The following is a 143087-nucleotide window of genomic DNA, read 5'->3' as shown; positions in this document are numbered from 1 at the left end:
AACACTGTGTACCCACCCACCACAGTCTTTATGCTCCAGCATCATCTCCCCAAAAGGCATCTTGGCCCCCCAGGCAGTGGGCCCGGGCTTTTCCTCAATGTCCTTGATGTAGGTTGAGAAAATCCTGGGAAACACAAATATCTCTTTGTTAGTTCTTAAATAGTGAATCAGTGTGTTTTGTCTACTTTTTCATTACCCATAAAGCCTGTATGGCCCATAACCAAAATGAATAAGACATCTTTGGTTCAAGTGTACTGACATTATTTTATAACATAAAACCTTGTGGTTGCCTTTCATGCTTGACATATCTGACTTTTTACTTTTATTATTTAAACATTTTTACACAAAACAATATTAGGTTAAAGCAAATATAGTATAAAATTAAACTTAGCACAAAAACCAGATTGATGCTTGATGGCAGTTATTTATTTCTCCTTAAATGGTGCTACATCTTTAAGGAGAATGTGTGACTTATGCAGCAGAGTTGAGTATTTGGGCTGTGCCATTGAAAACTTATTCTGCTACTGACTTTTGTTTTGAGCTTCTGGTGACAATAAGGTGATTAATCGACACCAGACTAGCAACACTGGCTACAACAGTCAGTTTGCTTCTCATCCAAGTATGCCATGTTTGACTGATCAGGCAAATTCAAGCTGGTGTTCTGCAAAACCGAGCTGCAACATTATTTCGCGTGATCCCTAGTACCATCTATAAACTGATGGTCAAGCTCCATGTAATGCAGGATGTCGAAGATAGGCTGTGAAGTGGGCATGCCAAGAAGATGACACGACAAGAAGACCATTTCCTCACCCTGTCAGCCAGGCGAGCCAGGAGGTCTGCTATGGCTGCCCTTCACTGTCAGGACCAGTTGCAGTGGTGCTGGCGACACATGCACTGGACTTGAACATGTGGAGGAACATTAGCGATGAGTCCAGATTCTGCCTACAGCAGTTGGATTGTATGGTAGTGTGAAGACGCAAAGAACACTGAGCTGATTTCTTCACCAGCCAGAGATTTTGGTTGAGGCAGTGCGATGGTGGTGGCGAGGCTTCTCCTCACTGGAGGCAGTTTCAATGCTGAGAGGTATCGAGATGAGGTTGTGCCACCAGGCAATCCCATATCTCCACAGTCCGGGACCAAACTCTATTCTCCAAGATGACAGTGCTCGTCCCCACAGAGCGCAGTTTACCAGAAACCTCCAGAACTCGGGAGGAGAGTGGGTCGATTGGCCTACCTGCAGTCCTGACCACAACCACATTGAACATTTGCGGGATCAGTTTGGATGCGATGTTTGCGCAAGAGAGACAAATGCTGGTTGAAGAATGGGACGCCGATCCACAGCAGTGTGTGACCAAGCCAGTGACCAGCATTAGGAGGAGGTAACAGGCTGTTGTGGCTATGTATGGTAATTCAGACTTCAATGATCCAGTTCAATGAATGACACCAAACAACAGTCAAACTGGCACTGCCAGAGATGATTTGGCACACTTTCTTATGAAAGTAATGTGTCTTCTTTATCCTGATCATGGCTTTAAACTGAAATTCCCAACACCTGCTAACTCTAGACTTAGTCAAACTTTGTGTAAATGGACTGATTCTTATATAGCGCTTTTCTACTGTCCTGGAGTACTCAAAGCGCTCTATACAACACGCCGCATTCACCCATACTCACCCATTCACACAAGTACTCTATGCCTCTCACACTCATGCACATTCATACTCCAATGGTTGCATGGGGGTTAGTATCTTGCCCAAGGATATTTGGCATGCAGACTGGGGGAGCCAGTAATTGACCCACCAACCTTCCGATTGGCAGATGACGTGCACTACCTCCTGAGCTACAGCCACCCCTTAAGATTTACACAAAGGAAATCCTAACCCTCACTGATGAGGGCAACAGAAGACTGTAAGTGTGATTAAGTCAAAATAAATTCCACTGTATTAGTATGTGTTAATCAAGGAGCAAGATCCAGTGAAACAGTGTGGCTTGAAGATTTGTCTAAAACAAATTTATACTGAAATAAGAAGTGCAAATATGTGAGAAAGATGCAGTCATTGTGTGTCTTCATCATGCAAAGATCGACCACAGGTTTCGTTGTAGTTTCACCTGCAGTGAAGGTCTGCAGACCCTGCTGCCAGGAGAATGTTGTTGGGATGCCAGTCCAGACTCAGCACTGTAGAGCAAATTGACTTCTTGATGTGCTTACTCAGCCACCTAAAGTGGAGGAGGAATGTTAGAACCATTCCTATCATACTAACAAAAATCAACATCATCACGTCTTATGTACCAAACACAAGTCTTTTAAATGAGATCTTATATTGCTCACCAGTCATTTTCCTGCTCGAAGTAGCAGATAGAGATAAGACGGGCTCCACTGCCCAGGGCAAACTTGTTCTCCAGTGGGGACCACTTCACACATGTGGCTGCACGGTTGATGCGTACCAAGACTAAGGTAGGTTTCCAGACACCATCCTTCAGGGTCCACACATAGGCATTGCGGTCGGAGGCACATGTCACTATGCGATTAGACTGCGGGGCCCAGTCTATGCCTATGGATGACAGATATGGACACTATATATCTGAGAAACAGCTGCAAGAAGGTATAACACAGAAATATGTGCATGGAATCTTATAGTTGATAGGTATCCTCACCCATCACACACAAAACAGATTTATTGAATTGATTTATAGATAATGGTAGAAATAATTTCCTGAAGCATTCTTTATGGCAGAGGAGTTCAGTAAGTCTGAGGAAGACGGCTCTCTACTATGTCAGTAGTGTGGAATGGATCAGGTGAGATGGGCTGTACATGATAGGAAGCAGTTTGTCCATCACTGACTAAAATGATTCTGGCCAGTGATGGTTCCAGCATTGTGAATTGATCAGAAAAGTAAATGGCATTTGCGACAGACTGCTAAAAGATCTCCAAGATGTTGCTGCAGGATCTGAGCTTCCTGAGAAAATAAAATGAGGTGTACCTCAGGTACCTGTAGCTGTCCACCTCCTCACCTATGATTCTAATGGGCCTAGTCACATTCTTTTCCCCTCTCTTTACCATCTCTTTTATGTTGCTGACATTCAGAAGGAGGTGATTTCTGACTTATTGCTTCACAGACCTCCTCACCAGCTCCCTGGACTCCATCTCCTTACTCCTCCCTTAATACTCCACCTTCATTTTTTGCAACTCCCCTTTGTTCCCTGACCTAATGACCCTCTTCTTATCATTCAGTACGCCTTCAGGTCATTGCTTGATATGATGGTATACTTGCAGATATTTATATAGTCGGTGACGCCGTCTGTAATGGTATTCATGTGTTGGAATTTATGGTCTAGCAGAGGTACCAGATACTTGAACTTAGCTACTCACTGACAGTCAGTTATACTTGGCCAAAATACAGACATTTAAACCTCCCAAAAGGTGCTACATCTGTTGCAAACACATGAAACTAACATACCATGACTGGATAAGAGCTTTAAAATGTGCATTAGAATTTATCCAATTACTTTCATAAGGATTTTTTGATTTATTTAAAAACACAAATTATACCTTTGCAGTCAACTCCATTTAAAGCTCTAATATAAAATAGAAATCATACATCTCATGAAGCACATACTTTTGGTGTAATTCATCTGCAGTCAATTAGATTTTGTTTCATTGGTCTATAAACCCTTCTTATGGACTTATTAGAGGTCTTATAGGTCTTATAGGTATTCTTTAGTCCACTGGCCTTGGTTCATGGCCCAAACAATCCCCCTTTCTGACATCTTAGCAATTCACCGTGTCAGACCTACATGTTGCAGTCTTCTCTGTATAACTGAAGCAAAGACTTGCACCCTTTAACTACTATTGAGCTGCAATCTCCAGCTATCACACCTGCTGTTGACTCTCACAAACCTGTATTCTGATTCTGTTGTTGCTTTGGGTCTGCCAGACCACTTCCTGTGTGAGTTTCCCCAGTTTCTGAGTGCGTATTGGTGGAGACTGTACTCACTGACACTTTGATTTTCAGTAAACACACTTAGAATTCTAACAAAATGTTTCAGCTTTAATTTGGTAAATAAATGTTGTCTTCAACGTTATGTCCTACACAAAGAAGTTCACTGCTGTTAAAGGGTCTATGTACTGAGAGAAGTATGTCATCTGGGGAAGAAGGATTTCTTTTCTAGTGTTGCGTGCTTTTATTGTATTAATTGGATCTTCTTTCAGAGAGACTCCACCCCCTGCTTTCCCTAATTAGACACACCTGGAGGGCACAGGGGACAGAAATCAATCAGGCCTCCCTTGTTGGCAGCAGCCAATAGGAGGGCCTGGCAGGTCAGAGAAGAGAGGTGTGGCCGGACGCAGAGGAGAAGGAGAGAGCCATGGAGGAGCGTGGCGGGAGGTGCAGCCACAGGAGGTGACTGTGCGAAAGGACGCAGCCGTAGGCAGCACGAGCCGTGGAACAGTAACTGGCGGCAGGGTGGGGCCGCAGTCGCAGGAGAAGGAGAGAGGGCCTTCGGTTCATCAATGGCAGACTTTGTCCAAGTGGCAGCAAGACGCCAGCTAAAACGCTTTAGGCACAGAGCAGCGGCAGGCGGGGTTTAGAGCTCTGCACTTGTGGGGTAAGTCCCATTGTAAAAATGTATAGAGACATCCCTGGTACATTAGGATGGGTGCTCCTGCTTCACTGTGTTTAGCGGAAGCAGAGCGGAGTGGCGGAGGACACTACTGGAGGACGCTGACGGCCTGGCCCCATTGGTGGAGTTCAGTGGACTGAGACTGATTGGGACCTGTAACAGCGGATATGTAAAGCTAATTCATATACACGTAATATAATGCTTGTTCTTTTATTTTGGTAACTTCCCGTGTAACCAGAAGTGAATGATGTAACGGTAACCAACTTGATGTACAAAAAATGGCCTGCATTTTTTGTATAGCGCTTTTCTAGTCCATAGGACCCCAAAGCGCTTTACACTACATTCAGTCATTCACCCATTCACACACACATTCACACACTGGCGATGGCAGCTACATTGTAGCCACAGCTGCCCTGGGGCGCACTGACAGAGGCGAGGCTGCCGGACACAGGCGCCACCGGGCCCTCTGACCACCACCAGTAGGCAAACATGGGGTTAGTATCTTGCCCAAGGATATTTGACATGCAGCCAGGAGGCAGCCTGGGATCGAACCACCGACCTTCTGATTAGTGGCTGACCTGCTCTGCCACCTGAGCTACAGCCACCCCAAAAAAGACGGAAGAAAACGGAAAACTAATGCTAACGGAGAAAAGGGAGAGAAAAACATGGTTAAATTGTACAAAAACGAATGGTTCTAGCTACAGTCGACAGGGGAACAAGGTTTGTAATGTACATGATTTAATTTGAGCAATCTGAAATGCATAATATGTATTATATAGTTTAATAGAAAACGGTTAGACCAGCGTAATGGCGGTTAAAATGGTGTTACATAAATAACATGGTAATTGTTTTATTTGTTTGTCTAGCTCTTACGTTGGTTCGTTGTCTGATACACGGCAAGGAATAATAAAGGTCATTCAACAACCATCAGTTCTGGCCTTCTCAGTTCGACTGGATGCTACAGGACTCTTAGGGGGGCTTCAGCTCCCAGACTGCAGATCTTTATTGTCTTTAGTTTTATGTTCTTTTAATGATTCTTTCCAACTCCGCCATTGCCTGGTGTCAAGTCCAGGATGAGAAAGGAGGAGGGTTGGGCGTGGGTCTAGCAACCCCATCCTCTTAAAAAAAAAAAGTCATGCTACAGAAACTGCAACAACAAATACATCCCTACAACTGCCTGGACAGGTAGACTCCTCTTCAGTGGGGCCCATGACGCGTGCCAGTGAAAGCCATTGGGAAGCCAGCTCGCTGGCAAGTCTGCAAGGGCAGTTGAACCCACTATCATCCAATGTTATGCATCCACTAATGCAGCGCGTTAGTGGGTGCATCGTCATGGGTGACTTGAACGCCAAGGTGGGAGGCGACAACACAGACAGAGAACTCATCATGGGTAGACACAGCATAGGCATCTGCAACAAGAATGGAGAGCTGTTCACTGACTTCTGTTCCTTTTATGACCTATCCATGGGTGGCACCATCTACCCACACAGGAAGATCCAAAAGACCACTCCGACTTCACCAAATGGGAAGACTGACAACCAGATCGACCACTTCACCATCGACCAGAAGTGGAGACGAAGTATGCTGGACGTCAGAGCAAGGCGCGGTGCTGATGCAGCCTCAGACCATCAGTTGCTAGTGGCAACACTGAAGACCAAATTGAGATCCTTATGCAACTCTTCAGGAAGACCACCCCACAAATTATATATATAATATAAATAAAATTGAATTGAATTGAATTGAACTGAAATTCAATATACAGTTTTTGAAAGAGGGCAAGCAAGAAAAAGAGTTCAACTGTGAAGTCAGGAACAGGTTTGAAGCCCTTGGGGATCTGGTCGAAGAGACAATAGAGAACTCCTGGACAGAAATACAGAAGACCTGGAAGGCCGTTTGCACCAAAGTCCAGGGGAAGAAGGAGAAGGGGCAGAAAGAGTGGATGACAAAAGAGACATGGGAGAAGGTAGGGAAGAGGAAGGAGGTGAGGCAGAAAATTAACAGATGTCAGGATCAACATGAGAAAACAGACCTCAGAGCACAATATTGGGAGGTGAACCGAGAAGTGAAGAAGAGTGCCAGACGGGACAAAGGACAATTTGTGCACAGTATGACAGAAGAGGCAGAAACAGCAGTCAAGCAGAACAACATGAAGAGAGTGTCCTTGTCAGGAAAGATAGGTGGAACATTTTGAAGAGATCCTGAATCCACCACCACCGCAAACAGTTCCCGACACAGGGCCTGATGGCATCCCTCCAGAAGCTCTCAAGCCAGACGCGGCAGCAGCAGGGGAGATGCTACATCCTCTCCTAGTGAAGATATGTGAACAGGAGCAAGTGCCTGCGAACTGGAAGCATGGGTACCTGATGAAGCTCCATAAGAAAGGCGACCTATCCCAGTGCAGCAACTGGTGAGGAATTATGCTGCTGTCATTCCCCAGCAAGGTGTTGACCAGAATGATCTTGCAGAGACTGACGAAGGCACTGGACAAGAGACTGAGATCAGAGCAGGCAGGATTTAGACAAGACAGATCATGTACAGACCACATCATCAAGCAGTCTATTGAATGGCAGTCTCCCTTGTACACAATCTTTGTTGACTTTGAAAAAGCCTTCGACAGCGTTGACAGGGAGACCATGTGGAAACTGACGCAGCACTACGGAATCCCGCAGAAGCTCATCAACATCATCCAACAGCTATACGAAGACTCATCCTGCCAGATCATCCTGACTCTTGGTGGCGCTGTCACTTGGTGTTCACTCGCTCTGTGGTAGAGTATCACTTCCTGTTCCTGCTCAAACACATTGTTGTTTCTGAGTAGCTTATCTGCTTAGCAATTTAATTAAAAACTTTAAATACATTCTTTTTTCATAGTATAATCTTCACATGCTTCATCCGAAGCACAATTTCTGTGTACTCACTACCTAATTTATAGCCAAAGTATTCACTCACTGTCTCTGTACTGTTTCTGTAGCTTAGCTTAGCTCGTAGCCGACTCGTTAGCACCATGGCTACTTCACCTGTCCCTCCTGCACTTTCTTGCTCATTGTGTCAGATGTTTAGTTACTCCTCGGCCTCCTTTAGCAGTAATGATATCTGTAACAAATGTAGCATATTTGCAGCTCTGGAGGCCAGGATTACTGAATTGGAGACTCGGCTTCGCACCCTTCATTCACCCGTAGCTAGCCAGGCCCCTGTAGCTGGTGCAGCCGAAGATAGCGTAGGCCCCGTTAGCTGTTCCCTGGCAGACCCCAAGCAGCAGGGGAAAGAGGGCGGCTGGGTGACAGTGAGGAGGAAGCATAGTCCTAAACAGAAGCCCCAGGTACACCACCAACCCGTTCATGTGTCTAACCGTTTTTCCCCACTCGGCGACACACCCGCCGGGGGTCAAACTCTGGTAATTGGTGATTCTGTTCTCAGACATGTGAAGCTAGAGACACCGGCAACCATAGTCAATTGTCTTCCAGGGGCCAGAGCAGGCGACATTGAAGGAAATTTAAAACTGCTGGCTAAGGGTAAACGTAAATTCAGTAAAATCATAATTCACGTCGGCAGTAATGACACCCGGTTACGCCAATCGGAGGTCACTAAAATCAATATTGAATCGATGTGTAACTTTGCCAAAACAATGTCGGACTCTGTAGTTTTCTCTGGTCCCCTCCCCAATCAGACCAGGAGTAACATGTTTAGCCACATGTTCTCCTTAAATTGCTGGCTGTCTGAGTGGTGTCCCAGAAACGATGTGGGCTTCATAGATAATTGGCAAACCTTCTGGAGGAAACCTGGTCTTGTTAGCAGAGACGGCATCCATCCCACTTTGGATGGAGCAGCTCTCATTTCTAGAAATATGGACAAATTTATTAAACCCCCCAAAATATGACTATCCAGAGTTGGGACCAGGAAGCAGAGTTGCAGTCTTACACGCCTCTCTGCAGCTTCTCTCCTCCTGCTACCGCCCCCCAAAAACCCATCTCCACAGAGACCGTGTCAGCTTCCAAAAAGACAAAAAACAAACTAAAAACCAGCAACAAACAACTTAAACATAAACAATCACAAAGAAAGAACAATACAGTATCGAGGATGCCAGTGTTCACATTTTGGACAGAGACGACAGATGGTTTGAAAGAGGAGTGAAAGAAGCATCTATGTCCACTGTGAGCGACCATCTTTGAACAGAGGCGGGGTTTACGACACCAACTGTCTGCCATCTATAATCCAGTTTTGAGTTCCCTTCCCAGACGCCTTAACGCCCACTCACATCCTGGGCCATCTGACCTCAGGAATTCGCATGATAGGGTGGGGCCAGGTTTCACAATGAACTCACCCGAAACCCTGGCTGATTGGGACCCACACCCAGTTTCACACCTTGGCTCAGGCGATTAGAGGATCATCAGGGGGTCCTTTTGTCTCTCTGTGGGGGGTCACTCCCACTAGGTTTATATCTGGGACTCTCCACCATTTGACCTTAGAACTGAAGAAGCTTCTCGGATGAGAGGTGAAATGTCTTCAAGTAACTTAAAGAAGTCCAGATGCTTTTCTTTGCAAGCTCCTTTGACAACAATACAGTATCCACATCAGAACCAAAGAGTAAAACAGTGAAATGTGGATTATTAAATATTAGGTCTCTCTCCTCCAAGTCTCTGTTAGTACATGAATTGATCAACAAATCGATTTACTCTGCCTTACAGAAACCTGGTTGCAGCAGGATGATTATGTTAGTTTAAATGAATCAACACCCCCGAGTCATTCTAACTACCAGAAACCTCGAAGCACAGGCCGAGGGGGAGGTGTGGCAGCAATTTTTCACACCAGCCTATTAATCAACCAAAGACCCAGACAGACTTTTAATTCATTTGAAAGCCTGATGCTTAGCCTCGTCCACCCCAGCTGTAAAACTCAGAAACCAGTCTTACTTGTTATCACCTATCGTCCACCTGGGCCTTACACAGAGTTTCTGTCTGATTTCTAAGACTCAGAAATGTAAAAGAACCCACCCACCACTTTAATCACACTCTAGATCTTGTTTTAACATATGGCATAGAAACTGAACATTTAACAGTGTTTCCTGAAAACCCTCTCCTGTCTGATCATTTCCTGATAACATTTACATTTACAATAATTGATTACACAGCGGTGGAGGGTAGACTTTATCAAAGTAGATGTCTTTCTGAAAGCGCTGTAACTAAGTTTAAGAATATAATCCACCGACTGTTATCATCTTCAATGCCCTGTACCAACACAGAGCAAAGCAGCTATCTGAACGCTACCCCAACAGAGGTCGATTATCTTGTTAATAATTTCACCTCCTCACTACGTACGACTCTGGATAATGTAGCTCCTTGAAAACTAAGGTCTCAAATCAGAAGTACCTGACTCCGTGGTATAATTCTCAAACACGTACCCTAAAGCAGATGACTCGTAAGCTGGAGAGGAAATGGCGTGTCACAAATTTACAGGATCATCATTTAGCCTAGAGAAATAGTTTGCTGCTTTATAAGAAAGCCCTCCGCAAAGCCAGAACATCTTACTATTCATCACTGATTGAAGAAAATAAGAACAACCCCAGGTTTCTCTTCAGCTCTGTAGCCAGGCTGACAAACGGTCAGAGCTCTGTTGAGCCAACAATCCCTTTAACGTTAACTAGTAATGACTTCATGAACTTCTTCACAAATAAAATTTTATCATTAGAGAAACAATTACCAATAATCATCCCACAGATGTACAGTGGGGCAAAAAAGTATTTAGTCAGCCACCGATTGTGCAAGTTCCCCCACCTAAAATGATGACAGAGGTCAGTAATTTGCACCAGAGGTACACTTCAACTGTGAGAGACAGAATGTGAAAAAAAAATCCATGAATCCACATGGTAGGATTTGTAAAGAATTTATTCGTAAATCAGGGTGGAAAATAAGTATTTGGTCAATAACAAAAATACAACTCAATACTTTGTAACATAACCTCTGTTGGCAATAACAGAGGTCAAACGTTTACTATAGGTCTTTACCAGGTTTGCACACACAGTAGCTGGTATTTTGGCCCATTCCTCCATGCAGATCTTCTCGAGAGCAGTGATGTTTTGGGGCTGTCGCCGAGCAACACGGACTTTCAACTCCCGCCACAGATTTTCTATGGGGTTGAGGTCTGGAGACTGGCTAGGCCACTCCAGGACTTTCAAATGCTTCTTACGGAGCCACTCCTTTGTTGCCCGGGCGGTGTGTTTTGGATCATTGTCATGTTGGAAGACCCAGCCTCGTTTCATCTTCAAAGTTCTCACTGATGGAAGGAGGTTTTGGCTCAAAATCTCACGGTACATGGCCCCATTCATTCTGTCCTTAACACGGATCAGTCGTCCTGTCCCCTTGGCAGAAAAACAGCCCCATAGCATGATGTTTCCACCCCCATGCTTCACAGTAGGTATGGTGTTCTTGGGATGCAACTCAGTATTCTTCTTCCTCCAAACACGACGAGTTGAGTTTATACCAAAAAGTTCTACTTTGGTTTCATCTGACCACATGACATTCTCCCAATCCTCTGCTGTATCATCCATGTGCTCTCTGGCAAACTTCAGACGGGCCTGGACATGCACTGGCTTCAGCAGCGGAACACGTCTCGCACTGCGGGATTTGATTCCCTGCCGTTGTAGTGTGTTACTGATGGTGACCTTTGTTACTTTGGTCCCAGCTCTCTGCAGGTCATTCACCAGGTCCCCCCGTGTGGTTCTGGGATCTTTGCTCACCGTTCTCATGATCATTTTGACCCCACGGGATGAGATCTTGCGTGGAGCCCCAGATCGAGGGAGATTATCAGTGGTCTTGTATGTCTTCCATTTTCTGATGATTGCTCCCACAGTTGATTTTTTCACACCAAGCTGCTTGCCTATTGTAGATTCACTCTTCCCAGTCTGGTGCAGGTCTACAATACTTTTCCTGGTGTCCTTCGAAAGCTCTTTGGTCTTGGCCATGGCGGAGTTTGGAGTCTGACTGTTTGAGGCTGTGGACAGGTGTCTTTTATACATATGATGAGTTCAAACAGGTGCCATTCATACAGGTAACGAGTGGGGGACAGAAAAGCTTCTTACAGAAGACGTTACAGGTCTGTGAGAGCCAGAGATTTTCCTTGTTTGAGGTGACCAAATACTTATTTTCCACCCTAATTTACGAATAAATTCTTTACAAATCCTAACATGTGGATTCATGGATTTTTTTTTCACATTCTGTCTCTCACAGTTGAAGTGTACCTCTGGTGCAAATTACTGACCTCTGTCATCATTTTAAGTGGGGGAACTTGCACAATCGGTGGCTGACTAAATACTTTTTTGCCCCACTGTAATATTATCTACAGCTACTTTCAGTACCATTGATGTTAAGTTAGACTCTTTTTCTCTAATTGATCTTTCTGAGTTAACTTCAATAATTACTTCCTCCAAACCATCAACGTGTCTTTTAGACCCCATTCCTACAAAACTGCTCAAAGAAGTCCTGCCATTAATTAATTCTTCGATCTTAAATATGATCAACCTATCTCTAATGATCGGCTATGTACCACAGGCCTTCAAGCTGGCTGTAGTTAAACCTTTACTCAAAAAGCATCTCTAGACCCAGCAGTCTTAGCTAATCATAGGCCAATCTCCAACCTTCCTTTCATATCAAACATCCTTGAAAGAGTAGTTGTCAAACAGCTAACAGATCATCTGCAGAGGAATGGTTTATTTGAAGAGTTTCAGTCAGGTTTCAGAGCTCATCACAGCACAGAAACAGCTTTAGTGAAGGTTACAAATGATCTTCTTATGGCCTCTGACAGTGGACTCATCTCTGTGCTTGTCCTGCTAGACCTCAGTGCAGCGTTCGATACTGTCGACCATAATATCCTATTAGAGCGATTAGAACATGCTGTAGGTATTACAGGTACTGTGCTGCAGTGGTTTGTATCATATCTATCTAATAGACTCCAGTTTGTGCATGTAAATGGAGAGTCCTCTTCACACACTGAGGTTAATTATGGAGTTCCACAGGGTTCAGTGCTAGGACCAATTCTGTTTACATTATACATGCTTCCCTTAGGCAGCATCATTAGAAGACATAGCATACATTTACACTGCTATGCAGATGACACCCAGCTCTATCTGTCCATGAAGCCAGATGACACACACCAATGAGTTAAACTGCAGGAATGTCTTAAAGACATAAAGACCTGGATGGCCGCTAACTTTCTGCTTCTTCATTCAGATCAAAATGAGGTTATTGGACTCGGCCCTGAAAATCTTAGAAATATGGTATCTAAGCAGATCCTTACTCTGGATGGCATTACCTTGGCCTCCAGTAACGCTGTGAGGAACCTTGGAGTCATTTTTGACCAGGACATGTCCTTCAACGCACATATTAAACAAATATGTAAGACTGCTTTCTTCCATTTGTGCAACATCTCTAAAATTAGAAATATCCTGTCTCAGAGTGACGTTGAAAAACTAGTTCATGCATTTATTACTTCCAGGCTGGACGACTGTAATTCATTATTATCAGGATGTCCTAAAAACTTCCCGAAAAGCCTTCAGCTGATCCAAAATGCTGCAGCAAGAGTCCTGACAGGGACTAGAAAGAGAGAGCAGATTTCTCCTGTTTTGGCTTCCTGTTAAATCCAGAATTCAAAATCCTGCTCCTCACATACAAGGTCTTAAATAATCAGGCCCCATCTTATCTTAATGTATAAAAAATAAATAAATAAATAAAAAAAATAAAATGACCTTGTAGTACCATATCACCCTATTAGAGCACTTCGCTCTCGCTCTGCAGGCCTACTTGTTGTTCCTAGAGTATTTAAAAGTAGAATGGGAGGCAGAGCCTTCAGTTTTCAGGCCCCTCTTCTGTGGAACCAGCTTCCAGTTTGGATTCAGGAGACAGACACTATCTCTACTTTCAAGATTAGGCTTCAAACTTTCCTTTTTGCTAAAGCATATAGTTAGGGCTGGACCAGGTGACCCTGAATCCTCCCTTAGTTATGCTGCAATAGACGTAGGCTGCCGGGGATTCCCATGATGCATTGAGTTTTTCCTTTCCAGTCACCTTTCTCACTCACTATGTGTTAACAGACCTCTCTGCATTGAATCATATCTGTTATTAACCTCTGTCTCTCTTCCACAGCATGTCTTTATCCTGTCTTCCTTCTCTCACCCCAACCAATCACAGCAGATGGCCCCGCCCCTCCCTGAGCCTGGTTCTGCTGGAGGTTTCTTCCTGTTAAAAGGGAGTTTTTCCTTCCCACTGTCGCCAAAGTGCTTGCTCATAGGGGGTCATATGATTGTTGGGTTTTTCTCTGTATCTATGAAGCGCCTTGAGGTGACTTTTGTTGTGATTTGGCGCTATATAAATAAAATTGAATTGAATAAAATTTAATTTAATTGATTTGAACAATGGAAAACTGACCAACTCCTTCGCAGTGAAAACTGCAATGAGGCAAGGCTCATTGCTGTCAGCAATCTTCCTGATCATCATGGACTGGATCATGAGAAGAACCACAGAGCAACACCGGTATCCAGTGGACCTTCACCAAACAGCTGGAGGACCTGGATTTTGCAGAAGGCATCAGCCTTCTGTCCCACAAGCAGCAACATGCACAGTCCAAGCTCACCCGGCTCGCTGAGGAGGCAGAAAAGACCGGCCTGAAGATCAACGTCAGAAAAACAGAGGTGATGCAGCTGAACAACCGACAAGAACATCCACTGCAGCTACTTGGTGGAAACCGACCTCTTCGTCTACCTAGGAAGCATAGTCAACAGAGATGGCGGCGCAGATGAAGACATTAGGAGCCGGATCAACAAAGCAAGGCTTGCATTCAACTCCCTGCAACCAATCTGGAACTCCAAACCCCTATCCCAGCGCAGCAAGATCCGCATCTTCAACACCAATATGAAAGCAGTCCTCCTGTATGGGTCCGAGACGTGGCAGGTGACCAACACCATTACCAGCAAGATGCAGATTTTCATCAACAAGTGCTTGCGACACAGCCTTAACATCAAATGGCCTGAGAAGATCTCGAATACAGACCTGTGGAAGAGAACCAGCCAGAACCCGGTTGGTCAAAGCATCAAGAGGAGAAAATCAGGCTGGATAGGCCACACACTCCGAAAACCATCCAACAATGTCACAAGGCAAGCACTCAACTGGAACCCACAAGGAAAAAGGAAAGTGGGGAGACCCAAACAGACATGGAGAAGATCTGTCGAGAGCGAAGTGACGGCCGCCGGAATGACGTGGACCCAGCTGAAGAGAACAGCCCAGAACAGAGTCCGTTGGCGTGGTGATGTTGCGGACCTATGCTCCACCAGGAGTCTACAGGAGAATTGATTGATCGAATGATTCCGGATACATTTTTATGCTGTAAATAAAGTATATATTTTACCAGATTTTACATTTCTTTCTGTTCCCGTGATCATCCCCTGCTGCTGTTGCCGTTTTAGAAGGGGTTCCCTTCTAACTCAATTCAATTCAATTCAATTTTATTTATATAGCGCCAAATCACAACATAAGTCGCCTCAAGGCTTACTAACTAACTTACACAAGTGACAAGTACATGACCTAATTATAATAATACACTTCACAGCACCCAAACATTTGTGCGTGTACAACATTTTTAGAGGAAGATTATTAAACCTGTAACCCCATAATTAACCCTTTGGGTTTGTTCAAAATCACCACACTTTCAGCTTGTTCGTGGCCAAAAGTGACCACCAATTGATTAGGTCTGTAATTTTTATTATTTTTATGGGGTTTTTGCCATTTTTTCTGCATAAAGGTTTTAACTAACTTCAGGTCTTTTCATAAATGTAAAATAGTTATTACTGTTTTAAAATTTTAACCCTTTAAACATCAGTTTGTTTGTCCACTCTGCTAGGTGAAAGACACTGCGCTAGAGCTGTTGGTGGCTGTAGCTCAGGTGGTAGAGCAGATCTACTGATTGGAAGGTTGGTGGTTCGATTCCTGGCTTCCCCTAGACTGCATGACAAATATCCTTGGGCAAGATACTAACCCTAAATTGCTTTTCGATGCCTCCATCGGAGTATGAATCTGTGTGAATGTTAGTTAGAAAGCACTTAGAAAATGTGCTTAAAGAAAGAAGCACATTCCTCTGTTGCTTTGGCATGTGGGATATTGCCATGGTAGTTTTGGTGAAGCCAAAGACAGACAACAAAATCTTCCTCTGTTGCATCTGGAGGAGCTGGGGGGGAAGCTCTGGGTTGTTTCCCCTGTGCATGTTTTCATCTGAGGAGTTCCTCTGCCAAGGTGCCCGAAGGAAAGACGTTGTCCTCGGAGCTCCTCCGTCAGTTGGAGTCTGAACCCCTTTCCCTTTTTAACTTCCTGAGAACTTCCAGTGTTGTCATCCAACATGCTATGTATTGCTTTATTCTGGTTTAGGCTCACATCTTCACTTCATCTATAATCCTCCAATCCTCACACCTTGGCTTCACGTGCAGCTTTGTAAGGGTGCACAGCAGCTAAAAGATCTCCTTTGTTATAAAAAAGTCAAAAGTAGATCTCAGGCTGCTAATGCAGGAAACTGCATACAGGCTGAGCCCTGGTTTGATACCAGTGGGTACTGGATTGTAGAGCAGTCTCTCTTCAGTGGTGGGACCCACATGGTTTTCCTTTCATGAGGGATCCACTCAGTCACCGGCTCCTCGGTTTCAGAAAATGCTCCTATGTTCTTTTCCATCAGCTGCTCGGCCTCCACCTCCATGCCCCCCAACCCCAATCTTCCCCCAAAGAAGAGGATTCAGGCACTGGCTAGTACTCTTCATCAGTGGTGATGCAGTCAGCCTCTTTGGAGATTGGCCCCTCATCTTCTGGAGAGGAAGTTTCTTCATCTTGGGCAGATGACTTTTCTTCAAGGGCAGAGGACTGCTGCTGTACTTGCTCTCTGACCAGATCATACAGACAGTGCTTGAAGCAGTGATGACCTTCTTGCCATATAGCCAGAATAAATGATCTGGAAGCTGTTAGGCTTACTTACAGCAGTAGCTCTGTCTGCACCTGCAGAAACTCCAGGACACGTTTACAGTGTTTGTTGTTGTTTGTGCTGCAGCTGCAGCTGCAGGTTTGAACTCTGCAAAATGTCCTGTGATTGGGTTTGTTTTTGTTTCTAGAGTTAATATTTTGGGTATGGTATCTTTTGATGAAAAATACAAGAGTAAAAGTGCTTTTAACATGTGCTTCAAAGCTGAGTTTGACTGGGAAACTCAAAGCTCAACAGCCTGCATCCACAGAAACTCACTGCAGCCTATGTAATGTTTGATGCATCATTATTTATTCCAGTCTATCTTGCAAATACATGTTTGTGCTGCAATGTCATGCACAAACACAAACTATTAGATCCTTAAGATCAAACCTGTGTCAAAATTGTGTCATTATTTTGGTCCATTGGAGTGAGGTAAGCCATCAAAGGCCGCTACTAGAAACTCAGAATATTACATGAAATTGCTTGTTTGGCCAAAAATGGGTAAATGATGTAATTTGGTAAAAAACATTAAAAACTACAATTTTCATGTGTTGACTTCAGAATGAAAGCAATTCTACCTAAATCGCACGATATAGTACTGTCAATAACAAGGAATCAAAAAAGGTGGTTATAATGGATTTCAATTGGCCAAAAATGGCCACGATAGAGTCAAGAGGAACAATTTGGTGTATAGTGAATATTATTGATCTTATTAAGGAGCTGATGTTGAAAATTAAAAAAATATAGACCTTTGGGAAGTTTCATTCCATTTGCATTAACAGAGCGAAAATGGTTGAAAAAAGAAAAGTGAACAAATAGCCAGGATAGAGCCCAGAGGGTTAAAGCTAAAACAATGAACATCTTTTTAATTGGGAAAAAAAATAACAACATTATGGAATAAAAATAACAAAAATAAAACTCATTAACTAAAAACACAAAAACGGGATAGAAATATTATACATATCAAATATTTATGAAAGGCTATCAAGGATGATCATTTTATAAGAAGATATTTTAAAAATGATCTAATTTCAATGGGCAGACTTTTCCACTTTTGTTTGCTAACCTTGAAATAAAGAGCAAAGCAAATGCTTAGGCACACGAGGGGTTAGGCATTAATAATTAACTGATGTACTTCTGAGCCAGCCTCTTTAATACTTTGAAAATGGGAACGTTTTGAAAGTCATAATGGATTTTAACAGATTAAATCTTTCCATTACAGATATGGTACCTGTGATTCGTCCGCTGTGCTCAGTCAGCTCATGGATCTTGACCCAGTCTTTGCCATTCTTTTCATAGATGTTCACCGCATTGTTGTTAGGACTCACAGCAATCTCTGGAAGCAAATATGTCATCACTTTGTTTCAGTAGTCAAACAATAATGAAGAAATATGAACCACAGAAAGGCATTTATGTAAGAAACATCTAAGAGAGATATAAAGAGATATATATAAATTCCTCTCTCTTGCTTCACATACATACATTGTCATATATATATATATATATATATGTATATATATATATATATATATATATATATATATATATATATAAAACACCCAGCACGCCCCTGCGGGCGGTTTATCCTTCAAGCTCGGGTCCTCTACCAGAGGCCTGGGAGCTTGAGGGTCCCGCACAGTATCTTAGCTGTTCCTAGGACTGCGCTCTTCTGGACAGAGATCTCCGATGTTGTTCCTGGGATCTGCTGGAGCCACTCGCTTGGGAGTCACTGCACTGAGTGCTCCGATTACCCTGGGACCACTGTTACCTTCACCCTCCACATGTTCTCCAGGCCTTGGGACCTCTCCAGCTTCTCGTGTTCCTTCTTCCTGTGCTCTTCCATGTGCTGGATTGTCTCTGGGGCATCTTTACACAGCCTGCACCTGGGGTCTTGCCTGGTGTGATAGACCCCAGCCTCTATGGATCTTGTGCTCAGAGCTTGTTCTTGTGCTGCCATGATTAGTGCCTCTGTGCTGTCTTTCAGTCCAGCTTTGTCCAGCCACTGGTAGGATTTCTGGATATCAGCCACCTCCTCTATCTGCCGGTGGTACATACCGTGCAGGGGCCTGTCCTTCCATGATGGTTCCTCGTCTCCCTCCTCTTTCTTGGGTTTCTGCTGCCTGAGGTATTCATTGAGCACTCGGTCAGTTGGGGCCATCTTCCCAATGTATTCTTGGATGTTCGTTGTCTCATCCTGGACTGTGGTGCTGACACTCACCAGTCCCCGGCCCCCTTCCTTCTGTTTAGCGTACAGCCTCAGGGTGCTGGACTTGGGGTGAAACCCTCCATACATGGTCAGGAGCTTCCTGGTCTTGATGTCAGTAGTTTCTGTCTCCCCCTTTGGCCAGCCTATTACCCCAGCAGGCTACCTGATCACGGGCAGGGCGTAGGTGTTGATAGCCTGGATCTTGTACTTGCCGTTCAGCTGACTCTTCAGGACTTGCCTGACCCTCTGCAGGTACTTGATCGTTGTATAACATGCCTCATTCACCTGTTCACACCCATTCATACAAGCAATTTCTTCTACACCCAAGTGCTTTCTATATAACATTAAAAAAAAGGTAGTGAAGTGCAATGTTATTCAAAGGCCCAGATCACCTCCAGGTGTATACATACATGTATGCATTAAAGCTCTCTGAGTCAATTTCCTGCACTGATAATAAGATTGCCAACGTTTCTCTGAACCACATTAATGCAATCCATATATGTGCATTTATGTGTGAGCTACTCTATATATGGAAATGGAGCATGACTATTTTTTCTGGTATTTCACCTACGGGTCCTATCTTTGTTCCAGGTATGGCAGGACAGCGGCTCCAGTCCAAAACTGTACAGCGACATGTCTGAACAGAGGCAAGACAGACTGCTGGAATGCTGCTGCTGTCACAGTTGTTGTAAAGATGGGCTGCTGCATGTTCCAGGATGAAAGGGAGAGAAAAAACAGGGTACACTTTGTTTGAGAAACAGTTTTCTTAAATAAAGCAGAAATGGTTCGTTGTTTATACTTTTCTCTGTTTGAGGGTTTTATTAGAAATCAGGTTTCAAGAAGGGACTCTGGAATAGCTTTAGTGTAATTAATAGTTAGTTGAATGAATAACGACTGGGAGATAACAACTTTATCAGATCTAATGCAGACAAATCTGGAGGTGAACGACAGACTTGTCAGCGTTTGTTTCTGAATACACAACAACAGACTACACTGAAAAAGTTTTAAGCCCAATAACATATCACCTAAATTCCAGCTTCTACTTTTGTTCTGTTTAAACAATCTGAAACTTAACAAGTTGCTCAGATTTGATACAAAATAATTAGGGCTGAAATTATTACTTACCCTGTGTCTGTGTGGTCAGGTAGTAGAAGAGCGTTCAGAGTTGTACTCATGAGACTGTCTGCACGACAGGAGCTGTGCACTGTGTCCTGGTGAAGAATATGACTGTGTTATTGTTGAAGGGAGTGAAAGAACAGTAGGTGTGTCTACTGATAGCTGTTGAGCAAGCTTGCCTGCTCAGAAGTTTGCTGGGAGCAAATGTCTCCAATTCGCTCTCAGCACAGGCTGGTGATCAGCAGTTTGACTAAATGCTTCATACAAAAACATCTACTTCATTCATTCTTTGGGACTTACTTTGATTTTTGGGGGATGAAACTGAATGAAAACTTTCAATGTTATTTTTATATCCTGCCATTATTATAAATCTGACCACGAGTAAAGCTATTTTAAATCCATATGTCCAAATATGAATAATGGGGATCATTTACGTACACATTCATCGATTTCAGCTTTAAAAGCTCCCCTCAGCTCTTAGATCATAACCTTGTGTTTTGGCTGCAGGTCCAGGTCCATATGGGACAGCTTGTGGGTCTGGATCCAGACCGCAGTCCGCCTGTTAGTGACCTCTGGTGTATCAAATAACTGTAACTTTTTATCCCCTGTTTTGTTTGGACTTTTGATTAAGGTAAATATGTTTAACAAATAAATGAGCTAAAGTGTAAACCTCTTTGTTAGGTCCTTTGTGGTCTTTACATGTAATGCTTTATTGAGCACTTCTAAATTTGTTTATATAGTACAGAATGAATGGATGAATTACAAATATGTGCATTGACCCTCTGGGGTCCAGGGTTTCATTGACTGTTTTTCACTACTTTATATTTCAACCGATTTATCCGACTCCTGAATTAGATTCATCTTCAAAGTGAAAGAAAGCAAAGTGCCCCAGAGTCATACTTCAATGAACATACCTAAGTGGGCATGCAACCCGGAGACTGGAGCAGCCGGGGATTGGATCTCCAACCTCCTGATTAGTAGATGACTTACTCTAGTAAGTCGTGTTCTTCTTTTCAGCTCGGGATGGTAATTGGGCGATGTGTCATTTACCTATACCCTAACCCTATATTATCTAACCATATGTTACTCTGATGTATATCATTTGGTGCAACCATCAATTCAAATCTGATGTTGTTTGGGACTCCAAGATCAGGCAGACCATCCTCAGAAACCCACTATGACCGAATGTCCCTGACACAGATAGTGGAGTGCTTGTCCACTGTACACGGCTAAAAGCATGTTAATAGCATTTATCAGGAACTCAAAGGGACTGTGGATTACAACAATGGAGGCCAACTCCAAGCCAATCACACAAGTCACCATCAAGTATGTACCAAGGTGATGCACTGTGTCCATTGCTGCTCTGTATAGGCCCCTAAGCCAGCTCATAACTAAGACTGGGACCACATCTTCATTTTAGGTTTGACAGCATTTCTAGTAAATAATGTCAGGTGGCTTGAGCATGAATTGAGACTGCGGTGTGGGGAAGGCTTCAGATGGGACTGGTGGCAGCTCTCGGGCAGATAAACAAAGAAGGCACCCCTTAGAAGAAGTAATAACTGTTAAAGATTGTTGTAAATATATAACCGGTAGGCAGGTGTGCAATGATGCGATCACTTTGAATTGTCTTTGTGCTGGTTTTCATCTTTGTTTTGTGCAGTTGACTTCATGTTCATACTTAAATACTAAGAGAAAATGTTAGGTTTTGTATTGTTGATTGTCATTTATGCTTAGAAATATTGAACCATATATGCTTAGAGGTGTATAATCAATTGTGTAGTGATAGGACTGTGATCTTTAGCAGGCTGCAAAGGCTTGGTGTGTATTCCACACTAGAATGCACACCCACAGTCTAGGAACATCAGAGAGGTCCTATCTTCTCTTTGTTGATATATGGTATAGCAAACACACGTATATCTCTTTAAGTATAAGAGCCTTTTGTTTAGATAGATCTGCTAGACGCCTGGCACCAGCTTTGGGGAGTCTTCACAGGGTCACATCTTGACCTCACACAAATCACACACACACACACACACACACACACACACACACACACACACACACACACACACACACACACACACACACACACACACAAGGTACTCTTTGTTTGTATGTAGATGTCATATGTTAATGAACCGATGCATATTCATGTGACCTCAATAAAAGGGCAGTGTTACGGGGGAACGGACGAGAGCAACTGGGGTCAAGCGAAAGAACGGCGTTTGTCCGGTCTCTCCCGTGCACGAGAAACATGAAGAACTGTGCCTACTTGTGTCTTGCTTTGCTGTGTAATTATATTGTCTTCAACGTTCCAGCGGATAGGTTCAAGCTACAAACCTATCATTAATTGGTCCTTCGATGTCGGATCCCTGGAGTCAACATTCACCGAGAACGGGCACGCTGAAAGACTGACGTCAGCCAGGAAGTTCCTGTGGATTAACTGTCTATCTTTTCTCCTCGATGAATGACGATCGGCGGGATTCGAGGCTATATTACACGCTAAGCAACGCCGAGTAAGTTGAGAGAGCGACTCTATAATCGCAGAACTGGGTTAGTGTCCCGAAAAAGAGGTTTTGAAATTTGAAAATGGGTGAGCGTCCCACAACTGGGTCAGGGTCCCGAGAGGTCCGGTGTGAGTCCGGAGTAGGCCTATTTTGTGTTGTTGTCGTTGTTGTCATCGTCGTTGTTGTTGTGTGAGTGTGTGCGGAGCAGAACGCGTGGTCTGTGACACCGACTGTTGTTGTTATCATGGGTTTCTAAGCAACCAAGAGTGAGTCGGAGGGAGACAGACGTTTGTGCTGGACTTTGCTCCTGGCAGCACAAAGTATTTAAATAAAAATGTGAGAGAGCGGCGGCTCAAAAGCTGCGCGCGTTCACGCGAGCACGGTCGCGCGGGTTTCACGCGGACCTGAGCCGTGCGGTCAATCGCAGGCTTATAAATGGAAGAGATTCAAATGTTAGAAGTTTTCAGAAAACACACCAGCCTTGAAGACCGTGTGGAGAAGGCCAGCCCACATCAGCAGCACTTGAGATGTGCTGTGGTGAATGGCTTTCCCCCACCCCTTGCTGACACAAAATGTTTATTCTTTAACTTGCCCTGATCGACAGCAGCCTGTGTGCCAGACCATAGATTTAATTGAGGTGGATAGTTGTTAAAAGTAATCTACATTAAGCTTGTGGTTGCTCAAATTCAGTACAATGACATATGAGGAGAAGTGATATAGGCAAATATTTAAACTAATGAAGTGCATAGAGGCACTTGACCTGTGTGAAAGACTGTCGTCTTGTTATGAGCCATTGTTGAGATATGGAGCACACCTGTGAAAACAACTAATATGCTGAACCCTGTATGACACATCTAAAAGTACATGATGGAGAAGCTGAATTGAATATGAAAGTGTAAGACTTTGCCACTGTGGGCAGAGCATGCGACTACTGTGTGATGTTGCGTTGCAGTCTCTTCTGGGCTGATGAGCAAGCTACACATTATCAGATCGAGAGCTGTCTGAGAGCTACTCAAAGAAAGGGAAACAGAGCTATGATAACTGTGATAACTGGAATGTGCAGCGTTTCCATGAGCAGTTTTCCTGCATCTTGACTCATGTGTGTAGAGTGTTCATAGCATCAGCATCATGTTTTTGTTATTTGTTTTGTTGGGTCGAAAATAATTAAATAAACTTGTGGTCATGCCTATGGTGTCACGGCTGCCGAGGCGAGCCGTGTGGAGTTGGAAGAAGGAGGACCCAAGATGCAGCAAACTGATGACAGAGTGATGTTTATTTACAAGGTGGTGGTGGCAAAAACAGGCAACTCAGCATGAACAATTACAAACGGAAACCTAAACTGGGAGAAACTAAAAAGCAAACCTGAGACCATACAAAAGGGGTGCGGGGCAGAGAGACGCAGAGACAGGACACCATGGAACGCAGATGAATGCAGAGACACACGGAGGAACGCAGACGAGCCGACAACGAACACAGACCGACACCCACTATATATACACACACACACACGGTAATCGGGTGATCGCACACAGGAGGGAAGAACAGCTGATCTGAATACACGTAATGACTGGAGGACACAAGCTGAACACAATGACACAGACACAGACCTTCAGAATGGAACAGGAAATCCAGAACACGAGCCTTCAAAGTAAAACAGGAAACACAGACTGATTTACAACACTACACGGGGACATGAACAGAGCACCAAGGACAGACACAGGTAGGGCTGACAATACACCAAACTTCAGGTTAACCCTAACTAATACAAATCAGAATAAACACAAAACGCTGGGTCAACGACCCAGGACCATGACATATGGATTACTATGGCACATATCACCAGCCACATGATTTATTTATGCAGATGAAAAAGTGAGTGTGAATGTGTTTGACGTCACAGTGTTTTTGTGCGCTGTGTAAAAGTAATTGCCTCAGATTGTGAGAGCGGTAATTCTGCAGGTCACCAGCTATTGTAAAGAAAAGGAAAAAAAGAGTGAAAAAGAGACAAAATTTACATTGTAGATGGAAAATAATTATAGGAAAAAGGTTTTGTGTTGATCAGCCAAGAACAACTACAATCTTATTTTCTGCTTTTAAGAAAGGATTGTTCACAAACACACACAGAGAGAGAGAGAGAGAGAGAGAGAGATGTGTGTTGATTAAGCAGTGATGATAATAATGAACATGTCTTAGTTTGTCACTTTCAGGTGAAAAGCAGACCTGAATCAATTCTCCACGGGCAGCAGTCGGAAGAAAATTATAGGTTGAAATCATTAGAAAAAATAGAAACACCCAGCCAGAATTTTTTTGGCTGAATTGTTTTGCAGCTTCCCGTCCTCATCCTGAACAAGCAAGCTCCAAGGAAACTAATCTCTCCCTGAAGACACCGAGTGCAGTTTCAGAAGCACGAGCATGAACATCAACAGTGGACAGGAGTCCAAGAGACAATACCAGAGTCCTGAGCAGAGAGGTCCAGCAGCGCTGTGGGCAAACGGCATCAGAAAGAGAAGAACCACCATCTAGATTGGATGGATGGAGATGCGTTTCCAGCCAGCTGCAACCTCACTGTGTGTGAAGGACTTTTGAGAAGACTGTCTGAGTTTGATATTTGCCATGTTTGGAGCGAGATGGCAATAAAAGAGACAGTGGGACAAAGCTGAAGGAGAACTGCCGGCTATTGGACTGTTGAAGTGGGAGAGGACAACAGAGTGAGATGACAACAGACAACAGAGTGAGAGTAAGTGGAAACACAGAGGAATGCTGTTATTTAAATGTGGGAAATCAAAATTTGGGTTAGCAAACCTGGGGAAAAGAAAACTGACTGCTTAAGTTGGAAAATTGTGAAGGAGTCTGAAACACTGCGAAAATAGAAACATATACAAAATCACACACACAAGCAGAACATGCATTAACCCTACTAACACAAACAAAAGAGAGCTCATGAAGATTAGACAACATCTTAAGCGTGTGAGTCTGTTTATCATCTTATCCAAGTCACTTAGTGTGATGCAAAGACCAGTGGACTCATAGCACATTAGTTAAGAAATGATCAAACAATAGTAGAGAAGTGTGTAGGAAAGGCAGCTTTTAAGAACATGCTCTGCTGGATATGCAGCTCCACAGACATGCATTAAATCTGCCTAATAACACAAACACCCATGCAATGAAAATCAGCTTGTTATCTTTCATCAGTGTTAAAATAGTGTCAATTTAGCAGACACTTGTTATCAAATACTGAATTTATCCAATGCAAAAAATTGACTCTCTAGGTTGCAGGACAACAATTTAACTTTTGTGGGGAAAAAGATTCTGGTTTGACCAACCAGTGATCAGACAATAAATTTAGTTGTTGATATAGTAAATTGGGAGATGCTTCCTGCTTGATTGATGCAGCAAGTAATTTACTGTATGAGGGAAATTCTATTTTTGTGATAACATTTTGAACATGCATTTCTGTCGTCCTGTCATCCTAGTGGGTTAATAGCTGATATGCAAATTAGTTGATCGTTGATCGTTCTTAGATTAAGGAAAGGTGACTGAATTCTAGCACGAGTGAATGGGATGTGTTGGAGTTTGTTGTGTGTTGAGTGGAGACTCTAAAACACTGAGTTTCCTGTTTTGATGTGCGAGTGAATCCTGTACCTAGATACACAACTCTGAATACGTCAGAACAAACTTCTTTTGTGAAGTGCATGACAGCATGTCACATGTTTTATGATGAAGGGAAATTGATTTGTCAAAAGCATTTGACACTGTTGATCATTGTATTTTAAAACTTAGACTCTTCCAGTCAGGACTCTCTGAGAGAGCAGTGGCATGGTTCTCAAACTACCTCAGTAACAGGACTCAGTGCATTAAATCTGACGGTCTATGTTCTGACTTTGTTACAGTGCACAGCGGAGTGCCACAGGGTTCTGTATTAGGTCCCCTTCTATTTATCATTTACGTAAACAATCTTAGTCTACATGTGCCAGATGCAAACTTGCACTTCTATGCTGATGATACAGTTATTTACAGCTGTGGTTCAACTCTTGTCCAAGCCATCGACTCCTTGCAGAAAGCCTTTTCTGCTGTCCAGCACTCATTACATCAGCTTAAACTTGTTCTCAACGCAGACAAAACAAAGCTCATGTTGTTTTCTAAATCAAGGAGACGAGCCCAAACAATCCCATCAGTAACCACTCTTGAAGGTAATAAAATAGAGTTGGTTCACACCTATAAATATCTGGGAATCTTAATTGATGACTCGCTTACCTTCAAACCACATGTAGAGAATCTTGTGAAAAACCTGAAGTTAAAACTGAGATTTTATTTTCAAAATAAGTTGTGTTTCTCTTTTAATACAAAGAAGCGGCTTGTTGCTGCAACATTCTTGCCTGTGCTGGATTATGGTGATATTCTATATATGAATGCTTCTGCTCAATGTCTTCGAATGGTTGATTCTGTGTATCATGCTTCTCTGAGGTTCATCACTAACTGTAAATTTCAGACTCACCACTGTGAGTTATACTCTCAGGTAGGATGGCCTGCTTTGGTAAGTCGGAGGAACTCTCATTTATACAGTTTTATATATAAGGCGATACTTGGGTTGCTGCCTTCTTATATATGTTCCCTGCTTGTAATGAAACATGCTGGTCGGTATTCTCTTCGTCCGCATGGTTACTTGTTGCTTTCTGTTCCATTTGCCCGAACTGAACTTGGTAAAAGAGCTTTTGTCCATTTAGCACCCTCGGCCTGGAACAAACTGCAGAAGGAATGGAAAATGACTGAATTCATTTCATTAAGTGATTTTAAATCTAAACTACGAATCCTTGAGGCCAAGTCCATAACATGCAACTGTTTCAATTAGATTGATTGTCATTTTAACTGACTTTTTATTTTATTTGAATTTTATTGAATTTTATTTTTATTTTATTTGTATTCTTTCACTTATTGTTGCATGTGTGTTGTTGCTGCCTGTGTTTGAGTAATTTCTGTAACTGTGAGACATCTGCTGCTGCCTATCTTGGCCAGGTCTCCCTTGAAAATGAGGTTTTTAATCTCAATGGGATCTTCCTGGTTAAATAAAGGTTAATAAATAAATAAATAAAAAAGGAAAACTGAATAAAATAGATCTGTGGCCTAAATGAGTGAAGAGCACAGGCCTGGTGATTAAACTCATAGCTAATATGACATTAGGGTTATGTTGTGCAGCTGATGGTTGGTTTGGAGTGAATCTAACTGATGATTCTTCTTTAGTTGTGAAGTTGAGCCTGCCAATTAGTATGATGGTATGATGAACCATGCTACTGGTATGATTTTGTGTCATGACTTAACAAGGCCTTTTTATTTTGATACTTTCACAGTGTACTGAAAGTTTTGTTTGATAATCTCTGTCGTTTGAGCAGATCTGCACGATTAGAACAGAAAGTGCTGTACGACACGTCGTCGAGGAAATTGTTACAAGTGAGTTTCTCCACATTAAAATGGGCTCAGGAGAAAGCCGCTTATTTGGGACAATTATTAGATGAGCGTCCCTTCCTAAAAAGGATTCAGCGAGGAAATCCGATCTAAAAGTTCTTCTTTTTCTTTTTGAAATGACGTCATTTTGCTGAGAGTGGAAACTAAATGCGACGACAGGTTCCACTATCAGCAAAGAAAAAATGAATGCATGAATGAATGAAAGAGGAAAAAAAGCTGACAAAAGTTGACAAGACTTTACTGATGTAACACGACTGTGCGAAGTTAACCCCCACTTGACAAAGGTGCAGATGAATCTATGTGTGTTTCCTTTTACAGGAGCAGAAAGATGACAGCCACATTCGAGGTTGCGTGATGATTTAACCTGTTAAATGCCACTTTCTGTGTCTGTGCATCTACCAGGGGTGTTATTCACTACCTTGTGTTGCTTACAGAGGTAACTGTGACAAAGTATGCATACGCCTGCGCAGCGCTAACATTTGCATTTCTTTTACATTCTTACAGCATGCCAGTTCTTCATGTGAATTGATGATGCGATTTATACCAGGACAACTGGTTGATGTTTTTTCCTACTACAGGATTTCTGGGTTTGTGTGTGAAGAAACTGTGTTTACAGGTTATGAGTGGTGATGCTGTTACACTGTGTTTTTGGGAAAATGTGAAGGTTACTTTGATGATGTGAATAACATGTGAGAAATTTCCTGTGTTGGAAACTAGTGTCACTTCTTCCCACAGCTATAGATGGCTAACTTTATGGTCTTTTTATGGCACCTCTGGAACCTGTCGACCTGCGTCTGACCACCAATGGTCACTGTGTGTTGCTAATGTTTGTTTTTCTATGACTGCGTGTAGAGGATTCGGCAGAAGCGGACAAGTGACATGAGAAAAACAAATAGGAGATGCAGTGTTTATGGAAAAGTTGAATATGGGCTCATTAGCTGGCCACTTTTGAGCCCATAGTAATATATGAGCGGAGTGACTTTGCTTAAGAGCAGTCACCGATTACATTAATGTTGACTGAGTACATGGGATTATCCATGTCTGAGGCAAATTAGGGTAATAGTTGTAGTTTACTGATTTGAGAAAATCTGCACATGACACTTGTCTTGCTGATGTTGAATGCTTATTGCTCTTATGATATAATTGTTTACAAGTGTGAAGTTTGATTTCACTTCCAGATTTTGCTTTCCAGGCCATGATGGTGTGTGTGCAGGCTCCTGGGAGAGCCAGGTGTTAAGCAAATTTAATATGCAAAACACACTAACATCTTTTATTGCAGGGTTACGGAGCTACTCCAGCGGAGATGCCCTGATGTTGCCTGGGATATGGTCTAGCTAACCTTTTTCTTTATGACAGGGATCCAGGTTTGATGAGTTGACTCGTGGGAGTGTCCATGAGTCAAGAGGAGGGGTCCAGGGATTAACATTAAACAATGTTTACTATTACTGTTACAGTGATTTGTGTGATTAACCGTTTATTTACAAGTATTAAACCTCATGCTATGGTAATGCCCCATAGCATGATGTTTCCACCCCCATGCTTCACAGTAGGTATGGTGTTCTTGGGATGCAACTCAGTATTCTTCTTCCTCCAAACACGACGAGTTGAGTTTATACCAAAAAGTTCTACTTTGGTTTCATCTGACCACATGACATTCTCCCAATCCTCTGCTGTATCACCAAGCTGCTTGCCTATTGTAGATTCACTCTTCCCAGTCTGGTGCAGGTCTACAATACTTTTCCTGGTGTCCTTCGAAAGCTCTTTGGTCTTGGCCATGGCGGAGTTTGGAGTCTGACTGTTTGAGGCTGTGGACAGGTGTCTTTTATACAGATGATGAGTTCAAACAGGTGCCATTCATACAGGTAACGAGTGGGGGACAGAAAAGCTTCTTACAGAAGACGTTACAGGTCTGTGAGAGCCAGAGATTTTCCTTGTTTGAGGTGACCAAATACTTATTTTCCACCCTGATTTACGAATAAATTCTTTACAAATCCTACCATGTGAATTCATGGATTTTTTTTTCACATTCTGTCTCTCACAGTTGAAGTGTACCTCTGGTGCAAATTACTGACCTCTGTCATAATTTTAAGTGGGGGAACTTGCACAATCGGTGGCTGACTAAATACTTTTTTGCCCCACTGTACATCCTTTGCTAACACCTCACCGTCCATGGTCCCACATCGCCTTGGACTTTGTCACTGGGCTCCCTGATTCCTCGGGGAACACGGTAATTCTCACTATTATAGACATATTCTCTAAGATAGCCCATTTTGTGGCACTGAAAAAGCTTCCCACAGTGTCAGAGACCTTTAAACTTTTGGTGGAACATGTTTTTAGACTTCACGGAATTCCCACGGATATAGTGTCAGACAGAGGTCCTCAGTTTACTTCACAAGTTTGGAGGGCTTTTTGTACTGCCCTAGGGGCTAAACCATCATTGAGTTCAGGCTACCACCCTCAATCTGATGGACAGACTGAGTGTTTAAACCAAGAGTTAGAATCCACACTTCGCTGCGTTACCTCCCACATTCCATCCACCTGGGCCTCCTACTTACCTTGGTTTGAGTACGCACATAATACCTTGACTTCCTCTGCCACTGGTTTGTCTCCATTTGAAGCCTCAGTGGGATATCAGCCTCCATTGTTCCCTGAGCAGGAGGCAGAGCTGGCGGTGCCTTCGGTGCGACACCATCTCCAACGTTGCCGGCGGACTTGGAGTAGGACTCAGGAGGCGTTGACGAGGACGCCTGTTCGCCAGCAGTACTACGCCAATCAGCGACGGACTCCGGCCCCGGTGTACACCGCTGGTCAGGAGGCTTGGCTTACTGCCAAGGACATTCCCCTTCAGGCGGTTTCTCATAAGCTATCTCCTCATTACATCGGGCCATTCAAGATCACAGAGGTACTCAGTTCTACTGCTCTCAAACTTTCATTGCTGCCTGCCTTACGTGTCCATCCGGTGTCCCATGTGTCTCAGGTGAAGCCGGTTTGGCTCAGCTCTCTGGCAGGATTTGTTCTCTGAGGACCTTTTGGATTATTAGGCTGGATCGCTTCTACCACTTCCACGCTCACCTGCCTGCCTCCCTGTCCAGCTACTCCACTGCCCCCCTCTGGCTTAGCCCCGCTCATGCTAAAGTAAGACTGTGGCATTATCCTGTGAGTTTGTAGACATTTACTTGAACAATCCGCTAATCAGTACTCTCTCCCTGCTCTTCATAGTGACACTTCCTTACCTCTTTCCCTCTTCCCCGGAGTTCCTGCACTGGAACATACCCAGTGTCGGGTTCTCCTCCCCGACTGCGACAGCCCCAAGGCTCCCTCTCGGACCCCTTCCAGTACTCAGTAAAACTGGTTGTTTCACTTGTTTCAGACTGTTAAGTTTTAGTGTGTTTTGCTCGCATCGCGCAGGATCTTGTCCTCGTAGTGTGGTTCACCCTATTCGTGTTCATTACCCTCATCATAGTAACGTTTTCTTTTGTTTATTGTGCTCAGGGAGAGTTGTTATTTCAAATTAAGTGTTTGTGTTTTAAGGCTATGCCGGAGAGTTAACAGAAAACTTCTGAAGATGGAGGTCTCTGTGCGGTGGCTGAAGTCTGTGGTGTAGACAGTGAAGAGGAAGGGGGAGAGGACAGTCCCTTGTGGTGCCCCTGTGTTGCTGATTACCTTTTCAGACACACACTGTGGAAGATGCACGTATTGTGGTCTTCCTGTCAGGTAATCAACAATCCAGGACACCAGAGACGCATCCACTTGCATCACTGTTAGCTTATCACCCAGGAAGGTCGGCCTGATGGTGTTTAATACAGTGGAAAAGTAAGAGAACATGACCCTCACAGTGCTCGCCGGCTGGTCCAGATGGGTGTAGATACGATTGAGCAGGTGGCATCCTCAGCTCCGAGGCAGAGCTGGTAAGCAAACTGAAGGAGAACCTGATGTGGTCTGACTATGGGTTGGAGCTATTCCAGGATGAGTCTTTTCAGAGTCTTCATGACGTGGGATATCAGTCCCACAGGCCTGTAATCTAGGGGGCCGTGGGACGTGGCGTCTTTGGTACAGGAATGACGCATGACGTCTTCCACAGCACTGGGACCCTCTGCAGACTCAGACTAAACATCTGACCAAGTAGTGCAGCAACAACTACCTGTCCCTGAATGTAGAGAAAACAAAGGAGATCATCACAGATTTCAGGAGAACTCACACCCTGCAAACCCCACTAACCAAAGCCCTCTGCATTACAGGTGACTCCACTCATCCGTCCAACAGCTTCTTCAGTTTGCTGCTATCAGGAAGGAGACTGAAGAGCCTCTGGGCCAGAACCAGCAGACTGAGAGACAGCTTTATCCATCAGGCTGCCAGGATGCTGAATTCACTCCCTGCTCTCACACACACCAACTCCAGACCTGCATTCATCTCTACCCTCTGAACCCCCCAACCCCTAATCATACAAAACTCTGAACCGCCACTATTGCCTTTTCACTGACTGCCCCAACCCCACCAGCACATGAACTGGATTGTGTTGTACAACCAGTGGGGAGTAGCAGGGAGAAGAATCCCCCTTAATAACAATGTCCCAGAGGGATCAAGGCCCGGTAAGCCCCAGACCCAGGCCTAGCCACACACACACACACATACCCTCTGTGGGGTGAAGGCAGATTTCTTATTATGTTGCCCTGAGTGAGGCTCTTCTGCTCTTCTACCTGGTGCTGGTGGGTGTGGACCTCCAAGGTAGGCAGTAGCTTTGCTGTTTCAGGTGCTATCTTTGCTTCTGCACGATGTTTGAATATGTGTTTTAAGAAGCTAAATACAGTTAGAATAGCTGTGAAATAAAATGACTCTCTTTTGCGTGCCCCTTTGTAGAAGGGCTACAGTCCAATCTGAATCCTTAACGGAAAAAATATTTACAGAAGTCCTGACCGAACAGATGAGAACGAACAGACTATAGAGACGGGATGGACAGAGAACTTGAAGGGGTGTGTATGAAGGTGTGGTCTCCTTCCTGAATTTCAGATATTATCTCCAGTTTTGGACTGGAAAATGCAGCCAATTGGTTGCAAAGTGAGAGAAGGTGATCCAGGAGGTGATCTGGTGCCACTCAGAATAGCTACCATTACCTGGGTATTCTCATAGGCCACAAGCATTAGCCACAGCCACATAACCAGAAGGCAAGACAGGTGCTGAGAACTCAGCTCAACAGTAGGAATGAGCTATCAATACATCTGCCCTCCTGGTCATATACAGATACAGATAATAAAATGGCCACAGAAGGACATACACTACCAGTCAAAAGTTTTAGAACACCCCAATTTTCCAGTTTTTTATTGAAAACTATGCAGTTTAATGTCTTGTTGCAATCTGAAATGAAAGCATAGTACAAATAACAAACTCGAGTTAAAAAAGAATTAATGGAATCATGGACCAAAATGTATTCTAAACTTTGACCCATCAAAGTCGCCCCCTTTGGCAGATATAACAGCTGAACACAGCCATGGCATTCTTTCTAAAATAGAAATCAAGTATTCTCCCATATCTGTAGCAGAAGTTCCATAAATGTGGACCTTGTAGTTTGCTTTGCTTTCACTCTTCTGTCCAGTTTATCCCAAACCAGTGCGATGGGGTTTAAGTCTGGAGACTGTGCTGGACACTCCATGTTTTCAAGCTCACCATTTGTTCTTTTTTCCCGAGGTAGTTCTGGCATAACTCTGACTTATGTTTGGGGTCATTATCTTGCGGTAGGATGAACCCCTGACCAAGCAGAGGGCACTGCATGGTGCTGCAGAATGCTGTCATAGTTGTTTTGGTTCAGGTTACCTGACTGTGTACGAGTCATCGACCCTGGATCCAGCAAACAGCCCCAGACCATCACACTTCCTCCTCCACGTTTGACAGTTTTTTTCCCTTACTTTTGGACCATTTCCAGCTATTCGTTGGACTTGACTGGGGTGTTCTAAACTTTTAAGTGGTAGTGTAGATGCCAGTGATGCAACAACATGAAAACTACTCACAGAGCACAGAGCCTTACATCCAAAGTTTCTGTGTGCGTTATTCGTGGATCAGACCAATGACTGTGATGTCATCTGCGAACTTCAGGAGTTCTACAGATGGTTCCCCTGACGTGGGGAGGAAGTGTAGAGGAAGAAGAGCAGTGGGGAGAGAACACATCCCTGTGGTAGGCTGATGCTGATGGTCTGTGTGTGGGGGAGAGCGAAGTACCGAGGCAGCCATTTGGGGCCCCATCTAGGAGGAAAGAAGTAGCACCCATGAAAACATCAGGAAGATGGCATCTCAGAGATGATCTCCTCCAAGAGGGCCTCAAGAAGTGGAAGACAGATGATGATGAGGAAGAGGAAACGTCATGGAAGGCCAAGCTGTTGCATGGGCTGTTTAGCTTATGCCTAAGTTCAGTAAGGAAGATCGGTAATCACTCATCTGCCTGCTTTCTTTGGTGTTCATCTGCTTTTTTGTTTAACATGTCTACCACATGTCTACCCACGCTGTAAGTCTCAGTACTGACTTCATTACTCTTGTCCAGTCATCTTTTTGCTTGGCTTCTTCTAGCCAATCAGCCTCAGCTTTGCATGGTGTACAGTGGGGCAAAAAAGTATTTAGTCAGCCACCGATTGTGCAAGTTCCCCCACTTAAAATGATGACAGAGGTCAGTAATTTGCACCAGAGGTACACTTCAACTGTGAGAGACAGAATGTGAAAAAAAAATCCATGAATCCACATGGTAGGATTTGTAAAGAATTTATTCGTAAATCAGGGTGGAAAATAAGTATTTGGTCACCTCAAACATGGAAAATCTCTGGCTCTCACAGACCTGTAACGTCTTCTGTAAGAAGCTTTTCTGTCCCCCACTCGTTACCTGTATGAATGGCACCTGTTTGAACTCATCATCTGTATAAAAGACACCTGTCCACAGCCTCAAACAGTCAGACTCCAAACTCCGCCATGGCCAAGACCAAAGAGCTTTCGAAGGACACCAGGAAAAGTATTGTAGACTTGCACCAGACTGGGAAGAGTGAATCTACAATAGGCAAGCAGCTTGGTGTGAAAAAATCAACTGTGGGAGCAATCATCAGAAAATGGAAGACATACAAGACCACTGATAATCTCCCTCGATCTGGGGCTCCACGCAAGATCTCATCCCGTGGGGTCAAAATGATCATGAGAACGGTGAGCAAAGATCCCAGAACCACACGGGGGGACCTGGTGAATGACCTGCAGAGAGCTGGGACCAAAGTAACAAAGGTCACCATCAGTAACACACTACAACGGCAGGGAATCAAATCCCGCAGTGCCAGACGTGTTCCTGCTGAAGCCAGTGCATGTCCAGGCCCGTCTGAAGTTTGCCAGAGAGCACATGGATGATACAGCAGAGGATTGGGAGAATGTCATGTGGTCAGATGAAACCAAAGTAGAACTTTTTGGTATAAACTCAACTCGTCGTGTTTGGAGGAAGAAGAATACTGAGTTGCATCCCAAGAACACCATACCTACTGTGAAGCATGGGGGTGGAAACATCATGCTATGGGGCTGTTTTTCTGCCAAGGGGACAGGACGACTGATCCGTGTTAAGGACAGAATGAATGGGGCCATGTATCGTGAGATTTTGAGCCAAAACCTCCTTCCATCAGTGAGAACTTTGAAGATGAAACGAGGCTGGGTCTTCCAACATGACAATGATCCAAAACACACCGCCCGGGCAACAAAGGAGTGGCTCCGTAAGAAGCATTTGAAAGTCCTGGAGTGGCCTAGCCAGTCTCCAGACCTCAACCCCATAGAAAATCTGTGGCGGGAGTTGAAAGTCCGTGTTGCTCGGCGACAGCCCCAAAACATCACTGCTCTCGAGAAGATCTGCATGGAGGAATGGGCCAAAATACCAGCTACTGTGTGTGCAAACCTGGTAAAGACCTATAGTAAACGTTTAACCTCTGTTATTTTTTTTATTTATTTTTTTGCCTGTCCCGTTTGGCTCTTTTGCATCAGAATTGTTGTCTAAAGGCAAAGAAAGATGCCCAACGGATTTACTTTACCAAATTGACCATCCCAGCTTTGCCGTAATGGTCCATTTGATTCACCTTTTATTGTTCATTTTATTTTCACTTACTGAATACGGGACAGACTTGACTGGGGGAAAGAAGGGGAGAAAGAAAGAGGGAAAGAGAAACAGCTGAGAAGAGGGACGGGGGAGAAGGGCAAAAGACAAAAACCAACAGAACGGGCAGAGAAAAAAAAATGCATATATCAATCACCTGGATCACCTGCTGAGAAAGAAAAAAGAAAGCAAGCAGAAGAGAACAAGAGTAATAGAATAAACAACATCACAATGATATATGGGAATATGACAGTAAATACTAAATATTAAACATTATTGTGCAGCACATAAGATCAACAGAACACAGTGTGCTTTGAGGTAGGAGCCAAAAAGGGTGTAGTTTGTGGGTGTGATCACCCGTGTGTACACCTGTGAACATGGACGCGCTTGTTTTTAAAAGGTTCCTTCATGTAATGATCTGCTAGAGGGTGTGGGGGGGCCACAGCCCCGTCCTCCAGGGCATGAAGCAGGTATGGAGGAGATCAAAACTCCAGACATCCAGAGGCCCCCAGAACACAAGAGACCAAGGAAGACCAACAGAGGGGCAGCCGCGCCACTGTCCCAGAAAGAGCTGAGGAGAGTCCCAGATGAGGGCTCACTCAGCAGCCGCGGAGCAGAAGCCAGGGGGAGTTGCAGTGACGCGCCCGTGAGCTCCGCCGGCAGCCAGCCGTGCCTGAGTGACCGAGCCCCAGGCCGAGAGGCCGGGGGCACCCCACCTCCGAAGTGGCCCGAGCAAGCCCCAGGCTCCAGGCCCCGATAAGCGGCCGCCAAGGAGTGAGCCGGTGTGTAACTGGACGCCCATCCCCGGACACAAAGAACCACCAACGCACCGATGTCTGAGGGAGTCCGCCACTGGCAGGGGGAGTGGTGGTGGGAGGAGATAGACCTCCAAACCTTGGAGGGCCTGAGATGTCCCCAGAGAGGTGGCGTCTGACACCCAACCTGACATATAGACACAGACATACAGGCACACACATATACAAACATCCATTCCCACCCTCATGCTCTCATATGCACTGACCTCTGTTATTGCCAACAAAGGTTATGTTACAAAGTATTGAGTTGTATTTTTGTTATTGACCAAATACTTATTTTCCACCCTGATTTACGAATAAATTCTTTACAAATCCTACCATGTGGATTCATGGATTTTTTTTTCACATTCTGTCTCTCACAGTTGAAGTGTACCTCTGGTGCAAATTACTGACCTCTGTCATCATTTTAAGTGGGGGAACTTGCACAATCGGTGGCTGACTAAATACTTTTTTGCCCCACTGTAAATCTGTGCTCTCCGTCCTTCATGTAACCTACCTCCTCCCCATCTCCACCTCAGGCACCTTAGCTAGAGCTCTGTTCAAGGTTCAGGCTTCATCTTCACCACCACCACCTGTCATGGGCTGGGTGAGTGGGTGACCTTAAATACCGCTGGTAATCAACCAGCGGTATTTAAGGCCAGGGTTGTCAACTATTCTTCACCAGTTCGTCCAATAACCTCTGTTAGTATAGGCCGCCTTAACTCTCCATGCTTTGTTTCTTTTTCCTCACCTTGTTTTCCTTGTGCTCCTAGTATCTCTTCGGATTCATCATACTCAACGTTTGCAGTTTGCCTTTTGCTCACCTGAATGCTGGCCGCACTGGAGATTACATTTGGGAGTCTCTCGTGGCAGGAATCATTTGGCTATCTTCTTCTCCAGTTGAGGCTGAATTCTTGTTCTTAGGGAAGAAGGATGTATTGATTATCTAGGCCTAAACGACATCACTGTAAAAACATATATATCCTTTGACACTAATAAACTCAGCTTTTGAACCCATCCACTACGCCACCATGTTCACAAACTTGATCTTCACATTGCTTACCACCTCGTCCACATTCACGAAGAGGACGAGTATTAAACTGCATACGACACGCCTCTTGGTCACTTCAAGTACTTGGTAGCGCCTTTTGGGTTAACGAGCAGCCCTGCTGTTTTACAAGCCATAGTGAATGATGTGTTAAGGGATTTTTTAAGCTGCTGAAATAGAAGTGAATGTAAGAAAGACACCAAACAACACAGAACAACATCATGTTAAGAGACTTGCACATTAAATAAAGATTTAGCATTAGGTCTACACTTAGCTAGCTAAGGAGAAACTTTTAAAACATGTAGCACGTGACTGCAAATATTGCTTTCAGTATCATATCATATTCTCCAGCGAGAAAACAACATTGTGCCTCCAAGAATGAAAATGGAAATGTTTCTGTGCACAAATGCAAAACAGAAACCTCAACACGTTCTCACTCCTAAAGCGTAACATTTTTAGCTAGGTGACAAATCGTCATTATATTACGCCTCGGGAGTGAGAACGGGCTGGAAACATATGTAGTTTAAACTGGGGTCGTCATCGTCTGCTTTGTGCTTTCTCTTTTCTCTCTGTGTAGATGTGTAACTTTAAACTACACATGGCTTAAACAAAGAATGAACTCAGCAAAACTAAACAAAATGTCATGTCAGGGAGGAACCTGGCTTCCTAGGGCCGTCACAGATTTTTCGTAGCATCTAAGACGTTTTTTACCTTTGAGAAGAAAATGTCTCAGCCAGTCTCTGAGGATAGCAGTCTATAAACATCACATTTCTCCAGATTTATTCACTCCTTTAAGCAATGCTCATTTTTTGACAGTTGCACAGTTGCAGGGAAGTGTCCTATGCTGTTCTTCAGATACACGCATTATATACCAGTTGCTTCAAAAATATCACTTTTTTCCTATTTTCCTTCTATTGGTCAAGAATTATAAAGATGACTGGCAAAAATGTAATCTATAAATGAATAAATGATGACACTGATACGTCATTTGAATGTGAGGATCCATAATTACTCCCTCTCCAAAACATTTTAATGTTCTGTCAATTAATTTCACAGTTCAGGCTTTAAAGTGTTAAGTTGAATATTTTAGCTTTCGCTCGTACACCCACATACACATGCACCACTCCCCTTCAGTAACTGTATCATGGAAACCGATTTCCTTCTTTAGACAGTCCTTACATGGAAAGAGCTTGGGATGAATTTGGCACTGGACTAAATTCATAGAGGAAAATCAATCCAGCTGGGGAATGTCATATCTAGGTGATTAATGAGCAGAAGAAGTGTATTAACTGTCACCTCTCTAATTCACTGCTATTCCCTGCCCAACACCTCCAATAACACCTTTTTTTTCCTTTACCAAGACCTGTTGGATCGGTATGTGCTCTCTGCCTCATTCTGTGGAAGAAGTGTCCAACGCGTGTTTTCCAGTCTTATAACTGAAACGCATCGAGGCAGCTGTTGTTGTGATTCAGTGCAATATAAATAAAACTGAACTGAGTTGAGGGGTTTTTTTTCATTACAATACGGGAATAAGAAAATTAACAGTTGAGGTATAAATGGGTCACTGCAGCGACAACCACGGGCCAAACTAAGATAGAAGAAATGTCTCTGGTATGTCTGAGCTCATCTCCACTTTCAACCACTTTGCACTCCTCATTTCAGTTTGGTCTCTTCGCTCATTCTGTCCTTAACTCTTTGCAGCTCAGCTGTTTCTCACTGCCACGATCTAATCAGTATTCAGAACTTCATGGGAACTTGTTCTCAAACTTTGCTGATTACTGTACATTTGATTCTCTACAAGGCTTTAAGGTTAATTCTCCTTTTTATTGAGTGTGCAGGGCTGGGATTTGTTGCCAACATTTGTTGCCAACATCATGCATGCTATGACTTCCATCTATAAATTACATGTTGATATTAAAAACACTGACACACTGCAGAGACTGACCTTTGCTCATTCAGTCTTCTGCCCTGCTTTTCTTATTACACACACACGTATAAAGACCTTCCCAAAAATGCAACCAGCTTTTGTGTTGTCTGCGTCACCGGCATCACAACAGTGGCCAAAAAGAGTATAATAAGTATATTTATTCACTATAATCACGTCTTTAAGCTTAGTTTAGGAGGTATATCAGAGGTTCCTGTCACCAACCTCTTTCTTGATGCATGTAGAGGTGAGAATTGACAGAGGATGTGGGAAACTGTTTTGGTACCACTAACAGAGCCAGGAAGGCTCACATTACACTGACTCTTACAGTGTGTGTTTTAAAATAGAACGGCTGTCAACTCCTCCCTGCAGAAATCCATCTATTCTGGGGACAGCATGTAGGGGGAGGGACAGGCAAATCGATGAGCTAAGAGTTTAGTGTCAGTTGTGTATATCTGGAGGTATAACACATTATTTTTCAACAAACCACATGCATTGATCCTGGCTCAATAACACACAATATTAATTAAAAACAATTAGTATGAGTTTTTGTGTGCAGCACCTACACAATTAAATGTTTTGATGTGATGATTCAGCTATTCTCAGAGCTAAAAATATTTCCTGAGGGCAGTGTAAGGGTATAGAGTCATTAAAAACCAATGGATTTATTTACACAAGATCAAACACACGATTATGGCAATCATCATGAGGCCGTTTGCTCTAAGAATGATATTTCTTCCATTTTACAGAACAACAATAGTGTTCTGTAGCTATGTCCAGTGCAGTTAGGAGAGTAGGAAGGTGGATGGCAATGATATCAGTGTGCTCTAGACACCACTTCACACAATATTACTGAGGATGAACTAGAAGTGAAATACAATGGTCCCATTTTCATGTTACTTCCACTCAGAAACCATGTACAAAATATATATATGACAATATATACTTAATTTATATATGTGTATATATCAGAACACATAGACAGTATTGGATTTATCCAAGTATCAAATATGAATAAATAATGTCTCAAAGCTTTAGACCACAAACTAAAAGAGACCAACATGCAAACAAAAATAAAAGTCCTTTTAGTCAATGTTATATTTTGGTCCCCACTCTGGCAGTAGCTGTGACCATTTGTAACATCATTGTTTCAGTTACTGATATTATTGTTATGGATCTACATGAACTTTGGCATATCCAAATTTCATGTCAGACTGTGCATTTAAGGGTATAAATCAACAATATTTTAGCTTGTCTTCAACGTAATGGGGGCTAAATGAAAGCAAAGTGTGTATTGATGTGAAGTTTAACCACACAGCTTGTTTGTTTTTTGCTGTTGTCTTTTGTTTCATTTTAACTCAATCAGAGGGTGAGCCTGTGGCAAACATTTTCCCTCCAATACTTTAGAAGAAAGTTTATCAAGTACCTACAATTACAATTATTACCAAAGCTCAGAGTGGTATTAGTACACAGTGTACGTACAAACACACTAACTTCCCAACTAGCCGGGTCAGTCAGTACCGTGTACAACAACATTGTCAATATCCTGCCAGGTCTAACATAATGTGTCATCTTCCTTTCTGCCACAGTGTATTGTCATGATTGGCCAGACTTTCTCCTCATATGTGTCTCTCTAACATTTGTTCTACAGTTGAACAGTTGATGATGGAAAATACGTTCCATTTGTTTCATATACCTCCTACAGTCATTCCCCTCTTCATCGTGAACTTAACTTATGGATGGTGCAGGCCTAACCTCCAGCATTTGCCCCTGTCAGTCACCCTGACTGCCACCCCCACCCCACCCTCCAACCTCTCAGCTTACCCCATAGGTCAGTCTCACTCTTTTTCTGTCGCTCACACATTAGTTCTGAATGTGCCTTCAGCATTGGCCACTTACTCCTCTCCACTTTTTCCTGCAGTCTTAACTGTTCACACAAGTGTTACAATTGGACTAAAAGACACAGTCTTATTGTGATCCCAGATTAAAACGGTAGGACACCAATTTTTCTAAGGATCATTTTTGTCACAACTTGGGAACAAGTATTTGGATTTCACTTTGGAATATCTTCTCTGCATTGGACTGTGTCCATTGGATGCCATTTTTACTGGTGTCCATTCCGTACTGCAAGAGTCTGTCTGAAGTGTCTACGTCAGAGTGGGTTTGAATTGATTAACTTGTGTGAGCAGGTGCAAAGAGCTTCAGCGGTGGACTCCTGCAGTCATTCTAGGTTAATTACTCCTTAGTTTGCTCTTTCTTAACTGTAACCATGGCATCATTGAGAAGTTTGATTCTTGCACTGTTGTTGGCGCTGCTCTGCTCTTTCCACACCCCGCTGGCACCTACTGCCAAGGCACAGGATCTGCCATTCCCTTCTGAGCAGGGTCTGATGGCTGACGATGATGACGACGACGATGATGACGACGACGATGATGACGACGACGACGACGACGATGATGATGACGACGATGATGACGACGATGATGATGACGACGATGATGACGACGACGATGATGACGACGACGATGATGACGATGATGACGATGATGACGACGATGATGACGACGACGATGACGACGACGATGATGACGACGATGATGACGATGATGATGATGATGACGACGATGATGATGACGACGACGATGATGATGACGACGATGATGATGATGATGATGATGATGACGATGACGATGACGATGATGATGACGATGACGATGACGACGATGATGATGACGACGATGATGATGACGATGACGACGACGATGACGACGACGATGACGACGACGATGATGACGATCATGAAGGTCAGTCTTTTTAATGGAAGTTAGGGGACGTGTGTTCTCATATTGCTTTGATTTTTCATATACGCAGCCATTTGCCCATGTAACATACTGGAAACTGTAATCCGTCTGAGCATTACCTGTTATGACTTGTCTTTTCAGACAGTTTTTTCAGGCTACGAATGACTACACAAATTGTCAGAACAGGGGAATAAAATAGCAAAGTAGCCACCAGTCAAAGCAGACTGAATATTTAAGTGCCATTGAGAGGTAGTGCTTATCACAATGTTTCAGGGGTCAAATGTTTGCATGTTCAGTGCAGGACAGTGTACAAAAGGGGAGGAGCTAAAATGTTAGCCACTCCCCTTGTTAAGATTCTTACAACCTGATCATCTCTTTGTCCATATTTATTTAATGTCTCAGAGCTCATTGGTAATAAAAGTGCCTCCTCCACCTCTTTCCAGCTGTCCATTTCCCTTGCTGTCTCTGACACTGTGTTCTTTTCCCTGCTTAACTAGAGTTATGAGCACTCTTGGGAAATTGAACTGGCCCATCTGAAGTCCAACTGTCCGAAGTCCTTCGTACAGTATGCTAGATATGAACTTGGGGACTGCAGAAGATTTGATTTGAGAGAGAGAGAGAAAAAAACATCTCAAATAAGGCCAAGCTTGTCTTGGGAGTCAGTTATTGGGGTCACTAGTCTGAGATTTTTTATTTGTGTATCACTTGAAAGAATGTCTCCTCGAGAATGGTTCCTCCACTAGGATCTTCATTTTTCATTTGTTTTGGATTTGTGTCTTTATGTGAACCTACAGAGAAAGAAAGAGAGACAGTGATATTGGGAGTAGACTGGGGAACAGGGCGCTACAGAAACAGACAGAGGGAGAGTAAAGCGTGAGGGGAGGTGCAGGACGGCCACTACCTAAATTCACTCATTTGAAAGCTTTAATTACCAACAGACTTAAAGTTTCTCTCTTTTTCAATATCTCTCATCTTTCTTTCTCTGTGGGGCATTCATGCCACTCACTGCTGTAATGTACCAAATTCATTAATCAAGTCTGGTGTGTGCACTTGTAAAAACTGCTAAACACATATAATGGAAGAACTTTATGTATTTACAAGAAATGTAATAATCTTACCTCATTTTCTCTTGTCAAATTCTCATGTTCTTAATTGTTACATTTAAAAAAAGAATTGTGATGTGCATTTCAGTAGCTTAAACTAAAATTTTATTTCCTTTATTAATTTTTCTCCTATCAATCCAATGCTTATTTGGCACTGATATACCTAAATACAAATACTCAATGTAAAAATTGAACAAATGTATAAAACCTTATTTGTTATGAAATGTAACAGATTTGCCGATGCCTTTTCAGACCTTTAGGATTAGAGTGTTTGGGAAAAGAGAGAAACATCTCTTTCTATAGAGGAATTAAAGCTTTGTCAAAAAAATCAAACTGTCAAGAGATGAATGGGTTGTCTGCATTCTCATTTGCCACATTTGTGGTTTGTGCTGACTGTGAACAATCATGTAGACATTACTACAATCAACATTGTCTTTTGTCTTAACACTTACTTTGATTTATTAAATAAATCGGGTTTTCAAAAATCGCTTATATCTGTTAATGAAGGCAGCGGACTTATATTAGAGTTGTCAAACTGATTGAAAAGCCATATTACTTTTATCAAAGATCTGTACAAATGTGTTGATGGTTTTACCTGTATGAGGACCAGAGCTACAGACATTTGAAATCTCAGTGTTCAAGTGAGTATCTCTTCTGACCACGGCCTATTGTCTATATGAACTGTGCTTTAAATGCTTTTCTAAGCATCTGGGTGGTGGTGTTTTGAAGCAGTGAACACAAATGTAATAGAGCTGCAAAAATGTTCATTAAAATGAAGGGGCAACACATTTTTTAACTTTTGCGTGAAACATTTTTTGATGATAATATAATATCGTGTCAAAAAGTTATTTGTAGCATGATTACTTTTTAGTGAACTACATGAATTTATATCCATAAGTACAGTTATAAGGTAATTCTTCTCTAATGTCTGACTATATACTTAATTACAACTACAAAGTGCACTTCCTGAAGAAATTGAAGTTAGCCGAATGTTACTGCAGCAGCTTTTACACCTGAGCATGTATACAACAGGTACATCAGACTGACCCCAACTCTGGGATTAGTGATGAACCATAATGCTTGTAAAGATTTCTGTAGTTTAGCTCAAATGACATTTTTCGACAGTTTCAATTTACTTCTAATTGAGAATTTTAATACAGTGATAGTAAACAGCTAATGTTGTCTTTTTCTACTTCCATTTCTACTTCCATTGTTCCACTGATTTATTCAGCTTCTTTTGTATTCTGTTTTACTTCCCATGTGTTTTTTGCGCTTTTGCAGCATTAAAACTGTAATTAATTAAGAAGTCACATTCACATCTATGGGCAGTTTAGAGTCACCAATTAACCTAATCCCTTAACCCTATACACCTTCTCATTTTATGGTTTTTCCACTATTTCCATTGTAGATTCTCACTGAAAGCATCAAACTATGAATGAACACATGTGCAAATATGTAGCAAACAAAAAAGTGTGAAATAACTCGAAACATGTTTTATATTTTAGATCCTTTGCTTTGATTACTACCTTGCACACTCTTGGCTCTCTCTCCATGAGCTTCATGAGGTCGTCTCCTGAAATGGTTTCCAACAGTCCTGAAGGAATTCAGAGATGCTGAGCACTTGTTGGTCCTTTGCCTTCACTCTGCGTGCCATCTCATCCCAAACCATCTCCACTGGGTTAGGTTAGGCGACTGTGGAGGCCAGGCCATCTCTTGGTCTTCCTTTCCTGGGGTGGTCCTCATATGAGCCAGTTTTGCCATAGCGCTTAATGGTTTTAATAAATATATAAATAGTAAAGACATCTGCTATAAATAGCAAACAGAAGCGATATATACAGTCTAGAGAAATATATACACAACAATAGAAAGGCACACATTGGAGAGCAAAGTGCTTGGTTGGAGGTAGCGCAAAGAAAATACTTGGTCTGAATAGTCTGTCTGTGGTTGGCCTAAAACATGAGGCCAACCACAGACCATGGCTCAGATTGGTGAGATGGGTGGGCAGGGGTGGCAGAGGGCAGCCAATGGTTTTTTTGGACGGTGTTAATGACTCTCTGTGCAGTCTTCCTGTTCTCAGTTGCGGCCCCTGCGCACCAAACACCTGGGCAGTAGGAGCGCACGTTCTCCACTGAGGAGCCATAGAAGGCCAGCAGCAGCTTCTGGTTCTGGTTGTTTTTCCAGAGGACATGGGGGAAATGCAGCCACTGCTGGGTCTTCTTTACCAGTCGGTGTTGTGGGTACAGGTGGGATCAGCAAAGATGTGGGTGCCCAGAAACCTGAAGGTGGAGACAGATTCCACCCATCCTCCATTTATAATCGAAGGGGAATGGAGCTGTTTGTCGCTCCTAAAGTTCATTATAAGTTCTTTGATTTTAAGGACCTTCTGCCTCAGGTTGTTTTCGGAGCACCAGGAGGACAGGTTCTGTACACTGTCTCATCTCTATCAGAGATGGGCCCAACCACATTGGTGTCAAAAGCATACTTGACGATGACATTGGTTGGGTGGGTTGGTGTACAGTCATATGTTGGGACACATTCAAAGTTTTAGCAGTTTTCTGGACTGTCTGACCTTCAGTTCGTAAATTAATGATGGGCTGTTGTTTCTCTTTACTTAGCTGATTGGTTCGTGACATGATATGAATTCTAACAGTTGTCAACTATGGCTGTCAGCTGTGTACCAACCTGACTTCTGCACAACACAACTGATGTTGTTAAGAAGGAAAGAAATGCCACAAATGAACCCTGACAGGCACACCTGTGAGGGGAAACCATGTCAGATGACTACATCATGAAGCTCACTGAGAGCAGGGTTTGCAGCTCTGTCAACAAAGCAAACAGTGGCTACTTTGAGGAATCTAAAATATATTTACAGTGGGGCAAAAAAGTATTTAGTCAGCCACCGATTGTGCAAGTTCCCCCACCTAAAATGATGACAGAGGTCAGTAATTTGCACCAGAGGTACACTTCAACTGTGAGAGACAGAATGTGAAAAAAAATCCATGAATCCACATGGTAGGATTTGTAAAGAATTTATTCGTAAATCAGGGTGGAAAATAAGTATTTGGTCAATAACAAAAATACAACTCAATACTTTGTAACATAACCTTTGTTGGCAATAACAGAGGTCAAACGTTTACTATAGGTCTTTACCAGGTTTGCACACACAGTAGCTGGTATTTTGGCCCATTCCTCCATGCAGATCTTCTCGAGAGCAGTGATGTTTTGGGGCTGTCGCCGAGCAACACGGACTTTCAACTCCCGCCACAGATTTTCTATGGGGTTGAGGTCTGGAGACTGGCTAGGCCACTCCAGGACTTTCAAATGCTTCTTACGGAGCCACTCCTTTGTTGCCCGGGCGGTGTGTTTTGGATCATTGTCATGTTGGAAGACCCAGCCTCGTTTCATCTTCAAAGTTCTCACTGATGGAAGGAGGTTTTGGCTCAAAATCTCACGATACATGGCCCCATTCATTCTGTCCTTAACACGGATCAGTCGTCCTGTCCCCTTGGCAGAAAAACAGCCCCATAGCATGATGTTTCCACCCCCATGCTTCACAGTAGGTATGGTGTTCTTGGGATGCAACTCAGTATTCTTCTTCCTCCAAACACGACGAGTTGAGTTTATACCAAAAAGTTCTACTTTGGTTTCATCTGACCACATGACATTCTCCCAATCCTCTGCTGTATCATCCATGTGCTCTCTGGCAAACTTCAGACGGGCCTGGACATGCACTGGCTTCAGCAGCGGAACACGTCTGGCACTGCGGGATTTGATTCCCTGCCGTTGTAGTGTGTTACTGATGGTGACCTTTGTTACTTTGGTCCCAGCTCTCTGCAGGTCATTCACCAGGTCCCCCCGTGTGGTTCTGGGATCTTTGCTCACCGTTCTCATGATCATTTTGACCCCACGGGATGAGATCTTGCGTGGAGCCCCAGATCGAGGGAGATTATCAGTGGTCTTGTATGTCTTCCATTTTCTGATGATTGCTCCCACAGTTGATTTTTTCACACCAAGCTGCTTGCCTATTGTAGATTCACTCTTCCCAGTCTGGTGCAAGTCTACAATACTTTTCCTGGTGTCCTTCGAAAGCTCTTTGGTCTTGGCCATGGCGGAGTTTGGAGTCTGACTGTTTGAGGCTGTGGACAGGTGTCTTTTATACAGATGATGAGTTCAAACAGGTGCCATTCATACAGGTAACGAGTGGGGGACAGAAAAGCTTCTTACAGAAGACGTTACAGGTCTGTGAGAGCCAGAGATTTTCCATGTTTGAGGTGACCAAATACTTATTTTCCACCCTGATTTACGAATAAATTCTTTACAAATCCTACCATGTGGATTCATGGATTTTTTTTCACATTCTGTCTCTCACAGTTGAAGTGTACCTCTGGTGCAAATTACTGACCTCTGTCATCATTTTAAGTGGGGGAACTTGCACAATCGGTGGCTGACTAAATACTTTTTTGCCCCACTGTAGAGTTATTTATCCATCTTTTCTTTGATACATAATTCCATAAACTTGCTTCATATATTTGATGTCTTCAGTTTGTATCTACAATGTAGAAAGTAGAAGCAAATAAAGAAAAACCATGAAATGAGAAGGTCTGTCCACACTTTAACATGTAGTGTGTGTTAGCCCTGCTGATGGACTGGCAGCCTGTCCAGGGTGCACCCTGCCTGTCGTCCTATGGTAGCTGGAATAGGCTCCAGCCTGGGTGGATGGTATTACAACATAATACAAATGATACTAAACAGCAGAAACTAAAAGTCTGTTTTTACAACACTTTTATGTTGCCACTTTGATTGGTTGATTGATTGGTAATTTATTTCAAACATGTAAGCAATATACAGGTACATTTAGAAAAGAAAATAAGAGAGAAAAAAATACTATACAAAAACATCAATGCATTTCAATATAGCTGCCGTTCTGATTAATTTACATGTTGAAAGGGAGTGGGAAGAAGTAAACACTTATTTAATCCCACCCCTTTGCCATAAATTATCAGATAATATTTAATCAGCTTCCTTACTGATATAATTTGTAATAAAAATAGTGAACAGATTTCTGATATACCATATACTATAATATCACATCATGATTTTTTTTTAAAATAGAGACATTCACTTAATTTCAATATTTTACTTTTCTTTATAGTTCGAGAAGATCATATTTTTATAACTCTTTTTGAACGGTTTTATGTTTGGACGTCGCTTTAATAGTGTGAATGCCTCAAGGCATTCACACTATTGAGTTCCTGTTTCTCTTTAAACTTTATTCTTCTACCTTATTCTATTTGCTCTGACCTTTGCTGGTTAACTACTCCCTCAGATTTTCACCATTCAAATTTTAAACTGTTCTGCTCTTTCTGCTAATGCCTGGTGCTCATAGCTTTTATACTTTTTCAGATATTAAGCGTTTATTGCATTTTTTGGCCCATTTTGCTGAATGGGACCACATTATCAGTGTGATCACCAGTTTTGCTTGCCGGGCTGAGCCATGTTTTAGCTCAGTGAGATGAGCAGCCGTTCTCAGACCAGGAGGCCTGGGTTCAAATCCGCTTAGGACAAAAAAAAATTCAGTTAACAGTTCAACTATCTAAACTCTTTTCAGCACAAATTTCAGCTTTTTCACCTCTTTTTAGCAGAATTTTCAGTTTTTCACTGCTTTTCAGCACTAATTCAAGCTTCTTCAGCTGTTTCAGCACAAACTTCAGCTTCTTTACCCCTTTTCAGCAGAAATTCTTCTGATTCACCTGTTTTCAGCGCAAAGTTCTGCTTCTTAGCCTCTTTTCAGCATAAATTGTGCTGATTCACCTCTTTTCAGCAGAATTCCAACTTTTCCACCTCTTTTCAGCACAAAGCTCAGCCTCTTCAACTCTATTCTGCACAAATTTCAGTTTCTTCACCTCCTTTCAGCACAAAGTTCTGCTTCTTCACCTCTTTTCAGCAAATTTCAACTTCTGCTCCACAGTGCACATTTTTCTCTCATAATATCTTTGTTTGGCACCAGAACTGGTTTGGCTCAGTGGGATGAGCAGCTGCCGTGAGACCCGGTGGCAAAGGTTTGAATCCTATGTGTGACGGTTTCCACACATCTTCCCCGCTTGCCTCCACTCTGCTTTCTTGACACTCTTCAGTTTACCCTTTCACATACAGCCATCTTCAGCAAGCACTTCTGCTTCTACACCTCTTTTAAGCAGATAATTCTGCGTTTTCAGTTGTTTTCAGCAGATTCCAATACGAGGCATTCACACTGCATTTTCGCAGGAAATGCAACTTTTTCTCGTTCCATATTCAGACTGTTCCAGTTTCACTCCATGAACAGAAACACACAGACCTTCCCTGTTTTGAAGTTATAAAAACCCCTTAAATTATAACTTCCTTCTTTCAAACAAAAAGCATACTCTGAATATCACCTGGCAGTTCTTTATTTTTTGCTTTTCACTAGATCGTCAATTTTCAATATTTCAGACTGCAAAAATAGTGAGTTTGTATGTTCCTGTAACCTGCACTGTGGATGATTCGAATTGCTTTTTTTTTTTGAAGAGTAAAAAGTGAATGTAATGTGGTTTTATAGTTTTTGCCCCAGACCTCTGCACAATAGCTTAAGTATGGTGAAACCAGTGAACAGTATAGAATATGAAGTGATGTTTGTCTAATAGCTGTTTTGCCTTGTTTAGTATTGCAATGCTTTGTGATACTTTGGAATAAATATATCTTACGTGAGCTCTCAGTTAAGTTTTTCATCTGTTATTACCCCCAGAAATTTATTTTCACTGACTCTTTCAATATCAACACCATTTATTTGAATCTTTGCATTTGTATTTAAATGACTATTTCCAAATAACATAAGTTTAGATTTATTCAAATTTAATGATAACTTGTTTTTATCAAGCCAGAACTTCAATTGACTTATTTCATTAGTCATATCCTCCAATAAATGCTCCAATACTGAAATTATCTATAAATGCCAACCATAATGCACCAAAAATCCCCAAAACTTTAAGAAATGAGCTGTAAACATCTTGATAGTTTTCTATTTTACTCTGTAGCCATTATATACACTTAGCAAACAAGTACTAAATTATTCTAGAATAAAACTAGAACTAGGCTTGCTCCTGTAACCTAAACCAGTCAATGTCTTCAAAGTATACTGAGTCTACTGACTCTGTGCCTTCTTTACTTTGTTGTCAGTCATTTTTACCAGTAAAAAGACAATTTTGCATTTTTTGCACTTTGGTTTTGTTATCATCTGTGAAGAAGCAAACTTATAACAAAAATCTGCATTGTAGTCCAGATCACAATATTAGGAATTAGAACTTCGTTCTTTCCTTTTGTTGTATAAAACAAAAACACCAGGGAAACAACTAGTTCATTTTATTGTAATTATTCTCATTTAGTCATATATCTTTTATAAATATTCTGTGCAGATGACGACGACGATGAAGACGGTACTTATCACAAGGGCTCTGTGTGCGCATATTGTGAATTCTGTGAGGTATGTATGAGATTGACTTTGAGAAATGATGTTCTGTCATTACAGGATCAAAGTCAAATCCTTACTAAAACAAACATCACGATGTACAGTTATGGACCCAAATATCTAAACATTAAAACTGGTGGATTGTTCCTTCCTTACTGACGTGAGAGCACTGCTTGCTATTTCATGATTTGCTTTCTAGTCTTTTTAAAATAAAATGGGCTTTCTTCCAGCACTGTGACAGCTGTGATAAATGTCCTTGTGAGGAGGGAGACACCTCCGAGCACTGTGACGACTGCAAGGTGAGAAAGTACACAACATCTGACCTCCTTCTCAATTTAAAGCAATTCTGCCTTTGATGCACAATAAATAACAACTATGGTAATGTAACACGATGACAATAAATCCAGGAACTAAGAACTGCAGAGCACAGAAAAGTAGGGAGTTTTTGACAACAGTGGTTCATTTTCTAGTAATATAATGGATGGTGATATTGGTCTGTTGTATTTTTGAGGCAAGGGGGGAGCCAAGACTGTATAGTTTGAGGTGACGTTTGGAGCAAGCAACAAGTGGGGCTGACACTGATACAGGGGAAGCTAGCAAACAGGAAACGCACCAAAGGAGTCCAACAAAAAGCAATCCGGTTGTTCAGTGATGACGCGACGAATCCTACTTCCGGGTCTAAAGTAGTCTGCGTTTAATATGGCTTTTGTGTTGTTAACATGTTTAATGTTATTTATTTTCTTCTATTTGATCTCAAAAAGCTCCTAAAACAGTCAGCGACCACTGTTGACCTCCCTCGGCTTTTATTACCGCTAATCATTTATTTAAGCTCAGTTTTTAAAACCTTACGATGTAACTACAGCCCAGCCCATGCAGCAGTATATGAATGACTAACCTCGTATTGTGGATGGATTATCTCAGTTGTTCTCCTGGCTGAAGTTTGGTCCTTTTACAGCATCCTGCCATGCGATTACATTTGTTCCTGACCACCGAGAACACTCACATTAACTTTTATCGAGTGGAAAAAAAGTTAGCTTGTTTATATTATGCTAACATAGCTGTGTCGCTAGCGGTCACGTAGCACAACATTATATACCAGCTAGCCCAACTTCAGTAACCCTACAAACGTCACTGCTGTTTAGTTTTCTGTCTTCATTTATGCTGGAAGTGATAGCTGAGCTGTACGTTTGAATTTGTTTCCAAAACCCCGCAGTCAGGACATGCTATATTGTATTTAGATAGAAGCTAGCGAGCTAACTCCCTGCTAACTTCTAACTCCGTTAAATGTCATAAATTCTGTTTTCATGGATGCCTGGATGTTAAACTCAATTGTTACACCTGGTAGAGCAGAACGCTGATCATTTTATTAAAGATGAAAGACTTTAGACAGTTTTTCAACTCTCAGTAATGCCATAGTGATCGTTTGATATATGGACCTGCAGCGGAGTTTAGGCCCAGACACGGCTAGTGACGTCAGACTGAACGACCGGATAGGTGTGTTTTGATTTAAGGCATTTTGCTGCCATGGTTTGGGTCTACCTTTACCATTAGAGGGATGGGTTACTACCAGAGAGTAGCCAAAAATTGTACTCAAGTAACAGTAGCACTACCTCAACATAGTTTTACTCAAGTAACAGTAAAAACTAGCCGTCCAAGAAATTATTCAAGCAAGAGTTAAAAGGTATTGAGTAAAAAGGGTACTTGGGTACTGAGTAACTGATCATAACATCTGATTTAATGTTTAAAAATGAGATCATCAGACAGGCAGAAATATAAAGTGAAAGAATGAAAAGGAAAAAAATACTACATATAAATAACATGACTACAAAAAAATCTAAGCAGAATAAACTCTTTTCCAATCAATTACCTTTCAGTATAAAACACACACACACACACACACACACATATATATATATATATATATATATATATATATATATATATATATATATATATATATATATATATATATATATATAGTGCAAAAGTGCATTGAAGCAGTTCTGCTTTTCCATAGTCGTCCCATCTTCCTGACTTTATACTGTCACTTTATAATGTCACTCACCACTCTGCTACTGTTCAGAACCCCCCACCCCCGTACCATTTCATGCCAGGACAAATTTTGAATTCATTAATTTGTTTCTTTTTGTTCATAGATGTGCAGTTTCTGCAATGTTTGTCCTGTTTGCCAAACCGTTTGTAAGCCTGGTGAGTAAATTCTCTGTCACCACTGTGAATATATGAATATATATGGAACGACATTTCAAAAGGAAAGTTTCTTTGTTTCAGTTTATCTGGTCATCACTCCTAAATTACAGGAAGCTTAGAGTTTGGCACTTTATATATAGTCATGTCCTATCTTTGAGCCACAGTTTTGGGGAATCATTAAATTTTCCTTTTGATATGCTCAAGTCATATTTTAGTCTTTTCAGTTCCTTCAGTCTGGTCCCTGTGTTTCTTTATGTCTTCTTTGTTTCCTTGAAGTCTGTCATGTCTCCATATTTTTTCTTCTGTCCATGTCAGCTTTGTATGTCTCACATCACTTCTGGTTTCATTTTGATAAACCCGTGTCTTGTCTGTGTTATGTTCAGTTTGCGGTCTTATTAATCCTGATTTGTCCTTGCTGTGTTCCCAGCTGTCTCCACTTCCCTAATCCCCCCCCCCCCCCCCCCCCCCGTGCATTTATTAATGTGAACGTTAAGATCCAAATCTTGATTTATTAAACATTAAATAATTGATGTTTTCATTATTGTTTTCTGTACTGTCCCCTGTTGTCCACTCTTGTTGTCTCTGTTCTAATATGATGTGATCACTGGTTTTTGTCCTTGTCTCTATATCTGTAAATAGTGTCTCTGTATGTTGTTATTAACTTGTGTGTAAATCAACCTGCCACAGGGTCTACAGATGTGTGTGTGTGTGTGTGTGTGTGTGTGTGTGTGTGTGTGTGTGTGTGTGTGTGTGTGTGTGTGTGTGTGTGTGTCAGAGGGGTGTTTACATCCTGCCACCAATCAAAAACTGTCTGCTTAGAATTTGTGGACTCATGCTGAGCTTGCTTGAGGTCATTTTTTGTTGTACTGCATTACTTTCAGTACTTCTTCATTTTGATGATCTTCAGTACCAACTTTTGCTTTTTTTATTTTGGAAAAGGAAATTTTAGCAAATGAAGCTCATGTGTGCCATAACTGTGTGGGATGTGACATTTCTATGCCTCTGGATGATGGCATAACAGGTGCGATGTGATTGGGTACTAACATGCCTTGCTGGTGAGGGAAAAACCCCTAGTCCTGTATGGACTGACCTGTACTCACTTTTCTGGCACAAAATGTGCAGGCTCACCCCTTCTCGATATGCCTAAAGTTGGAAAAATGGATGCCTCACAGGCCAAGGGGGAGTGCCCAGACCCTTGGCAGGTGTCTTTCCCTTCCCCTGCTGCTAGGCTTGTCGAAGAGCCACCCTTTAGGAGCTCCTCACTGGCCCCAGCGATTGAATGTGATTAGCAGAGCATCCAGAGCTCTGCCCTTCCTGAGGACTCTGTGGCGCCTGCTTCCAGTTTTGAGGACACTGGACATTTGCAGCCTTCCCAGATGCAGGTGCCTGACATTAAGGACCTGATGAGCTAGTAGTTCGGCTCTTGGCTTTTGTAGACGTGGTGCGCACCCACATGGAAAGAAGGAGGATGAACAGCCAAGGCTCTGACATCCTCCAGCGACCCCCCTCTCCCTTGACCTATCCTGGAGCAAGGTCGGCCAGCCCCCTTCCAGCCTGTGCCTGGAGCGGTCTCACTAGGTAAAAGTTGTGGTCTCCACTGAGCTTTCCATTGGTGGAGGGACTCAACCAACTTAGACCAGGGTCACGCAGTAGGTCTGGTGACTCACCGTCAGCTGGTCTTCACGGACACTTGTAAATGGCTATTGAACCAGCCACTAGGCAACTTATCCTCACTGGAGCTGTAACATGTTATCATCAGGACAGACACAATGGTTGCAACAGCCTACATCAACAGGCCTAGGTTCTCCCCTCCTCTTCAGGATGGCTAACAGGTTGTGGCAGTGTGCTCATCCCCTGTTCCATTGAGTTTGCTTGGGTACATGCAGCAGGGCCATTGAACGTGGACATTAAGTTGATGGGGGCCCGAGCCCAGGAGAGTGGAGACTCCATCCACAGATGGTTGACCAGGTCTGGCATCACTTTGGAAGGGCAAACTTCTATCTTTTCGTCCAGGGAGTTGACGCAATGCCATTGTTTCTTCTCTCTCCAGAATGATGACCTGCCTCTGGGGTGGGACACCCGTGCACACCCTTGCCCCCAGACTCTATGCATTCCTTTCCATTCTCCCTCCTCCAGTTGGTCCTCCACTGAGTCCAGACCGAGGAGATGAGGCTGATCCTGGTGGCCCCTCTTGGTCCCACATGCCTTGGTTTTCAGCAATCCCTCTGCTACTGAATGGGACCCATGAGAGCTTCCCTTCCAAAGGGACCTCCTGTCTCAAATAAGCAGTATGCTTTTCCAGCCCTTCCTGGCAGGGCTCAGGGTGAGAACCTGGAAAGGCACCTTTCCTTAGGGTTGCCTGAACCTGTGATATGAAATTTGCAGGAATCTGTGCACCATCCACAAGGTCTGCCTATCCCTACCGCTGGTGACTTTTTGCTTCCTGATGTGCGGTCCAATAGTTGGACCACTACGAGGCTACATTTAAGACCATCCTGTAGTTCCTGCTTTCCCAACTGATCTGCAATTACCCAGCGAGGTATGGTAACAGCAATCAAGGTGGTTCACACTGGTTGCTCAGCACTCAGTGGGACTGACCTCTCCCTAATTTCCTGGTTTCTTAGGAGTGCCCAGCAACTTACATTTCGCAGGACTGGACCTCCAGTTCCTCCATGGGACATGGATGTGATCCTTGGTGCACTTCAGCATTGTCCCTTTGAGCTGCTCAAAGATGCTCATGTGAAATGGCATTTCCTTAAAATGGCCTTTTTGGTGGACATAACATCTGCCAGTCCACAGAGATTGCTACAGGTGGTTGCTAAAGAGGAAAGAGGTAATCCTGCAAGAAAAATGAAGAATTGCCATCCCTCAGCAGATTAGATCAAATTAGGTTTTCCGATTATGATCCAATGTGTTCCAGCATTTGTAATCCTGAGAGGAACATGTTTTTGGTTAACTCAAACTGCAGTAGAAAGTTACAATAGGTAACAGTTTTCCATCTGATCATATATGTTGACTTTGTCATTGGTTGTCTCCAGCTCACTAATGGTTCATCGTTTTTATTCAGGAGGATTTCTGGATGAAGTGACTGGATCGATCTACAAGTGAGTGCTGTTCACACTGACTTTAAGCCTGCTCAAGTTATTCTGAAATTCAGTCATTCACATCTCTATTTCTTTTTCCATAGGACTGTAGCTGACGTCTTTGATGAAGATGATGATGATGTCAACTAAATTTAACCATATGTTGCCACCATGTGGACAAACTAATATACCATACTTTCATTGGTTATGGTTATTTGGGGTTTTTTTCTTCAATAACACATTTGCTCCCCAATAACGTCAGAGAAATTTTTAAAATAATAATTTCACATGTTTATGTATTGTTGCTACCTGACAAGTCTGAATACTGAAATCATTATTTAAATAAAACAGACGGGACATTTTTATTGATTGACTGATTTTTAAATGCAGACTGTTTTGGGAAGCGCATCTGTAACTGGAAGGTTCGATCCCCGGGCTCTCTGTCCTGGTTGTTGTGTCCTTGGGCAAGACACTTCACCTACCGCCAGTAGGTGAAGTGTTGGCCAGAGGGGCCGATGGTGCAATATGGCAGCCTGGCTTCTGTCAGTCTGCCCCAGGGCAGCTGTGGCTACAACTGTAGCCTCCACTAGTGTGTGAATGTGAGAGTGAATGAATAGTGGCATTGTAAAGCGCTTTGAGGGCCTCAAAAAGCGCTATATCAATCCAATCCATTATTATTATTATTATAAGTGAGCACTTGGCAACAGTTGGAACTTTTTAACAGGAAGAGACCTCTGGCAGCACCAGGCTTAGTTAGAGGCAGACCAGGGAAGAAGAGAAGAAGATGAGCACAGAGAGACCACAAACAGCAGATTTTTGTCAACTATATTACCTGACAAAACTTTCATTGGCAACAACTTAAGGATTAATTTGATTCTAGCTTTCACAAGCTTTTTTTAATTCTACAACTATTCTTCAACCTCAAGTGAAAGACCAAAGAAGATATCAGGACAAGATGTTCACTGTGCTGAAATGGGATGAAGGAACATCAGCAAGCATGATGAGAACCTCACAAAACCCCAGAGATTGAGAGTAGAGCTAGAGAAGGTGTGGAAATTAAGGGCAACAGTGGTCTCTGTGGGAACACTCAGAAGAGATATAGGTACAAAGTGACTCAAAAAATGCCATTTTATATGGTTAGAAATTTATAGCATTTTAACAGGCAACATGGTATGATTTATTGGTATTAACAATAAAAGTATTGACAATACAAGTAGTCAGTAACTACTGAGGATGATTGTGCTTTTTTTCATCTTTGCCTACGCCAGCTACCATAGGGAAGGACACAGGGTATACTTGGACAGGCCACCAGCACAGAAAGACAAAACAAGGCTGACACAGTGATCCGGACAACGATTCACACTCATATTTGCTCCTCCTTATTGACTAGGACCTTCATGATAATCACCACGCCACCTTACTGCCAACATTAACTTTTATTTCACTTTTTTTCACTTGTACTTTGTTGGAAAAAAGTTTTTTGTAAATTCTGCATTTGGCTGTAGTGAACGTTTAAATCCAGCAGATTTTGCTACTGGGTGACACACCAACAGCTGGTTCGAGCCAGCAGGGTTCACCTCCAAGCACAGTGAGTTACCTGCTGGAGCCTGAAACTGCAGCAAGGTGCAAAGCAGATCTAGTATGCCCAGTGTTGGGTAAGTTACTTTAAATTAGTAACTTAATTACATTACTAGTTACTTCCATCAAAAGTAACTCAGTTACTTCAAGTTACTCGTTACTTTCAAAGTAACTAGTTACTAGGGAAAGTAACTTTGGTTTTACTCAGAATTCTCTTGTTAATGTGTTGCTTCCATAACTTTGCCAGCCTTCTAGCTTGCTTACTTGCCACAGTGCACTGTGCCACCTACCAAAGGAAAAAATAATGTGCATATTTCCATGAGAGAAATCCCACGCCTGGACCGTTGTTGACCGCCGCCATGATTCTAGTCTACGTCACAGCGTCATGTGCGCTTTTTACATCCAACACAAAAACTGCAGTCGTGGTGCTTTCGATTGTACTCAGAACTCAGAAATTCTGCCTTCTGAATAGGAAGATGTAGGTAACACCAGACTGCAGATGAGCTGCATACAGGGCTGGACTGGGACAAAACCACCACATATCCAGCTTTACAGCTGTGGCTCCAGCAGACATCAGCTGATACTAGAAAGTAATATTAAATAAATTCTAACAACAGCTGATCAAACGTGCTGCTGTTGTTTAACGTGACATCCGCTGGTTTCCTCTTTCTGGCGCAAAGCGGACGATAAATAAACAAGAGGGAAAAGCCGATCAGCTGATTATTGATCAGTTTCATGATTAAAGTAGCAACAGGAGAGGGAGGGGGGAGAATGAGAGAAGAAGAGGCAGCTGTGCAGCAAAGACACAGAATAACTCCAGCTTTGTGTCTTTTTCATTGTAGCTGAAGTCCGGGACAAACTGTTCCTTTTCACGTCAACACAAAACGCGTAATATTTTCTCTGAATACCAGACGATTTTGTTTTTTACAGGACGGTTGGCAACTCTAATAATTAACCGTATGAACAAAATAAAGTTCAACATCAGTAACATCATAGCACCACCCAGCTGTATAGAAACTCCGTCATGCTAGCTAGCACGCAGTACGAAAAAGTCAGCACAACAAAAATAAACTCCACCTAAACTTGGTTCATATCTGACCCAGAGAGACTGCAGGTCATAACTTCTTACCTGAAGTTCAGTTCACCTGACACTCGGACCAGCGCCCGCTTCGGGTCTCTCCTCCTGCCTCCCTTTTCCTTCATCCACCTGCTGGCCTCCACCACTTGCTAATGTTACTGAATCTGTGGAAGCTCCGCGATAGCCACCACACAAAGTAACGAGTAACGAGCCTATCTAAATCCCAGTAACGACTAACGCGTTCCTGGTTTTGGCATAATAACTAGTTACCGTGCTCGTTACCACAATAATAACGTAGTTACTGTAACGCGTTACTTAATAACGCGTTAGTCCCAACACTGAGTATGCCTGATGGCTTCTGTGTGTGCGCATGGCTGTTATGCGTGCGGGTTGTTGAATTTACACGTTAGGAATTTAATTGCACCTGTGAAATGAAAAGATTTGCTCGGGATTATGTTTTTTTCTCGCAGGTCTGGAAGATCACTTCTGTGCCTGAACAGTAGGAGGGTCTGAAGGTTTTTAATACTGGCTAATGTCTTTGTGTTCTCAATGAGCATCAATAATAGACTAGAAAAATTTGCATTTCCTGTAGAAATGCTGTGTGGATGATGTAAAGCTGAAGCTGTCTGCTGAAACTAGCCGAAAAAGCTGAAAAGTTGCAAATATTCTAAAAACTTTGCCGAACTATAAGAACTTTGGAAAAATGTAATTACTTAGCAGAACTGCAATAACTTAGAGGAAACATAATACTTAGCAGAAAAATACAATAACATAGAAGAACTCAGCAGAAACATAACTTCTCAGAAATACAACAATTTAGGAGAGATACTATAAGAAAACAGAAATGCTATATTTAGCCAAAAACACTTAAACATTACAGAAATACTGTGATTTATGAAAAATACTACAACATAGCAGAAATACTGTGATTTAGCAGAGATACTGTGATGTACCACAAATACTGTGATGTACCACAAATACTGTAATTTAGCAGAAAAACTATGATTTGGCACAAATGCTGTGATTCAGCATATTATATATTAATATTATAACATAGCAGAGATACCATAATTTAGTAGAAATACTATGATATAGCTGAAATAATATGATTCTGTGATTTAGCAGAATAGTAATAACTTAAATAGAAATATTGGAAAAGCAAAATGACCAGCTGAAAAAAGCTGAACATGGTAAGGTTCCCTCAAAACTACTTGTTCACCTGTGAAAAATTGGCAGAAATACAAAAAAAAAAACAGGAAATAACAGCCAGCGGATACACACAATTACAAACATGGACACACATGGAAACACAAAGCCACAGAGAGACACACACAGGATCTATGCCAGTCAACCAGTCTGAACGTATTCAATTTTTATGCTAGAATGAGATGCTGCCAAAAAAGGGTCTCTCCCTCTCTCTCTCTCTCTCTCTCTCTCTCTCTTTCTCACACACACACAGACACAACAATGATGGTGACATTTTCTGAAAGCCAGCAAAAATACCTGTGTTTTGATGTGGGGCTTGAGTGAAAATTGAGCGAGTAGCAAGAAGTTGTTTGGACATGAAGAGAAGATTCAGAAAGGGCCAGTATCCACTCTAAGCCAAGAGCATAGCAACCATAACAACACATGTATTTTCTGAAAAATCATAAAGATGAAACTGAAAACTTAAAGAGGGATAGGATTAAAATGGTAAACGATATGAAAAAGCTGAATCATACATGAATAGCCCAATAATTTGAGAACATTTTAAAGTTTGAATTGTTGCTCTACGTGACAGTATGAGGAAGTAGTTAAGTTTCAAAAACAAGCAAGTTTTTGTAGAACTTTGGAAGTTTCCCATTCATTTCAATGGGACAAAAAATGCATAAAAAGCTTAATATGTTAAAAAGTATAATAGTACAAAATACCAAAAGTCATAGCCGGCATTAGCAGAAATAGCAGAATAGTTTAAAATTTGAACGGTAAAAATCAGACAAAAATTGTGGAAGTAGTTAAAGGCCAAAGAACATACGGAAGCGACAAGAATAAAGAAAGTAAGGATAAAGAATAAAGAGAAACAGGAACTCAACAGTGTAGATGCCTACAGCATCCACACAATAATGTTGTTTTTTTAGCTGCAACTTTAGTCCTTAATTTTTTTCTGTTGGCATCAAACACTTTTAAAACATTTTTTATCTTGTAAGCATTAATATTCTAAGAAATCTCCTAAAACAGGACACGTAGACTTTACTTACTGACCAATAAAGTACGGTGTCCACAATAATAATACAACCCGCTTCGAGCCCATGTGCCAATGATAGTATTTGGGTCACTTACATTGTTTGTGGTCCTTCCTTTGAGTGTGATATTACACCAACTTGAATCTATCTCTCCCAGAGTAAACTTAACTGTGTTTTTTGAAAACTTAAAGCACGTGTAATTATTTGGTTTGGATATAAATGGTCCTACTTGTGTACGCTTATCTATTGGTGGAAATAAGCTTGAAAGTATGGTGCAATTGCCGGTGCTCACTGCTTCTCTAGTTAGCCTCATCATGCAGTTGAAACCCCACTCGTCCTCTGGATACAGTGGCGCGGGTTCGGTGAACAGACAAGGTCTAGCCGTGGCACAGGCGACACAATCAGACACGTGCTGTTCCCTAGCATTTTGGGCCACCCAATCCAGCCAGAGGTTACTGTCACTGAATCCGGTGGCGCGTTCAATTAAATCTTGCGGTTTCATTTGCGTGTAGTCAACCACCACTACTTTCCCTTTTATCAGAGATGTACTGACATTGTTTGGTGGCTGTGGTGTTGGTTTAGTTTTATTAATGAAATTGACCTTTATTAACCCCTTTGGATCTGTCCCTGAAACTTCGACACCTAGAACCAGATATAGAGGTGTCTCACGTTACCAACCCCCAATGGACAGGGTCAGCGGGTTCTGTGTTGGGCTAAAATCCCTCTGAAGTGCTAGATCTCCCCACCCTTGTTTAGACGGCTTCCAGCTTGCTCCTGTATACCCCCTTACCTGATTCCAATTCCGACACCAGCTGTCAAAAGGTCAATTTCCCCTTTGCCGCGAACATAAGAGACATTGACAAGCCTAACCCGAGCCCTGTGGTTTTCCACTCTTGACCTAGCCAGTGGCTACTGACAGGTCCAGATGGACCCGAGAGACAGGGAGAAGACTGCTTTTACTACCCCGATGGGGTTATTTGAGTTCCAGAGGATGCTGTTTGGTTTTTGCAACACACCCGCTACATTTCAACAACTGATGCAGCATTGTCTGAGAGGACAGATTGCTGAGTCATTATTGGTGTATTTGGATAAGATATGTCTGTGAAGGTTCTCAGTCATCCAGGTCATCGTAGTCAAAGGAGCTTGCAAAGAAAAGCGTCTGGACTTCTTTAAGTTGCTTGAAGACGTTTCACCTCTCATCCGAGAAGCTTCTTCAGTTCTAAGGTCAAATGGTGGAGAGTCCCAGATATAAACCTAGTGGGAGTTTCCCCCCACAGAGGGACAAAAGGACCCCCTGATGATCCTCTAATCGCCTGAGCCAAGGTGGGAAACTGGGCGTGGGTCCCAATCAGCCAGAGTTTCGGGTGAGTTCATTGTGAAACCTGGCCCCACCTTATCATGCGAATTCCTGAGGTCAGATGGCCCAGGATGTGAGTGGGCGTTAAGGCGTCTGGGAAGGGATCTCAAAACTGGATTATAGATGGCAGAGAGTTGGTGTCGTAAACCTCGCCTCTGTTCAAAGATGGTCGCTCACAGTGGACATAGATGCTTCTTTCACTCCTCTTTCAAACCATCTGTCCTCTCTGTCCAAAATGTGAACATTGGTAAAATGGTAAATGGCCTGTATTTATATAGCGCTTTACTAGTCCCTAAGGACCCCAAAGCGCTTTACATATCCAGTCATCCACCCATTCACACACACATTCACACACTGGTGATGGCAGCTACATTGTAGCCACAGCCACCCTGGGGCGCACTGACAGAGGAGAGGCTGCCGGACACTGGCGCCACCGGGCCCTCTGACCACCACCAGTAGGCAACAGGTGAAGTGCCTTGCCCAAGGACACAACGACCGAGACTGTCCAAGCCGGGGCTCGAACCGGCAACCTTCCGATTACAAGGCGAACTCCCAACTCTTGAGCCACGATCGCCACTGGCATCCTCGAAAGAGTGACCTTTGACCTTAAGATGCAGATGGACTGCTGAGTCTTGTCCTGTGGAGGTGGCTCTTCTGTGTTGTGCCATGCGCTTGTGAAGTGGTTGTTTGGTCTCTCCAATGTAGAGGTCTGGGCATTCCTCGCTGCACTGTACAGCATACACCACATTGTTAAGTTTGTGTTTTGGCGTTTTGTCTTTCGGGTGAACCAGTTTCTGTCTGAGCGTGTTGCTGGGTCTGAAATGCACCGGGATGTCATGCTTGGAGAAAACTCTCCTGAGTTTCTCTGGTACACCGGCTACATAGGGGATGACAATGTTGTTGCGTCTGTCCTTCTTATCCTCCCTCGCTGGTGTCTGGTCTTCTTTTCTGTGCCTCTTTGCTGACTTTAAGAACGCCCATTTAGGATAGCCGCACGTTTTGAGTGCTTCCTTTACATGTGTGTGTTCCTTCTTTTTCCTTCAGGCTTAGAGGGAACATGTTCTGCCCGGTGGTGTAGGGTCCTAATTACTCCAAGTTTGTGTTCCAGAGGGTGATGGGAGTCAAAGAGGAGGTACTGGTCCGTGTGTGTGGGCTTCCGGTAAACTTCGATGTTGAGGTTGCCGTTCTCTTCAATGTGCACAGCGCAGTCCAGGAAAGGCAAACAGTTGTCCTTTGTGTCTTCCCTGGTGAACTTTCTGTTTTTATCCACAGCGTTAATGTGCGCAGTGAAGGATTCCACTTCTTGTGTCTTGATTTTGACCCAGGTGTCGTCTACATATCTGTACCAGTGGCTGGGTACTCTTCCTTTGAAAGAGCCAAGAGCCTTTCTTTCCACTTCCTCCATGTAAAGGTTGGCTACAATAGGTGACACGGGGGAGCCCATGGCACAGCCATGTTTTTGTCTGTAAAAGCCTTCGTTGTACTTGAAATATGTAGTGGTGAGGCAGAGGTCTAACAGTGTGCAGGTCTGATCGGGTGTGAAGTTGGTCCTGTCCTCCAAGGAGCTGTCTTCTTGTAGTCGTTTTCTGACAGTCTCCACGGCCTCCGTGGTGGGTATGCAAGTGAAGAGAGAGACTACATCAAAGGACACCATGGTTTCATCTGGATCCAGGGGAAGTTTCTGGACCTTGACAGTGAAGTCGGTGGACCTTGGCTCACACCTTGGCTCAGGCGATTAGAGGATCATCAGGGGGTCCTTTTGTCCCTCTGTGGGGGGTTACTCCCACTAGGTTTATATCTGGGACTCTCCACCATTTGACCTTAGAACTGAAGAAGCTTCTCGGATGAGAGGTGAAACGTCTTCAAGCAACTTAAAGAAGTCCAGACGCTTTTCTTTGCAAGCTCCTTTGACTTTAGATAAGATATTATTTACATACCTGACTTCTCACTTACAGAACCTAGATAAAGTGTTTCAGAGGCTATGCCATTATGGGTTGAAGTTGCAGCTGAACAAGTGCAAGCTTCTGCAACTGGAGGTGAATTTTTGGGCGCTGCCGACTTGGGATTTTTTTTATTGGACTTTTAGTGATTTTAATTGTTCGGCTGAGCTCACTAGAACTTTTAGTTATCTTGTTTTTATATATTTAACTAATTATTGTCCCTGGCCATGGTATTTTCTTGTTGTTTTTTATGTTCAATAAACTATATTTTAGAAATGTAGTTTTTATATTCTCTACTCCCTGTGATCATTCACTGCTCTTCCCATTATAGAGGGGTTCACCTTCTCATAGACCCTCGTGACATACACATCAGCCGGAAGCTGACAAAGCATGAGCACAGGTACAGCACAGTGGAGAAGGACTGTCTGGCTATCAGGTGGGCTGTCGACTCCCTTCGTATTACCTCCTGGCACGCTTGTTCACCCTCTGTTCAGACCAAGCCCTGCTGCAGTGGCTCCACTTCATGAAGTATGCCAACACCTGGATCACCCAGTGGTATCTGGCTTTGTAGCCCTTCAAATTCAAGGTGGTCCATAGGCCAGGGGCAGTGGCCCATTTCTTCTCCCGCTCATCGGGAGGGGGTAGATTCACCTGGACGGGGAGGATAGTTTTCACTAGAGGTGTCCAAATGTATAGGCTGTGTCCTCCTGAGGATCCGGCCTTCGAGGTCTACGTGGGTCAGGTCCTCCAAAGGTCGGGAAGGTCGGAAATGAGCTGCTGTGAAATTGGACATCCTGATAATAATGAATTACAGTCGTCCAGCCTGGAAGTAATAAATGCATGAACTAGTTTTTCAGCGTCACTCTGAGACAGGATATTTCTAACTTTAGAGATGTTGCACAAATGGAAGAAAGCAGTCTTACATACAGTTCGATGCAAAAGTTTGGGCAGCCTTGTGAAAAGTCATTATTTTCTTGTATAAATCGTTGGTTGTTACAATAAAAAATGTCAGTTAAATATATCATATAGGAGACACACACAGTGATATTTGAGAAGTGAAATGAAGTTGAGACCTGCCTGATTTTGTTTAAACAATTGTTGCACACTTTCTGTAAATCCAACAAACTTCATTTCACTTCTCAAATATCACTGTGTGTGTCTCCTATATGATATATTTAACTGACATTTTTTATTGTAACAACCAACGATTTATACAAGAAAATAATGACTTTTCACAAGGCTGCCCAAACTTTTGCATCCCACTGTATTTGTTTAATATGTGCGTTGAAGGACATGTCCTGGTCAAAAATGACTCCAAGGTTCCTCACAGCGTTACTGGAGGCCAAGGTAATGCCATCCAGAGTAAGAATCTGGCTAGATACCATATTTCTAAGCTTTTCAGGGCCGAGTCCAATAACCTCAGTTTTATCTGAATTAAGAAGCAGAAAGTTAGCGGCCATCCAGGTCTTTATGTCTTTAAGACATTCCTGCAGTTTAACTCATTGGTGTGTGTTATCTGGCTTCATGGACAGATAGAGCTGGGTGTCATCTGCATAGCAGTGTAAATGTATGCTATGTCTTCTAATGATGCTGCCTAAGGGAAGCATGTATAATGTAAACAGAATTGGTCCTAGCACTGAACCCTGTGGAACTCCATAATTAACCTCAGTGTGTGAAGAGGACTCTCCATTTACATGCACAAACTGGAGTCTATTAGATAGATATGATACAAACCACTGCAGCGCAGTACCTGTAATACCTACAGCATGTTCTAATCGCTCTAATAGGATATTATGGTCGACAGTATCGAACGCTGCACTGAGGTCTAGCAGGACAAGCACAGAGATGAGTCCACTGTCAGAGGCCATAAGAAGATCATTTGTAACCTTCACTAAAGCTGTTTTGTAGGAATGGGGTCTAAAAGACCTGTTGATGTCAACGTGTCACATATCCTGACCTGTAACACAGAAACAGGAGTTTTGTTACTTTTTACTTTAAAAACATTTTCAATGTCAGTTTTTTAACAAACCATATTCCTAGATATTTAAAATAATCTATTCTTTCTATAGCATCCTCATATATCCTGGTGCAGCCACAACAACCTGGTGCTGAATGCCCAGAAGACAGTGGAGATTATTGTGGACTTCAGGAAGCACACAGCCCCACTCCCCCCCATCATCCTGACTGACACCCCCATCACCTCTGTGGACTCATTCCGCTTCCTGGGTACCACCATCACCCAGGACCTGAAGTGGGAGCCCACCATCACCTCCGTCATCAAGAAAGCCCAGCAGAGGATGTACTTCCTGAGGCAGCTGAAGAAATTCAACCTGCCAACACGGACGATGATGCAATTCTACACCGCAATCATCGAGTCCATCCTCACCTCCTCCATCACCGTGTGGTACGCTGGAGCCACTATCAGGGACAAACAGAGACTGCAGCGTGTTGTGCGCTCTGCTGAGAAGGTGATTGGCTGCAGACTCCCATCTCTGCAGGACCTGTACACCTCCAGGACACTGCGGCGTGCAGCTCGGATCTCAGCTGACCCTTCTCACCCTGGACACAGTCTGTTTGACCTGCTCCCCTCAGGCAGGAGGCTCCGGTCCATTCGCACCAGAACCTCTCGCCATAAGAACAGTTTCTTCCCCTCTGCTGTTGGACACATGAACAATAACCACATGACTGTCCCCACCACTAACACATGACCCTACGCTGTGTTCACTGCATCATTCCATGTTTGCACTGATCACCACCTGCACGCATGTATATATCATGTATATATCTATCTACTTAGCACTTTTAATTCTTATTCTCATTTTTATTTTCATGTCTATTTAAGCTTAATTTATAACAGTATTTATAACAGTATGTTTGCACTGAAGCACCGCAGCAATTTCCTAATGTTGTAAACCTGCTCAACATTTGGCAATAAAACCCTTTCTGATTCTGATTCTGATATAATTTCAGATTATTATGATGATTTGAAGTATAATGATAATCTAATGCCTCCTCTAATCTTGCTTCTTCCCCTCCTCCAAATAAACCCATCATGTGCAAATACTGTGATACCCACAGACTCACCTGTACTGCTAAAAATATAATTGAGCATAATAGTAAATATCTATACTGCCTTGAAGAGTACTGTTTTCTACTTGATAATTTGAACTTAATTCTAACACTAAGAAATTTCTTATCCACCTATACATTTATACATTTTACTGTTGACACTCATCTGTTATTTTAATCAAAAATCCTTCTCTCCATAACATATCACATGCCTCCTCTGCATCTACACACAAAAGAACTTCCTGTTTCCTGTCCAGGTATTTGTAGTTTTTTGGGCAGTTGGTTAGGTTAGAATGAACCCTTGCATTTAGATATGGTGCTGGAGCAGGTACTGTCTTAACATTAGAAAACCAGCCACTCTCTACTACAACCAGAGAAAATGCTTAAAACATCACCCACTAGTGGAAAGGAAAAGATAAACATTTCTCTCCCATTTTCCACCCGGCTACATTAGAAATGTGAATGAAGTGATATTCGTCAGATGAGTACTCAAAGTGATTTCTAAGACACATTCACAGACACAGCTGGTGTAACATGGGATCGTTTTAATGATGACCTTTTCTGTCTTTCTTGCTGTGAATATACAGTTTTGGGAGCACAAACACACATCTGGGTCGTAAAGTCTTTATTAGGCACACCTGCTTGCACTCCACAGTACCAAACTATCTGCTCTATGTAATGACACGAGTCACACGGCCTGTTCTTTTCCTGTAACTATCGCAGCAGCAATCCCACCGCACAAATGGCGTAGTGTAGTTAGCCATAACGTTACAGAAGCTGTAGGTGGCAGTGTAGACGTTTGGGCCGAGTGTCTGAATTACCGAAGAAGAAGAAGAACAACCTTCCGCTTCGTCTTAACAGGCGTTACAAAACAAGCTGAGCTCGCAGCCCCGGCTTTTCTAATGCTTCGCAGCGAATGGGGTTTGATCAGTTCTGTAGCGTGGACAGGTCCGATCCCCTGTGGGTGAGTTACCTGTCACAGACTCCGTGTCTTTTCCTCTAGCTTTAAACTCTCGTAGCTGGCGTTGGCTGCCGGTGCCCGGTACGTGCTAATAGTAAGCCACGGCAGGTTGCGTGTTATTTAGTCACGTCGGACGCGCTTCTCTTATTAGAAGTCATCGTTACAGCTGATCGTTGAGCCTCCGTTGGCCGTTTCACATGTTCTCTGATCTGAACATGGAAGGTTCGCAGTGGAACAAGTGTTCACCGAGCTCGTGTTTGTGTTGTTCCCTCTCGTTTCCTGGTCTGTAGGAACTCGTTGTCATCAGTCCCAGTACACACTCAAACGTCACAGTGCGAATGTTATGAAGTGTCCTGTGGTCTCTCTCCCACGCGTGGCACTGTGGTAGTGTGCTTAAAACCATTATTGAGGACATGTCAGAGCCTGCCGGTAATGAAGGACCTAAGGGTCTGACCTGAAGCTGGTTCTGGAACCAGGACTGCAGTGAAAAAGCAGCCAGTGCCCAAAGAGTGTGCAAGGCAATATAAGAGGTGGCCCAGGATCGATGTAGCAAAGCAGTCAGCACAGGTCCAGGGATGAGCCCCAGGCACATGGAGCTGGGTAGGACCTCACACACCAGCAGGCATGTAGTAGGTGCTAACAGCACACACTCACCTGAACTAGCCAACAGGGCGAGCAACTCGGATCATGAAGAATTCAAGTACAAGTGTGACATCATCAAACTGATTCCCTCCACAACATGGAAGCTCGTCCTGAGCGCTGCTCACAGTAACACCACAGGATGGAGTGTACCCCGGGGGTGGGGGCTGATACAGCAGATACAGAAACACCAAGTATCAGTATTTTGTTCAATAAAATAAAATGCTGTGGGAATACTACGGCCAGGAGGGCTCATCTCATGCACCGCTACTCTGAGATGACATTAACTGAGAAACTTAAACTCAACCAAAACAAGCATCCATCACGTAGCTTGACTGGTAGCTCAGGCACCGACAACAGCAACCATGGTGCGTCTACCAAACACATCCTACAGAACAGGAAGGTTTCTGAGGGGGAATAGCTGTGCATATAACAACCGTTATGATTTTACAGTGAATTGGTGTATTATCAGATAATGATTGGCTGTAATTAGTAACTTGAGCACATTCGATCTGTCTCCATCCTTTATTAGTTTCAGGTATGTGTTTGTGACTGGTGTGATCAAACTGAGGATTATGTTTAGTTGAAATAACAAAAATAAAAAGTTGCTGTTTATTAATATTTCACAGCTGATGACTTTGGTAGGCTATATTTTTGCCATGGGACTTGGCAGCAGCTGGTACGTAGGTCATGGTTTCTTTTGTTTGCTCGGGACATGAAGTCACCATACTTTGAAACTGCAGTCAGGTAATGGGTATCACAACACTGGTTGCCATCTCTCACTGTTTGCCGAACCTTTTACGTCAGGCTCCTGTCACATAACAGGGAGGGATTGATATCGGCTGTAGCAGGTAGTAGAGCAGGTCATCTACCAACTGGAAGGTTAGTGGTTTGATCCCAGTCTGCTTCATTCTGCATGTTGCAGGTTGCTCTCCGATGCATCCGTCGGAGTGTGAGTGTGTATGAATGTTAGTTAGATAGCACTAAAAACTAGTGCTGGTGTGATTGGGTGAAAGTGTAAAGCTTTGAGTGCTCAGAGTGGAAAAGCTCTGGGTCGATATCAGAAGCAGTCCATTTAGCATTACTGCCTCCAGGTAGGGACACTGAAAATAGCACTCCATCATTAAAGTATAATATAAACTCTATTATCTACTGTTGTGAATCCATTTCACAACATATTCTCACTTTGATTTGCTTTGGTCCAAACCAGAGTCATAAGTCCACTAGAGAGTAATGACAAGTTAGCCTCAAAAGGGAAGGGTCACTGGTGGTGGCCACAGACGTGCTTTTTATACTTCCTGCTCCTCTGCATCTCTCTCCAGCTCTTCGAGTTCATTAGACCTTATCCTAGCATCTCTACAGTTTTGAGATGCAGCAAACGTTCTTGCAGTGGCGCATACAGATGCCATCCTGGATGAGCTGGAATACATGTCATTGGGCTGTAGGTGTCATCTGGTAATAAAAATGGAGGAAAATCAGTCCCGTCTGCTGAGAAGAGGGCCGTGGTCTGTGTCCACCACCTACAAAACCTTTTTGGGAGTTGCCTTGTTATTGTCTGTTTAACTGAGTTTGTCTTATAGCAGGGGTGGGCAACTCCAGGCCTCGAGGGCTGCTGTCCTGCAGGTTTTAGATCAGATTTTAGGTCAACACACCTGAATCACATGATGAGTTCATTAGCAGGCCTCTGGAGAACTTCAGGACATGTTGAGGAGGTCATTTAGCCATTTAAATCAGCTGTGTTGGATCAAGGACACATCTAAAACCTGCAGGACACCGGCCCTCGAGGCCTGGAGTTGGACACCTGTCCTATACTGTGATGAGGTCTTCTTTTCATTTTCATTTTTGCAGCTGCATGTAGCAGTAAAATGCAACATTGTTGATCTAAATAAGACAAGAAAGCTATATTAATAACTCCAGGCCACACATAAGTAATGTGTGTCAGGAGTGTCTTTCCCTGCTGTTGTTAGATGTCTTCAGCCTTACTGTTCCTTTTCCAGGATTGGAACCGTACATGGTACACCGATAATCCCGACTTCACCCAGTGTTTCCAGAACACTGTCTTGGTGTGGCTGCCATGCTTCTACCTTTGGATATGTGCACCCTTTTACCTCGTCTACCTCCATACCCATGACCATGGATATATATGTATGACTCACCTCAACAAAGCCAAAACTGTGAGTTATGGGAGCCCGCTGTAGTAGTTTTCATCACTGCACTCATCTGTTCTGTCAGTGGAGCAAAGCAGAAACTCGTTCAAACACAAATGTTTGAAGATTCGAGTCATGATGCAATTCCAACTTCAAGAAAATGGGATGTTGTGGAAAACTGAATGAAATCATTTTATTCATTTATTCAGAAAAACAAATGTTTAAACTGAGGAAAAGGTCCAATTAAAAAAACAACAAGGTCATTTTGAATTTTTTTGGAAGTAACGCATCTCTTAAAAACGTCCATGTTTCCCGCTGTGTGGGATTCCCTCTTTTAAAAATAGTCCGCAGTCGTCTGGGAGCTGAGGCCTGTTGCTGGACTTTTGAATTCAGTCATTCAGGAGGGACTCGGAGCAGAGGCAGGTGAGGGGGTCCTGGTATCTGAATGCCTCGTGGGCCGCTCATAGTCCAGGGTTCTGGGCCTGTCCTAACCAGGAGGAAGGCTGGGGACAGTCGTGTTACTGGCCTGTTACCAGTTAACCTGACTGGTACCAAATGTTCCTACAGCTCTATGATATTAGTACCACGTTATATTGCTGCTATCACAGTCATAATGACATTATCTATTTTTTAATTGCGTGTTTTCACAGTTTAAACATTTGATGTTCTGCTGCCCAAAGATGACATTATCAAGGATCACAGTTTAATCTAATCTAGCTGTTTTAATTACAGTGACTGAACAGTGTGTTTGTAGTTTCATTGGTTGGTTCCACTTGTCACTACAGTAACTGTGGGAGATGTCAGTCATATGTCTATAAACTAAATACCAAATGTATTTACCAACGAATCCAGGAGCGATTTCATCTGTTTCCACAGGCTGTTGGCTTTTTACTTTGGATTATCTGCTGGTCAGATGTCTTTTATTCTTTCTGGGAAAGGAGTCATGTGAGCAGCCCAGCACCTGTCCGCCTCGTCAGTCCGACCTTACTGGGCCTCACCATGGTGAGCGTCCAGCTGTCTCTACCGTCTCTTTACGGAGCTGAGAAAAGCTTACATGTATTTTGTTATTTAGGGTAGTCTTTCTTTTGTCACTTGACTCTTTAATATATGCTGTAAAAACTAAATGGACCATTTCTTTTAGTATATAAAATATGTGCTTGTGCCGCAGCTGTTGGCTGTCATGTTAATCCACTATGAGCGGATGAAGGGGGCTCAGTCATCGGGGGTGATGCTGATCTACTGGCTGCTGGCACTGCTGTGTGCCACTGTCACCTTCAGGTCAAAGGTCTTCCAGGCCTTGGAGCAGGTTAGTGCTCACTGAGCAGGACTCACTTTACTTACATGATGAGAAATAACTGGTTACTAATCGAACTGATGTTGCAGTAAATAAACAAAATAAGGTTGTTTGATTAAAAACATGCTCTTGTTGTGCAGCCTCAGACAGTGTGTGTGTGGAGGTACACCACCTTCTACATCTACTATGCTCTGCTGCTGATTGCTCTGTTCCTGTCCAGCCTGACCGACCAGCCACCCCTCTTTTCCCGGGAAGTTAAAGACTCTGTGAGGCTGCCTGACGAATCTCTCTTTCTTCCCTTGTCACTCATTTATACTCAGATTACTGTATTGCCATAAGTATTCGCTTACCCCTCCAAATCAGCTCGGCCTTTGTTCCTGGAACTCTTAATGCTTCAGGAAGCCACGACAGTTTGCACATTTTGATGCTCCCAACTTTGTGGGAACAGTTCGGGGATGGCCCCTTCCTGTTCCAGCGTGACTGTGCACCGGTCCATAAAGACCAGTGTGCAGGCCTGTCAGGTTCTTCCACACCAAACTCAGAGTCCCACCTCAACCCAGCAGAAGCCCTCTGGGATGAGTTAGCAGAGACTGTGAGCCGGACCTTCTCATCCATCGTCAGTGTCTGACCTTCAGGAACGACGGTCAAAGATTCCCATAAACACTCCTAACACTTGAGTCTGCCCAGAAGGGTTGAAGCTGTTAGAGCTGCTAACGGTGGGCCGACATCACATTAAACCTACGGATCGGGAATGTGATGTGTGGAGGGAGAAAGACGAATACTTTTGGTAGTACAGTGAAAGCATTGCTGCGTCTTCTGAGCCGTGGAAATCATTGTGTTTAACTGCTCGATGTTTGTCTGCAGAATCCGTGCCCTGAGCCTGGAGCGTCTTTCCTCTCCAGAATAACCTTCTGGTGGATCACCAGGTAGGAACACGCCGTTCCACTCCGGTGAACGTGCTCTTATTTCTGTGTAATAAAGCTGATGAACAAAATCTCACATTGGTCGGTATCATCTCTAAAGAAGGAGCTTGTTATTGATATTTAAGACAAGGCTGACGTCTTCTGTGTTGAAACTTCTGGTTTCTACATGGTCCTTTGGGGCTTTCTGGAAACGTTACTGCGCATTGAGCTTCTACATGTTTTGTTTTATCCTCCTACCTGTCCTAACCTCTCCACCAGAATGATGATGACAGGCTACAGGCGCCCACTGGAGGAGAAGGACCTGTGGTCTTTGAACGCTGAGGACTGCTCCCACAGAGTCGTCCCACAGTTGGTCAAACGCTGGAACACACAGTGCCAAAAATTTAAAAGGTCAGGAAAGGGATCAAACTTCTTTATACAAATGCAGATTGTTCAGGAAACATCCAGCCAGGTTAACTCTGCTTTCTCTTCACAGGTCAGAGGAGAAAATGCTGTACTCGTCCAAGCGAGTGCCCCACAGTGAAAACCCTCAGCGCCAAGCTGTGGAAGAGTCTGAGATCTTGATTCTGAGACCTCGAAAGAAAAATAAAGAGCCCTCACTGCTGTGGGCCTTGTGCCTCACGTTTGGGCCCTACTTCTTCATCTCCTGCATCTATAAATTAATCCAGGACATCCTAATGTTTGTTGGCCCTGAGATCCTGCGGTGAGGAAACTGTAGACCCTTTGATAAGATGACATTGAGTCGTTGATCTGTCTGAAGTTGCATCGTGCATTTATCATGCTCTAGAACTTTAATTGTTCAAACACATCAGAGCCCATCTGTTGCACTAAATATATCTCTGCCAGGACTGCTGTGCCTCAACAAACTCCTCCCACACAAGTTTTTGCTCAGCGCCAAGTCGAGCTCCGCTTGGCGCTCCGTACCCATCAATGGGCTACCCAAAGCTGATAGGACTCCACCTCCAGGTCTCACCGTCAGGTCCCCCTGTGGAGCACCCACTCAGTTACCCTAAGAAGGCTGGGTGCTCTGAACTGAACACAAAATCTAAGAGCTGCAAATGTGAACCAGCTGGTGAAAGACCAACATTTCATTAAATTATTGCCCCCGACAACCAGATATCTCTAATCAAACAGCATCTTGGTTCTCTCGGCTCATCTGTTCAGCTGAGCCTCAGGTACCTCGGTGTGATCTTTGGTTCTGCCATGTCCCTACAACAACACGCTCACAGTTAATTAGGAGCTGCCTTTTTCAGCTAAGAAACATCTCCAAACTGCGAACTTTGCTGTCTGAGTTAGAAATGGTTATTCATGCTTTAATTTCTTCTCGCTTAGATTATTGTAACAGCCTTTTTCTGTGTTTGAGCAAAAGGAATCTTGAGCGTCTCCAGTTAGTCCAGAATGCTGCTGCAAGGCTTTTAACTAAGACACCAAAAAGAGAGCACGTTACACCAGTGTTACGCTCATTACACTGGCTTCCAGTACACTTCAGAATTCATTTTAAAATCTTGGTACTGACTTTTAAAGCTTTGACTTGTGATGCCCCTGCTTACATTTCTGATCTTTTAGAGCCCCACGCTCCCTCTCGCAGCCTGAGATCTTCTCATCAAAGGCTGTTGGTAGTCCCACGAACTCGTTTTAAGACCAGAGGAGACAGATGTTTAGAGCGGTGGCCCCCAGGCTGTGGAGTGCTCTCCCTCCATCTTTACTTTGACTTGACTGTATTTATTCTTTTAAAAAGCAGCTTAAGGCTCATTTATTTAGATTAGCTTTTAATTAGATTTGTGCTGTGTGTTTGATTATTTTATGTATTTCTGTTTTATATTACTGTGAAGCACTTTGTGGTTTTATCCTGTGAAAAGTGCAGTATAAATAAATGGATTTGATTACATGATGACTCTAGGTGTGAAGGTTGTGGTGACAGTGCGACGTGTTGCTTTGGGCTGCTCCGTGTTTTTCTGCTACACGAGTACACGATGCAGTTTCAATAAGGACCGAGGGGCAGGGTGCTTAATGTTCCTTTGTTTCCTGTTTCTCTGTAGACTGCTTATCCAGTTTGTCAATGACTCCAGCGCCCCCTCCTGGCAGGGCTACTTCTACGCTGCTCTGCTCTTCGTCTGCACCTCCGTGCAGTCACTCATCCTGCAGAAGTACTTTCATGTATGCTTTGTGTCAGGCATGCGCTTACGCACTGCAGTCATTGGAGCCGTCTATAGGAAGGTAACGGACAAACACAAGTGCTTCTTCAGAGCGATTTAGATTCTTCGTGATGAAGGTTGATAAATGTAACCATCTGACTGTTATTCTGTCCATCACTGGTTGCTGAAAAGCCTGTATCTCATCGCTTCATCTGCTCCTCAGGCCTTGGTCATCAGCAGCGCGGCACGGCGAACCTCTACAGTGGGAGAAATCGTCAACCTGATGTCAGTGGACGCGCAGCGCTTCATGGATCTCATCACATACATCAACATGATATGGTCTGCTCCTCTGCAGGTGGTCCTGGCCCTCTACTTTCTTTGGCAGGTCAGGTTAAGTAAACTAAACGTTAAATATATTTTTAAAATCAAATGTTTAATGCTGCTTACATACTTTCAATATAAAGAAAATAAACGTACTATTGTGTGTCGGCTCAGCTCATGAGGCTTGGGCAGCTGCGGAAGCCTGATTGTTCCAGATGATGTTTAATGTAATGCTTGTCAGTTACAGCTGGTTTCTCCTTTTCTAAAGTGCAACAAATCTGTTTTTAAAGTGCCGCTCTGCTTGTGGAAGGATGGTTCCACTAGTGTGAATAATGCCCCACAGGCTTGCACTGAAGCAGTTTGTTGTCGTGTGTGCAGAACCTGGGTCCGTCTGTGCTGGCTGGAGTGGCTGTGATGGTCCTCATGGTTCCTGTTAATGCTGTAATTGCAATGAAAACCAAAGCTTACCAGGTGGGACTTTAGTATTATTATCCCCACATCCTACACCCGTATACACCTTCCTTACATTTTCGTGTTCTACTGTTATTATAACTATGGCTGGCTTTCAATCCTTCAGCCATGTGGCGGCCTTTCTGTGTGCAGCTTACATGTTCCCCATGCACGGTGCTCCTGCTTCATGCATCATTGGACGTATGTGTGAAAGTCTTTGTGTTAGCCCCATGACAGACTGGGAGCGGCTCCAGGGGGCATCTCGCCTGGGAACGCTAGGATAGGCTCTAGGCGCCACATGTACCCATGTACACATCCATGTCAGGCTTTACTGGAATTACCACATTTTCCAGTAAATAAGTTCCCAATACATACATTTGATAGAATTATACATTTCAGTGTTTCCCAGGCTTTAGAGGCACGGTTCATATTTCACATTAGAAAAATCCCACAGCACACCACCAAACAAAAATGTCAAAAACCATACGGATCATTCTTCCACCAGGTATAGCAGAACTGGCTCTGTTTGTCCCAGTATACCTTTGTTGCTTCCTTCTGACCACTACTCATGCTAGGGCCTTCATCTGGGTCGAGTTTTCTCCAGGACCAGGTCAGACTGAACACTTTCTTTTTAAACATCGTCTCACAGCATGACTGTTATTTAAGTTCTTCTTTGTCTTCTTCTGTTTTTACTGCCGGTTGGCAACACATTTATTAGAGCAGGTGGTTGTACTGCCCTCTAGTGGAAGAGAACGTCATTGTTCTGCCCGTTACTCACGCCGTCGCTTAGAGCACCAATCAGGTGGAACCAGATAACCTCCACGGCACACCTACATGCCACGGCCCAGTGGTTGGGAAACACTGCGGTAGATGACGGGCCTCAAATCTGTGAAGCACTGTGTCGATGCACAGTTTGCTCTGGGTGGTCACCATGTCAATGCCAGTTCATTTCTGTTAAAGTGTGTGATAACGTGTCGAGTGACAGCAAGTACAGTGATTATTTTCATTTATACACACACACACGTTGTTAGCTGGTAGCTGTTTGTAGCACAGTGTTGTGTGTTTGTTGCAGGTGGCTCAGATGAAGAGTAAAGACAATCGCATTAAGCTGATGAATGAGATGCTGAATGGCATCAAAGTGCTGAAGCTGTATGCCTGGGAGCTGGCCTTCAAAGGAAAGGTGTCAGACATTCGTGAAAGTGAGCTGCGTGTCCTGAAAAAGGCTGCCTACCTGGGGGCGGTGTCCACCTTCACCTGGGTCTGTGCACCATTCCTTGTAAGTCTGACGGGGAAGAGAGCGACACACCACAGTGGACAAACATTACACACATCCAAAGAGCAGCTGCAGATCAGTTAAACCAAACACAGCACTTTGCTGTCATTAATGAAATTCTCATTGCCATGTCTTTTGCGTCACTGCACAGGTGGCCCTGTCAACCTTCGCTGTGTACGTGCTGATTGATGAACGAAACGTGCTGGACGCCCAGAAGGCCTTTGTGTCGCTGGCGCTCTTCAACATCCTGCGTTTTCCTCTCAACATGCTGCCGATGGTCATCAGTAGCATGGTGCAGGTGCGTGTCCCTCCGTCTTCTTCGCACACTCATCCCGTCACAAAGAAACCCACAAAGAAAGCTTCAGGTTTACCAAAACGTTAGATGGATACCAGTCTGTGCCAGTGCTCAAACTGGGATGGTAGGACTGGTATACATGAGCTTAAGGACCTTAAGTAAAAGCTTGGATGTTTTTGTTGTTGCATTAAAAGCTGTTGAGTGTGGGGCGTGTAGTACCAACCATCACAAGGATGTTTTGATGGATGTAATCCAGGTAAGGAGACCCAGGAAGGTGACCATGTGGCTCTGCTTCCTCCTACTGTACAAAAGTGAAGCGGTTTACGGGGCAACCATATCAGGTTTGCAGTGACATAAACAACTGGTTTACAACCATTCCGCCCAGTCTGCAGCCTGCTAACACGAACGCTTGACTGGGTTTCCAGGTGTGGTTTGGTTGTAATGCTACGTTGTAGCTTGCTACACTAAAACAAACATGATGCTGTTGTAGTCAGTAATGCTGTTTAGTGTATGTAAGAATATAACATGGATATTAAAGCTTTGACACAGTCACGACTAGCTAAGCAGCACAGAGGGCGACTGAGCTCTCAGCTCTGCATGGTCCCGTGTTTGTCATGACAGTGGAGGAAGTGTGTTTTCCAGCTCTCTAACTGGTTCCTGTTTGTCAGGAAGTGCTGATGGACGTCTTTCTGTTTGAGTCTTGAGTCAGGCAGCAGCAGTGTGGAAGCGTGGTCTTCCTCCCCAAAGGCAGGGTGGGGAGGGTTTGTGACACGCTGGTAGCATTTTCATACCTCTGGGTTTAGAGTTCTCTAAGCCAATGACAATGATGTACAGTTCATCCAGGGCCTATCAGCTCGTGGGGGACGTGTTGAGGAGAACTGAGGTGAATGCTGAGATCATTAATGTAGACTCTGCACATCAACATCCAGCTCACAGGTCCATTCAATTTTATTTATATGGCTCCAAATCTCAACAGCAGTCGCCTCAAGGCGCTTTATATTGTACAGTACAAACCCCTCCCCTGTAACACCTGTCCGTGAGCCTGCCCAGTGTGAGGAGGCTGCTCCGCCCAGCACCATGTGCACAAACCAAAGCCCAGGGGCAGAGCACAGTGTCCATGATATGATGACGTGTTAGCGTCACATCTCGCTGTTCCTGCACATGATTTAAATACGACTCCATGATTTGATCCAAATGATGAGATAGACTTTGCACTGGCTCCCAGTTTACACATGACACATTATACCTTAAGTGTTACGGGCTGTTACACTGGAACCTGGCTTTTATATTTAGGGAGCTGTGGACTTTCCCTCTCCACACTCTCCCACAAAATCCAATCATGAATATTATATTCACATGAATATAAATTGTGGTTTGGGGCCTTTTTCCCTCTGTGTTAGTTGTACTAAGCAGCAGTCTGCAGCACCTTTGCACTCTGACAGCTTCCCACCCTGTCCGTCCTCAGGCCAGCGTGTCCCTGAAGCGACTCCGGGTGTTTCTGTCACACGAGGAGCTGCAGTTGGACAGCGTGGAGCACAAAGCAGCAGAAGGCTGTGAGTCCCCTTTCCTGTAGTACCATATGCTCGAATCCAGAGACACAGCCGTGTGCGCTTTCATACACACAGCAGGTCAAACTAGTCATTGTTCTCCTCTCTGTTCAGCCCAGCACAGCATCTCTGTGACCGACGGGGCTTTCACCTGGTCCAGAACCGAATCACCAACACTCAAGAGGTGTGTGTGCGTGTGTGTCTTTCTGTGTGTGTGTGTGTGTGTGTCTGTGTCTGTGTCTGTGTGTGTGTCTGTGTCTGTGTGTGTGTGTGTGTCTGTGTGTGTGTCTGTGTCTGTGTGTGTGTGTGTGTGTGTCTGTGTGTGTGTGTGTGTGTGTGTGTGTGTCTGTGTGTGTCTGTGTGTGTGTGTGTGTGTCTGTGTGTCTGTCTCTGTGTGTGTGTGTCTGTCTCTGTGTGTGTGTGTCTGTCTCTGTGTGTGTGTGTGTGTGTCTCTGTGTGTGTGTGTGTGTGTGTGTCTGTGTGTGTGCGTGTGTGTGTCTGTGTCTGTGTGTGTCTCTGTGTGTCTGTGTGTGTGTGTCTGTGTCTCTGTGTGTCTGTGTGTGTGTGTCTGTCTGTGTGTGTCTCTGTGTCTCTGTGTGTGTGTGTGTGTGTCTCTGTGTGTGTGTGTGTGTGTGTGTCTGTCTCTGTGTGTGTGTGTCTGTGTGTGTGTGTCTGTCTGTGTGTGTCTCTGTGTCTCTGTGTGTGTGTGTGTGTGTCTCTGTGTGTGTGTGTGTGTGTGTGTCTGTCTCTGTGTGTGTGTCTCTGTGTGTGTGTGTGTGTGTGTGTCTGTCTCTGTGTGTGTGTGTGTGTGTGTGTGTGTGTGTGTGTGTGTCTGTCTCTGTGTGTGTGTGTGTGTGTGTGTGTCTGTCTCTGTGTGTGTGTGTGTGTCTGTCTCTGTGTGTGTGTGTCTCTGTGTGTGTGTGTGTGTGTCTGTGTCTGCTGGCTCTGTGGTTACGTTTTGCTTGTCCACTAGCACATCCCTGTATGACAAAGTGAAGTAATGTGTGAGTCACCCAGCTGGACCTCCCAGCAGCCACTGGTTTACCTCAATTTAAATATTTATAAGCTTGGAAAAACAGACTGTCCTTAATCAGTTCTGTAAAGACTCTGTCATTAATACTGAACATGCTGCTTACATACAGTTGAACTGTACGACTCTCTCTGTTCAGGCTGAATATAAATATCCCAGAAGGCTCTCTGGTGGCTGTGGTGGGACACGTGGGCTCGGGAAAGTCCTCGCTGCTCTCGGCACTTCTTGGAGAGATGGACAAACTTGAAGGATCTGTCACTGTTAAGGTGAACACACACACACACACACACACACACACACACACACACACACCTCACTGTCTGCTGCTTTTCCCATTAGATTTCCATGGCAGTGCTGCTCCAATACCTGTTTCTTTATACTTCAGTCATCCAGTAGGTTTTATGCTGATGTCAGCATTTGTTAGATGGGAATCTAGTGTGGTATATGCCTGGAAACTGCAGTGTAGATGGCAGACAGCTGGTGTCATAACTAGGGATGGGTACCGGTATCCGGTGCCATGATGGCACCAGTTCTGACATAAACAGTAGTAACCAGACCGAAAAGCAGCGCACATTTCGGTGCTTTTTTTTCCTGAGCTGTGATACACTTTGGATTCTAGCCAATCATTTTACGTTTCCGAGGATAGTAGGCGGGGCCAGGTACGTACGTTCTTTTAGAGCAGAGCTACAGATTAAAAATGCCCAAGGCAAAAAGTCTGGCTGTACTTCACAGCAAAAGATGCAAACTCAGCAGCAACAAGTGCTTTAAGCTGATACTGTGATACTGTCAAAGGAGGTAACACCTCGAATCCGATGATGCATGTAAGGTGAACTAGCAAACATCATCATAGCTACATGCGGCTGTCTTCTTGTTTGATGGCAGATACTCCCTTCACCCTGGCCAAAAAGGCTAAAATGACCAAAGAAAAAGTGGAAAACAGCTGAACATGAGAGGTTTTTGGACAAAGTTTGTGTTCTTCATTCTTTAAGTATCGGTTTGGCACCGGTATCGGGTAAAACCTAAACGATACCCATCCCTAGTCATAAGCCCCGCCCTCTGTTCAACAATGGTCATTTACAGTGGACATGGATATCCTCTTTTACTCTCCTTTTAAACCATCTGTCTAAAATGTGAACATTGGCATTCTTGAAAGAGTGACCTTTGACCTTGCAGATGTAGAGCTGTCCAGGTGGCTCTTCAGTTTTGCACCGTGTGTGTATTGAGTGGCTGTTTGGTTTCTCCAGTACAGAGGCCCGAGGACTACCTGCTGCACTGTACAGCATTAACTATGATGTTAAGCTTGTGTTTGGAAGTTTGTTTGTTTTTTTCCCCCTTAGGATTCCCCAGGGGGCGTGGCTTGTCAGGGGGGCGTGGTTGGGTCTGGGGACGGGACTGGGTCTGAAGAGCACTGGGATGTTGTGCTTTGAGAAATTTCTCCTGAATTTTCTGAGAGGCTGAAGAAGCCTCTTGGATGAGAGGTGAAACATCCTTATGAAACTCAAAGAAGTCGAGTCGCTTCATTTCTGAGCTCCTCAGACTGCCATGAACCCGCTGCCTGAGGGCCCCCGCTGCCTGAGGGCCCCCGCTGCCTGAGGGCCCACACAGACAGCCAGCACAGAATATTTGATCGTGCACAAAAGCACCAGCACCTTTGATAAGTGATGGAAGGATGCACAATTACAATGAAAGTCTTTTTCACAGCAGCGTATTGAATAAATAAAATAAAGGACATGGCAGTGGCCACTTTAGTAGCGCCTGCATTCTTTGAGTGCGATTATGACTAAATAGATAATAAATAACAGGCAGTCTTAATGTTTAATTAAATGTCCAATGAGTGTAAGGTGTGCCTGTGTCCCTGCAGGGTTCTGTGGCATACGTTCCCCAGCAGGCCTGGATCCAGAATTCCTCTTTAAAAGACAGCATAATCTTTGGTCAAGAGAGGAGACAGTCCTGGTATCAGCATGTGGTGGAGGCATGTGCCCTTCAGCCTGACCTTGACATACTTCCTGCAGGAGATGACACTGAGATAGGAGAGAAGGTATGAGCCCATAGTACACGTCTTTGTGTGTAAATGAATGTCGACACAAAACAAGTTGGCCTCGGAGAACGTAAAACAGTTTTCGCTCTGCAGTCCTATGAAAACATCGTCTTACTTATTAAGAGGTGAGTAAAAGCCGAGTGTTGCTATTTAAATGCAGTTTTCTGCAGGTAACTGAGCATGTGTTGTGTCGGTTTGTAGTATTGTATTAAACCACACCTGAACACCCGAGGCCATCAGTCTCCCCAGGAGTGCACATCCCAGGAACTTGTTATCGTGGTCAGACGGTGCAATGGCAAAAGGAAAACCCAAGAGCTACATGTCAGACTGCAGGCCTCAGTCAGTGTGTTACATGTTAGTGAGATCATGACCGTACGATTAGCAAAGACTCAACAGGTATTTCGAGGAGATGCCCGATAAAGCTTTGATGAGGATGTGACCCCCAGGAATTCACAGGGAACCGGTGTCTGGTTACTGAGCGAGACCACAGACAGTAGTTTGGACAGACTTGTTGGTGTGTCACTGAGTCTTTTGTTGCTGTTTGATGACACCGGCAGCATTTCTACAATGATGAGCTAGCCTGCTATACTGTCTGCCTCTGACCGTCTGTCTGCAGGGAGTGAACCTGTCAGGAGGTCAGAAGCAGCGGGTGAGCCTGGCCAGGGCCGTCTACTGTGATCGTACCGTCTACCTGCTGGATGACCCGCTGTCTGCTGTCGATGCTCACGTAGGGAAACACATCTTTGATCAAGTCATCGGCCCACAGGGACTGCTGAAGGACAAGGTGTGTGTGTGTGATGGAGTCATATACATTAGGGGTGGGGGAAAAATCGATACTGTGTAGTATCGTGATATTTTGTTTGCTAATAATGTATCGACACAGGGACAGCAGAAATCGATATTTTGTTACAAACAATTTTTTCGTGCACTGGAACTCTGACTTCAGAGCACGTTGATCCTTTTTCTGAGCAAGAATCCTGACACTGTCCAAATGTGTTTAACTTGTTTTTGGCAGCAATAAACATGACAGTTTACTTATTTTCATTTAAGACATGTTTTATTTTAATTAAGTTTAAAACTTTTTTATTTAATGTAAAATTATATTTTGTTTTAATTTACTTTCAAATTCTTCAGTTGCTGAATGGGCTGCATAGTTTTCATATTGCATAGTTCAGAATAGCTGTAATTGTACCAGATGGTTGCATTCAGTTAAGTTGGACTCGACTGTAATACAAACCGTTCAGTTTGTCAACAATAAAACTGAGATGAGAGAAAGACTGAGTGCGAGACTTTGATATTAGATAAAATGAATATTGATAAAGTTTACCTTTATGTATGTAGAATCTGAATATCGCAAAATATTTTTAAAAATTGCAATAATACCGTATCGTGCGTTGTATGGTGATTCCTACCTCTAATATACATATACCCAGGATCATGACTGGGATCCTGTGTGTCCCTCACAGCATTGGTACTTTGCTCGTACGGGACTGTGCAAAATTCTTGAGCCGCCCGTCTTTCCTTTATATTTTCTAGGAACTTGGAAATGTTTGCAGCACTTTATTGAAACTGAATGTGAAAGTGTGTAGGACGAGTCTTGTTCTTCTACACAGCGTAAACTCTTTTAGTTCCCAGGACTAAAAGTTGGCAGTCCAAAGCTCTTTGGATGTTGGCTTCAGTGAGCAGTAAATCAGCCTGTTCTCACATTTCTTATCCTTACTGTTCTTTTGCTGTGTCAGCCGTAATTCTTTGTTAAAGACACTGCACAGCATCCAGAGATAAGTTCTGGGCTGAAGTCAACCTTCTTGGTCCCAAACTGTTTTTCTGCCAGTCAAACTGGGACATCAGTGTTTTTCTGCTCACTGAGCAGCCTCTGTGTTCATCCCTTGAGTTTATGTGCATTTTAGTCTTGAATGATTCGTAGATCAGTGTTTAAAAAATGTCTCCAGAAAATGTTTGGGAACGTCTACAGCTGTCTGTGAATAACACTGACCTTGTTGTAAAAGCTGACCCATAGGCGACCATGTGGGGCCTTTTCACTCTGCTATCAAAAAAGGCCCCAAAAAGATTGTGTAAAAAAAAACAACTCCTCTGGCTTCTTACAGGTAAAACCTAAGAGACTGTGGTGGTTTCAGGCTTGTGCACAGTACTGTAGATTGTATGAAATTATCCAAACAACATAAGATGATCCAAATCCAAATGTAAAGTTGATTTAGTTGTTGAAATTGTCTCTCAGCAGCATAGATGCTTTTAGACCAAGTTTACTAACTCTGTGTAGCCATGTACAGACTCGTGTGCTGGTCACCCACGGCTTGAGCTACCTGCCCCAAGCTGACTTGATCCTGGTCATGATGAAGGGCGAGATCTCAGAGGTGGGCTCGTACCAGCACCTCATGGCCACAGAGGGAGCCTTTGCAGAGTTCCTGCGAACTTACGCTGCAGTCGACAAAGCTGATAACAGTGGTGAGGAGTGTGTCGTGCTGCCGTGTAGCGTAGCACCGTGCAGTGTTTGGAGTAGTAGTTCTGTTAAGATGAAGTCTGATCATTATTTTATCATACTGCAGCTGGTCTTCTCAGATCGACTTCATGTTTTAAATTTCCTTCCTCCATTTAGAGCCCGTGCCAAACAGCAGCATCCAACGACTGGAGAACGGCAGCGTGCCCACTTTTGCTGGGTGAGTGATTTAGGGTAAGGGTCCTGGGGGGCTGGGGTGTCTCACTAAGCACATAAGTGTCCTTCTGTTTAAGCAGCAGTCCAGGTGTCTGCACTGCATCCAAACAGTCAACCACAGCAGACGAGAAGCTGAGCAAGAAGCCCAAGAATCCCGAGGTGGGGAAGCTGACGGAGGCTGACAAGGCCAGCACTGGGCAGGTGTGTGGATCTGCACGTGGTCGCATGTATAAATGCACATGTTTCTGTATAATGTGTCTGTGTTCAGTCTGGGATCACAGCAGCTCTCCTGTCCTCCGCAGGTTAAGCTGTCTGTCTTCTGGGCCTATTTTAAGTCCATTGGAGTGCTTCTGTCCTGCATCAGTCTTCTGCTGTTTCTTGCCCATCACCTGCTTTCCCTGTTCTCCAACTACTGGCTGAGTCTGTGGACCGATGACCCTGTGGTTAATGGCACGCAGCCTAACAGACTAATGAGACTGGGGGTGTATGGTGCCTTTGGCCTGTCTCAGGGTGAGCATGACAGGAAAAACTCTTGTTTTTGTCTGGTTCAGAAAGTGAGGCAACACCAAGGGTAGCCATTGTACACATCACGACGAGCAGGAAACGGCACCTTTGCTTTTTCCTGCTCATCGTTTTTCAAACAAACAGCACGCAAATGTTAGGTGGCCAGTCCAACACAGGCCTGACATGTGTGCTCACTTAATCACATGTCTGTTGGAAGCTAGAGCACCAGAGGACACTCGCACATGTAGGTGCCACCGGACAGAGATGGAGGGAGACTGTGATGTGGTGTCAGCTCACAGAGCAGGGTGACCGTGTCCACCACCACTAATAATATGCTTAGTTAACCCTGCAGCGCGCCCTTGGTCCTACTGTCACAGCTGAGATGGGGTCCAGTAGGGCTGTTCGATATAACGCTATATATCTGATGACAGTATGAAAATATTACGCTATCGTTTGTTTCGTGGTGTCGCAAAATAAACTGTTTACAGCAATATGCTTTCATGGTCCTGACGGTCACTGTAGTGGCTGTATTCTCTCTTTATATTTAAAATAACCACACTACAGACGTGTTGTCGTTAGCAACAACGACGGTAAACCCAGCGTGTGGCTATGCCTTCCTCTTGTTTATTTTCCACATAAACCTTTCACAATAAAGCTGAAGAGCCTGTTGAGACTTTTCAAAATAAACTGAAATGATGACCTTATTCCTAATCGAGGGGCCACCTCGAGCACGGACATGGTTTGGTTATGAAAAGTCTGACACGGACCAGAAAACTGTACGATGCACATTATGCAGCAAACCGGTCCAACACCTCAGACTCAAACACAGCAAACCTCGTTAACCACCAACACAAGAGTCACCTGACAGAATGCAGAGAAGCAAAAAGAGCCGTCAGGTGCTCCAGATACATCTTAGACTCAAACGTTTAAAAACAGGCTTTTCCCCGCAGCACGCCGTCTAATAAATACAAAGAAAACGGCGGCCGTTACAACTTATGTCTAAAAAGTGTATAGCTTCATGCATCGGTCAAAACACTCGACTCCAGGTACACGACGCCCAGCTGGAAACACTTCACAGTGTCGAGCTGCCCGAGATTCCCAGAATTTACAGAACGTGTAACATTTCTGTGATATCGTTGTCAGGGCGATAAATGTCTTATATATGAGAGCTTGGTCATATAGCTCAGCCCTGGGGTCCAGGCCCCCCTTCTCCAGCTCGTTCCCCTCAGTTATAGACTCGTCTTATGTGTCTTGCTGGATGCAGGTGTGCTCTTCACACAGAAATAAGTCATGATATTGTGCAAACTCCTCTGCTGTCCTTCAGGTGTGGCTGTCTTTGGATACTCCCTGTCCATGTCTATTGGGGGTGTTCTGGCGTCCCGGTACCTCCATCAGTCCATGCTGTACGATGTCCTGCGCTCACCTATGTCCTTTTTTGAGCGAACCCCCAGTGGTAACCTGGTCAACCGCTTTGCCAAAGAGATGGACACCATTGACACGCTGATCCCCAGCATTATTAAGATGTTCCTGGGCTCCATGTTCAACGTGCTGGGCTCTTGTGTTATCATCCTGATTGCCACACCTCTAGTCAGTATCATCATTCCTTTCCTGGGTCTGCTCTATTTTTTTGTGCAGGTGAGTTTGAAAAGGGAAACTGATTCTGAAGTGTCAGTATATTCCAGTGTTATCCCCACAGTACTACGCCTCCCTGCACTGTGATTCTGACTATTGTTACGAAATCAGCTTCACCCCGCTTCTTTTTCTGCCTCGAGGCATCCAGAGACGGCACCGGACTCAGTAGCCATTTTCACAAAACCTTTATTCATCTCGATTCATCTTCATTTAAGCATCTTCTAGAAGGGGAGAGGTGCCAGCGACCCCATCATAAAACCCCCATGGTGTGCTGCAAACTCTGTGTCTGTGTGTGTCTGCACGAGCACGTGAGTGTGCATGTAGCTGTGTGAGTGTAACAGTCAAAGCACTGTGTGTGCCTCTGTGTACGTGACTTCCTGGGGGTCATAAAAGGAATCTCCTCACCCTAGCTACACCAGATTCCTCCAGACAACATAGAAAACAGAGTTAACACATTACAAACACTGAGACGCCCACTCTGCACCCACTGGGCCAGTGGCCTCTTGTTGTCTTACATTTACATTTAAGGTGGAGAGTCTCCTGCAAACCTACTTCTAGGTTTATAACAATTATGAGTTTTTATTAAAGGTACAAGCATCAGCAACCCCCCACTGTAGCTCCCTGTCTCCTTTTATGACAGCAGACCCGCAGTGTCCATAACTTCCTTTCCCTCTAAACAAGTACACTCTCAGGCTACAGCTAAGCCACACTGAAACACACAAACAAATCCTTCCTTATTCCTGTGATCTAAACAAATTTAACACATCACATTCCAATAATTGTTTTCTTGTACTCACACTATATAAGTCACATGTGTCTATCCTTGCTCTGTCCAGAGGTTTTATGTGGCATCATCTCGCCAGCTGAAGCGTCTGGAGTCGGTCAGCCGTTCCCCAATTTACACCCACTTCAATGAAACCCTGCTGGGCACGTCGGTTATCCGAGCCTTCAGTGAGCAGGAGCGTTTCATCCATGAGAGCGACCAGCGCGTGGACCATAACCAGAAGGCTTACTATCCCAGCATAGTGGCTAACAGGTCAGGAGGCTGCCGCCACACGCTCTCACTGCACCACCTGCTGCAACAGTTTACACCGCCTTTTAGGATGAATGTCCCTAAATTAGGATCTCTCTGAGACTGTTCATTGGAGTATTACTGCAGCAACACGAGTACATTATATTCACTTTGGACGTAGAAAAGCTCCATTTACGTTTACATGCTTTCATTTTCATGTTTCTTTACAATCTCTGGCTGAAAGGTTAAAAGCAGTGTTGGGAAGGTTTCTTTTAAAATGTAAAGTAAAATGTTATTTATATAGCACCTTTCAAGATAAAATCACAAAGTGCTTCACAGAGGCAGGAAACAGACATTAAAATCTAAAACAAAACGACATCAACCAAAAGCAGTTTAAACAGATACGTTTTTAACTGCTTTTTAAAAGACACGACTGAGTCCACAGATCTCAAACTCAAAGGGAGCGAGTTCCAGAGTCTGGGAGCCGCTGATACAAACGCTCTCTCACCTTTTGTTTTTAACCTTGTATGCTGGACAACCAGCAACCCCTGGTCACAAGACCTCAGGGACCTGCTGGGTGATAAGAAAGAAGAAGATCACAGATGTAAGTCATGATTATGATCTTAAAATCGACCCTGAACTTGACAGGGAGCCAGTGCAGCTGAATCAGCAGGGGCGTGGCATGGGAGTGTTTGTGATGCTTTGTCAGAAGCCTGGCAGCAGCATTCTGAACACCCTGCAGTCGTTCCAGGGAGGCATTACTCAAGCAAGTAAACAAGGAATTACAATAGTCTAAGCGAGATGAAACAAAAGCACGAATAATCATTTCCAATTCGGAACGTGACACAATGGGACTCAGCGATATTTCTTAAATGGTAAAAACAAGAGCGAACCAAAGATTTGACGTGTGTGTCCAGCGTCAGAGCTGGATCAAGTGTAACACCAAGGTTCCTAATGGATGATTTAATATAAGAAGCAAGAGGGCCTAGATTTTTAACCACGAGGGGAACAAATTTCTCAGGAGCAAAGACAATGACTTCTGTTTTATCAGCATTCAGTTGAAGGTAATTACCAGCCAGCCGATCTGTAACAGAATCTAAGCAGGACTGCAGGATTTGGAGCTTAGAAACATCAGAGATATATAGCTGAATATCATCTGCATAACAATGACATGAAATATCAGAGTAAGAGCTAAGAAGTTGCAGAAGAGGGAGTAAATACAACAAAAACAATAACGGTCCCAAGACAGAGCCCTGAGGCACCCCATAGGCGAGAGAGCTGGCAGAGGTAGCCACAAAGAAAGATCGATTTGACAAATAGGATTTAAACCATTCCAATGCGGTACCCGATACACCCACCCAGTGGTTTAATCTATCTAACAAAGTAAGATGATCAACAGTGTCAAAAGCAGAGGTCAGATCCAGCAACATCAAAACAGTGCACTCTCCAGCATCATAATTCATCATTATTATAAAACATCATTAGACACTCTAAGAAGTGCAGTTTCGGTAGAGTGAGTCTTACGAAAGCCAGATTGAAATTTATCAAGAATGTTGTGTTCATCTAGAACAACCGTGAGCTGCTTGGCCACAACCTTTTCTAAAATCTTGGCAATAAAAGGCAATTTTGAGATGCGTCTGTAACTGGAAAGCACAGAAGGATCAAGTTTAGGTTTTTTTTTAAAAGTGGGTGAATGACAGCACTTTTACAGTAACCAGGGCCCTGACCAGAGAGTAGAGATGCATTAATAATTTTAAGAACACTAGGACCAATAGACTCAAAAACATTTTTAAACAAAGACCCAGATAAAATATCAAGGATCTCACTGAAGTGACCAGCTTCAACAACTCAGGTAAAGACACTGGTGAAAATCAAATCTGACAGGCTTAAGTAAAATCGGAACAGACAAATGGTACATGGAGGGAGAGATGTTGCTCCTTACATTGCTAACCTTTTCAACAAAGAAGGAAAGAAAATTTTCAGTCTTCATTCGAAGAAATAGGGACAGCAGCAGAAGCCGGAGCAACAATATCCCTGATAGTGTCAAATAAGATAAGATAACCTTTATTAGTCCCACACGTGGGAAATTTGTTTTGTCACAGCAGGAAGTGGACAGTGCAAAAGTTATGAGGCAAAAATTAGAATACAATAAGAATAAATACAGTACACAGCTGTACAGAATAGAATAAAATACTATATACAGTAAAATAAAATAAATATACAATAAGATAAAAATAGAATACAAATACTATATACAACTGAGTAAAAATACAACGATGACAGAAAGGATTATTGCACTTAGTATTATTGCATATGTATGGATGTGTGTGCTTGATCAGTTAAAGTCTTTATTATGGAGTCTGACAGCAGTGGGGAGGAAAGACCTGCGAAATCTCTCCGTCCCACACCGTGGGTGCCGCAGTCTCCCACTGAAGGAGCTGCTCAGTGCTGTCACAGTCTGCTGCATGGGGTGGGAGATGTTGTCCAACAGGGATGACAGCTTAGCCGCAGGTACAGCCTGCTCTGCCCTTTCCTGTAGAGGGCGTCTGAGTTATGAGTCCAGTCCAGTCTATTGTTCAGATGAACACCAAATAAAACCTCAGGGTTACCTCTGCTCCTAGAGACTAGGTTTGAAAAATAAGCAGCCCTTGCATCATGAACTGAAGCGTTAAAAGAAACTAAAAGGTCTTTTAAATGAACGAGATGAACCTGTAAACGAGTCTTTCTCCACAAACGCTCAGCTTTACGACAGACACGCTTTAAACAGCGAATGCTGTCGTTTATCCAGGGCAAGGGTTTTGTAACAGGGGCTAGTCTAGTTTTAATAGGGCAAATAAGGGACCCAAAAGGGTGCTGTTGGCGACATCTGTCAAAAATCTAGACACCGGCAACAGAGGAGGGAAGAAGCCATTGTATGAAGGAGTGATATCCAGGCCCACCATAGATTAGACAGTAGTGTCAGACGATCATAGACTAGGGCAGGCAATACATCAGAGACAAAGAAGGAGAGCAGGACAGTCAGAAACAGCAGCATAACAGAGCGAGGGAAACTACAGCCAGCAGCGGCAAGGCCAAACACAGGCGCCATCACACCGGAAGCAGGAAACCAGAGAACATATGTATTCCATCACAGATTACAGATTACATGCCCCAAAATGGATTTTTTTTTAACATATTCCGTTACGTTACTCAATGAGAGTAACATATTCTGAATACTTTGGATTACTTAATATATTATCATGCTTTTTACTACATGAATGTACTATTGCTGTGTGATTAACTGAATACAGTTACTCATATTTTGTATTTTAAATACGTAACGGTGGTACATGTATTCTGTTACTCCCCAACACTGGTTAAAAGTCATTAAGCTCCACAAGGGAACTACTGTATTTTTCATACAAAAGGTGGACCGGATTATAAGGCACATTAAGCAAACAAAGCAGTCAGATAAGTCAAACTTAACTCATTCTTCTTGCTTCCTCCACTTCTGTCCCATCGATTCATTAATGCTGTATTCTATCACAGCTGCTCTATTCCCATGTTGTTGCAGTATATTAATGACTAACCTCGTATTGTGGATGGATTATCTCAGTTGTTCTCCTGACTGAAGTTTGGTCCGTTTACAGCATCCTGCCATGCGATTGCATTTGTCTCTAACCGTCAGGAACCTTCACGTTAACTTTTATCGAGGGGAAAAGTGTTAGCGTTCGTCCTCCAGCCTCACTGTGTTTATGCTAATATAGCTGTGTTGCTAACGATCACGTAGCACATGATTATATACCAGCTAGCCCAACTTCAGTAACCCTACAAACGTCACTGCTGTTTAGTTTCGTGTCTTCATTTATGTTGGGAGTGATAGCAGAGCTGTACGTTTGAATGTTTCTGAAATCTCTCAGTCAGAACATGCTATATCATGCTTAGATAGAAGCTAGCGAGCTAACTTCCTGCTAACCTCTAACTCTGTTAAATGTAATAACTTTTGTTTTCATGGATGCCTGGAAGTTAAACTTCATAGTTACACCTGGTAAAGCAGCAATGCTGATCGTTTTATTAAAGATGAAAGAATTTAGTCAGTTTTTAACTCTCAGTGATGCTGCAGTGTTCGTTTGACTTTGGGACCTGAACTGGACGGAGTTTAGGACCCAGATTACTCCGCGAGGCTCCTTGAGCACAACCAGAATTCATACATAAGGCGCGCTGTCAATTTTTGAGAAAATGAAAGGATTTTAAGTGCGCCTTATATTGTACAATAATCTACTTTCCTGAATCTGTGTTTGTGCAGGTGGCTGGCGATTCGCCTGGAGTTTGTGGGAAACTGCATTGTGTCATTTGCTGCTTTGTTTGCTGTCGTTGCCAGACAGAGCCTCAGCCCAGGCATCATGGGACTGTCCATCTCCTACGCCCTCCAGGTAAACATGGACAATCTCCTTAACCTGTGCACTTATTTCATACATTAAAGAAAAAGAGTGCCAAGTAGCTACAAGGAGCTTAGCCTTCCTACTAATTTAACTGTTTATTCCCTAGTTTAAGCCATTTTATTGATGTTTAGCAGTCAGATTTAGTACACAAGTTCACTGAAAAACATTTATTCTATTGTATTGTTCTGAGGTTTTTAAGAATAGATTCATCACTGTTTCATGGAAACGGTGTCCCACAGTCCTGATGTTAATTTCACAGTAAGTGACTGAGTGGGTACATTTATGAGCCCATTATGGTTTATACAGGAATGCTTTTTACGAGCTCTGTTAATGGTTACCATACTTTGTTTTAATCTATGGTAAATATTCTGAAACAGTCTTATGTCAGTAATGGAATGCACCCCACTTTTAAGTTCAGTTTAAAACGACTTTTTTTATTTAAAGGAGAACTTTGTTATGTAATTTGTTCCATTTGATGTCCTTTCATGTCAGTTATGTTATTTATGAGGGGAAATTCAAACAGCCCTCTGCCTAGAAGAAGGAAAAGGTTTTGTGCTTTATGTTTGTTCTTAATCTGCCAAAACTCTGATCCTGTTCATCATCAGGTGACTCCTTCAGTCTCAGCTGACTGCAGGTTTCCAACATCAGCCCACCGAACAATGGGCTGTGAGGTCATTAATGTGCAGACTGTCATATTGGGTAATGAGTAACATTCAGAGTTTGCAGTCACAGCAGTGTGAGACGGTGATAGATGTACCCTTGGGCCCCCTCCTCGATTCAGAAAATCGTTGGAAACCTGCAGTCAGACTGAAGGAGTCACCTGATGATGATGGTAAATGGCCTGTATTTGTAAAGCGCTTTACACATCCAGTCATCCACCCATCCACACACACATCCACACACACATCCACACCCTGGTGATGGCAGCTACATTGTAGCCACAGCCGCCCTGGGGCGCACTGACAGAGGAGAGGCTGCCGGACACTGGCGCCACCGGGCCCTCTGACCATGATGATGATGATGATGATGATGATGATGGGTTTCTCCCACTGAAAATGTCCAGATGAAGAGAACCAACCTTTTGGGATCCCCTGTCTAGAGGACTGAGCGTGCATTAATCTGGTTTTGTCTTGCCCCGTGTGCAGCTAACTACCTCACTTACCTGGCTGGTTAGGATGTCTTCTGATGTGGAAACCAACATCGTGGCTGTGGAGAAAGTGAAAGAATACAGCGACACAGAGAAAGAGGTACACAGAAACAAGCCTTTAAAGGCAGTAAGACAGTGTAGATCTACTGGCAGCCATATGTGGGGTGTTTGGAGAAAGCTTTCGCCTCATGCGTGTCTAAATCGCCTTCTTTAAACATGTGTGTTTGGACCCCCAGGCAGAGTGGAAACACGAGCCCTCCACCCTTTCCCCAGGCTGGCCTACTAATGGCTGCATAGAGATGAGAAACTTTGGCCTGCGCTACCGCCAAGATTTGGATCTGGCCATCCGCAACATTACCATCTCCATTAACGGAGGAGAGAAGGTGGGATTTCACATGACTCCAGTGAAGGCATCAGCCCAGTGACAGTGCGTGTGCTTGTGGCTGTTCTGAGCTGTCTGTTCCATCAGGTGGGGATCGTGGGACGCACGGGTGCAGGGAAGTCTTCCCTAACGCTGGGGCTCTTCCGCATCATCGAGGCAGCCGAGGGCCAAATATTCATTGATGGAGTGGACATTGCCAAGCTTGGCCTCCATGAGCTTCGTTCCAGAATCACCATCATACCACAGGTACGTTCTGAGAGGATCAAAACTGTTACACTGATTAGTCCGCAGCCTGTGCATTACAGCAGCCGGGGAGCTACAGGAGAGTTGTACAGCTAACCCATCCTCAGAGTCGCTGCCCCAGTAATGTTAAGCAAACGTTATTCAGCTTCTGCTCAAACTGCACGATTGAATCGCAGGAGCTAGAAGTTTGTAGGTCACGATGCTCTGATGAGACCTGAGTGCTCACACTGTGCGTCCATAACATGAAGGTTATAACACAAAATCTGTCCCTGTCTGTCTTACACACACACACACACACACACACACACACCAGCTTTGCTAAATTGCTAATGAAAACATTGGCCAGGCAGCTGCCATCGAACAGCAACGTCCATCCAACTCTTTTCACGGTTGTTGTAGTCGTGATAATTTTGTGAGGCCACATTGGCAAGCTCATCAGAGCCTCTCCAAAGTTGTGCCTCCATCGCTTGTGTCACACGCTGCACTGCTGTGCTGCCCCGCCTTTTCACTTTCATGTCTGTGTTTGCGCGTGCGCCGTGTGAGAGGCTGCGGTGACGCCCTCACGAAGGGCGACAGGATTTCAAACAGGTTTGATTTTCTTACGACCAAACGATGGATGACCGGGCTGGTCGTGAGGTGTTAATCGCTCCTCGTTACCCCACGTATGCTACACGATGCACGACACACGATGAAGGCGAAACTCGGGCCGTTCCCCAGAACGGTCGCACGACTGAAAAGTAGTCTCAAAATGGGGAAAAATCCCAGCATAAGACACTCTTCTCTCCCACAGGACCCGGTGCTGTTTTCAGGCTCCTTGAGGATGAACTTGGATCCTTTTGACTCCTACACTGACGAGGAAGTATGGCGGGCTTTGGAATTCTCCCATCTTAAGACCTTTGTGTCCAGCCTGCCCAACAAGCTTAACCACGACTGCAGTGAAGGAGGAGAGAACCTGAGGTATAACTGCTTTATACGTCCAAGCAACCACAAATTAGAAACTGAATTAGATACAAAGTATCCCAGTTTCATAGCGTCTTTGAAAAACACGTTAGTGTGCACACTCGTCAAGCACGATTAGCAACACCTGCATTTCTTGCAGTTGTGCAGTACACTAGTTATGGGGCAACAGTGCATATACCAGTCGTTGGATAAAGCGCTGGAGTAGTGCTTCCTGCCTTTGAAACGGTCTGCTTTTCCTTCAGCGTGGGTCAGCGGCAGCTGCTGTGCCTAGCCAGAGCTTTGCTGAGGAAGACCAGGATCCTTGTTCTGGATGAGGCCACGGCAGCTGTAGACATGGAGACGGACAACCTGATCCAGTCCACCATCCGCTCTCAGTTTGAGGACTGCACTGTCCTCACCATAGCGCATCGCCTCAACACCATCATGGACTACACCAGGTACTGTACACCAAAGAGACACTGGTACGGCCCCCACCCCAAACGTGGAATATCTGTATTAATGCCTGTATTTGTGTGTCTCCCAGTTCTGTTTGTTCTCTGTTGGCGCGACCATTTCAGTCTCTTACAGTTGTTAGGCCATACTGAAAGCTCTTTAAGGATAGACAGTTTCTGGTTTCCATGGTTACTACAGTAACAGTCAGAATGGTTAGTAACAGGGTTTTGACTTTGTTATATTTATGATTGTGTTTGATAAGGTTAATTTTAATAACCTCCATGCAACAAACAAAAAGCATTGAAATATGCTAACACCTGCAGAAACATCCCATGATGCAATGGTGTCCGACAGAAACAAAGCAGAGAGCCAGTCTCAGTGATGGATTCAAACCACGTTTCTGCCTTTCTTTGTAAACTTACATCCACTGTGATTACACTGAAAAACTCCATCTCCCACAATGCATTAGAGCTGGTTCCCATCCAAAAATAGCCACTTTATGCCCGGCTACAGAGATTTGATTGGACGGCAGCGAGGCTCATTCCTCCTGCATCATGTGTATGTCTCGCCCTGCAGTTTGTGATTGGTGGGATTGACGTAAATGCAGTGATGTCACTGTGATTCTATTGGCTGGAAGGATTTAAAAACGAGGCTCAATCCTGCGATTGAAGCTGAAATGACTGCCCTGTGCTTAAAGTCAAATATTTTTGCTGTCATTTCTGTTGGCACCAAACCCATTCTAGTTTATGTGGAATGAATTCAGGGTCATGTGACCCTCTGTATCAGCCTATAGGCTTCCTTGGTTTGGTTCTCTCTGACTAACAGATGTTTATGTGCAGGGGTGGGATTCACTCAGGTGTGTGTCGCCTGTTGTTGCCTGTAATGGAATCCATCCTCATGTTTGTCATTGCATGTACTGAGCTCTAAGATGAGACGGTTTTTAGCTCTGTGCTTTGTTTTCCAGATTCTTTCCTTCTGTTTGAGGCATTTCATTTCTCTTTCCTTTGTTTCTCATGCAGTGTCATTGTGATCTTAGCACTGTGCTACAGCGCCTCACTGACGCTTCACCGCTCTGTACCAGAGAGTATCAGTGTTCAGCGGACGTCTCGTTGGTTCATTCAAATGTCCAGCAGGAAGCCACATCGTCTTTGCTAAACATAAATAGTCTATTGTTGAGTATGAAGAGGAAAAAGTAAATATTCTTTAACTGTGGTGCAGACAAGATCCTCTTCCTGACTCGGGGTTCTCCATAACCCCACCCACACCACTACCACCTCGCTGTAAACGATCATCATCTTCAGCTACTCTCGTCACTGCTCCTCGCTTCATACTTGGCGCTATCGTTTCATGTCATCCTAAGACTGCACAGCTCCAAACCCAGTGTCGCCTTACTAGACGTGTGCGACAAAGTAACCACTTCCCAATCAGTCATTGTAGTGAGGAGCATTTGCTCCAGGTGCAACAACACGGCGTCACATCGAACATTTGGAGATGCAACATATTAGTCTGTCGTTATTCTGTGACGAACGATGCCTTTAGGCATAAACTAATGTGGTGTTGCACTTCAAGGCTAACATCAGCTGTAGCATTTCTGCCTGCAAACAGTTTCCTGAGTGTTCTCTGTGCTTCCAGGGTTTTGGTGTTGGAGAATGGAAAGATAGCAGAATTTGACTCACCCTCCAATCTCATCAGTCAGAGAGGCGCCTTTCACAAGATGGCCAAGGATTCTGGACTCATCTGAAGCCGGGGAGTGTCACTATGTCGGGCCTCCTGCTGCAGAGAGCTGATGTTTCCAATGAGAGGGACACAGTCCTACGTGCCAATGACCTTCTTTGCTTTGAAACCAGCAGCAGTTTTCATTGCACAAGGAGGCTGGGCCTACTTACATAAAGAGAATATCACCACCAGCAGTTTGGGGTCTGTTTGTGTTGCCCTGACAAAGTTCATACCACATATCAAGATTACCACGTGAATATCAAAGCCCCCACATTTTTATGATGGGATAAAGAAGCTCGATCTGTGGGTCTGCCTCTTATATCCACACTGTCCACTGTTAAACTCCTCGACAACATGCTTTCATCATCATTATCACAGTAGTAAACACGAGTCATTCATACAAGCAGTGATTCTGGAGCTGAGGCACAGCTTGATTGTACCTGTGCGTGCATGCACACTACAAGAGGAAAAGAGTTTAAATGTAAGGAATCAGGAATGTTCCAGTTTAACCTTTGGAACAGGGAAGGATGTGGGACATGCTGCGACCAAGCTGATTGGTCAGAATCATACATCAATCACAGAGAAAATACAGACGCACAGCTGCTGTTGAAGTCACTGGACTGTTACTTCTCATTCAGCACTGACTATTTGTCTTTCAGTTACAGCTTTCCGTCGTGCTTTTGCTGAATGTGTTGGAGGCTTTATTCATGTAAGAAATGGTTCTAGAGCTTATTTTATTTTGATTATTAAAACAAAGACTGTTGCTCTGTCTTTGGTATGCAGCCAAATCTGTCCTGCGCTTTGCTTGCACTCTGTTTTCAGCGGTACGGCGCCTCTGATGGACTCAGAAACAGGTCAACTATGGGATGTGGACAAACTGTTTGAATCTACATGTTGTGTATCTTTGGAAATGTATATACCTGCCTTACACAAATAAAGTTAGACAATGGCAACTAATGTGTTAAATAGTGTATCTGTGACAGCAGTGTTCATGTTGCTTGTGTTAAATGGCTTTGTGTGGTTGTTTGATGTGTGAAGTCTGTTTCTGTAGTTTACTCTACAGAGCGTAGCTTTGCACAGGTGTTAGGAGTGTGCTGGTCCACTTCAGACACTCTGCACAGAAACACTGGGCTCCGTCTCAGCCACAGTGCAGTCTGTTGTGTTTCAGTTATGCACACGCGTGGTGTTTTACCACTGGTCTGCATACACGCTGCTGACAAATTAAGAGATGTGGGTAACCCAACACTTCTCTCATTTGTTCCTGCACCAACCCAACAACTGACCTGTGCGTTTAATACGAACATGTTTGTTTGTCATGTCACAGCAATGCGTGTTTTACTGAAGAGCTAAAAGGAGAAACAATCCTAAGAAAAGGCAGCAAGGTTAGTATTTAAAAAAGTTTTTTCATGTATAATTATATTCTAAAGATATGAGGAAAAAACCTCCCCGCACTGCTGTGGCCATACTGGACAGCAAGTTCTTATGTCTGTGTGGGTTCTTTCTGTTCACGCCACTGTGCTATTGCAGTCCAAAAACATGCATGGTCATCATCACAAGTGTACATATGAGTGTTAGCCCTGCAGCAGGTGGATGGCCTGTCCGGGCTCTATGGCAGCTGGGACAGACACTGGGTGGACGGGTGATGTTCAAAGCCAGCTGAGCCTGGATGTGCTGAACAGCTACGGTCTCCTTTCTTTAGTAACAGGTGTTTTTACCTGGGGAGCAGTAAGTAGAAGTGAAGTATAAGTCCGGGTTTAGGCAGCAGACTTCAGACAGCTGTCTGTAAACCAGTCACAGCAGAAATGAATTAGTTGTTACAAAGAGACACTTTTTAAAAAGCCACTTTGTAGTTCTGTTAAAATGTGTAACAGTGTCGCGAGCACGGCACCTCAAAGGCAACTTTAATGACGTGTGTTAAATGACGTGTGCGGCTCTTTCGCACCACCTGATATTCACTCCGTTTCCCATCATTCTTTGTCGTCCGGTTTCACGGGAGGGAAGATGGCGGTGACTGGTGGAACAGACCCGTTTTAAACCCTGGTACGTATTTAAACACCACAAAAAGCAGCATGTCTAATTTCGTGGTTTGACTGAATGTCTGACAAAGTAACAGCCAGTAGATGTGAAGCGGTGGCTTTGGCCTGAGACAGAAGGCGACCGGCATGAAGGGAACCCATCAACATACTGCTCTCCTTGCTAGCTGCGCTAAGCTAATTAGCTGCATGGGTAACTGAAAATCTGCCGCCAGACATTTTTAGCGTCTGATAATCAATCGAGTGTGCGACCGCTGACAAATCCGCATTACACATAATGAAGCTAATGGTCAAAACGCAAGGCGGACAGATGTTTTGTAAAGCAACCAACGCGCCACGGAAAGCTAATGATAATGCTATCTGTGACAAGCACTGAGAAGTGAGTCCCTGATATGGAAGCTAAATATATTGTTCTCTTCTTTTACAACTCAGAAATCACGTAAGCATCCCAACAGAAGGAGAACGACGGTAACGTGTAATCCACCGTGTAAACAACAGAGACGCAGTCATGTGCTGCGCAGTTTTTAATGATTGTGTTCAGTGAGCGTGGACTGAAAAATGTGTCTGTTGATCCGGTGTGGGGTCCACTCCTCCTCCGGCTGCCTTCAGCCGTCTCTCAGCTCACCCTGGTGAGAGCGCAGTGGGGCTCGGCGGACCCCTCAGACTGGCTCGGGTCTTCTGTTTCATATGACTGGACTCCAAACCGAGTCCCGACTGCAGATGCATATTTAGCTCTTTGTAACAATAATATCATTCAAATTTGTTCAGTCAGTCTTTTCTTAGTTTCTCTGTACTGAAGACATGCCCTCACTCTGACAACACAACTGTAGAAACAGTCTGAGTATCCTCCATGATATTCATCATGTGTCAGGATCGTAGGCTCTCCAGGGAGCCTTTCCACGTGGATTATATTGTAACGTAAAGTGACACATGTTCTTTTCTTCCTGCAAGGTTGGTTCCTGAGCCCTGTTTTCTGGTGTGACCTGCCACGCCCTAGGTGTCTCAGTATTACTTCCCTCACTTTCTGACCCACCAGTATTTCTGGCTCATGGACTTGACTTTGGCATCAGGCTTCAGAAGGAGGCCTAGGGCCTTCTCTTCCCCAGGTGGAGTTGAAGAGACCTCAAAGAGCCCTCCTTCCTACTCACCTTCGTTTTCTGCATCATCTCCTTCAACCGGTCCATCTTCTCCATTGTCTACATCCTCCTCTATATGTGCCAACACATCAGTTTATCCCAGCCATGTAAAAAGCCAATTCAATGGAACAGAGAGAGCCAGGGTTTCCTCCAGCTCTGCCTCTATAGCTACGCAGTCTCTCTCCAAACCTACATGCAGTACCGCTTCCTCAGACTGTTTGCCTCACACTTTAATGCAACAAAGTGCTGACTGTGAAAAACAGGAGAGGAAAAGGGTGATGTACAATCCTTTCAATCCAAATAATGGAGCAAAAGAAGGAACTGAGATGAAGGAGGTGGGGGAAGGGGAGAAATACGATCCTTTTGACCCCACGGGTTCCCCAGCGTCAGATGTTGATGATGAGAGTGGCAAAGCAAGGGTACTGAAGAGAAACACTATAAGAGAAGAAAAGGAGAAGGTGGAGGAACCTCCAGATTCCACGGACACCTTCACTGACCTTCCAAGCGCCTGTCTGAGCACTCAGCTCCCTCTGAGGAGGAGGGTGGACTGTAGCACCATGAAAGCTGATTCAGATCACTCTGAGATAGAGGAGGGCGAGATAGTTGGAGCCATTGAAAGAGATGGGAGCAGTAAGAGACCTGTAGAGGAAACCCTCCCCCTGAGTTCTCCCAGCATCTCCTTCTTTGGGTCAAAGCCAGAGCGAATCTTCCGAGTGCTAGATGGGGATGGCTTTGTGTCCGTTTGCACAGAGGGCAGCTGGGAAGTAGACAGCGAGCTCAAGGATGAGCCTGTGGTAGGAATAGAGGATCTGAGAAGGAAGCTGGTCAGCAGAAGGAAGGAACGATATCTCTCCTTTCCTGCTTCTTCACCCTGCTCTCCCCAGCCGCCGCCACCACCACCACCACCGCCTCCTTCTCATCCTCCAACCTCTACATCCTCGTCCCCTTTAACGCCTCCTGAAGATCAGGGTGGCAAGTGCTGCAAGTCCTCCAAAAGCTCCAAGGGCCACAGCCAGCAAAAAAGCAAAGATAGAAAAGACGGAGAAAAGGAGATTAGAAGAAAAAAGAGAAGGAAAGGCAAAGAGTGGGCTCAGGAGTCGAACAAGAAAAAGGCGCAAAAGATGGGCAAAGAGGATAAAGGCAGAAGGAGCAGCAGGAGCAGCAGTCGGAAGAGGAAGAAAAGATGGCACAGCAGCCCAGAGACTTCACGGTCCTGCAATTCTTCAAGAAGAGATGGCCACACCAGATGGTCGCTTTCCAGCCTGTCTGAAGAAAGGCACAAAGAGAGGGAAAGGGATAAACACCGGAGCCGGACTGGAGATCGGGACAGAGACACCGACAGAGGGAGGGAACACAATCGCATCAGTAGCCACAGGCGAGATGGACGGGATGAAGATTTTAGCTCCAGAAAGAGGGAGAAGGAAAGGAAGGGAAAACATCATTCAAGGAGCAGAGAGCGAGGCATTTCAGAGCGGTCCAAAAGAAGCAGAGAAAAGAGAGAAGGCAACAGAGAAAGGGAACGTGACAGGGATAGGAGACGAGACGGTCGTCCCGTCATACCTCCGTCCATCCAAGACCTCAGTGGGTCTGACCTCTTCGCTATTAAGCGAACCATTACGGTCACAACCACCACTACGACCACCACCGTTCCCGGGTCTCCGAGACTTACCCCATCCTCTCCTGGAAGAGCCACAAAGGACTCCGACAAGCCCTGTAAAAAGAAGAGAAAATGGCATTCAGCTGGAGAGGCAGGGAAACAAGGCAGTTGTCAGAGCCGATCGCAGTCGCTCTCGCCTCCCAGGTATCACAGCTATGAGTCAGACCGCTATTCAGACAAACTGGAGATTGATGTGTTGTCTTTGGATGGTGAAGCTTTAGACTCAGACTACCCATCTTTGGAGGACACGCCCCCTGCTGCTCTGCCTCCAGAGGCTCCCGTCCCCAGCCCTAAAGCTGCAGCTACGCCCAAGACTGGACATGAACCCAAAAAGAAATCTCGCACATTAAAGAAAATTGCCCGCTCTGAAGCTTCGGCTCCTGCCAGTACAACCAAAAGCAAATGCCTCTCTTCACTGATGGTCTCTTCCGGATCTGCCTCTGTTTCCCCTGGCTTCCCATCAGCAAAGCGAACCAGGAAGATCAAAAAAGACAAAGATCGGGACAAGGAGAGCAGAAAAGACACGAGTCGCTCTGGGAAGTCCAAGAAAGAAGGTGGTGCTAGTCAGAAAGGTAAGCTTCAGTCTAAAGTGTCGGTTCTGGTGCGCGAAGGCGTAAGCAGTACCACGGGGTCTTCGGTTGGCTCTGGAAAACTGAACATGGACCTTCTCGGCCCAGGTGGTGCAGCAGGGAGTACTGGGGGGTCTGTGGTGGGTGGCTCAATTGCAGTTGTGTTCTGCAGGGACAATGAAAGCAGGTCACCTTTTCTGAAACCTTGTTCAGAACCACTGTCACTGGGTGGGCGGAGTAAAGACCTGGTCAGTATGGGAAAACGCAGCGGTCTATCCGCACCGCCATCATCGCTGACCGGTCCTGCAGGACTGAAATCCAAGAAAGCAAAACCCAGCTCCATTACATCCACTTCCTCCTCAGCTTCCTCCCCTTCATCCTCTCTGGTAACAAAGCGGCGCCGCCGCCTGGCCAAGAAGACGAGAGAAAAGGCCGAAGCAGCGGGGTTGGCCGCCGGAGGCAGCAGCCAAACTAAAGTCATGTCCGAAGCCTGGGGTGGGGGTGTCTCCTTAGATGTTCAGTCAGGCGTTGGAGATGCGAGCAAGTCGGTCAGTCCACATATTGGCCAAGCTGGCCCCGCACCCTGCTCTTCCTCCTCGTCCACATCCTCCTCCACTAGTGTGCTCCCACCATCCTCGTCACCTCCTCAGACCCCTCCGCCACCTGTTGCACCATCGTTGCGGGACACCAGGGAGTCTTCACCAGACTCTCAAACTGTAGACAGCAGCTGTAAGACTCCAGATCCTTCTTTCTTAACTGAGGACTGTCCAAAACAGCCGAGTCCTACACAACCAGCATCCAGTCCTTCCAACCTGGCCCCCTCACAAGGAGCTGGTCTCAGCAGCGCCCCGCCCACGGCCAAGCTGCCAAGTCAGGATGATCTGTCAAAATCTCTGGGCTCGCCTTCTTCCTTGTCCTCAACCGTCTGTGGTCTCCCTTCCCTGGCTCTACCTCTGTCTTCTTCTGACCCATCCTCATCTGTGTCCTCTTCATCTGCTGGTAAGCCGCCGCCTCCTCCCCCTCCAGCTCCTGCACCCACTCTTCCTTGGAGTCTCCAGACTGGGGTGGACTGCACAACCGGAGGTGTCTTAGCATGTAAGTTGACTCTCCCTATGCAGAGAAGGCACATTATTCAAACGCAGAGACTAAACTGTTAGTAGTGTGCACAGCTGGGCATTTAGTGGGTGCAGAGTTGGGTCACATGGTCTCTCCTATTTGAACCAGGTTGTCACTGACAGGGTTTTGCTGTTACTAGCATTTCTTCACATCGACCTAAGTGTATGAGATTACTGAAGTAGTTCTTAGTGTTGTGGAGAAAATGAAGAGTTACTGCGCCAGCATTTCACTCACCTTTGCACTTAAACATCATCAGAACACTTTTTTAATGCTGTTGGACATTTGACAGTAACTTACAGATTAATCAAAGTAGATGTGTGCATGAGGGAGCATGTGTGACACAGTGGCAGCAAAGAGGCGACCAGAAGAGCTTTGACAGCAGCAGCACTTCTTTCCTTCATGGGACAACCTATCAGAAGGGACGGGGGGTAAACTTAGGACAGGTTCAAATTTTCCACATGTTGCTGGTCGCTGTCGGAGTATTTTCCAGGCTTCTGGTAAAGTGTAGACTGACAGTACAGTTTGTGTCCGAGGGCAGCACGGGCTGTGCAGCACTGTTTTAATCTTTTAGACAATCATATGAATGCATCTATAGTTTTAAAGATCATGCTGCCCTGTTATAAAACATGATTGTGTGTGTTTGTCAGTCTGTTTCCCTAAACAGTCTGTTGTTTCTCACAGTGACTGCTCTGCTCTTCAAAATGGAAGAGGCCAATATTGCCAGCAGAGCCAAAGCACAAGAGTTCATTCAAGCAACCAGCCAGGTGACTCAGTGGAGCTTCATTCATCTGCAGTGGGGAGGAACATTTTAGCGCACGTTCTTAGGAGGCCACTCACACACACTGTGCTAGAGTGGGACCTTGCTGTGTGCAGCCTTTTTGAAATGATGATCCTGTTGTTGTTTGAATGACCGTCGACTCGTTTGTCTCCTTTCTCACGTGCAGATGCTCTCACAGGCCAATCAGAACCAGTCCCAGCAGCATGTTCTCACTCCCTCGGCGTCCTCTTCCTCTTCATCCTTACAAATTCCTCCCCCTCCCTCTCTCCCCCCACCTCCTGGACTGAGCCCAGCCCAGTTCATTCTGCACGGCTCCCTCCCATTGGTTAGCTGCACTAAAACCCCACCTTCACATCTGCACCCGTCATTAGCTGGTGGATGCGCTCAGACTCCACCCTCCATCGTACCTGTGGGGATGACAGGTGTGTCTGGGAGTTCTAGTGACACTGGATGGGACAATGAGAGCAAAGACCCGGATAAGGTAAACTTGAACTTCCTGATGAGAGCAGTGTTCCCTCCAGGCTGAACAAGCCTGTGCTGGTGGGACGGGGCTTAGCAGTGGTCCTGCTTCACCCCCTGGGTTTAGCTGTGGCCTTTTTGTATTTGCTGTGTTGTTTGTGTGGGTTCCTTTATTTAACATGATTCTTACCTGAATTGCACAGTACCTAAAGAAGCTGCATACACAGGAGCGGGCAGTAGAGGAGGTCAAGCTGGCGATCAAGCCTTACTACCAACGCAAAGACATCAACAAGGAAGAATACAAAGACATCCTCAGGAAAGCAGTGCATAAGGTGAGCCTTCACACACAAATCCAACCACACACGTAGCACTGTCTTATATATCACATGGCTCATGATGACTTTGCACTTTGTCGCTACAGCAGCGTCAAGTTGACAGTGTGGCTACAACATGCAGCATTTCTACAATAAAACTATGGATGTTTCCACTGAGAGCCTGGTACCTTTGTGTACTACATTAACAAATAAATGCAATAATGTACATTTAGTGAATTGGTATTTATCAGTAAAATAATATGAATTAAGAATAATTAAGACTAATATATGAATATTGACATTATTAGCATAGTTTATTTGCATTAGTCTCAGATCAGCTTGTATTCATCCACACTGGCACGAGTCTATTCTTCTGATTTTCCTATAAGCACACACCTGCACACATGTCCTCAGTGGCCAGAGAAAGGTGAGGTGAAATAAGGTTGCATCAGGTTTTTTAATCACGAGCAGTAAAAGCACGCTGGCAGCTCGTCCAGAGAACGTAAGAACAAAGACTCACCATGTGTGCATTTCATTCATGCAGCCTCACATGAACACAGTCACACTCTGCAGACACACAAAGGAACGCTGTTGGTGTCACGGGCGTGGAGTACTTTGTAACTGCTGACCCTCTACTGTTAGCTTTCTCTTTGCTATGCTAGCTATCAGCTGCCACTCAGTGCACCTGAGTGGATCGTCCTGCTCTTTCATTGGAGCTTTTATGATGGGATTGGACCAGCATCTAGTCAAAATGTCTGATCTGTACTTGTGTTCTGAGTTGTTACTGTTTAATCACACTGTGTCTTTGTCTTAGATCTGCCACAGCCGCACTGGAGAAATCAACCCAGTCAAAGTCAGCAACCTTGTGAAGCTGTATGTTCAGCGCTACAAATACTTCCGTAAACACGGGCGCAAAATGGACGAGGAAGAAAGGGATGACAGGGAGCCAGGAGCCCTGCATCCCTCTGCCTAATACAAGACTTTTGGGTGGGGGGGATGTTCCACCTTTGCCACAATCTGCTCAATACGTGAGCAGTTCGCTGATTGTCATTGCCTAATTTTATTGTTTCCGTACCTTCCCTTGTCTATACTTTCATGTAGAAGTATGTATCCTCATCGCTGTAATCATGTTGTAAATATTCCTTTCCAAATGTATCATGAACTCAAGGTTCAGTAAGTAGATCCTGTCTAGACACTCGTGAGCTAATTCAGTCCCAGATTGAACCCTGCAATAAATCCTACCTTTGTCAAGGGGCTAGTTCTTAGTTTTTGTTGGTTGGATTTGTTAGAAGTGTCTCAATGGTGGGACTAATTACAGGACCTTTTTTAATAGTATTGAATTAAATGTTTCTCCTCTCCTTTATATCAACATCCAGACTGAGAGGAGACGTGATACCCAGCTGCACACCCAAAGGAGTTAAACAATACTAAACAGAAGTACTGCGTCCCTGTGTCTTTACAGGCAGCTTGTAGGCTGTTGGTCACTGCTGATTTCTCACTTCTTTTATTGTGTATTCTGTGCATGTTACTGAGACTGACAGTTATACTCAGTCTCTTTATAAAATGACCAACACACTATAAATGTTGCTTAACACTGGTAAACATTGTATTATTTATTTTGTCTGCTCTCTGTCAGTGTTTCTGTTCATAGAGAGACTGTTCAGGACTTTCTTGACCGTCTACCACAGCTGTAGCTGCTGCTGGAGCCTCACGTCGCAGGCTAGACCGTCCAGTTTAACCACCCTCAGACTGGGCAGGGTCCTTCAAAGGCTGCAGCCCCTGAACTTGGACACAGCCTGTAGACTAAACTATAATAATATAACAGACAGTATATAACTACAAACTCTGGCCAGCTGTGTCGATCGCTTATCTATTTTGGCCCCAGCTGTTCTTAATAAACACTACACGATGGTCCCACGTGACCTTCGTTACATAAATGCACACACAATCCACTAACACGTCATTTTCCAAGTTGAATTCCTGTGCAGAGAACAGACACAGGCAGACTACACTAACAGGATGTGATGTTACAACAATAGTCAAATATTAGTGTGTAATATTTGTCCAAAACACATTTCTTTGTTATGGAATAAAATGAATTCTAAAATCATCTTAACCAATAAGAGTGGCATTTTCTAGAACTTCATGTGTGTAATTGGACATTTCTTACCAGCGTAAGCTAAAAAGAAATACAACCATTTCATTTAGTTTACTAGTTTATTTGAAAGACACAAGAATGTGAAACCCTGAAAGTTACAAATGTAACGTGAATGAAATGGGAGCTAAACGCGCCCGACCTAATGAAGTCAAGCTGCCTGTAGGCTTGGCGCTTGGCCACAAGGGGGCAGTAGTTGGCTGGAAACTTTAATATTTTATTGGTCAAGAGCAACAAGAATGACGAACTGTTTAAATGTGGCCACACAAACAGAATATCCAGTGTTTACTTCCTGGTTTGGCGGAAGCGTTTACCACACATCTGTTTGACCAGCTCATCTGGAAGGCACGTGCCGTGCCAGGCTAGGTGTCCCCAACAGAACGAAAAGAAAGAGCCGATTCTCTAAAAAGAGCCGGAAATCCCATCACTACTAGACACCCTCATCCAAGGAGGCCGAGCCAGGGTTGATCAGGCCCCAGAGTGTCACTGGTTTATGTTAAAATGTTATTTTTCTTCTTCTTTCTTCTGCTTAGTTTCCTACAGTTTATTTTCTATTCACTGCAACTGACAAATAATACCTCTTTAGCATTTATGGAGCCTCAGTTCTTCAAAGGGATAGAAAAGGTGACAGAGAGGAGAGAGCAGAGCCGGAAGTGGCGCGCCCGACCGCTTCACACACCTCCCCGCCGGATCGGGCTGTACAATCCGACGGGGAGTGAAGTTATTATTTTATTAATGCACAATACAAATGAATTATTGGCGGTTTGTTTTGAAACAACTGTAATCTGCATATTTTGACTCTAATATTCCGTCGTAGCTTCGTTTCAGGCTCTATCCATGACTTTGTTGGTTATATCTTCAAAGGAACCAAAACGATCCAGTTATTTTGGACTTTTTCTGGAACAACAATCGCTTTGTCTCATACGCTACAAAAGGCTGTGAAGAGTCAGAGGGTGTGTCTTTCTTTTCATAAATTAATGTCGACTCAAAACTTTTTTTATTAGCAAAATCAAGTTATGCACCATATATTATTCATTCAGAAAATATAAACTTCGTACCAATTAGCAAACTTTGTACAAAGAAAATAAAGATATAAAGACGGAATCATAAAGGTTAACAGAGTATTAACTCACTAAATCAAAGTCTTCCAAAAAGTAAACAAAAATGCAGTTTTTTTTAACTAAAGTCAAAGATTTAACCAACAAGTTTAAATCGTTTTTCCAGTGTAGGGTTGGTTTGGTCTTAAAAAACGAAATTTATGTATATATTGCTTACACAAGTTTAATAAAACATTAACACCCTATTTGACTTTGTTTTCCTTCATAAACACTCCGAACAATATCATAATGTCGACTCAATGCATTTCCTGAACGATTCGTTTTACGACAATTGTCGTTATTTTGCGGCATCCCGCCATTTTATTTGCGAACTCGACACAGTTAGCTATTTGTCGCCGCTGCACGCTGTGGGTACCCTGAAGATCAGATTCTTGTTACTAATAGATCCAAGTATATTATCTCCTTCAGTCGAAGTAAGTTTGTCACAAAGGACCTGGTCTACCTGATCTCGCGCTTCTTCTTCTGCTACATGATCTGAAATTTGCTAAACGCTGGAGGAGAGAAGGTAAGACTCCGCATGTTAGCATAGTGAGCTTGGTGGCTAATTCGAAAGGCTCAATTAAGCGCTAAACAAGTCGATAGGACTTAAAGTAAAAGCTGTTAGCGCGTACATTTCAGATATCGTTGCCGTGCTGTTTGTAAGTTAAGGAAGATGTTGGGTGAAAATGAAACGCGTGCTAGCCTTATGGTTGTAGGAGTGTCGTCGTAATCAGGACAACAGTTAGCATGTACCGAGAACTTCCGCTCTTGGGGCTGTCGCGTGCTTGCTTTAATGCCCGGATTGACCAGCATATAAGCGTCAATGAAGTGATCCCCCTGTTGTTGCAATAGGTGAAAAATGACGCAGTTCCTACCACCCAACCTCCTGGCCCTCTTTGCTCCACGGGACCCAATACCTTTCCTACCTCAGCTGGTGAAGTTACCCCACGAAAAGCACCACAATCAGCCCTACAGTGGGATCGCCCCGTTCATCAGACATTTCGAGGTGAATGTAAAGTCTTCTGTGCGCTTTGGTTAGCCCTTCTTCTTCCGTCCCGCATTAGTCCTGTTAAATATCTCCTTTCTCTGACCAGGACCCGAGAGATGCCCCGCCTCCGACAAGAGCAGAGACCCGTGAAGAGCGGCTGGAGAGAAAGGTGAGTATTCAACCTGTTCTCCTGCACACAACAGCCCATAATGACACCGCGAAGAACGTTTGACTGACAGCTTTGCAGACACAGTAATACTGGCACCGTGTAAGAAAGTAGTTCAGATTACATTCAGAAATATTCAGTACACTGTAAGTCCAAGAAAACAGCCACACAGAGAGAGGACCGGAGCATTTAGCTGTCACTGAATGATCTGTACATTATACAGCTTTATAGAGAACAGGAGGAGTCAGTGTGAGGGAGGAGCTGTGCTGGAGAGCAGTTTGTTCAGTCACTTCCTGTCCCTCATCGACTCAGACGCCTCCCGATTCTGACCAATGACGCTTCCAGCCAGCTGCTGCCAGAGAACGTCTGCAGGCGGCATATTTCAGATCTGAGGTGACTGACTGACCCTGTGCTGCTCCAGTCTTGTTAACCACAAAATCAGAGAGAGTGCTCCCAGAGTACGCACCGAGGCCTGAGCAGTTTCTCACTTAGAAGCAGATGTGGTTGGATAGTTTTTTGTTTGTTTGTTTTTTTTTTTAAACGAAAAATGTAGCAGTAGCAGCAGCATCCGCCTGACAAGAGGCTGGTGAGCAAACTGAAGAGCGAGGAAGGATCAAGAAGCAGCCTCTCCAGGACCTTTGAGTAACCGTGGCGTCCTCCACAGCACCGGCACCTTTTCCTGCAGCAGAATCAAGCTGAAGAGAAGCTGAGAAAGTTGGCTCAAAAGGTTACAAATGTGTGTGGGGTTTGAGGACTCACAAGCACACGCTTCAGTCCATACACACAAATGCAAAGCAGTGTGAGCACACGTAAAACTACTTTATAAAAGCTTTTACCCGAACCTGAAACCAATCATTTACACACCACAGAAGAAGTTTAGCTTCAGTAGCTGGATCGTTTTCTCTGAATAAGCTTTCTGTTCATGCCGATGTCTGAAACTACGCCTAACGTCCCTCCTGCTCACGTACAAAACTTTGAATATGTGTGCACGAGTCGCCCCATACGCACACGTCACGTTGCATGCACGAGGTTCACGCTGCTAGCTTTGCACAGATCCACAGATGTAAGCTGTGTCCCGGTGTAACACTGAGATGTTTCAGATCATCAGACAAAAAGAATGCACGTTTCTATATGAAGCTTTTATTATTAAGGGGGAATGATAAATGCTCTGCATTTGTATGGATTGAAGCATGCGCCTGTGAGTCGTCAGGTTACACACAAATCCCTGCACACATTCGTGTTGTTCCTTCATGCTTGTGGATCATTTGTAACCGTTTTGAGGCCAGTTTCTCTCCACACTGCTGGACAGCACAGGGTTTGAGCACCGTGGGATCTGGTTCTTCTTCTTCTTCTTTCCACACTGGAGCTCTTTCAGAGTCAGGTTCTCCCTGATCAAGACCCTCAACTACAGCTGCACAGATCAGCCAGGCAGCCGGCTCTGGAAGTGCTGGTGGTTCCAGACGTCGTCCATGTGTAGACGATGGAGGCCGCGGTGCTCTTTGGGACCTTAAATACTGCACACGTTTTTCTGCAGCCTCCTTCACCTACAATCCAGCCTCTGAGGACAACTCCTTGGACTTCACAGCTTGGGTGTTCTCTGACTTGGACTGTCAGCTGTGGGACCTTTTTATAGAGAAAGTGTTTCTTTCCAAATAATGTCCAGTTCGCTTTATTTACCACAGCTGGGGCTCCAGTCAGGCTGTAGACATACCATCTGACAGGTGATCAGTGGAAACGGGCATCTTGTAACTTTATGCGGTGTTTTGTGAAGAATTTAGAGGTGGGAATGAATTTAATCCAATGCTGAAAGAGACTAGAACAGATGAAGTTCTGTGAAGTCTGTATGTGTCCGGTTTTCTGAGAACAAAGCAACGATCGTTAAGAAAGCTGAGCACTAACCATTTCTGTGAATCTTTTGTTTTTGTAGAGACGAGAGAAGATTGAAAGGAGGCAAGCAGTAGTAGAGACAGAGCTGAAGCTTTGTAAGTTCCTGACACGGCACACGCTCTGCAAACGCTGCATGATGTGGTGATTTGGCCTAATGTTGCTTTTCTGTTCACATGCTATCAGGGGACCCTCATAATGACCCCAACGCACAGGGCGATGCCTTCAAGACTCTGTTTGTGGCACGAGTGGTTAGTATATTCAAATAGCTGCCTGCCCAAGTGTGTTGGGCTTGGGTTTGTTGGGTGGGGGTGTTACCTGTCTGTGTGAACTCTAAATATCTTCTTTCTACAGAATTATGACACCACTGAGTCCAAGCTTCGCCGAGAATTTGAAGTGTACGGCCCCATCAAACGGGTACGTTTACACGGTCCCGTCTGAGTAATGTTGTGCTTAATGTCTTATTTATTCAGTTACTACTATTTTCAATTGTCGCGTACAGTACACACCTGGCATCGGCACACTTGTGTGTTGCCCCTTAACTATCAAATGTAGCTGTGCAGCAATGGTGAATCGAACAGGATGTTTGAGCCGCGCTTCCAGCCGTCCAGATCCAGCTAAGCCTGTTCTGCAGTCTCACAGTATCAGTGTCATGCAACAAAGATATCAAGGTTAGCCTTTAAAACGGTTGCAGGTCACTTTCTACAGGAAGACAAATGTTACTCTTGATTATTGGAGTACTTTCCACATGCTGTAATAATTGCATTGACTGTCGGGCTCGTGTGCTGGACACGTGTCCAGTTGAAGTCCAGTGTCTTTCTAAAGGTGCTCTGACATGAGCTTTTCTCCAGATGTCACTAACAGCTCATCTGTTGAAATCATGGCTGTGCATAAATGAAGTGTTGAAGGCCGAGTCACGGCAGCTCGTTCAATCCCAACCTGCACAAAGCTGTGTCGTTACCGAGGTGTCGCACAAGGAACGTCTCATTATGAGGAGAACCAGTGAGCTCTCTCATGACCTTTGCAAACTGGTGGCACTGGTTACAGAAACATCTCTAAACTCTGCAGCAGTGCTGGGCCGTAGTGGAGAAGTGATCATTTCACCATAAACTGGTCACAGGAGAGCCAAACTGAACTCATCGTCGTTGAATCAGGAGAGCAGCTCATTCAAACCCAAACCTCTGTTGTCTTGACAACGACACACCGTGGTCCCCGAGTCTGACAGCGAGCTACACGGAGCAGGGGCATGCTGTTCCCTCGACGTGCTCCTGTGTCGTGAAACCACGAGTGTTGCTATAACAACCCCCCGCACATTAGCTGGTACTCGATTGTCATGGAAAATGATCAAAGTCCAGTTGAGCCAAGCTGGTAGTAGTGGGAAAGGGCTGTTTGGATGCCGTAATACCAGTCCGTGTTTGTTGGTCCAGAACCACACCTGAGGACCGGACTGGTTTGTGCATACAGCAGCTGTCAGCTTTCTCCCATTCCTCATTATTACACATCCTTTATGGACAGCTGTGGTTGGATGTGTTGCGTGTGTGTAGCATGCCTTGTTACTGACTTTGATGTCAGTAGCACCTTTAGAACATCAAAGATCGACGATGTGTTCAGTACTTCTATTATGAAGACAAGCTAACGCATGTGCACGTGCTGGGCAGGTCGCTCAGGCGTAAACTCACCAGCCACTTAAGGTCCACCCTGATAGTAACAGGTTGGACTCCATGTTCACCTGAAGAGAAAAACTCATGGATTCCTCAAACTGTAGTCCGTATCGCCTTCATGCACATCCATGATGCTGAACTCCAGCTCCTCCATGTTTCAGTAGCACTCTGATGGATTCACATCTGTGACCCAGAGCTCATTTATCCACAATGAACTGATTGTCATGTTCAAGAAACTGATCGACTTTATCACACGGTGTGTTATCCTGCTGGAAGCAGCCATCAGCAGAGGGGCGTGTCCTGGTCCTAGGTGGGCGTGTTGCTGTCAGTGCATGCACATTCAGGATGCTCTTCTGCTTACTTTGGTTGTAACAACTTGTGATGTGAGTTACTGTTGCCCAGGCCTGCACGATATGGCCTAAAATCCATATCACCGTATAATTTGAAGCATGTGCGGTAATGATTTATATTGTGATATATTCTTTTCTTCTACTGTTGTTCCAGATTTACATAGTCTACAACAAGAGGACGGGGAAGCCGCGGGGCTTTGCATTCATTGAATATGAGCATGAGAGAGACATGCACTGTGAGTACCAATATGAACCCAAACATAGTTATGTTACTTAAAGACCAAATACTGTGTGCAGGGCGTTTCTCCTCTGCAGCTCTGTTTGTAACAGCAGCAGCTTTCTCTGTAGTGACTGCTGCTGAGTGAGAGCCCAGCTGCTGGTTAGTGCTGGAGCTCTGCAGTGTGTGTGTGTGTGTGTGTGTGTGTGTGTGTGAGAGAGTGCGTGTTGCGTGTCATCAGTCTGGTCTAAGAACGGCGTTCTCAGCAATAAAGACTTGTTTTCTTTTTTGCATCTTGTGTGTGGGGGCGGGGTCAACTGTTTCATTTGTGAGCCTGAACATCTTTGCCTGTCAAAGGCACATTGTCTTTTTAACTGTTAGGCCTTGTAGCTTTGTGGAAGAGCAGCTCTCCCGGTTGGACTATAATGGTAAGCACATAGTCAGACTGGTCACCAAGCATTGAATGGGTTTTTTACCAGACATGTGTCAAAGCCCACGTTTTACAAACTTTTATCGGTGGTCTTCAACCCTGGTCATGGTGAGATTAATTCAGCCTTTCCACACTAGCGAGATACGTTAAGCTGGTGGCGATGCCACAGTAAATACTGTCTCTTTAGTCGAATGGTGTCATCGAACACAATGACGCCATTCTGGGATGTTGGTGCAATCAGCTCTTCAAGACCAGAGTTGCTGAATCACAGTTGTGTAGTTGGAGCAGGGGATGAACTGATGGGGAATGTGGGGTAAACAGTGTATTAACTGTATGTTGTTCTCATTGCCACTGCAGCCGCCAATCTGTGATGGCTATTGGCCAGAGCTGGCTGGCAGATGATGATGGTTATGATACATCTACACCCTACTACCACAGCTCAGTATATGGTTGGTATAATGGGTTTGTATGATGGGTAAGATTTTTTTCCACCCTCCATCTCCTACATAGGGATAGGGTTCAATGGGTAAAGCGTCTTCTTGCAGACCCTAAAGAGCTTTTATTCAGACTTTTACCATTGAACGCACCCGACCGCCTGTCCTAAATGTCACCTCAGGTTAATGAAGGCAGTGGTAGCTGAGCCTGAGAGAGCCACACGCATGCTTAAATGGCTGCCATTCGCATTAGCTGGAGTTTGTTGTGACGTGGAGTTTGCAGTCTTTCTCATTGCACAGCACTAAATTGCTGCAATGCTTAACTTGGCAGCCTTACAAACTGCAGACTGTCACCAAAAAGCTTTAATCTCATCATTTATTTACTGATAATCTTGTTGTTCATCACAGTGAAGAGTGAAGCTCCACACGCTAATCAAGAGGTTCCTGTGCTGTCAGCTCAAAGAATAAGTGTTCCAGGATGGGTCCCCAACAAAATGGATAAGTTAGTGCAGGGGCTGCAAAACATCTTTGACTATCTTTAACATGATTCACTTGAAGTTTCCGAGTGTCGTGTATGAGCCCCCCAGTTTGGGTTTTCTTCCCTCAACCAGGCTTGTCGGGGTCATGTGATCAGCCCTTTGCGCAGCCACAAACAAACCGTTGTGGTTCTCAGTCTCGCTCTCACTTAGCTTTAATGATTGTCACTGCGTATCCAGCAGACAGTAAATGCAACAGGAAATGACCGCCCGGGGCCAAAGTTTCCAGGTGCTAGTTTTTACAATTCCAGTTTATAACATCTGCGCACTGAATGCATCTCAGCCTACACATCCATGGCATGCCAGTGTTAGGAACATTTCTTTCTCAGTAGGTTGGAGTTGTGATAAAGCCAGTCCTGCAAAGAAGCCCAGTTTTGTTTGTTTTGGGTTTTTGTTTTATATTTTTCCACGTTTCCTTTTCCCCACGTGGTCCATGTCAGTAGGACTGGTGGTAAAATCCTTCTTGAAGAGGGAAAGGGTTCGGGGTATGGTAAGTAGATGTGCTGTGACACTGTCGTGGTGTGGAGGTACTTTAGTGAGGCCTTAAAGCTCGGCCTGAGCCTTTCTGAACTCTTATCAGTGAAATGATGTTGTGTCTGGAGGGTTTTGGTAAGGCCCCTTTCATGGATGGTAACGTTTTAGCCTTGGCTCCACACATCAAGTAGCTTAGTCTGGACCGTGGCACGTTCTTCCATCAGTCAACATGGGTCATAACATTGTGTGGTACACGAGTGGACAGTTTGCCAGGTGCTGATGTTCCTACTGTATGTTGCTCTCAGTAAACCTGTAAATGAAAGCAGCTTTGTGTAATAACAGAAGCTGCTGCAGCTTTTTACCAACAGCTCGATGCATTTAAATCTTCTAGAAAACAAAGTCTTATTGTAGACGTGTCAGCGGGTGGCACAAAGGTTTAGCAGCAGTGAATCCAAACATGCCACAGCTTTATGAAACAGCACCTTAGTCTATCAAACAGCAGCTCTTTGGTGTAGCTGGTGTAGGACCCCGAGTAAGTAAAAGAAACGGTGTAATGTAACAATCACTCTTCGGGTGGAAGGAAGTCTACTCCCATTATCCTTCGACTTTTGCCCAGAGAGCAGCCATGTCGGCTTCGCCTGCTCCTGGTCAGTATAATAATGCACTGTTTGTTTCCTTAGCCATATTCCCTCGCTCCCTTTCCTCACCTTTTATCTTCCCTCTTCCCGTTACTCTTCTCCAGCCGCCTATAAGCATGCTGACGGGAAGAAGATTGATGGCAGAAGGGTCCTGGTGGACGTGGAAAGAGGACGTACTGTCAAAGGGTGGCGTCCTCGCAGGCTAGGTGAGCACTGCTTTCTAAGTTGTTCGCCGTTAGGCGTCCCTCCACTGTGGGACTGTAATGTGCAGCGCTTCTGTTTTTACAAGGTGGCGCTGTAAACATTCGCCTGAAGAAAGCGGACTTCTCATGAACATGTTAGAAATGTTTGTGGTTTCTCTGTCTAGGTGGTGGACTGGGTGGCACCAGGCGAGGCGGCGCTGATGTCAACATCAAGCACTCTGGTCGAGATGACGCGTCACGCTATGACGACCGTCCTCTTGGGGGGTGGGTCTTCGTTCTACATTTGTAATTTGACGTAAAAATACAAACTGCTGTAAATACTTATTGCAACTGTGCTGCCCACAGTGACCGTGACCGTGGAGACCGGAGGGAACGCAGCCGTGAACGGGACAGGGACAAGGACAGAGAGCGTCGCCGGTCCCGATCTCGCGAACGCCGTCGCCACACCCGTTCCCAGGAGCGAGAAAGGGACCGACAGATCGTAGCAGCAGAGGACAACAGTGGTAGTAACCGGCGTCGAGATCGCGAAAGGGAGCGTGGGGCGGCATCGGGAGGAGACAGCAGGAGCAGGGAGAGGAGTCGAGACCGGAAGAGAAGGAGCAGGAGCAGAGATCGTAAAAGAGACAGGGACAGGGCGAAGGGGCCAGAAGGAGGGGAGGAGATCGGCCAAGGAGAAGCTGCCCCCGAGGTCGGAGAGCGCATGCTGGAGGAGCACGAGGGAGAAGCGAGTGAGGGCTTAGAGGAGCGTAGAGACAGGGACAGGGACAGAAGGCGTAGCCACAGGGACAGGGACAGACGCAGGGGAGATCGGGACAGAGACAGGGAGCACAAACGGGAGCGTGGCGAGAGAGACAGGGGCGATCGGCGAGAGGAACGGCACAGCTCCCTGCGAGATGACATGGGCCCTCAAGACGACATGGTAAACGAGGATGATGGAGGAGTGCCGCCACAGATGGAGGAATACAGCCAGGACGGGATGATGGCGGGCCAGCAGTCTGCGCCGTCAGCTGATGGCTACGTTTCCAGTGAAAATGGCTACAAGATGGAGGCTGCAGGAGACGAGTACTGAAACGAAGCGCCCGTCGGAGCGTCTCGTACACCGTCTGTGTTCGTTGACCTTTGTGATGTCAGAGCCTTCCTGTCAGTCTGTTTCTGTAACCTGGTGTCATGGTACGCTCAACATGACCCCACTAACGTGTGCCACTACATCACACTCTCATTTTACTGTAGCGATGGTTTTGGTTGTAGTCCCCCCCCCCCCCCAAAAAAAACAAACAAACAAACAGACACAAATAAACTTTGTTTTGAAATGGGTCGATGGTGTAGCCGTTTTAATTTCCAGATCTAGCAGCCACGTGAGTTTGGTAAATGTGTCCCGATGAGCATCCTGTCAGGTTGAAGATGTAGTGTTGTGGCAGTTATGAGCTCTTCTGTTTATTCCTTTTTATTAGTCTCCTGCTGTTGGTAATATTTGCAAGGACATTTTAATAAAGATGTGACTTAAAGCCAGAAAGTTTCACGCCATTCACTTTGCATCCTTTGTCCATGAGTCTGTGCCAAATGTTTTATTTCGTAGTCTCCGATCAGTTCTTACAAACCTGTCACCCCAGACCAACAAGGCCAGTTACAGGATATCCAGAGCACATGTAGCAGTGCTCTATCAGCCTTTCAGCTGGGTGATAAATATTAAAAACGCCCATCAGACAACAGCAGATACTGCAAGTGTGTGAGGGATGTCCTTTGTTGTGTCAGTGCGTGGAGCACATGAGTCCTGCGTAGATGACATCGCTGCTTCGCGCACTGAAGCCGCAGCTGGAGGAGAGCTGCTGCGTCAGGTTGTAGTCTCGAAGCTCCACTCACGATGCTAAGCAGGCCGCGGGCAACGATGGGCCACGCACTGCTGTGAACAACATTAATCGGCCATACGAGGTGTTCGTTGGATCAGTGTGCACCGAGTCCGCGATGATGTCCTCGTACTACCACCCGGCTAAAGAAGCAGACATGGCGGCCATGACAGAACCGCTGTGCCTGGAGAGAGGTAACGTAGCTAGCAGGGTAGCTAACCCTAACCCTGGAGAGAGGTAACGTAGCTAGCAGATGCAGTGTGTGTGGGAGACGTGCTCGCAGTCTGATTCCACAACAAAGGCGAAACGATGATCGTTGGCTTGTCTGATGCATACAAAGGTACCGATGTACACGTCCCTGGGCCCCGCCTCCGCTCCTACACTGACACGTTTGTTTGCTGTGGTCGGCTTCTTTGGGTTTTACGGCCCCATCTCCTGCGTCTTTAGCGGTATGGAGCTTGGTTGGGCCTAAAATGCTGAGTATCCATCAGCGCATGATCCAGTCGGTGAGGAGGATCGTGTTCGACGTCTGTTAATGCACACAGACCCTAACGACACAAGTTAATAATTTAACCACGACACAGTTTAGATGATGTGCGCAGCAGGGGTGACTAGGACGTAACCTTTAGGGGGGCTCGGTCCCCAGTGCCACGCCTACCTCTCAGTTACTGTGAACGCTGCTCGCAGACACGTTCAGTTTTTTAAACTCTTTAATTACAACACCACCTTCAAAAGCAACCCTCCTTAGTGGGATGACCTGTTGTAGTGTCAAAGATAAATAAATTAGCCCATGTTTTCAATATAATACACAGGTTCACACTGGTAAAACTGATCAAACAGCCATGGATGAAGCATCAAAAGTGTGTGGGATACTGTGCAGTCTGTGCTACATATACCTGTATACACATATGCTGTGGATCATGGTGGTGACATCGTGCTCTGGGGATGTTTTGCTGCAAGTGCTACTGGTATATCCACACAAAGAGGATGGAGTAACGTCTTCAACTTAACCTCAAGTGAAGAAAACTGGATGTTCCAGCAGGACAGATATTCCAAATACTCATCAAAATTGGTTTTGGAATCATTAAAGCAGCTTAACATCATATCTGTGTAGGTTCTCAGTCATCCAGGTCACGGTAGTCTAAGGAGCTTGGGGAAAAATGTAACTGGACTTCTTTAAGTTTCTTGAAGACGTCTCATCTGAGAAGCTTTGTCAGTTCTAAGACTGGGTGGACAGCCCCAGGTATCTATCCCAGTGGGTGACCCACTATCATGTGCTTCATTACATGAGTCAAGGTGTGAAATGGGTGCTTGGATCCTTAATTAATATTTAATTAAAGGTATAATTCCTCTGTTATCTTCTTCAGTCCCGTGTGCAAACACAGTGCAGTGAAGCTGCTAAACGTTTTGTTTTGGTTTTTATACCTGACCTGTCCAATAGTTTTAAGAAGTAGAATCATCGTCTGACTACTTGGTTGTGTCAAAAATATTTGCTTTGCCGAGAGGAGCGCTATAGACTATAGGCTCCTCATGTTAGTCTTTTTATTTTATATTTACAATATTATCTGAGTGGTTATTATTCTGGAGCTGACGGGGTGAGGGCCTCGTTAGTGAAAGAGACAGGAGGTAACATAAACACATTTTGCAGACCTCTTTCCCCCTTATTTATAAGAATGGTCAAAGAATTTATGATTTCTTTCAGAACTACTTCTTCTGTGAAGACTGCCAATGATCACCCTACTATTAAAACCATATATATATATATATATATATATATATACACACGTACATATACATAAACCCCTCATCGGAGCACTAGGTGAGTGGCTCCAGCAATTTTTTTTCTTTAATCCCCCTCTCGCCCCTGCGGGCGGTTTATCCTTCAAGCTCGGGTCCTCTACCAGAGGCCTGGGAGCTTGAGGGTCCTGCGCAGTATCTTAGCTGTTCCCAGGACTGCGCTCTTCTGGACAGAGATCTCCGATGTTGTTCCCGGGATCTGCTGGAGCCACTCGCCTAGCTTGGGAGTCACCGCACCTAGTGCTCCGATTACCACGGGGACCACCGTTACCTTCACCCTCCACATCCTCTCGAGCTCTTCTCTGAGCCCTTGGTATTTCTCCAGCTTCTCGTGTTCCTTCTTCCTGATATTGCTGTCATTCGGAACCGCTACATCGATCACTACGGCCGTCTTCTTCTGTTTGTCTACCACCACTATGTCCGGTTGGTTAGCCACCACCATTTTGTCCGTCTGTATCTGGAAGTCCCACAGGATCTTAGCTCGGTCATTCTCCACCACCCTTGGGGGCGTCTCCCATTTTGACCTCGGGACTTCCAGGTTATACTCGGCACAGATGTTCCTGTACACTATGCCGGCCACTTGGTTATGGCGTTCCATGTATGCCTTGCCTGCTAGCATCTTGCACCCTGCTGTTATGTGCTGGATTGTCTCTGGGGCATCTTTACACAGCCTGCACCTGGGGTCTTGCCTGGTGTGATAGACCCCAGCCTCTATGGATCTTGTACTCAGAGCTTGTTCTTGTGCTGCCATGATTAGTGCCTCTGTGCTGTCTGTCACATCCCCATTGAGTTCCTGATGAAGGCTCTTCTAGGCATTCCAGGATCCAGGTGTGGGGCATCGCGTCATAGGTATCTTTGTAATCAATCCAGGCAGTGCACAGGTTGGTCAGACTGGTCTTGTAGTCTCAGCTAACTGCTCGATCTACCAGTAGCTGCTGTTCATCTTAGCCACTATGACGCCTGACAGGAGCTTCCACGTGGTGCTGAGGCAGGTTATTGGTCGGTAGTTGGAGGGGACCGGTCCCTCCTGGGGGTCCTTGAGGATCAGGACTGTCTGGCCTTTGGTTAGCCATTCCGGATTTCTCTCTGGTTCATCTGTGCTGCCAGACACTCATGGAGTGCAGTCAGCTTCTTCAGACAGCAGGCGTGATCCATGTCAGGTTCTGGTGCTGTCCAATACTTTATACTGGAGACCCTGTCTTTGATATATGTCACTGTGATGGTTACTGGACCCTGTTCACATCGTCTAGTAGATCTTCTGAGGGTACTTCATGTAGTCTTGATTAACCATCTACAGAAGATCCAGGTTTCAAGCTTTACCATGATCCTATTTTTCAGGATCAGTGCACTCAACAATCCTTCTTCCATCACACTTGGGCTGAAGTACCCAATCTCGGGTGGGGGTGATGAAATCTCACCCCTTTAAACTCCCTTTCAACAGGAAGGAAACAGGAAGAAACCTCTGGCAGAACCAGACTCAGGGAGAGGCGCCATCTGCCGTGACCGGTTGGGGTGAGAGAAGGAAGACGGGATAAAGACATGCTGTGGAAGAGAGACAGAGATTAATAACAAGTGTGATTCAGTGCAGAGAGGTTCTGGATCTCTGTCCAGAAGAGCGCAGTCCTAGGAACAACAGAGATGCTGTGCAGGACCCTCAAGCTCCCAGGGCTCTGGAAACTGCTCCGTCTACCATTGGTTGATGCGTTGCGCCTCTGGTATTCCTGCCGATTCCTCTCTGTGGCCTGCTCATGTATTGAGCCTTCTGTCTGTTCATCTTAGCCACTATGTTGCCTGACAGGCGCTTCCATGTTATGCTGAGCAGAGATGGGCAGTGACACGTTACTGTAATCCGATTACTTTTTTCAAGTGACAAGTAAAGTAAAAGATTACTAAGGGATCCGCCCCACTCCTGCTAAACAGGTGACAATAGATTTAAGAGCTGCTGAATCTTTGATTTTATTCATTTATTTGCTGAGTTTTACTTGCATCTATTTGAAAGAGTGTAAACACAAAACATTATTTTATTTGATATGCTGGAATATGCAGAACATAGGTTTAAATTAGAGCTGGGCGATAGAACGATAACAATATGTATCGCGATATAACTTTTACTCGATAGAGAAATTAAACTATCGCGATAGACCTCGCCGCTCTTGTCCTCTTAACAAAAAAAAAAAAAAAAAAAGGTCAGCCAATCCAAATTAAGTAGCGCAGAGCCGAACCAATCACAGCCGCAGCGTCACGTCGCGTGACTTGTTACGTACAGCACAAGTGCCAAGCCGCACGTGTGTTTGTTTGGGAAGCAGCCAGCGGGTAATGGAGGAAATGAGTGTGCCGACTAGAAAAATCAACCGAGCGTGACCGAAGAGAAAACAGATGATGGTTCCAATGCCGGAGAGATTGTCGAACGGAAGAGCCAGAGAAGTTCCGTAGTGTGAAGGTATTTCGGCTATTTCAAGTCTGACAAAAAACAGAGTAGCTGCACTGTAAATTGTGCCGAAAGCAAGTCTGGAAATACAATAAACTGGTGCATGCGTCACACTGTGCGCCACGTTATTGTTTCGGTGAAATGAATTTCTACAATACTGTTAATTCTACTCTCTGCAGTGTTTAAATGCTTACATATACACACAGTTACTGTCCCTCCACACATACGACTCGGTTCTGCTTCTATGCCCCAGCTTTGTTTACTTTTTCCCACCGAGGCTTCTAGACTTCTGATTGGCCAACATTTCTGCACGGTTAGGAATCTAGCGCCACCTGCTGCTTTGGCATGTTCATAGCAGCGTTTTCCTTCATTTCTGCCTTTATGTGTGGACGGGATTATTTTTTAAAACGAAAACGGAAAATCTCCGTTTTCAAAAATACCCGTGTACGTGTGGACGTAGCCTCAGTCTCTGACTGGAAGCGCTAATTCGTCATTCGGCTTTTGTCAGACTAAAGTAACTGTTAAAACTGTTTGAAAAGCTAAGCTATACAACAAGGAGAGATTGAGAATTTCCTTTTAGTTCTCAGTTTATTTGATATTGACAAAAGTTAGTCAGTTTTGTCTGTTCTTCTGTAAAACAAACTAAGATTTATTTTTAGAATTAATATTTTGTTTCTAAGTGGAATTGACAATTTAGTCTGTTTCGTTTGTTCTATTTTGAAACTTAAACGCTTTAGCGGCTGCCTTTTGTGTAGTTTGCAATATTTGCCTTTATTTATCTGAAAAAGTCTCATGTTCCTTAAGTACATCTACCCTGTTGAACTTATTATGGGAAATAAATATTTAAATAAAAACAAGCTGCTGATTATTTCACATTTTACTTGTGAGCAACGGCACATTTAAATCTTACAAATATAGTTATTTGGCTGATATCGTGATAGATATCGTTATCGCCTGAAATGAAAAAAACATATCGTGATATGAAAAAATCTCATATCGCCCAGCTCTAGTTTAAATGGTAAATTTCTTCATGTGAAAGACTGTAACATATAATTAAATTTTTGCTTGATGCAATGTGCATGAAGTTAAAAGATTAAAACTAATAAAACAATTTTTAAAAAGAGACTTTTCCATTTGATTCAATTTGATATGATGATTATGCAGAAAAATAGAGTTGGGCTGAAAGGTCTGTCGCTTTATTACGTATTCAGATTAGGTATCATGTTTTTAAAAAGTAATAAGTAAATAAGTAATCTCAGAGTGACGCTGAAAAACTAGTTCATGCATTTATTACTTCCAGGCTGGACGACTGTAATTCATTATTATCAGGAAGTCCTAAAACCTCCCTGACAAGCCTTCAGCTGATCCAAAATGCTGCAGCAAGAGTCCTGACAGGGACTAGAAAGAGAGAGCAGATTTCTCCTGTTTTGGCTTCCTGTTAAATCCAGAATTCAAAATCCTGCTGCTCACATACAAGGTCTTAAATAATCAGGCCCCGTCCCCTGCTGTTGTGATTTGGTACTGTATAAATAAAATTGAATTGGTATTTGATAAATGGGAAATGTAAAGCTTACATGTGAGTCCTTGTGTTTTTAAATTAGGTTTATACATGTGATGTGTCTGTTCATATGGAGAAATCTGCTGAGAAGCAAAATAGGCTGTTATTTAAGTGTTGCTTGCAGGATGAACAGGTTAGCTTGCTGTACTGTGATGAAGAACAGCGTGTGACGGGTGCACAGTACCTGTGGTGCTTATGGTCAGAGTTAGGTTACATCAAGTGTAGCAGGGATTAGTTAAGCTGATGATGGTGAGATTCATTCCACCTTCATGCTAACTTTATATCATCTAGTATAAAAACAGCATGAGCAGTGTACTGTCAAACATCTGCGTACGTCTTGTTCAGTTCGGTCGTGTAAGTCCACAAAGAGCAGTAAAACTCAGAGCAGCAGTAGCATGTAGCTACTGGAGCGCTCAAAAGAAAGTGTAGTGATTTGTAATTCTTTTCCCCGTACACTAGTTTGTGTACTTAAGTAGAGAATGTGTGTGCCTTTGCCACCTGTGTTACAGTAGGTGTGAATCATGCCAGGGCCTGGTGCCATGTACCAACTCTTCATGCTTCAGGCCTCGTCCAAAATGCTCCATATTCACATTTTCCAGTAGAGCTTCAGAGGGTTTAACATCGTGTTGGTAATCACCCCAGGAGGGTCCACGTTTCCAGTTTAGCCATGATCCTTCCTCTTGGTGGGATCATGGCCTTTAAAAGGCCGAATGTGGATTCATTGTCCTTTTCTGTCAGGTAGTCTCCCGCCATCATGGCCTGGGGTGCTTTTTCCTTCAGTGGAGCTTCAGGAGGTGCAGGGGCGTCAAACAGCTGCTGGCTGTGTCCAGATGTTGCAGAGAGCGTCCCTCATGACTGAGGGCCCTCGTCTGTGTGGTAACCACTGGGTTTATCAACAGGACAATGCTACAGTACACAATGCTGCAGGACAAGAGACTTCTTCTAGGACAATAACATCACCCTGTTGGACCATCCTGTGTGTTCCCCTGATCCAAATCCAACTGAGAACCTTTGGGGATGGATAGAAAGGCAGTAGATGCCTTCATGCGGCCGTCTTCACCACTTGGAGAAATGTTCCCACTCACCTCATGGAAATGCATCCTGTGACTGTGGGAGGGTCTGTAGTGTCCACAGACAGTGTTGTGTTGCTGTGTTGTTAATCCTGGCTTGTGTGTGTTGTGGGTTAGATGTATGCAGGGTGATCGAGCTGCTGGACCGGCTGCAGCGGACTGGTGAGCTGCCTCCTCCCAAACTGCAGGCCCTGCAGAGAGTCCTACAGAGCAAATTCTGCGCTGCCATCAGAGAGGTAAAGTGCCACGGCCCTTTTAAAAGAATGTTTAATAATCGTTTTCCTAATGTCCGGTGCATAAAGTGAGCATTGTCACGTCCTCACAGTCTGTTTAAAAGCAACTCTTTTCATTTAATCATCTCAGACTTTTTTAAATGACCCATGTGAGAACATGTGCACTTTCTTCCTTTCTTTTTGGACATTTTTGTCTTTATTGAATGGTGGCGCAGTGGAGATGGACGATACGCAGTAAAGACCGTGGATTGGACTCTGACCTGGGCCTCAGCACACTGGCCGTACAGCCTTCAGTAGAGATTAGTACATGAGCTGCTCTGCCTCCTGAGCTGCAGCCACATATTTAGCCTCCAATCAGTGAAAACTACACTTTAAGTTTGAGGCCATTTACTAAAATCTGATGCTGAACGAGCAACCAGCCACCACGCTGGCGTTCTTGGCAACACTTGCATTTAAAAAGTTAAGTTAGATAACTAATGACTGTAACAACTAATGACTTAATGAATAACTAAATAGTAAAGAAGATAACAGAAAGTAAATAAGTGTGAGCCTTGAAGCTGTTATCAAAGACTGACTGAAAGCACATGGTGCAGTTTCTTATATTTAGCTAATAATAGAATTTATCATGGATGTTTGCAGTGTTATCCATTGTCTGTGTATCTACTGCACTGTGTGATGCTACATCCCCATTACACTCCAGTCTGAGCCACCTTTGTTCTGCTTTGTTGTCCTTAGGTTTATGAGCAGCTCTATGACACTCTAGACATTGTTGGAGGACCAGAGGTGCGAGCACAGGCAACAGCCAAGGTATTACAAATGACAAAGCAGCTTTATGTTAGAGATTTGGGCTGTTTGTGATTGCAAACCACAGCAGTGTTGTAGTTCTTAGACTACGACGCTCTGCTAATGCCACTACACACACTGTAGTGGCATCTTTAGTCAAAGTGGGAAAAATCTGACTACACATTGGAATATTTAACTGTACTGAGCAGACACTGAGATACTGAGAACAGTGCAGTATGCATTTGTTAAACTGATAAATATGTTTTAACAAAAGTAGTACAGTTAAATGGGATTAACAGTGCAGCACTCCTGCAGTGCTGGAATATGGTGACCTCTGTCATAAATGGACTGATTCTTATACAGCGCTTTTCTACTCACAGCTATACAACAGGCCTCATTCACCCAGTCACACAAGCACTTCCTTCTATACTTAAGTGCAAACTAATCTACATCCACACTCCGATGGATGCATTGGTGAGCAACTTGGGGTTAGTATCTTGCCCAAGGATATTTGGCATGTAGACTAGGGGAAGCCAGGGATCGAACCAGCAACCTTCCAGTCAGTGGCTGATCTGCTCCACCGCCTGAGCCACAGCCACCCCATAAATGAAAGGTTTGCACCAGAGTGGCAGAGTGTGGAATTTGTTTTTGCTCAAAACAAGTGAAGATGTAGTGATCGTGCATCTCCCACTGAAACAGTAGGATGCATAGTTGAAGGGAATCTTGAAATGCTACAGATGAATGCAGCGTTTAATACATGAATTTGCACTGAAGAATACCACCTGACATCCTTCCAGAGTTTGCCTCTGACGGATATCTTTGTCTCCTTAAGCCTTTGACCTCTAAAAGCCTGTCACGGTGCCATGTGAGGACGAATGCTCGGCTGGTTAGCCGGCTCCACAGTGTGCTCTTCCTGACGTCTACTTTCAGCAGTTTGAAATGCTGAGCAACTTCATGTTTTGTGTCCTTACTCTCTCTGTCTGGGTTTTTTCTTCCTTTGTTTCCCTTTCCTTTCCTCTTTTCTGGCAGCTTTTGCAATCAGAATTTACTATTGTTAGAAACATATTTGCATTTCTACCACACATGCTCTCTATCCGATTGTTAAGTGATGACGTGACGAATCCTACTTCCGGGTCTAAAGTAGTCTGCGTTTAATATGGCTTTTGTGTTGTTAACATGTTTAATGTTATGTATTTTCTTCTATTTAATCTCAAAAAGCTCCTAAAACAGTCAGTGATCACTGTTGACCTCCCTCGGCTTTTATTACCGCTAATCATTTATTTAAGCTCAGTTTTTAAAACCTTAGGATGTAACTACAGCCCAGCCCATGCAGCAGTATATGAATGACTAACCTCGTATTGTGGATGGATTATCTCAGTTGTTCTCCTGGCTGAAGTTTGGTCCTTTTACAGCATCCTGCCATGCGATTACATTTGTTCCTGACCACCGAGAACACTCACGGTAACTTTTATCGAGTGGAAAAAAAAGTTAGCTTGTTTATATTATGCTAACATAGCTGTGTCGCTAGCGGTCACGTAGCACATCATTATATACCAGCTAGCCCAACTTCAGTAACCCTACAAACGTCACTGCTGTTTAGTTTTCTGTCTTCATTTATGTTGGAAGTGATAGCAGAGCTGTACGTTTTAATTTGTTTCCAAAACCCCGCAGTCAGGACATGCTATATTGTATTTAGATAGAAGCTAGCGAGCTAACTCCCTGCTAACTTCTAACTCCGTTAAATGTCATAAATTCCGTTTCCATGGATGCCTGGATGTTAAACTCAATTGTTACACCTGGTAGAGCAGAACGCTGATCATTTTATTAAAGATGAAAGACTTTAGACAGTTTTTCAACTCTCAGTAATGCCACAGTGATCGTTTGATAAATGGACCTGCAGCGGAGTTTAGGCCCAGACACGGCTAGTGACGTCAGACTGAACAACCGGATAGGCTCCTTTTTGTGCTGTTTGTTTTTCATTATTTATTTTAGTATATTTGATCTATTTATTAGGGCTGCACGATTTTGCATAAAATGAGAATCACAATTTTTTGGCTTAGAATTGAGATCACGATTTTCTCACGATTTTCTTTTCCAATATAAATATTTATTGCACTTATTAACTGCACATCAACTTCGTAACAGTTGAGACTGAACATAAAAACAATAAATAAACATAAAAACAACAAATGTCTCACATTTTGTCGTTGCCGAAAATGTACTGCTTGAAATTCCGTCTCCACCGTTGCTCGACGATGCGTGTATAGAGCAGGTAGTGCAACAATAGAAAAATAGTTGGCACTGTGTAGCGTTTGTCTAGGGTGTTGATCGTTTTCCTAAATCCCTCGTTTTGCACAGTGTTGATGGAGCCATATCTTTGGTCAGGTGATAAGTGATAGCCTCCGTAATTTCTTTGTGCCTGCGGGAGTTCGACATGTATAGGAAAGCGCTGTATAAGGTTCCTGTTATTGATGTTTGGGTGGTTGACCGGGACGGATTTTCTCCAGTCACTTTCTCGTCATCCCTGACGTGCTCTCCGTTGTTTTTTCCCTGCTAATTGACCCTGTGCATGAGAAAATGCTAACTTCCTGGTTTGAGACCGGATGTGGGGTTGTACATTTCCGGTAGCTTTACTTTGCGGTCAATCGCTACTGTGAAGATATCCTCCAAAATCATGTCCAAAACTCGAAAACGGAAAGATGGCGTTAAGTTACAAAGAGCAGAAGCTGGGAACACTCACCGCTGCTGTGTCATAAAAAATCTAATGATCAATTTTGACGTTTAAAGCGTTTAGATCGATCAGTTGTTTACATCGCTCAACACAAGCAGAACTGCATCACTGCAGCAGACGACACATCGTCCACATTCAGAATCACATCTTTGTATAGTGACTGGTCTTATGATTTAAACAGGCAAATGTTCAGCATTCAAACTACAGGTGAAGAACAGTCAAACCAGATGTTTCCCTGTTATGTCGATATCAGCTAGTCAAGTACACACCTACACAGTATGTCAACAAACCGTGAAAAAAGCCACACAAAAAATGAATGATTGCTGGTAACGGTTTCTATACATTATTATTTATGAAGGGTATGTTGTGACTTACCTTCAAAATTACAGCGGTCCCTCGCTATAACGTTCACCTTTCACCTCGCTGTTTCACAGATTTTTTTAGTGCAAGTTTGCACGTTTTTTTACGTCACATTGTGTCTTGATCGCTGCAGACGATCTCCGTGACGTCTCTCCTGTACAGTACAGAATCGCTGCATCGATCGCTGGCAGTGTGACTCTGAAGTGTAGTACTGTATGTCCACGATGTCCACGAAACGTTTTGCACTGTCAAAAAATAAAATTGGCTCCTTGATTTCACCTCTCGCTGGTTATTTTTAGAACATAACACCCGCGATAAACGAGGGACAGCTGAGAAATATAACATTTGAATCCATTTTCTCTTTTGCTCTGAGGCGCGGGGCAAAAATATCGACAAGTCGATGAACATCAGAATCAGAATCAGAATCAGAATACTTTATTCATCCCGAGGGAAATTAGGGGTTACAGCAGGCAGCACGCTAATGGCGCATGCGCACTCACAAAGGAACCTTCTGACCAACTTTACACAAACATCATTTACAGATATATTGGGTAAATGCCCGAGACATCTATAGAAATGTAAATCGCTGCTTGATTCATTCATTTGCTTAACTTGTTTTGGACCGTAAACAAGGCGTGAATAGGACACCGGAAACAAAGCTCCCCACAGGAGTTTCTGCACCGGAAGTAGCACATGCTAACGTGCACACAGTCAATTTTAGCAGCCAGCTTCTGTATCACGTGGTATAAGGCTCCGTCCTTGTCATTTGTTGAGCAGGAAGAGTGAGCGCTTGTTTCCGTGCAGATTACGTCCCGGATCAAAATGCGGTACAATCGTCGTCGTCTTCTTTTTTTTTTGTAAATCGTTGTCATTTGGAAATGAGATCGCACATAAGTATGAATTGAGATCGCGATTTTCTAACGATTAATCGTGCAGCCCTACTATTTATGCATTTTTATTAAAATTATGTATATAATTCAGTTCTATTCGGTTTTATGTCTATAGAGCCAAATCACAAAAATAGTTGCCTCAAGGTGCTTTATACTGTAAGGTCGACCCTATAGATACAGAGAAAAACCCAACAATCATATGACCCCCTATGAGCAAGCACTTTGGTGACAGTGGGAAGGAAAAACTCCCTTTTAACAGGAAGAAACCTCCAGCAGAACCAGGCTCAGGGAGGGGCGGGGCCATCTGCTGTGATTGGTTGGGGTGAGAGAAGGAAGACAGGATAAAGACATGCTGTGGACTTTATGAGTTACTCAGATTGTCTATAAACAGGCCCACATTTAACACTACCACTGTGGGAAAATAGCTTGTTTTGTATTGCATCCTTTGAATGCAGCATATGTTTGTCCTCCCACCTGTGTACTGTCAGATCCTCTGTTTTGTGTAACAAATAGAGGTAACTGGAGATGTGATGTGAAATAGAACTTGTTGTTTTGCTCATCATGTGGTTTCCTCTCTGATTAGGCCACAGTGGCAGCCTTTGCAGCCAGTGAGGGGCACGCCCACCCAAGGGTGGTAGAACTGCCCAAGACAGAAGAGGGACTGGGCTTTAACATCATGGGTGGAAAAGAGCAAAACTCTCCCATCTATATCTCAAGAGTCATCCCTGGAGGAGTGGCTGACCGCCAAGGTGGGCTGAAGAGAGGAGACCAGCTACTTTCTGTCAATGGTGTGGTAAGAGGATCACAGAAGCCCACTTACAACCTGCTGAGGAGAGGTGCACACAGCGTGAAGACCAGAAGCAGTCACTGAATCCTGGAATTATTTTAAAAGTGTTAACTACAAGTATTTATCCAGTTTCAAGACCCCATTTAAAACCATTGTCTGTAGAATTTGTAAATCCAAAAATAACACAAGAACATTTCTTCATATACGGCACATTTACACTTTGTTTTTAGGTCAGGCGCATCAACAGTCACATTTATTATCATTTCTAGTTCATTTTGTACTTTATGTATGTTCAGTAGAACATCTACATAAATATACAGCATCAGTATATTATAATTGATATAAATAATTGATACTGTTTGATACTAATTGATTCGTTTAGCCTACCTGTTGGCCTGGATAAGGTGTTGCAGGGGTCAGGTGCAAAGTGTGTTGGGTGGGGTTCGGGGGCCATTCCTCCTGTCAGGTCCCTCCAGATCTCACTGTTGTTCCCACTGGGACAATGGGACGACAGACTCAATACTCTGAGGACCTCCTTAAGCCCACTGATGCGTCTCCTGTAGAAGCAAAGGCTGGGGACAGGAGAGACGACTCGTCCATCACTGAGGTGGTTAAACACCTCCGTGGTGGCTGGGCCTCTGGGGTGGATGAGGTTCACCCTGAGTTCCTAAAGGTGTGGATGGTGCAGTGTTTGTTATGCTGACATGCTGAGAAAGATGTAGAGGATCTGTGCAACAGCTTTAAATTATTCTTAAATGCAGTGGAGCAACTTAAAAGACTGCTCTTAACCTATAATCTCTATCTCGTTCACTCACCTTATCCAACATTGATAGTGAAGGTGTTAAAGATCCTCCATCAGTCACTTTAATATGACTCAGATGTAACCATAAGAACAGGTTACTGGCACCCTGAGAGGTAGAACTGGCTGCCTGCCCACATCACTGGGAGGTTGGAGAGGTACTCTAGCCATACGTGACAAGAGATGTGAAAACATGAGAGTGTATCCATCTCTCTAAAATGAAGGAATACTGTAGAAGTGCATGTCAGTGCATCGTCATAGCTGAAACAGGTTAGCACTGTCCTTTCACTCCTGGAAAGTGTTGATAAGAAGTCATTCTTGTTTCTCTCTTCTGAACGGAGCAGCTTCTGTCCCCTTCCAGAACAAAATGAGTGGGTGTGCATCAGAAGTTAATGAGGGTGATCTCTGTGTGTACAGCTTACCAGGGCAACCCTCGGAAAAACCCACAACCTATTCCAGTCGCTGTCAAACCACTTAAGGGTAGAGGGGAGGTCATCAGACGTTCACTTTATGGGTAAAGAGTAAACGTAGTCGGAAGAAACGGCTTCTTGTAGCATGTCAGACTTTTGCTTTGTGTTGGTCTTCATGCAGAGTGTTGAAGGTGAGCACCATGAAAAGGCTGTTGAGCTGCTGAAGGCTGCACAGGGATCAGTCAAGTTGGTGGTCCGCTACACCCCGAAGGTGCTGGAGGAAATGGAGGCTCGCTTTGAGAAGATAAGGAGCGCCCGGAGACGACAGCAGCACACCAGCTACTCGTTAGTCTGCAGTCAGCATGTTTGTATGTGGTGTGCACCCATACATATAATCATATGTTTGGATACACACTGCTGTTATCCTGAGTGTGGCAACTAGTCAGCTGACCATTGTCAAGGACAGTGGGCAGTTTTTCTGTGTTTACACAATACACCACCAGTGTAAATAAAAGAGATAATTTGCGCATCTAATAAACTCTTAGATTTTATTCACAGAACACAAAATACATCTCAAATGTTTAAAATTAGATGCATATGAGATTGAATTTAATTCAGTGGACTTTTATTTAAACAGCGACAAATCACAATAACATGAAGACAATAATACAGCAAAAAACCCAACAATCATATGACCCCCTATGAGCAGCACTTTGGCGACAGTGGGAAGGAAAAACTCCCTTTTAACAGGAAGAAACCTCCAGCAGAACCAGGCTCAGGGAGGGGCGGGGCCATCTGCTGTGATTGGTTGGGGTGAGAGAAGGAAGACAGGATAAAGACATGCTGTGGAAGAGAGACAGAGGTTAATAACAGATATGATTCAATGCAGAGAGGTCTGTTAACACATAGTGAGTGAAGAAGAAACACCCAGTGCATCATGGGAATCCAAGTAGGCCTGCAGAGCGAGAGCGAAGTGCTCTAATAGGGTGATATGGTACTACAAGGTCATTAAGATAAGATGGGCCTGATTATTTAAGACCTTGTATGTGAGGAGCAGGATTTTGAATTCTGGATTTAACAGGAAGCCAAAACAGGAGAAATATGCTCTCTCTTTCTAGTCCCTGTCAGGACTCTTGCTGCAGCATTTTGGATCAGCTGAAGGCTTTTCAGGGAGTTTTTAGGACTTCCTGATAATAATGAATTACAGTCGTCCAGCCTGGAAGTAATAAATGCATGAACTAGTTTTTCAGCGTCACTCTGAGACAGGATATTTCTAACTTTAGAGATGTTGCACAAATGGAAGAAAGCAGTCTGACATATTTGTTTAATATGTGTGTTGAAGGACACGTCCTGGTCAAAAATGACTCCAAGGTTCCTCACAGTGTTACTGGAGGCCAAGGTAATGCCATCCAGAGTAAGAATCTGCTTAGATACCATATTTCTAAGATTTTCAGGGCCGAGTACAATAACCTCAGTTTTATCTGAATTAAGAAGCAGAAAGTTAGCGGCCATCCAGGTCTTTATGTCTTTAAGACATTCCTGCAGTTTAACTAATTGGTGTGTGTTATCTGGCTTCATGGACAGATAGAGCTGGGTGTCATCAGCATAGCAGTGTAAATGTATGCTATGTCTTCTAATGATGCTGCCTAAGGGAAGCATGTATAATGTAAACAGAATTGGTCCTAGCACTGAACCCTGTGGAACTCCATAATTAACCTCAGTGTGTGAAGAGGACTCTCCATTTACATGCACAAACTGGAGTCTATTAGATAGATATGATACAAACCACTGCAGCACAGTACCTGTAATACCTACAGCATGTTCTAATCGCTCTAATAGGATATTATGGTCGACAGTATCGAACGCTGCACTGAGGTCTAGCAGGACAAGCACAGAGATGAGTCCACTGTCAGAGGCCATAAGAAGATCATTTGTAACCTTCACTAAAGCTGTTTCTGTGCTGTGATGAGCTAGGGCTGCTCAATTAATCGAATTTTAATCACGATTACGATCTGGGCTTTCAACGATCATTAAAAATGACTGAGCTGATTATTAGCCCCTCCCTCATGCTTTACTCTCGCGCTGCTCCGTGTGGTAAATCAAGCGTTCCGCTCTCCATTTCCAACACGCGTCACAACAATTAAGAGGACCCGAGGGAAGCTCGGAAAGCTAAGCAGAAGTTATTTGGAGAGGAGAGTGACTGCCGTTGGTTGAAAAGAGGTAAAAAAAACTTCAGTGGTGTGGAAACATTATGGGTTCAGTCAGACGTGGATCAAGTAGACACAGTGTGTAAACTTTGCTACAGTGTCGTAGCTGCACCACAGAGCAACACTGCAAAGTTCACTAAACATAGATGTTTACATTTCTCATTTATTTCTTATATTGCAAACATTTGCACTGTTATCAGTATTTGCACTATTTTATATTATTTTTTAAAGTCATTATTCAATACATTGTTATTGTTAACCCTTTAAAGCCGGTCAGAGCAGCACGCTCCGTTTTGTGTAACTATTTTTAAATCCCTGTAGAACCGGAACCGCGTAAGCTAGCGCAATATTTGTTTTGCATATGAAACCGGAGGAGTTGTACTTACATCTTATGCCATCAGCTTGTCCTCGGTCACAGTTTCCTTCCACATGAAGCTTTGCAAAAATCGCATAAAAAGCGCTTGCAGGAACAAAAACATAATACTCCAGAAACACGCTTTGCCGATCCATCAGCTGTTCTTAACACTTCCCACATTGAAAAAGACGTCAACGCGAACTATCGCATTTCCTGCCCGAAACCGGAAGTGACGTCATTTTCGCGGAAAATGTAGTTTTTTACTTGTAGGCCTTAAAAGCCTATACTGGTGTTTTTATAAGTCATGTTTGACTCTATACTTTTCTGAATAGTTGCTGGGATGCTTAGAACTCGAATTGCACTGCTGGAAATAGTTTATTTTGATGCTGTTTTCTTTGCAAATTTGCATCATAGGATTGTTTTTTTTGTTTTTCCTGCAGTGTATAAAAATTGCTGTATCTCCAAAATAAAACTATGAAGACACTCAAAATAAATTTCCTGTTGTTGTAAACTACTTTTTGCAACTTTTTTGTATTTAAAGTTTTGAGGGATAAGCCTCATAAATTTCTCCAAGTAGAAATATATGTAAAAAAACAAAAAACAAAAACGATTTTCAATTTTTTTTGTAGTTTATTGCACTTTTTTGTAATTAATGTAATTACTATGGACTTAATGCATACATATTATTAAAATATGGGCTATAACAGTTGTATAGCAACTTGAAATGCTCCCACAAATGGCACTACAACATGTAAAAAAATAATATAAGCTCTGGCGGACTTGGTTCTATGGTAGGTCTTAAAGGGTTAAATAAATATCGTCAAATAGGGCTGGGCCATATTATACCGTTCACGGTAATACCGGTATAATGTTAGGCAACGATAGGAAAATGAAATATCGCGATAGAATGGGAGTAAAACGCGCATGCGCAGTGCCTTTGTTTTCATACGCACATGGCCGATTGTTGAGGAACCAGAATTGGTTTGTAAAAATGGTGCAACTTCCATGATGTGGAACTGGTTTGGTGTTTGTCCGTCAGATACACAACAAAGCACATTTTTTTGCAGAACATGCAAGCGGCCGTTGTTATTGTCGTATTTGTCGGACTAAGATGCTCTTAAATCTGGGAGTAATCTGGGTCCTAAACTCCGTATGCTTCAGGTCAAACAACACTGCAGCATCACTTAGAGTTAAAAACTGTCTAAATTCTTTCATCTTTAATAAAACGATCAGCATTGCTGCTTTACCAGGTGTAACTATAAAGTTTAACTTCCAGGCATCCATGAAAACAAAAGTTATTACATTTAACGGAGTTAGAAGTTAGCAGGAAGCTAGCGGAAGTTAGCTCGCTAGTTTCGCTAGTTACCTAAGCATGATATAGCATGTTCTGACTGAGAGATTTCTGAAAACATTCAAACGTACAGCTCTGCTATCACTTCCAACATAAATGAAGACAGGAAACTAAACAGTGGTGACGTTTGTAGGGTTACTGAAGTTGGGCTAGCTGGTATATAATGATGTGCTACGTGATCGCTAGCGACACAGCTATGTTAGCATAACATAACAGTGAAGCTGGAGGACGAACACTAACACTTTTCCACTTATAAAAGTTAACGTGAAGGTTCCTGATGGTTAGAGACAAATGCAATCGCATGGCAGGATACTGTAAACGGACCAAACTTCAGTCAGGAGAACAACTGAGATAATCCATCCACAATACGAGGTTAGTCATTAATATACTGCAACAACATGGGAATAGAGCAGCTGCCAGAGAATTCAACATTAATGAATCAATGGTACAGAAGTGGAGGAAGCAAGAAGAATGAGTTTAATAAAGTTTGACTTATCTGACTGCTTTGTTTCGCTTAATGTGCCTTATAATCCCGTGCACCTTATGGTGCGAAAAATGCGTACTGCACACTGCAGTTTAATGTTGCAAAGCACCTCTTTTTAACTTCAGTGGATATTATACATGGTTATGCTCAGGATATGTCAGCCAATTTCTACTGGAAATGCCTTTGGGTTAAACTTTCAGCAAGGAATTTGCATTTGCACTGATAAATTTTTTTATAAAGCTTTAGTGTACATAAAAACCAGCTTCTTGTTTACGTGAAAATAAATGGAAGGTTGTCTTTTTGCGCTAGTAATGTTGTAGAGTTGTATTTTGTCTCGCATCAATTATATCGTCAGTTATATCGTTATCGCAAATTTTCAAATATATATCGTGATAAATATTTTTGGCCATATCGCCCTGCTCTATCGTCAAATAATCGAGATCTCAATTTCAGTGAAAATAATCGTGATTATCATTTTTGCCATAATCGAGCAGCCCTATGATGAGCTCTGAAACCTGACTGAAACTCTTCAAATAAGCCATTCCTCTGCAGATGATCTGTTAGCTGTTTGACAACTACACTTTCAAGGATTTTTGATATGAAAGGAAGGTTGGAGATTGGCCTATAATTAGCTAAGACTGCTGGGTCTAGAGATGCTTTTTGAGTAAAGGTTTAACTACAGCCAGCTTGAAGGCCTGGGGTACATAGCTGATCATTAGCGATAGGTTGATCATATTTAAGATCGAAGCATTAATTAATGGCAGGACTTCTTTGAGCAGTTTTGTAGGAATGGGGTCTAAAAGACACGTTGATGGTTTGGAGGAAGTAATTATTGAAGTTAACTCAGAAAGATCAATTGGAGAAAAAGAGTCTAACTTAACATCAATGGTACTAAGAGTAGCTGTAGATAATATTACATCTGTGGGATGATTACTGGTAATTTTTTCTCTAATGATAAAAATGTTATTTGTGAAGAAGTTCATGAAGTCATTACTAGTTAACGTTAAAGGGATGGTTGGCTCAACAGAGCTCTGACTGTTTGTCAGCCTGGCTACAGAGCTGAAGAGAAACCTGGGGTTGTTCTTATTTTCTTCAATCAGTGATGAATAGTAAGATGTTCTGGCTTTGCAAATTGTTTATGTTTAAGTTGTTTGTTGCTGGTTTTTAGTTTGTTTTTTGTCTGTTTGGGAGCTGACACAGTCTCTATGGAGATGGGTTTTTGGGGGGGTAGCAGGAGGAGAGAAGCTGCAGAGAGGCGTGTAAGACTGCAACTCTGCTTCCTGGTCCCAACTCTGGATAGTCATATTTTGGGGGGTTTAATAAATTTGTCCATATTTCTAGAAATGAGAGCTGCTCCATCCAAAGTGGGATGGATGCCGTCTCTCCTAACAAGACCAGGTTTCCTCCAGAAGGTTTGCCAATTATCTATGAAGCCCACATCGTTTCTGGGACACCACTCAGACAGCCAGCAATTTAAGGAGAACATGCGGCTAAACATGTCACTCCTGGTCTGATTGGGGAGGGGACCAGAGAAAACTACAGAGTCCCACATTGTTTTGCAAAATGCAATACCAGTCAGGGTAATGACCTCAGTGTGTTATCCAATCGGTCTGCCACATGTGATAACACCACTGTCTTTGTTAATCTATTAAACATTCAGACACTTATGAGCAACAACCATCTAATCCAGCATCTCCTCACCAACCGTAAGTTAGACTTTCCCAGCTTAACTGAGACATGGCAACAACCCCATGACTTCTCCCAACTCATTGATCCCACTTCTCTGAGGGTTGTTTACATCTGTGCAGCTTGTGGAACTGGGCAGGCAGGAGACATACCAGTAATGTTTGGCTAGAAGTGGAAGAATGTGGGCATGGGGAGATGGGAGTGGGTCAACTAAGCCTGTCAGAGGTTTCATGTGTCTGCCTGGGAGCAGGTCAGCAGTGACTTAGCGCACATACAACCCATCTGCACCAATTACATGTTGGCTAAAATAACACAAACACTTTATTTTCTTTTAGAAATGATTAAGCTACCTAACACTCGGAAAGGCAAGCCGTTTCCTTCATGTGGACTTGGACTGGACTCAGCTTTTTGTCAGACTTGGGAACCATGCAGTCTTTTGATGTCACATTTTCGGATTGCCTTGGATTGCTTGGAACCCAGCAGAGTAGGTACTAAAAAAGTACCTGGTAACATGTGCTGTGACCTAGTGGAAAACCCTAAAAACATCAAGCCGACCTGAGTAGGTACTAATGAAAAAGGGCTACAAATCTTGCAGGAGCAGGTTGGTTGCTGATGCTGTGGGCAGAGGCAGGTGGCTAAAAATTGACAGGGGGTCCCAAGAATGCTAGCAGGATGGAGGGTACAACTGATGTTAGTAACAAAATTAAGGCTGGAGTGAACCAGTGGAAAAGTTTTAACATCGTTAAGAACCAAGGAGGTAAAGAGCTGGACTTGTGAGAAGTGTGGCAAAGTTCTTGTATTTCATAGTTTCACATCGCTGCTGTTCAGTGACATCTACCTGTGTGTGTTACACTGGCAGGATGAAAGCTTTCAAAGTACAGACTGCTGCATGCATTTGTGATCTGGATGGAAAAAGCACGAGTTAATAATAATAGGTTTAAATGAGCCGCCACTGGCAGCCAGATTGAAAAAATCGTCCTGCACAGGGCTCTAGTGCAGAATGGTCCAGCCAATGCCCCCAACCTCCTCCCCACTACCCCTCTGTTGAACTTCTGCCAAAGATCTTGCAGACTGAGACATTTCCAGCACACCCACACTATATGTTTGGGCAAGTCAGGCCTTTCCAACATCCTCCCTTTCAACAAAACCAAATAATTTCCTCCCATTTATGTAGTGGAAATGTCAACAAGCGCTGTGTGGCAGGCAGGAGTTGGACCCAAAATGCAGGCTCTCAGACTCGAGGGATGAACTCAAAATCACAGCTTTATTGGCTGGCAAGGAAGATGCATACAAAACAAAGCCACACTGGGAACTCTAAGTTCAAGAAAACACAGGGAGCGAGTAACACAGCAATGAGGGACGACGCGACACTGACTCAGAGAAACACAGGACTTAAATACTCTGGGAAATAACGAGGGGAATGAGACACAGGAGGGGAGCACAGCTGGGAGAAATCAGACATAACCAGACGAAAGGGAAGCGAAACTCAATACATTCACGTAGGACACAGACCTTCAAAGTAAAACAGGAAATGTAACACAGACGCAGACTGACTAGGGGAGACAGAGCAACTAAGAAACACAGAGACCAACATAAAAGAGGCACAGAGGGCGGCTACTAAACACTCAGAAAACTAACCAGAATACAAGAAACCCAAACTAAGATACTAGACTATAGAACAAACTGAGGCAACAAAGACAACTTAGAACATGCAACATAACACAAAAACCCTGAGACACAAGAAACTCACAACACTGGGTCAGGAGCTCCAGGATCCTGACAGGAAATGTCCTAGAAAACTACCAAAGATAACACAATCTGGGAGGAATAAAATAACTTCAAAGCTGTTGTGACAGAATAAAGAACCCACGCACAGCACTGTAAATTGTCTTTATTTCCAGACTGTTGTTGTGGCAGCGGTCCAGCTGCCCTCCTCGTTCTTCATGCCACACACAGATCTCTCTTCTAGTCTCGGTCATTGTGTCCTTGGGCAAGACACTTCACCTACCGCCTACTGGTGATGGCCAGAAGGGCCGATGGTGCAATGTGGCAGCCTCGCTTCTGTCAGTCTGCCCCAGGGCAGCTGTGGCTACAACTGTAGCTGCCTCCACCAGTGTGTGAATGGGTGGATGACTGGGTGTGTAAAGCGCTTTGGGATCCCTAGGGGGGACTAGTAAAAGTGCTATACAAATACAGGCCATTTACCATAGCTGTGGAGAGTCTTAAGGTCATATCGACACGCCCTGACAAAGGGGGATCATTCCCCGTACATATGGGAAACGGAGTGGTGAGATAGTCTGTGATAGAGAACTGGTGGCAGTAGATGGCTACCCCTCCTTGAGCCCATTTCTGCGGATGTTTGTTGTTGGAATGGAAATGTTCCTGTTCCTACTGTCACCAGCGCTTGCTCATAGTCAAATACGATGTCCATCTGAAACACGAATGTCCAGATACCAAGTACAAATGGAGCTTAAAGGATCGGTTACTGGATGCTTTTTTCCTTATTTTTCTCATGCAACATGTCAAAGAATTACATATGTATCAAGTAAGCAGTTGGTGTATGACGAAGATACTATAGGTGGCACAAATTGATCCATCCCTCCATTTCAGGGGCAGCAGTCTAAGCAGAAATGCCCAGAATCCCTGATCCCCACACACCGGAATATCTCCAACATGTCCTGGATCTACCCTGTGACAACAACATAGCTGCTTAGATAAACCTGAATAACAAATAGGGTCTGGCTGATAGACTGTGTAGCTGTGGTCATATATCACCATGTAGGTTAATGCATTCTTTCACCTTCCACAGATCTCTAGAATCCAGAGGCTAACCAGCCCAACGCCTTCATCTGATTTATCATCCAGACCTCCCGATTCTTCTGCTCCAGCAGGAAGAAAGACCATGGATGGAAGCAAAGAAGTAGTCAACCAACAGCTGTTACCTGAGCTGAAGCATTGAAACCTGCAGTTTAGGATCCTCGTGCCACTTTCTTAGACAAATGAAAAATCTGAGCTAGCTTGTAGTCAGAACGTGCCTGTAAATTTCTTTTCCCAGAGTGATGTCTTCCTGAGCATCCTGTTACATACGGCCAAATATTCTCTCTGGTGTGTAGCTTAATCAGAATCTAAACTGCACATTCTCAAGTGTTTTATAGTACACTGCATTTCTGATTAGAGTCCACATTCTGCAGTAGACCTCGGTAGCAGAAAAAACATTTCCCAGGATAGACCCAGATAGAAGGCTAAGTGTTGGCATTTGTGAATGGCTTGTTCCATTTTGTGAAATTGTTGACATTTTTTTGTATTTTATTTTTTGTCTCTATATTTATTGGCAAATTTCCCATGAATTAAAGTCAGTGTAAAATGAATATTCTTGCATTAGTATTCTTTTATACTGCATAGTGCTCACACGCACAATCCTCCCATAACACAAGTTTGCAGTCTCACATAATTACACAATCTAGAGCCAGTTTCTTGGAATGCCGACAGACCTGATCATTTCTTCCCAGCGCTTGTTTCCATCCCTGCTAACCTCATTTCTTCAGGGCTGCCTTTACTACCCTTAATGATTTCATGGTACAGTAATTCTTTTTTTTTTTTTTTTGCCTGTCCCGTTTGGCTCTTTTGCATCAGAATTGTTGTCTAAAGGCAAAGAAAGATGCCCAACGGATTTACTTTACCAAATTGACCATCCCAGCCTTGCCGTAATGGTCCATTTGATTCACCTTTTATTGTTTATTTTATTTTCACTTACTGAATACGGGACAGACTTGACTGGGGGAAAGAAGGGGAGAAAGAAAGAGGGAAAGAGAAACAGCTGAGAAGAGGGACGGGGGAGAAGGGCAAAAGACAAAAACCAACAGAACGGGCAGAGAAAAAAAAATGCATATATCAATCACCTGGATCACCTGCTGAGAAAGAAAAAGAAAACAAGCAGAAGAGAACAAGAGTAACAGAATAAACAACATCACAATGATATATGTGAATATGACAGTAAATACTAAATATTAAACATTATTGTGCAGCACATAAGATCAACAGAACACAGTGTGCTTTGAGGTAGGAGCCAAAAAGGGTGTAGTTTGTGGGTGTGATCACCCGTGTGTACACCTGTGAGCATGGACGCGCTTGTTTTTTGTTTTTTAAAAGGTTCCTTCATGTAATGATCTGCTA

At 44.0% G+C, this 143087-nt stretch overlaps 6 protein-coding genes and 1 long non-coding RNA gene across 12 annotated transcripts in view; 5 read left to right on the top strand and 2 right to left on the bottom strand.

The window, feature by feature from the left end:
- LOC146670749 (actin-related protein 2/3 complex subunit 1A-A) overlaps window positions 1-20077 on the bottom strand; it is a 22244-nt gene extending 2167 nt beyond the window's left edge. The window contains exons 1-6 of the mRNA XM_085402808.1: window positions 19936-20077; window positions 19382-19512; window positions 17836-17940; window positions 2328-2550; window positions 2108-2215; window positions 1-124 (exon numbers count right to left, since the gene is read on the bottom strand). The exon at window positions 1-124 is cut by the window's left edge and continues 83 nt beyond it. Of these exons, the coding sequence (XP_085258934.1) occupies window positions 1-124; window positions 2108-2215; window positions 2328-2550; window positions 17836-17940; window positions 19382-19445 (624 nt within the window). The 5' untranslated portion in view covers window positions 19446-19512; window positions 19936-20077. The remainder of the gene's footprint in view (window positions 125-2107; window positions 2216-2327; window positions 2551-17835; window positions 17941-19381; window positions 19513-19935) is intronic.
- Window positions 20078-23389: 3312 nt separating this feature from the next.
- LOC146670748 (uncharacterized) lies at window positions 23390-25350 on the bottom strand. The gene is made up of 2 exons (XR_014911571.1): window positions 24248-25350; window positions 23390-23619 (listed from the first exon to the last, which is right to left on the bottom strand). It is a non-coding gene; the product is annotated as an uncharacterized LOC146670748 (long non-coding RNA).
- A 16247-nt stretch (window positions 25351-41597) lies between these two features.
- Window positions 41598-61289, top strand: LOC146670747 (uncharacterized). The gene is made up of 6 exons (XM_085402798.1): window positions 41598-42558; window positions 51086-51153; window positions 51369-51437; window positions 53295-53346; window positions 56414-56450; window positions 56534-61289. The coding sequence occupies exons 1-6, from the start codon at window positions 42024-42026 to the stop codon at window positions 56577-56579; spliced, it is 807 nt and encodes a 268-aa protein (XP_085258924.1). The 5' UTR covers window positions 41598-42023; the 3' UTR covers window positions 56580-61289.
- A 7212-nt stretch (window positions 61290-68501) lies between these two features.
- abcc1 (ATP binding cassette subfamily C member 1 (ABCC1 blood group)) lies at window positions 68502-98803 on the top strand. Of its 4 annotated transcripts, none has more exons than XM_085402778.1 (31): window positions 68502-68637; window positions 71271-71447; window positions 72297-72422; window positions 72589-72726; window positions 72855-72980; window positions 73579-73640; window positions 73896-74027; window positions 74113-74340; window positions 75677-75854; window positions 75996-76157; window positions 76472-76564; window positions 77616-77819; window positions 77968-78114; window positions 79577-79664; window positions 79773-79842; window positions 80828-80954; window positions 82550-82726; window positions 83343-83510; window positions 85015-85189; window positions 85341-85401; window positions 85478-85598; window positions 85700-85907; window positions 87226-87536; window positions 88370-88569; window positions 92831-92957; window positions 94112-94213; window positions 94350-94496; window positions 94583-94741; window positions 95529-95695; window positions 95941-96135; window positions 97763-98803. In XM_085402778.1, exons 1-31 carry the CDS (start codon window positions 68590-68592, stop codon window positions 97869-97871), a joined length of 4533 nt encoding a protein of 1510 aa, XP_085258904.1. In that variant the 5' UTR covers window positions 68502-68589; the 3' UTR covers window positions 97872-98803. The 4 variants fall into 4 exon arrangements, with proteins under 4 accessions (XP_085258904.1, XP_085258903.1, XP_085258901.1 ...); XM_085402777.1 differs by having other exon boundaries at window positions 85475-85598; XM_085402775.1 differs by having other exon boundaries at window positions 72273-72422.
- A 942-nt stretch (window positions 98804-99745) lies between these two features.
- Window positions 99746-108019, top strand: scaf1 (SR-related CTD-associated factor 1). The gene is made up of 6 exons (XM_085402773.1): window positions 99746-99886; window positions 100831-104336; window positions 105039-105121; window positions 105302-105616; window positions 105798-105926; window positions 106723-108019. Exons 2-6 carry the CDS (start codon window positions 100928-100930, stop codon window positions 106879-106881), a joined length of 4095 nt encoding a protein of 1364 aa, XP_085258899.1. The 5' UTR covers window positions 99746-99886; window positions 100831-100927; the 3' UTR covers window positions 106882-108019.
- Window positions 108020-109477: 1458 nt separating this feature from the next.
- snrnp70 (small nuclear ribonucleoprotein 70 (U1)) lies at window positions 109478-118654 on the top strand. Its single transcript, XM_085402769.1, has 10 exons — window positions 109478-109686; window positions 110013-110166; window positions 110255-110317; window positions 112242-112296; window positions 112385-112449; window positions 112553-112615; window positions 114364-114445; window positions 117043-117144; window positions 117306-117405; window positions 117487-118654. Exons 2-10 carry the CDS (start codon window positions 110020-110022, stop codon window positions 118208-118210), a joined length of 1401 nt encoding a protein of 466 aa, XP_085258895.1. The 5' UTR covers window positions 109478-109686; window positions 110013-110019; the 3' UTR covers window positions 118211-118654.
- Window positions 118655-118907: 253 nt separating this feature from the next.
- Window positions 118908-142295, top strand: LOC146670743 (protein lin-7 homolog B). 3 transcript variants are annotated; one of them, XM_085402770.1, is made up of 6 exons: window positions 118908-119179; window positions 125956-126074; window positions 126807-126878; window positions 131419-131628; window positions 133013-133199; window positions 141724-141864. In XM_085402770.1, the coding sequence occupies exons 1-6, from the start codon at window positions 119104-119106 to the stop codon at window positions 141729-141731; spliced, it is 672 nt and encodes a 223-aa protein (XP_085258896.1). In that variant the 5' UTR covers window positions 118908-119103; the 3' UTR covers window positions 141732-141864. The 3 variants fall into 3 exon arrangements, with proteins under 3 accessions (XP_085258896.1, XP_085258898.1, XP_085258897.1); XM_085402771.1 differs by having other exon boundaries at window positions 118909-119179; window positions 133013-133176; window positions 141724-141883; XM_085402772.1 differs by lacking the exon at window positions 133013-133199 and having other exon boundaries at window positions 141724-142295.
- The last annotated feature ends 792 nt before the right edge of the window (window positions 142296-143087 follow it).

This window comes from Rhamphochromis longiceps, linkage group LG4, assembly GCF_057381845.1.
Source record: "Rhamphochromis longiceps isolate RC_006_pf linkage group LG4, R_longiceps_female_GT1.1, whole genome shotgun sequence".
Taxonomy (NCBI): Eukaryota; Metazoa; Chordata; class Actinopteri; order Cichliformes; family Cichlidae; genus Rhamphochromis; species Rhamphochromis longiceps.
This window is presented reverse-complemented; position numbering and strand designations above follow the sequence as displayed.

Coding starts and splice junctions, on each gene's coding strand:
- LOC146670747 (XM_085402798.1), top strand. CDS start 42,024: ATGGCATCATTGAGAAGTTTGATTCTTGCACTGTTGTTGGCGCTGCTC. Junction 51,154..51,368: donor CATATTGTGAATTCTGTGAG/GTATGTATGAGA, acceptor GCTTTCTTCCAG/CACTGTGACAGCTGTGATAA. Junction 53,347..56,413: donor CCAAACCGTTTGTAAGCCTG/GTGAGTAAATTC, acceptor GTTTTTATTCAG/GAGGATTTCTGGATGAAGTG.
- LOC146670743 (XM_085402770.1), top strand. CDS start 119,104: ATGATGTCCTCGTACTACCACCCGGCTAAAGAAGCAGACATGGCGGCC. Junction 126,075..126,806: donor TCTGCGCTGCCATCAGAGAG/GTAAAGTGCCAC, acceptor TGTTGTCCTTAG/GTTTATGAGCAGCTCTATGA. Junction 126,879..131,418: donor GAGCACAGGCAACAGCCAAG/GTATTACAAATG, acceptor CTCTCTGATTAG/GCCACAGTGGCAGCCTTTGC.
- scaf1 (XM_085402773.1), top strand. CDS start 100,928: ATGGACTTGACTTTGGCATCAGGCTTCAGAAGGAGGCCTAGGGCCTTC. Junction 104,337..105,038: donor AACCGGAGGTGTCTTAGCAT/GTAAGTTGACTC, acceptor TGTTTCTCACAG/TGACTGCTCTGCTCTTCAAA. Junction 105,122..105,301: donor TCATTCAAGCAACCAGCCAG/GTGACTCAGTGG, acceptor TCTCACGTGCAG/ATGCTCTCACAGGCCAATCA.
- abcc1 (XM_085402774.1), top strand. CDS start 68,590: ATGGGGTTTGATCAGTTCTGTAGCGTGGACAGGTCCGATCCCCTGTGG. Junction 68,638..71,270: donor ACAGGTCCGATCCCCTGTGG/GTGAGTTACCTG, acceptor TTCCTTTTCCAG/GATTGGAACCGTACATGGTA. Junction 78,115..79,576: donor TCATCAGTAGCATGGTGCAG/GTGCGTGTCCCT, acceptor GTCCGTCCTCAG/GCCAGCGTGTCCCTGAAGCG.
- snrnp70 (XM_085402769.1), top strand. CDS start 110,020: ATGACGCAGTTCCTACCACCCAACCTCCTGGCCCTCTTTGCTCCACGG. Junction 112,450..112,552: donor CTCTGTTTGTGGCACGAGTG/GTTAGTATATTC, acceptor TTCTTTCTACAG/AATTATGACACCACTGAGTC. Junction 117,406..117,486: donor GACGACCGTCCTCTTGGGGG/GTGGGTCTTCGT, acceptor TGCTGCCCACAG/TGACCGTGACCGTGGAGACC.